Source organism: Psittacula echo, assembly GCF_963264785.1.
Source record: "Psittacula echo genome assembly, chromosome: 10".
NCBI lineage: Eukaryota > Metazoa > Chordata > Aves > Psittaciformes > Psittacidae > Psittacula > Psittacula echo.
In genome coordinates this window covers 4,335,555-4,479,733 of record NC_137741.1, presented here as the reverse complement: position 1 = coordinate 4,479,733, position 144,179 = coordinate 4,335,555, and the positions used below count along the sequence as shown (strand labels likewise).

General features: G+C 40.4%; 6 protein-coding genes across 15 annotated transcripts in view; 2 read left to right on the top strand and 4 right to left on the bottom strand.

Moving 5' to 3' along the window:
- The window catches only part of TBC1D2B (TBC1 domain family member 2B), a gene marked incomplete at its 5' end in the record, with an annotated part of 31,799 nt that extends 21,312 nt beyond the window's left edge, over nt 1-10,487 (bottom strand). For all 3 annotated transcript variants that reach the window (XM_080626681.1, XM_080626683.1, XM_080626682.1), the window contains 2 exons: nt 3,593-3,746; nt 10,125-10,487. In XM_080626681.1, coding sequence (XP_080482807.1) covers nt 3,593-3,746; nt 10,125-10,487 — 517 coding nt within the window. The remainder of the gene's footprint in view (nt 1-3,592; nt 3,747-10,124) is intronic.
- Nucleotides 10,488-23,887: 13,400 nt separating this feature from the next.
- On the bottom strand, nt 23,888-62,496 carry CIB2 (calcium and integrin binding family member 2; the record flags this gene model as incomplete). Of its 2 annotated transcripts, XM_080626403.1 has the most annotated exons (6): nt 23,888-23,909; nt 28,066-28,261; nt 28,358-28,505; nt 37,714-37,825; nt 50,909-50,943; nt 62,446-62,496. In XM_080626403.1, 6 exons carry the CDS (start codon nt 62,494-62,496, stop codon nt 23,888-23,890), a joined length of 564 nt encoding a protein of 187 aa, XP_080482529.1. The 2 variants fall into 2 exon arrangements, with proteins under 2 accessions (XP_080482529.1, XP_080482530.1); XM_080626404.1 differs by lacking the exons at nt 37,714-37,825; nt 50,909-50,943.
- Nucleotides 62,497-69,245: 6,749 nt separating this feature from the next.
- On the top strand, nt 69,246-83,055 carry IDH3A (isocitrate dehydrogenase (NAD(+)) 3 catalytic subunit alpha). 2 transcript variants are annotated; one of them, XM_080626398.1, is made up of 11 exons: nt 69,247-69,326; nt 71,395-71,457; nt 73,207-73,290; nt 74,587-74,701; nt 75,270-75,457; nt 75,596-75,729; nt 76,353-76,455; nt 76,534-76,598; nt 78,557-78,641; nt 79,157-79,309; nt 81,315-83,055. In XM_080626398.1, exons 1-11 carry the CDS (start codon nt 69,300-69,302, stop codon nt 81,396-81,398), a joined length of 1,101 nt encoding a protein of 366 aa, XP_080482524.1. In that variant the 5' UTR covers nt 69,247-69,299; the 3' UTR covers nt 81,399-83,055. The 2 variants fall into 2 exon arrangements, with proteins under 2 accessions (XP_080482525.1, XP_080482524.1); XM_080626399.1 differs by lacking the exon at nt 71,395-71,457 and having other exon boundaries at nt 69,246-69,326.
- ACSBG1 (acyl-CoA synthetase bubblegum family member 1) lies at nt 81,795-122,666 on the bottom strand. 3 transcript variants are annotated; one of them, XM_080626393.1, is made up of 15 exons: nt 122,403-122,666; nt 104,559-104,641; nt 98,346-98,563; nt 97,620-97,708; nt 96,680-96,800; nt 96,166-96,246; nt 93,259-93,408; nt 90,880-91,056; nt 90,198-90,379; nt 89,331-89,564; nt 88,552-88,769; nt 86,153-86,292; nt 84,908-85,154; nt 84,136-84,245; nt 81,795-81,827 (listed from the first exon to the last, which is right to left on the bottom strand). In XM_080626393.1, the coding sequence occupies exons 3-14, from the start codon at nt 98,475-98,477 to the stop codon at nt 84,169-84,171; spliced, it is 1,848 nt and encodes a 615-aa protein (XP_080482519.1). In that variant the 5' UTR covers nt 98,478-98,563; nt 104,559-104,641; nt 122,403-122,666; the 3' UTR covers nt 81,795-81,827; nt 84,136-84,168. The 3 variants fall into 3 exon arrangements, with proteins under 3 accessions (XP_080482519.1, XP_080482518.1, XP_080482520.1); XM_080626392.1 differs by lacking the exon at nt 81,795-81,827 and having other exon boundaries at nt 83,923-84,245; XM_080626394.1 differs by lacking the exon at nt 81,795-81,827 and having other exon boundaries at nt 83,923-84,245; nt 89,331-89,561.
- On the top strand, nt 122,667-128,525 carry DNAJA4 (DnaJ heat shock protein family (Hsp40) member A4). Of its 3 annotated transcripts, XM_080626395.1 has the most exons (8): nt 122,667-122,807; nt 122,895-123,032; nt 124,669-124,849; nt 125,771-125,875; nt 126,631-126,858; nt 126,939-127,169; nt 127,737-127,837; nt 127,923-128,525. In XM_080626395.1, exons 2-8 carry the CDS (start codon nt 122,901-122,903, stop codon nt 128,139-128,141), a joined length of 1,197 nt encoding a protein of 398 aa, XP_080482521.1. In that variant the 5' UTR covers nt 122,667-122,807; nt 122,895-122,900; the 3' UTR covers nt 128,142-128,525. The 3 variants fall into 3 exon arrangements, with proteins under 3 accessions (XP_080482521.1, XP_080482522.1, XP_080482523.1); XM_080626396.1 differs by lacking the exon at nt 122,667-122,807 and having other exon boundaries at nt 122,814-123,032; XM_080626397.1 differs by lacking the exons at nt 122,667-122,807; nt 122,895-123,032 and adding an exon at nt 123,288-123,692.
- An 875-nt stretch (nt 128,526-129,400) lies between these two features.
- On the bottom strand, nt 129,401-138,179 carry SKIC8 (SKI8 subunit of superkiller complex). 2 transcript variants are annotated; one of them, XM_080626402.1, is made up of 10 exons: nt 136,385-138,179; nt 136,260-136,287; nt 135,809-135,914; nt 134,718-134,890; nt 133,661-133,809; nt 133,252-133,345; nt 132,386-132,479; nt 131,644-131,736; nt 130,918-130,996; nt 129,401-129,585 (listed from the first exon to the last, which is right to left on the bottom strand). In XM_080626402.1, exons 1-10 carry the CDS (start codon nt 136,394-136,396, stop codon nt 129,496-129,498), a joined length of 918 nt encoding a protein of 305 aa, XP_080482528.1. In that variant the 5' UTR covers nt 136,397-138,179; the 3' UTR covers nt 129,401-129,495. The 2 variants fall into 2 exon arrangements, with proteins under 2 accessions (XP_080482528.1, XP_080482527.1); XM_080626401.1 differs by having other exon boundaries at nt 129,401-130,996; nt 136,385-136,428; nt 136,626-138,179.
- Between the last annotated feature and the right edge of the window lie 6,000 nt (nt 138,180-144,179).

Genomic DNA, 144,179 nt, shown 5'->3' with positions numbered 1-144,179 from the left:
AGTGCTAGCCAAGTGTCCAACACATACTGTACAATCTATAGTATATATGTTACTTCAGTGCTTCCATTATCCTGGATAGCTTGCTTTCTCCCTCAACCCTCATCCAGCAGGCAGAGGGAATAGGAAAACTATGGGGTGTACTATAAACAGCAAAAGCTTTACAGAGAAGCATCAAGTGGTTTATGGCCTTCCACAAACCCTCTGAACAGCTGAGTTAAAAGCAAGCTCAGATGTAATTTCCAGAGTCTTCTCCATGTCATTCACAAAGTGCTAAAATGGATTAAAACGTTTTGAGAACATTTTCTAATGTAACTGCTGACTCAAGTCTGAAGTAACACACTGACAGGCTTCTGACTTCAGTGATTCTTTGCAGGAAGGGAAAAACCCTGGGAAATCACGGTGTCCTGTTTTATCACTGGTGAGCCTTTCAGTCTTTGTTCTGACAATTACTTAGCACAAGCAGCAAGCCCATCTTTAAGCAAGCTGTACCCTTCAGTTACTCAGCAGATAGTTACTTTTATTCAGGCCATATTGAAGATCAGAAGTAGAAAGAACATTCTGTGATAAAGAATAACAAACATAAAAGATCAATGTCTCAAATCCTTGGAAAATGGTGTCTGAAACAGAAGTATATCATGTCACCTTTCAAATACAGGTACATATTACACCACCTTGACTTATTTTATGAACAGTGCTGATAGAAACTTCTGCAGCGCCTTATTGGCCAAACTAAATTCCAGATTCTTTTGGACCTTGGCTGTTTGAGCTCAACATAATTTCGCCAAGTTAGATAAAAATTCTGATCACAGTCACTGTCTGATAAAGGGAAATTAGGTTTGCACTAAAAACAAACATAAACCAAGCAAAACCCACAACCCACACACCCCCAAAAGAAAACCCACACCAGAAAACTCTGCGCACCCAACATTCTGCTTTATTACTTACAGCTTGTTTCATCTTCTACCTGTATGATTTGACAAGACTACAAAATTTCTTTCTAGTACGGCCCAGGTGAATCAATTACTCAAGAGCTAAATTGCTATAAATGCATTTCCTCTAGCAGACAGGCTAAGCATTCTGGCTGAAATCCTCTGACTTCCTGAGGCTGCTCAGTGCCTACATGGGCCAGCTGACCCATTAGAGGTATGGACTATATAACAGATACAGCACAAGAGGAACGTGGTCACTAATGCAGTCACCACAAAAAAAAAGTAATCTTGTTTTTAAACTCCTTTCAAAACAGAACCATTTCATAAACACATCACATACCACTTCTATTAATGCAAGTTGACATGCAAGGAACAGCATAATTAAGAACTGAGATTATAAAACTGCAACAGCATTCAATCAATGCCAAGGGGAAAAAAAAATCCCATATTCTATAAAGAATAAATTTTTACATATTGTATAAAGAATAAATCCCATCTTCTATAAAGACTAAATTTATGTGACTTTCATGGCAGTGAGGCAGCTCCACGACAAATGCTACAGAATCTTTTTTGTAACAGTGGCTTTTCCAAATCCCACTTTAAGAAATGTTTTAAAGTATTTTTTACTACCTTGAATACTCTAAAACTTGCCAAGCCTGTCCATACAGCAGGGATGGGTGACATGGCAAAACAGGCAAGGCTACAATGAGCAATTTGGTTTCTGTACCGAAGACAGACTACTTCCCTATTTAAAGCACTAGTGATAGCATCTGTACTCAAGCACTAGCAAAACAAACCAATTTCTATGCTCCAGTATAGAGCACATATGAAATGCAATTCACAAGAGACATACCTTAGTCATCAACAAGGATTCAGAGCCCTAAGAGTTCCCCAACTCTACAGGAAACTTCTGGAGTACAGTGAGAGCAGGTTAACATCACATTGTGCCTAAGCTCCAGAAGTAGCACAAACAACAAAAAAAGTAGAGATCTGGGGCCAAGTTACATGTTTTAGATGGTCTCACCCAACACTGCTGCCAAAAGAGGGCAGTTCTGCCTAATCCTTTATTCTGCCTTGCTGTATTTAACCCCTATGTCTTGTTTCCTCCCTTCTATCATCTCTGGAAGTCACCTGATTCCACAGTAAATATATTCCACTCTTTAATTTAGCACAAAACAGAAAAGAAAAATAAAATCTTCCTTTTTGGCTAACTTTGAACCCAACCAACTCAGCACAGGGTCAGACAAACCACCAAACACAAAAAGGGAGACTACATAGCAGAGAATGAGAAGCAACGGTTTGAAAAAGCAAAAGCTTGTTACCCTTCCCAACACTGCAAGCTGTTAGATTTCTGCACACAAATACATATGTTCTTCCAACACATGGTTTGACAAGCTGATAACCAGACTGTCTGCTGCCAGAAAGATGGTCTCAAGCCATCTCACTTGGCATTCCCAACAATTCTCTTGGGCTGTTCCTGGTGCTCATCTGTCCCTACAATAAACCACTTGAGGAAGCAGCACTGGCCAAGAACTAAGCTGGAAAAAAAGATGTTTCCTGCTAGCTGTGCTCCCTGTACTAGCATACGGAAGGGTGAGACTAGCACCAGTGTTAGATCAAGGGAGAGCCAGGCATTTCTGTAAGCAGTGACTAGCTGTTAGATTGGTGTAGCTGAAACATCAAGCTGAGCCCCTATAAAACCACATGCTCTCAAACCAGCTGTGGTTAAGCAAGCATCCAGCAGCAAACTGCTCTCAAATGAAAGCAGTAAACTGGGTTAGAGGACAATCCTGCAGCATAGGATTGAACTAGGGGAGGGGAGATAAGGGTGGGGAAGAAGGCAGCTTAACATTTCTGGTTTTAAAGTATGAACAAATTGAAATCAACAAAATTAGTCTGTTGATGAAATATGTCTGACCTCAAGACTGTTCAAACTCAAGAGAACCTTACTAACATCTAACTTGGCACAGAACAGGACTTTGTGCAGTCTTATTTATGGATATCAGAAATCATCAAGCAACCCATTTCTGTAATGATTCAGGAATGAAACAATTCAGAAGGGCCTGCGCAATGGGGTAAAAACCACAGAATTCCACTTGTATAATACACTGATACATTTTTACAACTCTGATACAAGCCTAAAGTTACACTTTGCTTGTCTAAAGGTATTACAGAGACTGAAAATACAGAGACTTCCCGTTTTAAAGTCAGAAAAATTTTATCACAGTCAGATAGATCCTTTTTTGGGAATGAAGTATGGTCATTCAGAATGCAAAATATAACTGTTCCCATTAAAAACTGGAGTTTACACCCCAGGATACTTAACACACTAAAAGGTGTTAAGATATTGCAACCACTAAAAGATAACTTATCTAAACTGTACTTTGCCACTTAATAAGACTACTCCATTTCACTTCATTTCTAAAATCTGTTTTTAAGAAATCAACAGGTTTCATAAGAGAAAGGAAATCACATAAAATTACATTTACATTAAATAATTTTAGCATCATCAACATATGCAAACTTTACATAGAGTTAGTTGATAACGAGATGCAACAAAGATCTTCTTGAGACTGTTTTCTACGCCAGTGCTGTGCCCTGTACTGATTAACTGACACTGAACACAAACATGCTGCCTGTCTTTATTCACACTTTCAACCTACCAGGGTTGTCTTTGGCAACAAGACCTTTGGAAAGGTCACTTGGTGTAGGGGACGTCCGGCTGTCCCTTTTTGCTGCGTCAAGGTTGTTACAGTATTCCCACCTCTTCTGTTGAAGTTCCTGAAGCCAGTATGTCATATCCTGACGAGTTGCAGCCTACAACACAAAGAACCAGAGCACTGATGAGATCACTGCATATCTTTGGTATACGAACACAGTAATTCCAAGTACAACAAAAATCCCCAACACAGATCATGAGCAGACCATCAACGTGTCATCAACCAAACCCAGTATGATTTAAAAGAAATACACAGCAACGTAGTAAGTGCAAACCTCACATCCCTGGCTGGCATGCCAAATCCATTTGCCATTTAAAGTAGTCACATGCTTTTTTTTTTTCCCTCCAGTTTTACATTCAAACATTAGAAAATGCAGCAGCATCTTATGTTTTTTGCACAAAGTGTTGTTTAAACATAAATACAAATCTGTATTATGGGGGCAAAAAAGGTCCCATACACACCCAGGACAATTCCCATTCTCTTTTCCAAGCTTGGTTTATTACCAGCAGAAACCAACAAATTAATAATACATTGTAATACCTCCTACTTTAACAACTAAATCTACACCCTGCATTACTTGATGAGCCCATGAGCTAACCAGCTTCTATAGGAAGGTCATATTTAAAACAACAAAAACCCCAACATGAATATTTAATCTGCAAGCTTGCAGTCATTCACATGAATAGGTAATGAGTGAGCAAGAATTCAAATGTATCTTTAAGCTTCAGTAAGAATCACAGCTATCAGATTCATTCCAAAGTGTGTCAAATGGCAGTCTATCAACAAGAGACTAAGTGCTGGTAACTGACACTGCAGGTACTTGCTTGGAAACCTCATTTTTATTCCAACCTAGATCCTCAGCCATCAGTCTATAACAAGCACCTGACATTAGCAATGTGGTATGTTCAGGAACAAAAAGTTAACACTTGGGAAGAGACACCCACTCAAGTCCTTTGGCTTGTAAGCACAAGGTGCCTACCTTGTAGCCAGTCTTTCTCCTACCTCCTTCCAAAGTGCCTGGTGGCATTACCAAGCAAAAACCCTCATTACTTAGGCAAATGACTGCATTTACCCTTTAAAGACACTTAATTTCTAATAGCTTCCTGTTCTGTTTATCGCAACTGCAGAGGGTGCGGGGCATAGCTGCAAAAGAAAGAAAAGCAACAAACAACTCCGATTTCCTGACAAAGGAACTCCAGTAAGTGCTGCATGAAGCTCACAAATGGCACAGATCTGTCTCCATTTTTGATGAGAACACTTTGAGCTGGCCAAACTGAAGATCCATTTACCATCATGTGTTGACCTTGAGAGCTGCTAGTTACAAGACAGAGCATAAGCAAAGAGGCAAACAAGAACTGCTGCTTCCCAAGGGTGCTCTCCCTGGCTCAGCAACCTGCCAGCTTCGTGTTTAGCAATCCTAAAGAGAGATTTTTATATTACAATTTGGCTTTTTGTACCTGTTTGAGCTTTAAGATCCACAACATCCTACAGCAAATGCCTTCAAAGCAAGGCATGCTTGTGCAAGGAAGTTCATCAGAAACCAGACAAAGAGATTCCCCTATTTCTAGCACAAAAGTATTTCCTTTGGAGTTTTATCTGGTCGTAAGTCTTCATTTCTGGTACATTCCCCTTAGGCAGACTTGCAACACAGGCCTTGTAAAGCAATGTTTTACTGTGCTCCAGCAGAAAACCACCAACAATTCAAAGAGTTTCCACTAACACAGGATATAGTACCTAAGTGGCTCTTTGCTACCGCAACATAGCTAGTGAGGCAATTCACCTGTGGTCAACCTAAGTTATACCTACAATTAACTCCTGCCCATGACTAGTTCAACTTAAAGAGCCTTTCCCACAATTTGCCCCATTATCTTCTCCCCAAAAGTCTTTAGAAAACCATGAATAGATTTTATTGCAGTTACTCCTTGCTGTTGCTTTTAAATTGCCATTGCACTCGTTCTCTGCTGAGCAGCACATACACGTTCTCAGTTCACAAGCGATGTCACTGTTACTGGGTCAGGCAGAAGTTATGGTCCTTCCATATAAAACAGGAGAGCAAAGCAGTACAAGGTTTTCACCCCCCATCTTAAGTAATTTTCCCAAGAATTACTGGGTACTCTGCTGCTGCAGCTTGCCTGTCACTGTGCCTTCCTTCCCATACACTTCGCTCACAAAGTTTTCCACTCCCTTTGAATAGCTTTTGCTGAGTTTATATAGGCACCTCAATTATTTACTTTACAAGTAAAGGAGTATCCTGAGAACCTCGGTTGAGTTTTGTTTAAACAAATTTAATCTTTGAAGCTGGTTGTTTGAAATGGGCTTTTTTTTCCAACCACACACAGACTATTTTGAGTCTTGCTCTTCCCCTACTCCTACGCAAAAGACAGATTTGCAAACACGTTTTTAATTCACCTTACCTGTCAACGAAAGGAGCACTTCCATGCTCCTTAAATGATGGAAAACCACTATTATTCACTTAAACCCATTCCCCTATGTTCCCCCACTAAGGATGCTGCAGGAACTGCCTTCTTGTGATGCACACATCACAAACAGAAGAATTATTTGGGGAAAACAACTACTCACCGGCATCCTCTACCTGGCCCCACTGGCGGAACACATATGCCAATACTAAACACTTTCAGGAAGAGTCCTAAGAAACACAACAAGCAGACCTGCCATTTTGAGGGAACTCCTGAAAACTCTTGCCACAATCCTTTTCTGAACACAAACTCTCCTTCCAGCTTTTTCTGTGACAGGGATCACCACCAGAAAGCTTGCATTTCTGAACATTTACTAATCCTGCTATGCCCAAACCACACATTTGGAGCCAGAAGGCTTTTCTTGGAGGGCAGCCCAATTTTTAGCTAAAGCATTGCAACCACTAACCAGCAAGTTTAAAACATAGATCAGCTCAGAAAAATCACCTTCACTGCTGAGCTACCTCCTAAACTGAGTTAGGCCCTAATGGTGCCTAAGGCAATGCTGTTTAAAGCTGAACCACCACGTTATTAATCACTGCCACATCCTTAAAGTTTATTGAAAATTCAAGTGAAAGCTCCTAAAAAGTTCCAATTTCAGCAGGTTTGAACTCCAAAATCTCCATGTCTGGAATGCCTACAACTTGGCCAATAACCCAGGAGTTTTTCTCTTTAAGAAGTCTAAACAATCTGTGTTCCCTTCTCCCAGTTCACCCCTGTTCACAAAGAAGTGACCACATACACAGTTTGTCATCATTGGCGAATGTTTCTTCGTTTTAAAAGCAAGTGAACCTTGTCACTACAAGACACTGCTTTAACAATAAATGAGAACTGACCCCTTTGTTCATTTATGTATTTTCATAATGCTAATTCTTTTCTCCCCTAGTGACAGACCTCACTGTGTGCAAACACGGGCAAACATTTGCTTGACTGTATTATCAGCATTCTGTGTTACAGCAAGTATTTGCAGGATCAGGTCCTCTCCATGAAAATATTCTCAATGATAATCTATTCCTAATTCATGAAGTACACAATTTTCTCTGCTACTTTACCAGAAGTGGTGGTACCTGTTACGTATTTTAAACAGAAAAGGTTTTCTAGACTTAGCTTCTTCTAATGTACTTTGATTCTTGGAACTATATAGAAAAGCTACAATCATGCAAGTGCCAGGCTGGTTATCTACGTTTCCGAACTGTGAACAATTCGCTTTATTTGCTGTAAAGGCTACAGTATCTTTTTCTTGAAATTGTTATCAAATTGAGAAACAAACTCCAAGCCTATCATACAGTCCCCAGCTCCCATCAAATGACAAAGACTGAGCAATCCAAATGATGAAATCATTACATTAAGAAAAAAACCAAGGCATTATGAAGAAATCATGCATTCCTCAACAGCACCATCATTTCAATCTGGAATTCCAGTTGCTTATTTCTTATTGCTCTTCTCAGCTGATAATACTGAATGGGAAAGACCAGATCACAAGATCTGGAAATTCTGAACACGAAGCAAATTGAGGAAAACAAGGCATGTGAGTTACACGGTGAAGACGACGTTTGACTTGACTTTATTCCTCGTGCTGTGTGTGTAATGTTTTCTTGATAAATTAAATCATATTTGTTTTCAAAAGGGGTTTTCAAAAGGCTGGCTCTGTCAGCAGGGTTGGGAGTTTGATTTTTGCTATTTGGTTTTTCAGTTTAACATCTTGAATTCATTCTTAATTCTAAGTCTACCTAATTTAGTTGAAAGACAGTTCCTTTAAAAACTATAAAGGCCTTTAAAAACATCATGTTGGGTAGAAGAAAATGAATTCCAGCTGCAAAAGCCTTATCCTTTGGTGAATTATAGAACAGTTACAGTTTAGGTTGGAAGGGACCTTCAAAGGTTCATTCTAATCACATGGCCACAAATGCCAGTTGGCCCAGCAACATTCCACAGGAGTTTCATTAATGTAGAATCACAGAACAGTTAGGGTTGGAAAGGACCTTAAGATCACCTAGTTCCAACCCCCCTGCGATGGGCAGGGAAATTTCTTATTATATGAACTCCCATCGTGTGTCCCCTAGCACTTTTAGGGACAATCACTTGGCTGCTTTAGGGCAAGCATTGTAACAATACCAGAAGATACAAAATTATGTTTTCTGCTAATTACAGGAATGACCTTGACTCCCTTCACTGGCACCTTTTCTCAGTCCCTGTAAGAGAAACATGAAAAGAGCTTCAGCCTATGCAGGTTCCTTCCTAAAGGATACAGGGGGAAAAAAAACGAGTACAAGAAGTATGGGCGGAGCAGTAAATCACAGTCTAAAAGGTACCAAGAAAAACATGAAAAAGAAAACTGTTTCCTCCACTTGTTCATTGCTATTGAGTTTGACTTGTATCTTCATGACTCCAGAAGACACTCAAAGCTGCTGCTAGATCACTGACAGAATGAGTACCTGCTACACAGGTAGCATATACTATTGTCCACTATAATCCTAACCCTAAATTACACCTTTCTCAAAAAAGGCCTTCCTATTCAAAAAGAACCCTTTAAGCAAGACCCACATTATGCAGTTTCCTGGAGACTGACACACAAAAATCATTAGATACTAATTAAAACCAAACAAAACACCCCCTTCAAACTATCAAAAATCAAGGCTTAGACCAAGTCTACAGTTTAACTTCTGTAACAGGCTATACAGGCCAATACATAACTTTAGTTATGGTTACACAAAGAAAAAGGTAGCTTTTACACGAGTTCATGCAAAACTGCTGATTACAGTTTGCTTTTCCTTAACCAAATAAAGTTATCATATTACTGCTCCAGTTAAACAACTTATTGTTCAGTAAAATAATAAGATCACCAAAAAGGTGCTCAGGCATTGGAACAGGCTGCCCAGGGCAGTGCTGGAGTCACCGTCCCTGCAAGTGTTCACACACTGTGTAACCGAGGCCCTCAGTGCCATGGGTTAGGGGTGGCTGTGGCAGCGCTGGGGTAAAGGTTGGACTGGATGAGCTTAAAGGGCTTTTCCAACCTGGCTGAATCTATGATTTAATGATTCCTTATTTTGACATTGTTCTACAACCTCAGCATTTATTATCATCGCTCAAATCCACACTGTGAAGTGAGTGTACACGAAAGATCTTTCCCAGTAATCAACAGGAAGTTCTGCTGTTTCATGGATTATTGGATTGTCCTCTAATATTCAGGATGTTAAACAAAACCAAAAAAACCCAAACCCAAAACGCTCCTTTCACATGTAAATTCACACTCAATGCACAAAACCAGTGCTTGTGGTAAATGTATGCCTTAATAGCAACCAAAAATAAGAGATGCTCAGCAGAAATTATTTCTTCCTCACTGCACAGAAATTGTCTCCTTCTTGTTGTTTGGGTTTTGTTTTCCCTTAGGCATGACGACAAAGGAAATCCTAAGATTTACCCCTTGCCCGACAACAGTCTGAGTCCTTGCAAAGACAACACGATAAGCAGCCTCTGCTACCATCAGGAAACATTTCTGCCTCTTCCTGCTCTTCCTTCCTCCCAAAGCAGACGAGATGAAGACTTTTGCCATACACCACCTTTTCAAAATAAACACCCCGAAAGGAAAACCAGTCACTGCCGCTCAACTTCCAAGCCCACAGACCCCCCGATTTCCTTGGGAATACGTTTTCTACCCAGACGTTTCCAGCAAACCCACTTCACCAGGGCAGCTAGCCCACCGTGCTCCCACAGGACCCTGCTCGCCAAAAGCGTTTTCTTCTTCAGAAGAGCGCTTTGAAAGCAGAACCAGAGAGAAGAACAAAACAAAACTAACGCCGGGGACAGCCTGGTATTGCCTTCGCGAAATGACTTCTTCTCGGACGACACACGAACGCAGGGAGGCCAGTCCCGCTCCGCAGGCGCTGGTCCCGCCCGAGCTTGAGAGGGGACGGCCGAACACCGCCTGCCCCGGCCCGCCCGGCGCTGAAGGGACAGAGAAAGGGGACCGGGGACCGGGACCGGTTCCCGCCCGGGCCTACCTTGAGCACGGCGACGGCGCCGCTGGGGCTGTGCACCTCGAAGGCGGCGGCCTCTTCCCCCGCGGCGGCAGCGCCGGCCTCGGGCTGGTGGTAGCTGAAGCAGGCGGAGGCGATGTCGAGGTGCCCGAGGGGCAGCGCCTCCTGCGGCCCTTTGAAGTAGTAGAGGTAACAGCGGCGGGGGTCGAACACGAACCACCGGCTGCGGAAGCCGCGTAGGGGGCCCTTGCCCGACAGCTTCTGCAGGTACCCGCAGAGCTTCGGGGCACCGGGGCCGGCCTGCTCCCCTGACCGGCCGCCGGGCCCCGCGCCCTCCCCGCCCGCCGCCGCCGTGCCCTCCTCCCCCTCCGAGCCCGCCGCCGGCATCGCCTCGGCACCGCCGCCGCCTCGCCCGCCGCGCCGGAGCGGGCCCGACCGCGCCGCCTCACGGGACTTGTAGTGCGGCCGCTGCGGCCCGGCCCGGCGCGCCCCGCCCGCAGGCAGAGCAGGAGGCCCGTGGCCGTCCCGCCCCGGCTGCCGAGCACGGTCCCGCTGCCGACCGGGACGCAGCCCTCCGCGGGGCCCCGGCCGCCGTGCGGCCCTGTTCCGGGACAGCGGGCCGCTGCTGACGTGGAAGCCACCACCTCAACACACCCAGCTGCCGGCAGCGCTCCCCGGGTGCCGGCCCTCGCCCCTGCTGCCGGGCTGGGATACTTGTGCAACCACATCAGAAACGATTTCCCCGGTTCTAGCCCACAGTCAGATTAAAACCCTTCTCCTACTCATCGGTAGTCTCCGTGTCTGAGCCTCTCTGCCTCAGCACCTTGTTCAACACCGAAGGAATGCATAGGGCACACGACGCCTTCACTATCTGGTGTTTGGTTTTGCTTGCCACCCCCTTGCTGCTCTGCTTGTCAATGGCACTTAAAAATCATTTCCAAACTATTATTTAGGGGGAAAAATATGGAACACGCAGGCAGCAATGGGTAAAAAGCTGTAGCTTATAGAGTTTAGACTTGTGAATGGCTACAGGCCAAACTGTATGTTTCACTGAACACATTTCAGGATCTAGAGTGTTAATAATAGAGAACTGTAATAGCAAACTTCACTGTGAAGAGGTCAAACGGCCACAAAGGGCTACACATAATTTCTCCTTGTGTTTGGAAACTGTTATCTGCCTATTTCCATCAAACATTCCTATCGCTCTGGGTACAAATAGAGAAAAGAGTCTGATGTGGCATAATCTTCCAAAAATGGGGGGACACAGTTCCATATTTAAGGGCATTCAGCTTTTCATTCTCAACCTTAAATAGAGCACAAAAGGTTTGCTGTCAAAAGAGTTGCTGGAGCTGATATTTGCAGTGGCATATTTATTAGGATTATGCTATTTATGAACTAGGTTCATCTGACGGAATTCTGACAGTTTGAAAGTTCAGTTTATCCAGAAATCCTAAACTCCCAGAGCTCCTCACTCACTTTGTCCTCATTTTTAAATGCCTTGATGAATTTCTTAATGAAAAGGAACTGTCTCATCTGCCAGACAGTTTTCATTCTATGCTGAAGGATGTAAAGGATATAAAGCACCTGAGTATTCAGCATGGTTGTCCATGGGTTTCACTGCGGTCACATAAGGGATTGCAGAACACTTCAAGTTCTCCTCTCCGGATGCCACGTACCGATAAGAAATGTGTCGAAAGAAATGTGAGCAAACACCAGCGTCCGGTTAGCAAAGACACTTGGGTAACTTCTTGTAGAAGCCAAGGGGTGGAAGTTCTCTCCCCACTTAACTCACAGGACCGGTTAGATGTTGCAGACTGAGGCTAGACTTTTTGTTTCTCTTTTCATTAATATTTTTCTTAAGACTAAAATGGCTGATTCTGCTCTGTGCAAAGTCAACACTCTGTTAGTAAATGTGGAAAGTAAGAACAGTTGATCCTGTTTAAACAACAGGTCAGTAAGATTTCTTCCATATGTACTGCTCAGTATTTTCTTCCCCAAATACGAAGTACTGTTGGTCTTCTGGTAGCATCTTTGTTGGCAAGTGGCATTTGCCAGAACATGAGTTACACAGGGGAAACACTGATTCTCTTTAGAAGCTGCCAGTTCCTTATCTCAGTCATGTAGACAAGTTTAAGTGTCCCAGCACTTATCTCTGATCTGCTACATTATCTCATCAGTTTAGTGAAGCATGGCTTTGTTCTTTGCCTGCTGAGCACCCATGACCCCTCCTCACTATCAGCAATTGCATCTCGCAGCAAATCATGGAATCAATTCCTAAATCCTCAAAACTTTTGCTGTCAGGACTTCACTTCTTTAATTTTCTGCCCAGCTTCCTTACAACACTCAAAGCAGGAGAATCCCCTCATTTCACAGTTGATGCATGTAAACAGAAAGTTCCCCTTCTTGGAAAATACATTCCTTATTTCATGCATGCCCTTTCTTTCACAAACAGATCCAGATGTGGAAAGGGAAATAACAGCAACTTATTTCTAAGTGAGATCATAGCTCCAAAATTAGAATGGCTGAGAGCTCACACTGCTTCCTTTCACAAAACAGAAAGTAAAAATTGCTTTGCCTCTTGTCTGATATCTTCTGATAGAAGATGAAACCCAGAATCTTTCAGAGCTCATACTGAACATCTCCTGGTTCTTGCTTTCCAGAACAAGGGAACTACAGACAACTGTCCCCCTCAAACCCTTTCCTCAGGCAGTGTCAGTGCAAACCTGCATGCTGAGATATAGGTTAAACGATTACTTTTGTTCCATTTTAACAAATATGCTGCAGGTTCTTGCACAATTTTATCCCTGACTGTCACTGCCAAGATAAATACGGTCATACTGCTATAGCCTATGTATAGCGCTTGTACTGCAATACATTATGAAAAGTGATTGGTTTTGGCCTGTTATTTAAATTCTTTGAAGTTCAGGAACCAAAGGTTTTCCAAAGCTTTTTTTTTTTTTTTATTTACCAAAGGGGACAGAGAGCCAAAAACTCTCCAAGTGACTGTTTCGGATGCAGTCTGCCATGTCATTCTCATTCTATATTCTCCTGCCTCTCAGTCACCACTGTGTCCACAAGGAACATCTTATAATTACGTTGCCAGAAGAAATCCTTTGCTTATATGCAAACAAGTCAGCCAGGGAATTACATGTTTTACATGTTTTAACCGGGGGCAATGTTCCATACAGCTTTCATTCCCCAGTATTACTCTTTAAACACTAGATGGTGCTCCCCTCCTGATTCACATTTGCCATTTGTGTTCTCTCAAAACGGAAAAGATACAAACGATGAATAAACAGGGAAGCTTATTTGTAGTTTCTAATTCAGTATCAGAATGACCTAATTTAACTTTGGTTAACTGTCTCATATAAAAGCATCTGAATATACTACAACTTTAAACGCATTGGTTTTACTTTTTGTTGTGCTGGATCTTATCAAGAACTCTTCACTATGAAAAAGCAACAGCTACACAATTCAGTGAATGGCAGCATTGATTTCTGGTAACACATCTGTGATCTGACTTGTAAAGATATCGAGGCAAGTTGGTAGCCATGTAGAAGAGAGAGAGTCAAATTAGACCCCTTATGAATAGAAAAGCAGGAGCTACTTAACTGTAGCAACAAACTGGGCAATCCGTATGCACATAATCATTGGCTTGTCAGCATTCATGTAGACCCAAGCTGGCTATAGAATGGCTATAGAGCTTGATAGGAATGCTGAAGAGGTTAAGCAGAAGGATTTAGAGTACTGTTGTAGAGATGAAAAGATTAATGGGCAAGAGATATAAACACAGATAAGGACAATATTACTAAACCACAATTATTTCAGCTGCTTACACTGTAACTTATTTCCATATGTACACTTGATTCCTAGTGGAAAACCTAAGAATACGTACATATAGTTGGGATTTACAGAAGCATCCAGTAAACAGGAAAATCAGAGGAGATCATAGGTTAGACTTTAATAAAAATCTTCACATAATCCTTTTTTTTGTGTAATTCTTTACATAGAAGCGTTACCTCTAACAAGAATCAGGAAAGATCCACTGGGATAGAATGGATCACAAAAGTTTAATATCCACTATTTCAAAAAGTGAGAAATAATTTGGTGAAGGCTGTTTAAGATTACGTTTATTCCCTGTGTAGCAGCTTAAGTGATGCTGGGCTAGAGTTTAAAGATGAACCCAGAACATTCACTGGAGGAATGCTCAAAATTACTTTTGACAATCAGTCAAATTTTCTTAGAATAGGAAAGAAAGATGTTGAAGAGTCATCCTGCAAAGTAAGAGCCAAGAGGGAAAGCAAAAGAGGTGAGTACAATTAATTTTGAAGTCCATAATACATAAATGCTCCTGTGGTCAGAAATCCACCACTGCAGTATCAAAATGGAGGAAGGGGATTTTTTTTGGATCAGATGGCCCAAACAGAGAGCTGGGCTGGTAAACAGGAAGACAAGTTATCCTGGAGCTCCTGGCATTCCTTGCCTTGTTCTGTGTAAGGGGTGATACTCTGCCCAGAGTACTACTTTGTAACAATTGCAAAGTGTATAAGGGAAGTTTCCATTCAACCCCTTTCAAGAAATAAAATCCTCTAGTAAAGGGTAAAAGTATTGGTCAAATGGGATCAAAAAAACCCTGAAGACAGTAAACTGAAAGACACAGAATCTGTAACTGAAATAATCTTACCTAAAGCCAGGCAGATTTAGCTAGACTCTTTGGTCAGGAATCTAGGCTACATTCATCACAAAAAAAATGATTTTTCAGGAAATATCTCTTGCTATTTGTTTCTGATCAAGACAAACATGACCAGAGCAGCTTTTCCTGTGGTTTTCTGTTCTGGAACTTCAGGCCTTGGCTTTGAATAAAGACAGGAAGCAGACAAAAAACTAAGGAAATATAGGTTCAAGAATAAGTCACAACATTCAAATCTGGAGCCAAACTAACCCAAGTAATTTCTAACTCAGACAGATAACAAATAATAGTGCTATCTAAGAAAATGTGAGGGGGAAAATGATCCTATCACATCCAGACAGCTGCTCTCCCACACCAGTATATGCTAACAATATCTGCCAAATTTGCAATTACGTTTAACCACTGGCTTACCTGGCAGTAAACACACTTGTCCTGATCCTGTTTTTTTAATGTATTCCCTTTCTTGTATAGATCCACAGGTTGTTTTCTGCAAAAGATCCAAACAGTAATATTTAGGATATGATATGACTGTTCCTATGGGATTTGCTCTTAGGCATTAAAATTTACCATGATTCTTGTCTCTTGTTCCACATATATGTCAACCAGTGAGTTTTATAAAAATGTGGTTTAGCTTTTATTGATCATATCAGTTATAATTCATAACCTCCAAGCCCTCAACAAATGGTATTGCTGAGAAAAGTGTGCCCATCAATGTCTTCTGAGAAGGTGTAATTGGCTTTGAATCAAAGCAGCAGGAATTTTTCCAGCAGCGTTATTTGGTTTTAACAGACTCAGTTTTCCAAAGACCAACTCCCTGTAGCCACTACCAGGCATGACCTGTAGAGAAAAGGTATACATAGGTGTCAGTCAGTATCGCTGAAGACAGGTGAGAACATACAGATAAAGATAGCTGTAAGTATAATGTCACACACTCCTGCCGCTCTTCCAATTGCATGGTATGGAAATCCTAATGCACAATATACAAGCTATTCTCAACTTGCAAAACAGATCCATAGCAATAAGGATTTATCCTCAATATTTTCTGCTTTAGTATTTCTTGTGGTTTGCGTTTTGTCGGTAGGATTTCAATTCAAAACAGCAAGTCATGCATCTCATTCAACTTATCTCATGAATTCAAGAAGAAAAAGATGAAACATGCAGCCAGAAACACTACCACAGCATCACCATTAGCAGAACTATTAAAAAGAAGGATGATATTAAGTGAAAAACAAAAGATTAGATTAGGTGAAAAGCAAATCCCATTCACAAGAGGAATCAGCTCAATCTTGATCATAAATTATCACCACAATTGTCTTTTCCCACTGTCCCTGTAATGGATTTCTAAGCTAAAAAAAATGTTTAGAAACTGGCTGCCTCAGCAGTCACAGAATGATTGAAGGCTCTACCAAGGGGCAGAATAAATCAGTAGATGACCAGGGAAGTGTCCTTTACTCTCTTTCCTTCTGCATACACTTCATTTACCCCTTTTTTAATGGGACATGAATAGGAGATTAATGAGAATCAGAGGCCGCAGAGAATCACTTTTATTTGTAAATTATTAGATTCAATTGCAGGAGATTAGCCATCAATTTAAAAAAAAAAAAATCCACCTGCTTTACACCTTAAGGTAAATGGGACATGGCAATCCCATGTAGGTAGGATTCAAAGCCAGCTTCCCGGGGTTTCATTACAGGATTCACAACTCCCTCAGTTTCTGCTTACTAAGTCCAGATTTATTTTAGGTTTTTCTAACATAATAGGCTTCATTTTCCCTGCACTAGTATTCTCAAGCTTAATACAACAGATGAATGTTGTATTAGTACTAAGTGTTCCACTAGGTCTTTGCTGAAAATAAGCAAAAAATTAAGAAATAATGAGAATGTACCATGAATAGGTCACTAACTGGTTTGCTTTTCTAACAAGGCTATACTTTGAGTACACTGAGTACAATGGACTGTATTTCTACAGCTGTGTGACCAGAATAAGCCCCAAACTTCTTGGCAACCTGAGAGGGCTGGAGCCAAACTTACAGCACTGCATCAGTCCTCTGACTAGCATGTAACACACAAGAGAGACTCTGTGGGTGAACCTTAAAATGATACACTGACATTTTAAGGGATATAACAAATCTCATGTTTCTTCCCAGGAGGAGTTTGGTCAAAGTATGTAGATACCGTTCAAAATATTTACTGTTGCTTTACCAGACTTCATTTCATCAGCTGATTACTCATCATGTCAAGGGCAGTGGTATTTAGTGGTAAGCCTGCAGCCTCTTCGTGTACAAAATGTACTCATTTCAAGCAAGCAGATGGGAGGGAATGTTATCTGAGTTCACTGTACAGTTGTACAGGAAATAACAAAACAGTGCCAACTCAGATGTCTGTCTTCTTTATGATACCTCAAATATTCTTTGTTTAGATCAGGAAGAACATTCAAACAAAACTTGTAAGGCACAGATTAAATTATTAGGGTGGGGTTTTTCCCATTTTTCAGTAGTCTCAGATTAACTATTCATGTTTTAAAAAAGTCACCAAAATCAAAGAAGTATACTAGAGATCGTGGTGCTGTTTAATACAAGTAGTATGGTACTCCATCCCCAGTTCAAAGAGCTAGAAGGTCTGGTGTCTGCCTCAAAACAGCAATTTAACCTGGCATGATTTAGCTAACTGCACACTCGAGGAGGAAGGTGAGGGTATATGAAAGCCTACACCTTAATTGAGAAATGGATCCGCTTCATTCAGACTGTTCACCAAAGATGCCAATGTTTGTTATCCCAAAGTGCTCCTTGTGCCTGCTGTTCACTCACCGCTGACATGCACACTTCTGGCATCAGCTCACTGCATGATGGCAAAGGTTCCTCTCTTTGTTGTCCAGGACTTCTGGCTGTTTGTTGGCAGAGCAAATGAATGCAGGTTGGGGTAAAGAACTGCGGCCTGCAGTCTGAAGGATTTGAAAGAGACAGTAATTCAAAAATTCACTTCACAACCTATTAAAATGACATGCTTCTAGTCATAGTAACACAGTGAATTACAGGAGAATTCATAACAAAAGAGAACTTCTGCTTCAGAAGGGAACACAATTAAGGCTCAGTTGGTTATAAATAAGATACTTGCATTAAGTTTGAAATACCTCATGCATGTGGTTCTGCAGAACACGGCAAGAGCAAAGCTTTGTTTCACAAGCTGCTCAGAAATTCTTCACTTCCCACTTTCTACATCTAAAGGCTTGTGTTGCACAAGATTCGCATCTGGAAACTGCTTTATTTCTGAGAATACACCCATTAATTAACCCAGTCACATAAGCAGAGCAAGTGCAGTCTTTCAGTTTCAAGTTATTCCTAGAGGGAATTCTCTCTGAATCTACATGGGTTTTGCATGCAGAACCTTATATCTGCATAAAAAAAAAAAGTTGCATGACCATTTTCTGAAAACCAAAAAGACCGTTTTGGTTAAAATCCCAATATTCTTTTTCCTCTCAGTGTCTACTAGGCCATAACGACAAAGTTGAACAGATTACTAAATAGAAGATCTGTTCTATATTACTGGGGAAGACGGAGGGGTGAAACCCAGGTGAACATCAATTTATTTCTATGTGCCACTAAAGTAACCCTGAAGATTAGATAACTAAAATGACACGACCAATGATCAGCCTCTGGGGTGACATGAGGAGCAGCTCAGAACCACTAGGGATGAAAGGCCTGTTAAAAAGCTGGATGTGACTTCTAGACAGAAACTGGGCAGATGAATACTTCCTCAGACTGAACTGAGAACCATTTACACCAAGAAAACAGAGACACTTCGTACCTGCTTTCTCACAGAGCTTACATAAAGGACCAGACACCCTTTGAGGATCAGCTACCATTTCCTATAGTGTGTTAAGCTTTAGCTGTGTGGAACTGCCCAAGCTGTGGCTGAGCCCACAGCAGTGAGTTGCCTTGCTCCAGGCAGGCTGCCATATCCACTGATTTCACTTGAGAAAAGCTATAGGAACACCAAGGAGGTGGCTAGGCTGGTGCCCATAACCCTCCTTAGCAGGGTTAAAACATGTTGGCCAACATCGTCAGGCACACACAGCCTCAACCTTCATGTGCACAGAACTGAAGAAGAGTGTACAAATCATGGTTTGTATTGCAGGGCTTGTGAGGATGCACTCAAAAACATGCATGACACATTAATCATGCCTGTGTAAAACAGATATGACATGCATCACAGATTGATGTATAAACACATTTGGATCTGAGCAAATCTTAACTGAGAAAGAACAGGGGGAACAAGGGATTTACATCACAACAGCAGAGCACACAAAGGCTGATGCACCTGGGTGGTTACCGGTCCTGCAAATAAGACAATCAAAGGAACAAGGCAGGAGGGAATTTCATTTGGAGTTCAGATTGCAGAAGGTTTTTTTTCACAGACAAGAAGGCAGAATTTCCAGTTAAAGGTACCTGCGCCTATAATACCAATGCTCTCTTAATTCTACCAAGAACAGTCTCTTTCTTTTCCCCACCAAAGAGAATTTGATAGTCACTTGGTGTCATTAACATCTCTACAAGACAGCCATAACTGCAAAATGATACAGAGAGAAAAGCAGAACATCTGTTCACTATGCCCTTTACTTCTGTCTCGGATACGTATCTTTCTAAAGACATGAACAACTATAATTTTATTATCTTTAATGTCTTCCTCATCTAATTTCATTCCACTGTCTGTCCCAGCTGAGGTGTATTGGGCAATAACATTATAAACTCTTTTTAATCCTCCTGTTACTTCAGCCCACATTGATTTATTGTGGATCCTGAGCTGACAAATGTAATATTTCTCATTCCACAACAAAACTTAGTCTCTAGCTTAATCTATTAGTCTGTTATTTCAGAATATAATCTGAATCTATTAAATTCTCTAGAATGTGGTTTCATAATTTCTGCAACACCATCCCTATTTGTTTTATTTTTAACATACATTTCAGTTTCAGGTATTTTAATAAAGAAAAACCCCACTTTTAATATGCTTTTTTTCCATTAAAACCAACAACACTGGAAGATTCCATTTCTGTAAAAGTCAGATAATATCATATATGGTGACTTACTTCAGAGTTTGACCTTAAATCAAAGAAATACACCTATTCAGCATGTGGCAACACACTGTTCTGAACTTTAGGCCTGTGCCTGAGCTCCACTGAAGATGAAACATGGCTCATCTGAGATGGAGACATTTCACAGCAGTCAGATATAGAAATTGTCAACACAAAACATTATGGCAGGGATACTTCAGCGCATCTAAAATGATGAAAGTTGAATCAATCCATTCTGATGTTTTCTCACACCAAGAAAAAGATATAAATACCACAGACCACCTATAAAGACTTCAACTTAGTGTTTGTCACTGTTCTATAGGTAACAAGCCAGCAAAACCTATAAAGGATAAGAGAAACAATAAAACTTTCTATAAATCAACATTTGCTATTATCTGCTGCAGCTGCAGCCACCAGATTTCTAGAGAACACATGACAGACGATATGAAATAGTGATTTTTACAAACAAAACACCATGAGGCACTACTATTACATAAGGAAAAAACAGTGAAAATATATCCAATGATACTGAAACACAGCAAAATTGAACAGATGGAATTAAAAACATTAACTCATGAAAAGTGAAAAAAACCCCGACCACCATTATTCTGATCAATACCAGATATTACAGAGACCGACATCACACAAAACCAAATAGAATCATAGAATAGTTAGGGTTGGAAAGGACCTTAAGATCATCAAGTTCCAACCCGCCTGCCATGGGCAGAGACAACTCACACGAAACCATGCCACCCAAGGCTCTGTGCAACCTGGCCTTGGACATTGCCAGGGATGGAGTAACTATGGAAAATTACAGTATCAGCATTTGACACAGCTGAAAACACTATAAAGGAGTATTGTCATTATACTGGTCCCAATTCAACTGGGGTGTGCATCAAGGAAAAAAATTCTCGTGTACACAAATTATTCTATAAAATCAGTCAGTTTTCATGTCCTGTTTCCAAAGTTAGTTTTGCCCCTTGTAAGATTTAACTTCATGAATCTGATCAAATATGAAACTTTCTATGTAATTATCTGCAGTTCTAAAATCAGTAATTCACCAAGTTTTCCTGTTTTTGTTTGAAGCATCAGAGATCCTATGCAGTACCCCAGAGCGGCCAAAGCAGTGAAAGGAAGTCATGACCTGATTCGATGTTATGGTGCCACCTTGTGATGCTGGATCAGAAGTGCCTCTAACACGTACACGGAGACAAAAATAAGCCCTAGGGGAAAAAGAAAGTAGACTGTTTCTATATGATTCGGAGAAATTGCAAGAGATTCCGACCCTGAGCCTGCTGGCAAAGAGGACCAGGTGGTTATCGACTAACAAAAGAGCATTCAGCATTTTAAGATAACATTAAAAGGGCATGAGAGAGCACAAAGAACTGCAGCAAAAACCCAACTGCTTTCCTCAATGCAGATCCAATTACAGAAACATTAGTTAATTCCACTGAACTCAGCAGAGTTACTGCAGATTAATACAGAAGTAATGAAGATCAGGTTTTGGACTGCAGGCTGTTATAAGTCTCGGTTTATGGTATTCCTTTAAAACAATGATAAGCTAAACTGCATTAATAAATAACATAATTGTTACTTGCTTTTTGACACTGTTTTATTCACTTCCACCAGCTCATTTTTGTCCCTAAATTGCTTTGAATGTATATAAGCTGAACACATACACACACATACACACACACTCTTAGCTATTTTAATAGAGGCTTTAGGTAATACTTAGTCTATTTTTGAAGGCAGATAAAGAAATATCCATTCATATTCAAAACCTTTTCTGCAGTAAAGAATCTATATCCTCTTTCTTTTAGGCCACATCCAAAATTATTTTAAATCTCTTTTACTGTTTCAGTTTCTTTCTCAACAGCCTGATAGTTCCTTTTGAATAAATAAGCCGGTTGAAGAAACACTTGCTAGTTAGTGAAGCCATCATGCTGCACTTCTAATTCACTCAACACTTGCTATAACAAAGGCTTCAGTTCTAATACATCCAACTACAGACAACTAAGAAACCACAAATACAAAGCTTGTTTAGAAATGTATTCCTTAACTTTGCTATGAAGTGATATAACAACTTACCTACTGCTGGATGGGATTCTTCTGCTCTGGAAGCATTTGGAGTACATCTCTGTCTCAAATTCCAGGAACATATAATGTTGATGGGGTTTTTGTTACAGGAGGTGAACATCAGTCAAAAAATAAAGGGAGTTAAGACAATTGCATAATTTGTATCCGCAGTATTCTGCAAGAATTCTCCCTGAACTATGGACAGGAATATTCCTTCACAGGGTGCTCCTGACTTCTTTCTCTCTTTGTTTCTCAGCTCAGTAGGATGACTCAAGGGTTAAATACCTGACTGCAAGCCCAAGTGTTTCTTCAACTGCTTTGTGACTTTCAGGTCAGGGAGGACACAGGGAAAAAATACACTGAGCAGTTCCAAGGCAACTGAGGTCTTCCTTTAAGTGAAGAGCAGGATCTAATCGTGGAACACCACAGTGTGAGGAAGGAAAGAATTTTAGCTAATAGAAGTTTTAAAACATAGAAAAAGAACCCCGATGTTAAAAGGAAGTGATCTATGTCATCAGCACTGGTTCCTTCTTGTCTGAATCATCTGATCCAGAATCTTGCAACCTGGTATTTCACAATACATAATAATTGTGTCAGAAAAATACATCTCATGAGGCCTTCAGGATTAAATGCCTGTCTTGAAAGGAATAAAAAACTATTAGGTTGGTATTTTGAGGAACAGGAAGTAATTTTTACCATAATCTCTCTTAATGCCAATGTCTTGCAAATTGTTTGAACCAACCAATACATCTAACTTAATCTGCTCCTTAGAAAGATTCAATTTTATAGTAACTGGAATAATGACCAGAAAGGAAATTAGTATGTGCTTAGCCCAAGAATTCCCAAAGCACAATAGAATGCATCAAAAGATTTAATTGTGATGACTTTGATACAGAAGCCATGTAAGTGACAGAGCCCTTCTATTGACTGTTAGAACAGTAATACACATATGATTGTCTTCAGGCCCCAGTACCTAAACAATACTGGAACTAACACAATGAAAGAACAATCTAGCTGATTTCCAGCTGGAGAGGGAAGAGAAATACAAAGCTGCATTCATGCATTTCATGGGAAAGATTGCATAGCTGGTTTAGAAAGAAAACGTCTTTTCATGCCCTTAGTAGTTGTTCTGTGCTTCTTTAACTTCTTCATGAGTTACAGATCATCAGATTCTTCCATTCAACATTATCAGCCCATAGAATGACTAAAATGCAGGACCCCATTTGAGAATAAGGACACAGTTTTAACATTTACCTTGGGAAGAAAGGAATTGTGTATACAGTTACCATATACAAAAGGCAAATATTTCAAGTTTCATAAGGACATGACAATCCATAAAATATCAGTTGAAGGTAAGCACCAAACCCAGCAACTGCCATTTCAGGGACTGAAAGGCAAACCTGGGATGTGGTTGTCTTCAACACTGGGAGCTTCATCCTGACTGCGGTTCTTTCACCTAAGGGAATTTCCATGCAAGATCCCCAGCTGTACAACACAGTGATAGAGGCATCTCATTACTTAAGGCCCTTGCTTTCTTTCAAATACTTTTGGAAAAGTCATCAAAGCTAATCTTTCTGTCTTTATTTTTTGCACTTTTCAGAGCAGTATTAAATATTCATAAATATAAAAACTATGTGCAAACACCTTTAACAATATTCTGAATCTGCCTGTTTAAAAAAAGACAAGGAAAAAAAAAAAAACCAACCATAACCCAAAAACCAACCATCCTTTCCACAGTGCTTGGCCAGCAGTGAAGATAAAAATGTGACTGCTCCAACTATCCTGTGGATCACATGATGCTTCTGTCTCTTCGAGGACCAGAATGATTTCAGTACTTTCTGCTGAGTTCTAAGAAGCCATAATTAGAGGACAAAAAGCCCCCAGAGTGCCTGAGATTCAGAAAGGCTGGACTGGCAAGTCATTTCTGATAACACTGGTCACAGAAACATCTTCAGATTCTTATGTGGAAAGTACTGCAAAGGAAAGAAAAAGATTAAGAGATAGAAACACACCTGTCATTATGCACAACATTTTCTTTCAAGTACAAAAAGGAAGGTGCTGTGTAATATATCTGAATCTCTTCTCTTGTGCTCTTAGGAAGATTTAAGCATTCTGGGAGAAAACTCCACCTTCTGAAAATGTGAGCTCAGGGCAGTAAGCTCAGCACTGGAGTAAATCAAGTGTAAGTTGACCTATTTACTGGATATACAGCAGAGCTAAATGTTTCCCAGTGGTACTTTTGCTACGGCACAGTATTTGGGTTTCTAAGCAAGTCAAACTAGGTAGATAAATTTGTTGTTTCCCTTGCTAGGACCAGGAGATCCTGATTTTATCTTCTCTTTGCACTCTCAAACAGGCAAGCAGCATGCCTTACTCCTGCCATCAGTTTTCAGAAGAACTCCTGAGCATCTTAGCAGGACAGTAAAAGACAATTTAAAGAGGGCACACTGAAAGCTCACTTTCTTTAGTTAGTAATCCCTGTTCAATGTCACAACAGTATAAACCATATGCTTCTTTCTTCACTGAAATAAGAAGGGATTATTAGGTATTTTTATATGTAAGTTCTACCATTTTGATGCCTATACTGAAAGAAAACTATCAAGGTTTAGAGTATTTGGGAGGTTAAAAAGTTCTGGATATACAGGTTTTGGATTTCATTTTACAAAAAAAATGCTCTAACTTAGTCACAGCCATTTGATGCGAGTCAGGAATTCACTGAAGGAAGCCCTTTATGTATTCAGAGGATACAAAGTTTTATATTCACAGTAGTACCTAGGAACTTTGTATGTAGGAATGTCTTCAGTCTGGGTGACACTGAAAGGTAAGATGTACAGCAGTCTGGCACACTACCCTAAGTACTGTGAAAGATACCAGCACTAGTGTTTTAGAAAAACAGAAAGATGAAACTTTTTCACAGCTCAGGCAGTGTCTAGAGCCCCACATTGATCCAACCTGTTGAAAAGTTGGCAAACACAGGCAATATCTAGGAGCTAAAAAATTCACAGCATTAGATGTGAAAACTTTTTAGTCATGACTCCGTAAAAACAAAAATAAAGCCAAAACCACTTCAATGGGAATCTCTATTAGAAATGTCTTGTATCATTTTGGAGATTAAGCTTTTTACTAAGCAGCAGCTAAAATATTCTGTGAAAAACACTAACAAAACCTATTCCTTTCCTCTGCTTTCTCACTAAACATCTCGTGCCCATTTGTCACTAGCTCTAATTTTAGTCCTTGAGAACTAGATAATCCACATGTTGGGACAGGTCTTATGACATGTACATTTCTCATAAGAGAGCTTCTGTTACTTAAGCTTCAGGTAGGACTGGAGTCAGGGCACCTGCTGTCATATGGGTGAAGGCCCAGTAAGGTTTCAGAAAAGCTGCGTTTCCAGTAACGCCTTGTTGTTTCTCTGTCTAGTTCTGGCAGCTCCCAGGTGTTACTAATGCCATATTCTGCTCAGACTCCATTTCCAATTGTTATAGTATGTTTCACCTTCAGGCATTCAAATAAGCTTAAACTTCCAGGATGATTTATAAAACAATTTCCTGTGGAAAACGTAACCAGTCTTGCAGAACAGAACACTCAGCTAGTGCCAGTTCAGACGGCTAATACTGCCATTAAACTACAAGTGGCTTCTTAATGATAGCAAATTTGAGTGAAATAAGCCTACTGGGATCAAATTTTCTGAACTAACAACTGACATTATCATTTACAGCTTACTCAAGCTTCTGGGATAACAGCCAAAAATGCATATATCTTCTTCCCTGGCCAACCATTAGCAGTGTTTTCTTCTAGGCTTAAAAAAATTCCCCAACCACAGCAGTGCAAATCAAGCAGCAGCCTTGTACTGCAGCTTCATCTGCTTGACAGCAGTACAGAGCTTGCAAAGGCTGTCTGCAGGAGATTAAACTTACACAGGGTCATTAAGTAAAGGCTTGAGAAATAAATTATAAGGAAAATCAGTCAATGTACAGCGGATGAACTTTAGCTTGCACCAGGTCAAAGCCTGCATCATGGTGCCAAAATTAATGCCTGCTGTATCTATTAAGTATGCATGAGAGGATGACAGCTTAAACAGACCCAAACATACTGAGCTGTATGAAAAAGGGCTTCAAAAACACAGTGCATATTGTTATGGGAATCTGGCCTTCAAAGGCTTTCCACAAACAGGGTAAACAAGGTATTCCTCCTCAGTAACTTCTTATCTCATATTAATGATGATGATATTTTACAGTTAGATAGTTCATATGATGAAAGTTCTCAATGTTTGTCAGAAGTCAGGGAAGCACTGGACCCATGTAACAGAGCAGAAATCACCTGCTCAAGCAATGGCAAAGCATACTTGTAACTTATCCCTCTTTTTACTCATCTTCTTGCACTGCTGAGTACCCACCACTCAGGTTTTTCCACTCATCTCCTCAGCCTCCCAAAACATCACAAACTTGGAAAACAAAAATAATTATGACGGTCATTCCAGTGACTACAGTGGCAAATGCCCCTCTGCTTTCTCAGGAAATTACAGGACTGCACAGCATCCTCAGCTTGGTATTCTCAGTCAGCAGTTTGCCAAGCCTTTACAACACAGCAGTGAAGTCAGTCATGGCACAGGAAATTTCTGAAGCTGCAGCTTCTGCTGAGTCTTCAAATCTGCCTTCAATTCTTCACATTTGATCTCTGTTCTATACCAGATCTGCAGGTACACTACAGCCGTTTGATTGATTGAAGGAATCTACCTGACCCCAGCAGTTTCTAATACGGATAACAGTATAAAGAAAATATTTTCTTAGGTGGAAATATATGTAAATAAAATATTAGAATACCTACTTAGCTGAGCCTTACCATAGTGACAATACGTATCTTATTCTAAAAGAGTTTCTGTTGTTACACTTGATTAGTCAAGGAATACCTGACATGTTTCTAAGGTATAAAATGCGTCCACATTAACTTTGAGGCATATCCTCTTGAGGCACTGAAGTTTCTGAGGGTTCACAGGAATCATGTCCTCATGCTCTATTGTAGAATCATTTTAATCATTTGGTTATAATGTCTGTCCTCAGAAATTTCATTAATGAAAGAAATAAACTGTTCTGTGTTCTGCAGGACACTTAAAACTTGCAGACAGTTGTTGGATTATTCATCTTCCCAGATATTAGAGTTTAGGTGTTATCATCATCACCAGACATACAGCAACACTATCAACTTCACAACAGTGTCTATGAGCAAAGATTATGGAAAAAACTGGTTCAGGTTATCAAGCATTTACTATTAGACACAGTTAACCCAGACCACTTAATTTTGGGGAGGAATTTAGACCTAGATTTTAACTTCAGCCTACTCTGCCAGTGGATTAAAGATTCAAATATGAACTCCTTCCAGTCTGGGAGTATGTTATTTTACTGGCTGGTTCACTGTAATTTCTTAAAGAAGGTCTATCCCTGTATTTCTATAGGCTTAACTGTAAGTTTATGTAGGATGCTTTATTAAGGTGTAAAAATATCAAGTTATTGTCCTTTTCAAAAAGCCTCTTTAAATATGAAGCATGCAAGAAAAACCTTCTTAAGATAGCAGGGGCTTACCCGCAGATTATTGGGAAGAAACTCAGCAACAACAATAAAAAAAATCAGTTAGAAACAATCAAAAAAACCCAAAACTGGTTAACAGTGGAGATGGAATTACTGCAGTAATGCATCAGTTTAATTGATTTTCTGCTACCAGCATCAACCGTACCACTGTAATGTCCTCTAGCTCTCATCTTGTCAGCACAAAAGATCAATGTGTTACCATGTATATTTGGAACGTGCATACAGTATTTACACACATACCTATTCAGATAGCATGGATCCTTGCTAAAGGCTTGAGAACAATATGAATTTGAGCTTTGTTCAAAATCACACAAACAAAAATAAAACAAAACCCAAAGATGATAAGCTGTTAGTTTTCAAGTTAGGAGAGATCTGGAATGTGCTCTCGAAAAGTAAACTGAGTTAGAGTAAGCAGTCATCCTCTAGTCAGCTCTTGAGTGAAGTACTTATGTCTGGCGTTTCTTATATTTCTTGTATTACACAGTGTTATCTTAAAAAAGTACCTGATAACATGCAAGAGACTGCCCTTTCCTTAAAACAATACCTGAGGAAGTCTGGCGCTTTGGAAATCATGTTTTCAAAATCTGCAAATCCCAGTTTCCCATCACCATCCATGTCAGCTTCTTCTATCACTTTCTCGCAAACCAGAGTGATTTCTTCTGCTGTTAGCTCTTCTCGGGTCAGCTTATTGAGGGTTTTTTCCAAGTCTGATTTACAAATGAAGTTGTCTGTGTTAAAATCTAAACAATAAAAGAATCAAAGAAAAGATCACCAGCAACTCTCATACTAATTTACTTCAAATGAAAAAGACATACAAAAGCATCCCAAAACAGTACCATAGATCTTGAAGGCATAGATTGCTTTAAGCTCTCTGGGAGCCATTTCACTGAGCACAGAGAACATATCCACAAAGTCATTGAAGCTGAGGCTGCCCTCTCCATCTTCTGAGAAAGATTCCACAATCCTTTCCTTGAAGGGATTCTCCTGTGAGAGACAGATATATTTTGGGTTTAGTATTTGGAAGGTCAAAATCTCACAGGTCCCCTGTTAATAAGTATTTCACTCCATGGTTGGTTCTTTGAAGACAACTTTATTTTCCTTCCAAAATCCATCTAAAAACTTCCATCGTTATGCTTTAGCAGAAAGTGTCAGCAGAAGATGCTGCTGCATAGTACCAGTGCTCACCCAGGCTTTCTCAGCTCCATTGCTATTCATTCTCTCTAAACTGATGCTCACTTCATTTTTCCTGTGTGGAACACGTGCTGTGTAACTGTAAGGGTAAAGGTACTTAGAGTGTGAAGATCATTTGCACATAGCAGGTTCCTGATAGGGATTAAGACTGTCATGGTCAGGAGAGTTAGAGCTCCTACATAAAGAAGATAGCACATACATGAACTGGGCATGAGAGGAGGGGAAGGAAATGGGGAGACAAGGTGGAAAGCCAGTGAAACAGAATGGGGTCTTTATGCCACGTGACCTAAGGCTGTAGGAACAAATATTATTTATGAAACCACTTTAGAAACCAAATATCTGCATTCCACACCTGACTGATGTGGCACCATCAACCAACCAGCAGCCAAACCAAACCTGTTAGTTAAGGATGTAGGGTCACATCCCAGTAGAATATTGAAATCTTCCATTTTCACTGTGATACACATCAGTACTTTACCTCTGGTTGAACTGACCACAGACTCTGGAGTTTTAAATGAAATTTCATTTCTGCAGATGATACTAGGATCTCTTTCTAGAACTCTATAAGCCAAGTTTGTGTCAAACCTATCCTGAATAAGACAATATTCTAAAACCATAAACACACAAGCAAGCAAAAGTTGCTTCATTACGCTGAAGTCCAAACCCAATGTTTTTACAGTAATAAGACATCTTTCTCACAATTATGTGAAAACCCAAAATGAATTTATAGCTACATCTATAAAACTGGGAAAATCTATTCAATTCTTTACTGTGAGGGTGGTGAGGCACTGGCACAGGTTGCCCAAAGAAGTGGTAAATGCTCCATCCCTGGCAGTGTTCAAGGCCAGGTTGGACAGGGCCTTGGGCAACATGGTTTAGTGTGAGGTGTCTCTGCCCATGGCAGGGGGTTGGAACTGGATGATCTTAAGGCCCTTTCCAACCCAAACCATTCTAGGATTCTATGAATTTAGCTGAAAATGAACAAACTACACAAACATCATTTGAGCTGTGAGCAGCACCTCATCAAAACCGTTCTACAGATCGTACCTGAAGCCAAGACACTAATTAACATACTGATGTCCTATAAATGTAAGCAGCCTTGGTGGTGGCGTATCATGTTCACTGTTTTTAATATGCATGCAGCATTTTATTGGGCTTTAGAAGAAGCAGTACTGTGAAAGCTCAGAGCTCGGTTGTATATCCATTTAATTTCTGTTTTTCCTATAAGTTTAGCTAACAGGCATTCAGAACTCATCCAATTACTTTCAATGAAATTTCATTAAACAGCTATATGTGAGGTAAAGGACCAGAAAATATTATTTTTCACTTTATTTCAAGTCTTCCTTGATAATTCACACACAGAATAGACACTTCTATAGAACACATTTTCTGCATGCCCATGGAGACTAAAAAAAAAAAATACAAGCAGCATGTCCAAAGCAAAGGTACTTGAACAGACTGATGTTTTATATTTATCTAGTATCCTTCACCTTAAAGGAACACAAAGTACCTTACAAGAATTGGGCTACTTAGCACTAATATGCAGCTGCCTCTGAAGTGAAATTCAACAACTGTTAAATGGTGTGCAGCAGCTTACAACAAGAGCTGAAGATAAAGGTGTTCAACTGAATCAAGGGGGAACGTGGAAGCATAATGAAATCTGTCACCCACACAGAGATAACATTTAGGATATATTTTGTTTTAGCATCAAATAATGAAAAGATTTTAAGGACTCTTGTTAAAAGACGAGCATAACATACAAAAGCTTAATTTCTCTGAGAGAAATGGAAGGTGTGCCAAAAGACTCCAATTGGAGTCTGCCAAAAAGGCAAATACCCATCTAATGACAAGCCATTTAAGTGTATGTGTGTGTCAGTCTTCTGAGGATGGGTGAGATCTGAGAAACAGACATTGGAAACATTATTCCCTAAGACAGTCAGGATTTGAGTACTGGCTTCAGTTCTGTACCCCTTAGCACAAGAAAGACATTCAGGTGCTGGCGCAGGTCCAGAGAAGGTCAATGGAGCTGGTAAAGTGAACTGGGCTGAAGGAACTGAGTTTGTTCAGCCTAGAGAAAAGAAGGCTCAGGAAGGATGTTATTGCTCTCTACAACTACCTGAAAGGAAGAATAGGTCAAGGTGAGTGTCAAGTCTCTTCTCCCAAGTAATAAGTGATAGGACAAGAGGAAATGGCCTCAAGCTGTACCAGGAGAGGTTTTGATTGGATGTTCGGAGAAATTGCTTCACTGAAAGAGTTGTTAAGCACTGGAACAGGCTGCTCAGGGCAGTGGCCAAGTCACCATTCCTGGAGGTATTTAAAAGACACATAGATGTGGCACCTACAGACAAGTTTTAGTGGTGGACTTGGCAGTGCTGTGTTAATGATTAGATTCTACTATCTTAAAAGGTCTTTTCCAACCTAAACGATTCTAAGATTAAAAATTCACTACTAAAAGCCAAGATCTCTCCGGCCTTTCTGGCAGAGACAATGGCCAGGAATAAGGCTGCTCTAACAGATAGGTGAAGTAGGGGCCACAAAGCCGTAAGATCAAATGGCAGCCCATTAAAGCAGTCAATACTAAATTCAAATTCTCCTTCAGGGTTCCATGACCGAAGAAATTCCACAACAGGGAGCATGCTTATGGATTTCAAAGGGTACAACAGTAGTAAGCTCACTGTGCTCCGAGCTGAATACATAAGGCTGAGCTCACAGTTCAGATAGATAGAACCAGGACAAATAAAAAAAACTAAGACATTAAATAGAATAGAAAAGAGGGATTCCTGAAAATGAAAAGACAACAGCCTCAAAAAAGGCAGCAGGGTCATGTCTCTCTATAGTCTTAGAATGAAAAACAACACTCCAGAATTAGCCAGATGGCTGAAAGTTGCTGTAAAAGGATACGTAATGATCACTCACATCATGTGAGCGATGTGTAGAGGAGGCAAAGCAGATGCACATCTGTGAGCATTGCTAAGGGTAAAGTATACAACTTGAGTGCTTAGAAATATGCCTGTTTTGGTATGAATATGCATACAGATGCACAGTGCAAAACAATGGATTCTATTGTTTCAAATTGTCCTCTTATTAATAACCCAAAGTAAGATTAATTTGGGCTGAAATACATGAAAAAGGCACATTTTCTTCCTAAAAGTACAGAAAGAAAATGGTGTATCTGTTCAATATTTAATATTAGAGAATACTAAACATCAGAGGAAATGAGAAAATATATCAGAAAAGTCATCTTTATTTCTAAAATATATATTGCTTTCTTTGGAACAAACCTCATCAAACTAAGTGTCATGGTAACAGTTGTAAAGTGACACCTTAGAGGCAGTATTGGGTAACAAACAAGGAGTACACAGATGCAAATGGCCCTATCAGCAGTGCACATATCAAACCCAGGACTTTCTGCATTAGAAATGCTAGGCATGAGCTCCCTGACTGAATAAGCATATTGCAGTTGCATAAGATGAATCATCTATCTGGCACGTGAGAGATCTTGAAATTACAGATGAACTAACAAGGAATTCAATAGAGATCTATTGGGCAAAGAGTTATTTAAGAAGCATGCTTAGGTCTAAAACCTAAATGAAAAATAAAATCTTTCCTCATATTGATTCCTTTAACTTTCTCATATTATGTGACTTCAGGCAGTATATCTGCAGCTTACACAATGGAAAGTATTAGCTTACCTTCACAGATACTTTTCACATCCTTTCTGTAATTTCATTACCTCTGCTCCAAAGAGCACAGATTAGGGTTCCATCATATTTAAAGGAAAAGCTATGGGGGAAGGGAGTAAAGAAGAAAATGATACTGTTCCTTCATAGATTGCTTTCCCTCAAGCACTAATTGTTTAAAAAAGAATCCTTTTAAAACTAAAAACTTACCCTTGTCTTTTTAAAAAGCTACTTCTGTCCTCTCACAATAAAAATGAGAGAGGAGACAGAAACAATAAATAACTTTGTTACAGCTGAAACTCTGCTGTTTTGCAGATGGATGCTGCTGTAGTGGCTTTAGATAATTCTCCTAAACGTTCCATCCATCTTGTTAACAATCACTTCGTCTACTCAGATAACTGTGTGAGAACACGATATACATTTTTGAATGTCACATATTCCAACACACATATTTAGAACACATACAACAACACATAGTCATTAATTTTCTAAGAAATTATTATAGGGTTTACTCCAAAAATTACAGCTAAAAATTACCAAGTCACTTGTTACTTTCCCCTCTTTCCTAGTTTCCCTCACAGGCTCTAGGAAAGAACTGAGCTGTCCTTTTGCCCTATCCATTTTGCAGCTTGACAAATTAAAGTACTGTATCACGAGCTGACTGTGCTTTGAAAATAAAAGGTTGCAAGTAAAGTTGTAAGATAGGTCAAGACAACTGAGGTAGAGATGCTGAACAGTCATTACAAAACACTTCTCAGGTTTATGTCTACAGAAACACGATGATTATTTTTGTTTTGTATTTAAACATAAGTCCCCACTGACATTGGGAAGACAGTTAATGCACAAAGCAGTCTTAGATATAAGACTTCCTGATATCTAACCTAATCTCCCCTGTGTAAGTTTGAACCCATCATCCCTTGTCCTATTGCTCCAGTTCCTGATGAAGAGTCCCTCTCCAGAATCCCTGTAGGCCCCTTCAGACACTGGAAGCAGCTCTGAGGTCTTCATGCAGCTTCTCTTCTCCAGGCTGAAGAGCCCCAATTTTCTCAGCCTGTCTTTTTATGGGAGGTGCTCCAGCCCCCTGATCATCCTCATGGCCCTTTTTGGACTTGTTCCAGCAATTCCAGGTCTTTCTTATGTTGGGGACACGAGAACTATACTAGAAATAACTAGCTGGATGCAGAGACAATAAAGTTGGGATAAGCTGCAGGCAAAGACTAGCCAGAGCAGGGGCGGGGGCTTGAGAAGAATCAACCTGCTCCTTCAAGTGTCATTGCCTTTACATGGAAAGCTTGGAAACTGTGGACCCATTGAAATCACTTCTAAAATTCCATCCTATTTAAAGTGTAGGAAGTGTTTTCACCTTATTTTGAAGCCACTCACATACATTCACATTTAGACTTACCAGAAATAGGGTGCTAACACTGCTTCTGAAATGTGTGACCAATTCACTGTTCCCTGTGTGTCCTTTCTCTCTCCTGACCGATTTCTGTGGTCAGTCTGTTTCCGTAGTGTGTGGATTTATGAACTACCTTACTCACTGCTGCAGCTAATGACAAAGCCTGTGAGGATCAATGAAGATACTTCATGAGCCAAAAAAGAGAAAGCAACGGACTGTAAAGTGAATGAAACAAAAATGTTTCCCCTCTAGGAAGTCCTCTTATGCCCAATTCCTGACAGAAGAATTGCTCTACACTACAATAACCAGAGACGGACCACACACCAATTTGAACGTTCAGACAATTAGGGATGTATGTGTCACTAAGAAGATGGCCACCCACTTGTACAACTCATACGTGATCTCTGTCATCAGGTTACATTGCTGAATCTCGCTCTGTAGGAATGATGGGATAATGCGAGTGAAATCTGTTTTGTTTTGAAATAAAGACACTTTTGCTTTCTACATGCTCTCATCCTGAACAGCCCACATCATTGTTACAATTCTGCAGCATTAATTGCTGCAATCTCACAGGAGCCCATATGCCCTTAAGTTATTTTATTAGACTGCTGCCTGTGGAACCAAGATTGTCAAAATTAGGGAACAGAGACTGCACTGAAGCAGATGGAGTAAACCAGCTCTGGTAACTTCAGTGTAACGGTAGATCTAATCAACTTAAAGCATCTGCCCCTTCTTTATTTATTTATTTCTTGTCCTGACTTTCAACTTTTAAGAATCATGAGCTGGTGAATAATTCATCACCAATTGAAGTAAGTGAGCGTCAGCTGGGGTTTTTATTATTCTTTTTAAATCCAAAAATCCTGGCTCAAAACATTAATGCCTGAGGTAAAGATCTTTCTTTATAGTAGCAGAATCTAATTTAGAAAAGTGCATTATTGATTCTATCCATTTGTCAGAATGTGCAGTGGTATTGTGCTCAGCATTGCCAGTAACAAGAAATGTAATGTGTATGTGAAAAAAGCCAGGTGCATTGAAATTATCACTAATTTTATTAGAATTCAATAGACATTTAGTTCATTTAGTCCTATTTTAAGATTTGAATGTTGGCTTTGTCTTCACCTTGATGAAAATTTACTTGAAGAAAAAAATCACCTTAACGATTTATTTAGTTCTCTGGTCAAGTTGCAAAGGTTAAAGATGTATTTTTTACTTCATATATATGAGCTAAAGTTACTACCTAGATAGCTTGGAAAATGAGCTCTAGGTGAAAGACTCTTCCTGCCCTCTCCCATCTGGGCAGGTATCAAATGCTCCATGACCAGATTGACTGTGGTTTATAACAGAGACTCTAGGTGGCATTTTAATATCTTTTAGTGTCAATGTTTTGAAAGAGTTACAGAGGAAGCTTTGCTCTCCTCTAACTGATGTTTTACTGGAAACAAGCTGTTGAAAGCACTTTCTCTATGAACTGCTAGAATTCCTGAAATACAATGAGCAGTTTGACAGCAATATTTCCAAGGTTCTTCCACAGCCTTAGGAGACTTGGGAGAGACTTAGTATAAAATCTGACATTGAGTATTGTCCTGTTATTTTCACAAAATAAAGTTCGATTACACTGAAGACATCTGCTAAAGCAGGGTCAGAAAGTCTCGAAGACTTGATGTCATGCAAGAAAATAGATTATGATCCACTCACATATGGAAGTCTACAAGGAAGCCTACTATCATTATCACCTAAGATTGCTAAGGTAGCAAGATAAGCTCCTGTTTCTAAAAATCTAATCATAGTCCAGTATAAAATTTCTGGTTTCTCTCATCTTAAGTACCAGGCTTCCTTGTAAATATAGTAATCTCCCGTGCCTAAAGTCTTCACAGAATAAGCTGTTCCTTAAGTGTTCAATCCTGTATCACTGAAGCCAAAAAGAATGTGTGTGATTATCATCTCTCACCTTCCTTACTGAACTCAGCCTTTACTTTTCACAAGGCAACTCTCAGTAACTGGCAACTCAACTCTGAAGTCATGTAACAGAGGCAGAGAATTTCATACTGCACTACCAATATGCTAGAGATAACAACATAAAACTTAAAGAACTTTGATTGTCCATTCCAGAAGTGCCAGTACAACCACGTAAGATGCTACAGTGATGAATGAGTTGCAGACATGTTAGAGAGATAAAACCATTTGCAGAAATGGATGAATGAATCAAAACCACTTGGGGATGATACATTTTACCCCAAAGAGAGGAATTCAATATTTATGCATAAGCAAAAATGACAGACGGCTGAAAACAATCAGAATACTTCAAGATGCTCCCACGTATTTAGACAATGCTATTTCATTCTCCCAGCTACTAAAAAAGCTGCATAGTTTATATTCACATTGTTAAGACCGTTAATAATTTTTCCTGTACTGTATTCCATACAACACTGATTTGCATTTTTAATACAGCTGCCCATCCAATGTAAGAGCACTTCAGTAAGTCAGGCAAATATTCCTATTTCGAGATGAACCATCTTTCTCCTTTTGTACTAGCTGGTAAGCTTCAAATGACTGGTTCCAAGTAACTGCTAAAAGCAGTCCTTTGATTAAATCATCTCGGGTAAATCTCACTGGCCATTAAGAATAAATCCAGCAGGCCTAGGGATTGCTTCTAGGGGAAATGTACACAGTGATCCTCCTGATAGCAATCTGTGGCATTCTGCTCCAAAAAGCACTTAAGTAATTTTTGCAGACTAATGCTGTCTTTGCCAAAATGTCTTGCAGCAATGAATTCCTCGACATAGCCACACTACGGCAGCTGGCTGTACGTAATTTCATGGAATACTTCATTGTCCTTGTGAAAAGTTGTGCACGACTGTTCTCTATTCACCTGCTGATATCTCAATGTGATCCCATGATCTCATACAAAGATGACTTAGATCAGGCATTCCAACTTCTAACTTTTAGCTCCATTGAGTCATTTAATACTCGACTTCAGAATACAGTCTGAGGGCCTCATTAGGTCTGCTTGTGCTAGCAACTTCTTGCAGGCTACTGGTTTTGATCCCTAATTATGTCTCAAATCTAATTTTAGATAATCAAGTTTTAAATCTTTGTTGCTATCTCCAAATGGAACTCAATTTGAGGTAACTAAAACACAGGGCATTTTTCACAAGTGTTAGTCATTTTGCCTGTTGCCTAATTTCCTTATTTATATAATAAGAAAAACAATACAAACATTTGTGTTGTACAAAACTTACGTGAAACATTTATAAGACATCTGAATGGTTATGGCTGTACTTTTTTTTTTCCCCCTCACATATTCGATATCTTACAACATTAATGAAGAATTTCTAAATCATTAAAATGAAGTGGAAGGCCATCAGTTACAAGGTTTTTATGTCATGGCTCTTAAAAAGCTTAATAACACTTCATGCAAGTGTAACAGTGAAAAAATAATTGTATCTACATGATAAAACTTTAAAGCTGTCAAATAATTGGCATCCATGAAAGAAAAGCAGAATTCAATGAACTGTTAGAAAAATAAAATCATTAAAACCACATTAAATTGTGGAACTGACTAAATAATAACAAATAATCTGGTAAATTTCCTGTCAACACAACGGGATAAGAATTTCTGCTTGCTAACCAGCTTTTCACTCAGAAATCCCACTGGCTTCTAAGGATCAATATATGCAAAGTGGAAAGACCACTAGATTTATATTTCCTACTCATTTACCATCTACCCTGACTACCTCTGCAAGACAGACATCCACCTAAATATTTTCCAGTTTCTGTGCCTGGGTTTGCTATTAAACAGTAACAGGAAAGGGCAGACCTCAGCATGCCACATTCCTTCAGGATATCAAACTCACACGGCAAAACCTCTGGCAGATAAGCTGCATAACTTAAGATACAGTTTGTAAGCAGTCAGAAGTGATACCTTTAGCTCAGGCATGTTTATTATAAGCTGCATAGGTAGTTTAACATCTGGATCCTTTGTATAGTCCATGGGCACAACGTTTGGTGCCATTTCATGGTATCGGCCATGCAACCTGGAAACAAGCAGAAAGAAAACAGCCAATAACCAATTTTAAGTAACCAATTCCATTCATACAGTAATCAGACACAAATCTGTCTTGCAGCTCTCATTATTTTTACTGACAAGTCTGAGCCCACCAAATTCCCATCTTTTTGACAAAAAGAGGGCTTTGATGCAGTATCTAGCGTAACTGCTACTAACACTCATGCGTAACTTGAGGTACATAACTAAGTGGTGTTACACACTCCCTGTATATAGTATTTAAGCATGGTATGTATTGGCACATGCACAGAAGTAGACCTGGGCCAATGTACCAACACTGAGTATAATCCAGGGATCACATCTGAGTGGGACACAATTAGCATGAAGGTATGACTTGCCAGTCCTCTATGAAATACCGTATGTGTAAGGAGAATAGGAAGGAAGATTAGGCAGTTGCTGCTCACAGAAAACTTAGAAAACATCATAAATGTAACATACTATAAACTGTAACTTTTATCATATGTGACAATTTTGTCTTACATGTAATTCTTAAGCTGCTTAGGGCAGAAAGCAATCATTTTGCTGTCTTATGTACTAACACAGAGTATTCTGGTCTCTTATTAGGTCACATGTGCTATTTATATATATTTAAAAGCTATATTTATTTTTTTTTCTTATAATGAAAATAAGTCACAAGACAAGGTATACTATCAACTGCAAATCAAGATTAACATGTTTGAAACAGCAGAACATAAGCAAACTGGTAATACAGGAGGTAATATCTCACCAACCCCTGCACCTTTCCAGCTCCACCTTCAGCAACCCCTCACTCAGTCCCACATGAAACTGAGCTATTTCAGATTAATGAAGGCAATAAATTTCTAAAACTAGGAGGAAATAATCCACAAGCATCTCTTTTCTCAGCATCTCTTTGGGCATGATTATGATGTGCCACACATCACGTGAAATGGAACACAGAAACATGTTTTGTCTGGATCTTAGGAAACTCATGTCTTTACACTGTGCAGCAACATATTGTGCCACACAGGAAATTAAATATCCACTGATCTGAGCATATTTCAGCTGCTGACCACAGCTCACCCTGACATTTCATAAATACTGCGTAATTCAAGATGCAATAGCCATTTCTCATTCCAGCAACTGATTTCTCTGTTGTAAACAGCAGCTACAAAGATGCACCTAAATACAACAGGAAAAAACCAGCTTAAAAGCACTTAAAGGAAAGCAAACCTTTCAAATCAAATATCCACCTATAGATTTTCCTTTTAAAGCCAGAATACTGAAATGGTGTTCTGGTCTTCATGAAAATAACACATTCATCATTGGAACAGCTTGACCACTGTGGGCACCATTTCAAAACACACCAGCCAGCAACGTCTGCTTATTTTAACTGCCAGGATTGTCTTCGCTGCTTTTTCTGATATTAGACTTCCCTGCGTTTGGTCTGTCTCATCCAACAGGACTATGAATACAGACACTGAATTGGGCATCTTAAAGGAGTAGGGGGGCTATAGGGATGCTGGGGACTACTATTCATTAGGGACTGTAGTGATACGACAGGGGGTAACAGGTTAAAACTTAAACAGGGGAAGTTTAGATTGGATATAAGGAAGAAATTCTTTACTGTGAGGGTGGTGAGGCACTGGAATGGGTTGCCCAGGGAAGTTGTGAATGCTCCATCCCTGGCAGTGTTCAAGGTCAAGCTGGACAGAGCCTTGGGTGGCATGGTTTAGTGTGAGATGCCCCTGCCCATGGCAGGGGGATTAGAACTTGATGATCTTAAGGTCCTTTCCAAGCCAAACTATTATATGATTCTATGATTCATAATGTGTTTCAGAAGACACAGATGGGATTGGAATACAGTGATCTGTGTTTCATAGTTTACTAAGCTTGTTATATTAATCTAAAATGCAAGGTACGGAATTTCTCTTAGTTTTCAATAAAGAACTCTCAAGAAAACTCTTGTCTGCAACAAAATATATTGCTGGGTCAATTTCTATTGCAAATGAACATGTGACAGAAGGCTGGGAATGTAGTGGGAAAGTATCTGTTACTGAAACACAAGCATATCACAAGAACCTATTAACAGTGACAAAAAACCCCACCCACAACAGTGGGAATGTAAAGTTCCTTTGGCACTGGGAATAACAGTGCTGCAATAGAAACTGAATCCTAAGATGACAAATAAAAAGTACTTATTACGGATGCATAAAGCAGCACTTGACTGTCACCACTGTGACCCACAGAGACCTAGTACTCAGTACTATTTTGACAGAAATATTAAAGCTTCTTATGATGCTCACCAAAATAAGTAGGAAGTTTTGAAACAAATATCTACAGAGCAAGTAACATTATTCTAACACAAGGAATACCCTCATAAGGCACGTGACAGGTGGCAATGCTGTGTCCCAGGCACTATCTGCTGTGAAGCAACAATCTTGTTTCAAGGATGAAGGCTTAGAGGGAGAGAGATCAAAGACAGCACACAGCCACAGCTCTACCAGCTACTTACTGACATTCCTTTTCTCAGGACAAAGGTTCAGTCCCTTTACAACATGCAATATCAGTGCAAAGTAAACCCATCATTTATTTCTTGCTCCCAGAATTGACCATCTTGCCCACAGAAATTAAAACCACCTATTCATGCTGAAACGATTCCAAACTCTACAGCAGCTGAAAGAAGAATCTGATTTTCCAGCTGGAAGGATTCATGATGTTAATTGCAGGGCACTTAGAAGAGCAGCTAGGTTTTGCATTTCTGATTATTCTATACCACAACATAAAGATCAGCAGACATGAGGGTTATTTACACCTACAATCCTCCTGCCTTTGTGCAATACATCACTACATCAATTTGTCATGTCACTGCCATGCTTGGACCAAGTACCATGACCCATGCTGTGAGTCAGATTCAGTAACCATCTCCCCAGTGCTACATTGTTTGGCACTGTACATATTACTATCTGCTCTGACACACCTCTCAATAACATTAATTATTAACTATAAATAGAAAATAAACCAACCTCTGTGGTAAAGGCTTTAATATTTCTCCTGTTCTTAGAGAAGCAGAAGGCACTTCAGGTGAGTTGAATACATCAGAGCAGTTGTGACCTACAGAGGAATGGCTTTTTGTCCTTTTACTCAACAAGACGCATCTCTGAAAATAACCTAAAGCTGCTTTAGCTGTCAGAGCTTGCCACAGAAACAGTTGTGTCTTGTCAGGGGTTTTGCAGTGCCATCTGAACACATAGATTTGGGAAGATGGCCATTACCACATACAGACCACTACATATGCTCAGAAGGCCAGGCCCTGCAATCAGCCTCACTGCCTTTGCAGTAGTGATTACAGATCATGGAGTGATAATCACTTCAAAATAATTCTTCTGGATGCATGCAGAAGCATCTTCACCTTCCTGGATGGACTCTCTTTGTTTCCAGGATGCCTTATGCATCTGCATGGAAGAAGGAGAGGAAAAGCTGGCAGTGTTGACTAGTGTCTTCCCTCCACAGATGAGAACATTTAAGCTTGATGTACTATATTCAAGGATTAAGGCTGTGATTCTCTATCACTGTAACCTAGCCTGAACTCAAACTGCCTTTGCAGAAGTTCCAAGCCCATCCACCCGCCTCCCTTGAATAAGCACTAGCACTTCAGAAACTGCAGTGAGCTTCAGGAAAATGACGTGTTTGAAAACACAAAAGTTTTCAGCCATCTCCTTAAAGTAACCGCACAGTTGCAACCGCAGCATTGCCTGTGCAAGTAAATAGGGATTTACTGTTAATATTCAATTAACCTAATCAGTAAGGGCAGAACAAGACTTACCCCTGTAGGCAGCAGAAAGTTTAAAATCTCTTCAGCTGCCCATCAACCAATGAAAACCAGAAAAGCTGTGTTCAGAACAAACCCCCACCAAGGCACAGTACTGCCTCCAGACAGCTTACTGCTTGTTTATGCTAGCATGCATTCTCCCACTTTGAGTCTTTTAGATGGTAAAAGGTGGGTCAATCTGTCCCCACTTCTCAAGGGTGAAGCATCCTGAAGTCAGCAAGGGTGACACTGCGAGGGTATTTGCTGGACACGCTTGACTGGGATGTCTCCAACCTCATAACAGAACCTCCAGCTGTACCCGTGCAGACCTGAAAAAAGAGATTTCCAAGCTTACACCCTGCAGGGATTGTTTTAATTTGCTATTTCGCTTTGAGAGAAATCAAATTGCACCCAAGGTCACCAGTGGGTGGGTTAAAACACAGAGCAGGCTTCCTTGTCTTGACATACATAAATCACCACCATTAAATGGAGTGACAACACTTTCTAGCTAGCCCGGCAGCCTTTGTAATAAGAACTCTGCACTAAAGGAGTGCTGAAAACAAAAAATAAAAGCTTGTAATGGCTCGCTGATTAGAAATAAGGAGAGGCTTTAAAGTGGCCTTTAGAACCTAAGAAACATCTCACCAACTCTCCTGCCTTCATAGTACCAGTCATTTGATTTATGTTGTAAAGAGAAAACATTTTTACTCAGAAATATATACCAAATTTACTTCTAAATAACAGGAATCCACTCAGACTTTAGCATTACAATCAAGACCATCTCTAGGAGTAAATTCTAGATTGCTCTGCATATCCACAGAAAATAAACAGCAAAATGGCTTACTTGGAACAATGAAAGAAACCCACGAGTGCTGATGAACAGTCCCACATAGGGCTTGTGCATGACCTGACCACAGATTGCCTGTACAGAATGGAATAATCTAGGGAAGCAGCAGGTCCAGTTCAGTTGCACTTTCAGTTATGCACCACTATCAAAGCTAATAGGTTCTTGTCCTGACACCAGAGTTGAGCAGAGCAGCTGGAGAAGGACTTCTTGTAATATGCAGAGAAGAATTCATCACTCCAGAGATCAGCAAAAAAAAGCACCGACAAGCCTATCCATAGCCCTGGAAAAGGACAGATGTCAAGACGGGATCGCACAGACCACAGAACAGAATACATCATGCTGATGCAAAGCTACTGATGGGAACTGATTTACAACTGATGCTGCAAAGATTGTTGAGGTGCACATGCTTTCTTGTCCTATAGTGCTACTATTGCAGATGGACAAATGTGTGATTGGAGAGCTGGGGAACAGGTCCAGAGAGGCTTATATCCCTAAATCTGACATACAGGGAGAAGAAGTTGCCATAGCTCCGAGAGAAGGAGGTTCTTTAATCTGGGACTGAGAAACTGAGGAAGGAGAGGCCTTAGGGGCTGCCTGCAACTCATAAAGAACGTACTTGCAGAGTCTCACATTTATGCTATACATTCACAAACTGCTTTGGCAACAACAGTTAAATGTCGCATATGGTAACTAAGGCATAAATCTCTACTGCAGCATTCTCTCAGTGAATTCCTGCCTCCAAGGACTGCAAGAGTTTAAAACAGTCTATTAGGGAAAGGGGTCTATCATATGAAGCTAAACCAAAAATGACAGGAAACTTGGTGCCACACCTGAAGGCACCAGTCTGATGGAAACTGGAATCACAACTCATTAAACTGCCATCCTTCGATGCAAGGATGAAGAACAAAGAATAGTGGGAAACTCAAGCAGGAGGAGTTAAAAGGTGAAGGCACTGTTTACATTTCTGTTACTGGGATGCCTTGCCCCTTCTGTGCTTTCACTTGAAGTTATTAACTGGACACAGAAATCAGGTTGTTAAAAGGCAGCATAAAAGGAAGAGAAAAGGTGGACAGATGAGCCTTCTGCCAGCTCTTAGTTAACATGTCAAGCGTTCTGGCATCTCTGCAACGCAGCAGTAGAAATTCATTCCAGACAATACCAGGTAAAAATCCTCCTGAACCATCTGCAGTAAAACTAAAAAGAAATTGTGCATGAGAAATGTTTGGGGCAGATCCTTAATAATAATAAATTTATTTTAAAAGATCTAGTCGCACTTAGGAAGGCTTTGCTTTTCTGTGCATGTAACTGCTGTTCACTACATGATGCAGAGTAAGTCAGTCTAGAGAAAGCCAGGTTGGAATAGTTTTTCTTCCTTGAAGCACCATGAAAATCCTGCTCCCAGGTCTCTCTGCTGTTGGTGATTAAGTATTAAAAATAAAAAACACATCGTGAATGAGGCTGCAGGGGACTTGTGGAGCCATCTGCTCCAACCCTGTGCCAAGCAGGGGCACCTAGAGCGGGTTGCCCAGGACCACATCCAGATGGCTTTTGAATGTCACCCTCAAATGAGGTAAAAAAGATTACTATTATTACCATAGAATCATAGAGTGGTTTGGGTTGGAAAGGACCTTAAATTGATCTAGCTCCAATCCCCTGCCATGGGCAGGGACACCTCACACTAGACCATGTTGCCCATGTCTCTGTCCAACCTGGCCTTGAACACCTCCAGGGATGGAGCATTCACAACTTCTCTGGGCAACCCATTCCAGTGCCTCACCACCCTGACAGTAAAGAGCTTCTTCCTTATATCTAACCTAAACTTCCCCTGTTTAACTTTTAACCTGTTACCCCTTGCCCTACCACTACAGTCCCTAATGCTCTCCAGCATCCTTGTAGGCCCCCTTCAGATACTGGAGGGCTGCTATGATGTCTCCCTGCCATGTTGTCTCCCTGCCATGTTCTTTTCTCCATGCTGAACAGCTCCAACTTTCGCAGCCTGTCTTCACATGAGAGGTGCTTGAGCTCCCTTACCATCCTCATGGCCTCCTCTGAACTTGCCAGTACTCCAGATTCCATACACATCAGCACTAAGCATTATTTTGTCCTCACTTGAGCCTAGCAAAACAGGTACAAACTGACTAAAATACAGTAAAATGAAAGCTTGATGGTACAGGAGATGCAGGAGTTGTCTAGAAGCTTTCTTTTTTTCTTTTTGTCATTTATAGAGGATACAGAAACATTATCATAACAATATTAGAAGCATAATTAACAAGAAGATGAAGAGCAGCTTCAGAATATATGTTCTTTCTCTATGTAGTGTTGCACTAAACTCAGCAAGATTCCCAACGGTATAGAGTTCCTCCAAACTTAATTCTCTTGGTACTCACTTATTTCCCAAGCTGACAATGTGGGAATTTCCCCTTTCTGCTTAAGAACCCCAAACTGTTTGGATGTTACAGGAGCTGGGTTCTAACCCTCTCTCGGTCTGCAGATCAGCTTGTTCCACAGGGACAAGCACCTCCAGCAGTTCGCTGCATTTGCTCCCTTATAAGGAAGGCTTTCCAGACACTTGGAAGGAACCACTGCTTATCTCCCCAGCTTCACTCTCAGGCAGGTCTCTGATTTAAAACCCAGATTGTAGCTCAGTTGGCTAGAAGGGTTCCTCTGCACCTCACCTTTCACCCCTCAAAAACATGCCAAGAAACAGGCAGAGAAGAGAAGGCACTGGTTTTCTTCTACAGAAATGTTCAAAGCTGGTGCTCCACTAGGTAATTCAGTGCCATGCTCCCCCAGCAGTTGTCTTGCTGCATTAAGTTAGTCTCAAGCTATACAACTTGAATTTACATTCCATGCTTTTTGGCTAGGACACACATCCAAGAACACCTGTGTCTGAGCGCTTGGGTACTTGCCAAATCACACTAGTCTGCAGGGAGAAAGAGAAACAGATGGGCTGGCAGACAGAGGAGCCTTGTGTCTGGAGAAAAAGCTGGTCTGCTAGAAAATCAGATTTACAATACTGAGTAATACTGCCTTGTAAGAGACAACTCAACCATTTTTTCCCATTTACAACAATAAGAGAAGCACATTATATAAACACACGCATTGCCACAAACGAAGTGTTTTTCCAACTTTTATTCATATGTAATTGTCCCCTGATATTCCTGTTTCTCTCCTGTTCTCCAGTACAACAAAACTTTTTTGAATGGTGATGCCCAAAACTGGACTGTTTCTTGCTACTGAGGTCCCAACAATGCTGACTGGAATGGAACTCTCCTGGTTTATGGACAGTGCTAAGGTTAATGCATCTTAATACACATTTCCCTTTTCTGCAAGGGCATCAGGAGGTTTTGTGTCTGTTACAATGGTGCTTGCTTTCCTCAGACCAGCTAACTCCCGCCCTTGGGTTTTTGGTTACAGTGCATTCTGTGCTTGAAAATTTTTCTTAGTTCCCTGTACTTGACTGCGTAAATGTCCTGTAGCTCATTTTGGATCTAATAATTCCTCTAATACATTGAGCACTGCAGAAAAAGCTCATCTTGATCTTTACAGCATCTGCACCCCTCTTCACCTCAATGTTTCTCACCATTCCACCATTCTTACAGACTTTTTAAGTAGGTTCAATAGCACCTTAGCCAAGAGATCAGCACATTTACACAGGTAGAAAAGGACTAACACAGACAGGAATATACCAAAGGCCTTAGGAAAATAAAGATATGTTGCATCTGTTTCTTTTCTCTTATCCATAAGAGCAGCCACTCAAAGGAAGAGATTTGCTTTTCATAAATGCACAGCGGCTGCCTCTGGGCAAGTTCTAGGCATTATGTTCTAGGCACTTAGGAAGTCTCCCAGTGTGTTCTGGCTTCTTTCCACGCACCAAAGATTGTGTCCTGAAGTTCTACACACTGATCCAATTTCCACATTCTCTCTCAGAGTAGAGGCATGTTTTCAAAGCCCTAACACACACATACCATCAAAATCACTGCAGTCTAACTTATTTTTCCCTACATCCATTTTCATTACTCTGTGTTTAGTTCTTCTTCACCTTAAATTCACAAATTCTACTATTTCCTAATAATTTGCAAATTATCTACACTTGGATCATGTGTCCTCAGCCCCTGCGGCCACAGCCTGTGTTTGTGCTTACTGAACTTGATGCTGATACCAAAGTCTTACACACTCAAGTTAGACTAATCCAATCTAATACCTTACTGGTACTGAAACTGGCACTCTCCTCATTTTCAGTTGCATCTGCTCACTCTGGTTCTTGTCCAGCTTTAGCACTCATCTGATTCCTTGGAGAGCTGATTCAGCTCATTAAACCAGCAGAAAATAGATTTGTTGTTGTTTGGGCTTTTTGATGGGCTACTTTTCCTGCAGGGACAGATAAAAACACTTAGCCCATTTCACCTAATTGCAGTCTCATGCTGGCTTACATCAGTTTGAATCGATCTGAATTACAGCTGCCATCTTCATCTCTTCCCTCTCACCTCCACAACTGTGCCCCCTCCCTGGTACCATCACTCCCACTCCTGCTAATGGATGGCGAGCCAGCTAAGGGGGTCATAACCCACCATATTGCCACTCACTAGAGCTTCACCTCAGACATGCAGAGATACCTCTCACGTCTAGCCTGCTCCCCAGACAGCAATTTGTATTCAGCAGTTTGTATATAGTAAATACTTTTGATTGTGTTACTATCTGCCATATCATAAACTGATTATGTATAAAGGTTCCCAATAAGCAGAAACATCACGTTCTGAGGCGAAGGCAGAAGAGGAAGTACAGTGATTCTGAGTGACAATTCTTTCTCATGTGATTTTAGGCCTTTACAGAACTACTCTCATGATTCTATTCTTCTAAGTTTTTCACAATCAAACATTAATATTGAGCTTTATTCATTTTTCACAGTCCATTAATTTAATCTCGTACCCTTTTACACAAGCATATTCTAAGGTTGCACTGTTTCTCACAGGTATTTTGGGGTTTGTTCTTTTTGATACAGACAGGGTGCAAAGTCATGCAGGCAATGGCTCCCTTATTTCCTCTACACAGCCCAGAAGCAGAAAAGTTTTCTTTAGCCTAACATCAGTAATGTAATTGAGTCTAAGTGCATGCTTTGCTCTCTTCGTAGCAAACAGACCGTTTCCTTACAGCTTCATTTGCAACATACAAAATGCATTATTAGGCTTTCTCTGCACTCAAGCTGAGGGCCATCCCATATTTCTCATTAGAAGCTACACTTCAATTTCACAACAAATTATAACAGTTTAGGGTGTTATCATTGGCATTACTCATGCCCTTTTATGTCACTGAAGAGAGAAAAGCAAACCAAGACAGAATTCTTCATTTATGTTTCTATGCCTTTTAGACAAAGAGCACATAACTAAAAATCTGTCAGGGTTGGTTTAACTTGCACACTGTTTGCCACATTCAACACTTCACTGTTCTATTTCAATGACCAGATGTACCAGGTGACAATAACAACTCCCAGAGATACCATAAGCCCCAAAATAATATTCAGAACAGCTTTTTAAGTGCCATAAAATGTAAAAGCCACAGCTAAGACCACTTTCAGCACACAGTGTATGAAAATACTTCTCATGATCCTTTATCAGGTAGAGCTTGCAATCTAAACAGACACAAGAAATATTATCCTCATACTCACAAGGCATGGAAATATTAAGCGTAGTTAACTCAGACAAATTACATTGGTAATTTTTCAAAGATGCTCAGAGTAATAAAGCAAACAGGAGATTCCAATTCCAAGTCCGTATCCCACCCATAGTCCTCATGTCAAGCTTTCTTAGGTAGAAAAGCATCCACTTCTTCTTGAATAGTACGAGAACCTTTTCCATAATGCAGTGCTGCTTGCGTTATCATTAAGCCCTATGAAATACAGTGACCTCCTCTTCTCTATCACACTTGCCATGCAAGGGAAAAAGAAGAATAGAAATCATCTGTCTGCAAATGCAGTTTCAAATTACAGTTTTGAAAGAGATAAAAACAGTGTTGTGTCCACCATGGTGGCATTTGTGGTACTGTGCAAATCCTAAATCAAAGAGGAAAGAAAGATCCACTTCTACTCACATAGTCCTTTATGCTGCCAACAGTCCTGCAGGACAATGGAATATTCTCACTTATTGAAGTAAACTGGCCTGTTTTACAGTTGCCAAAGGTCCAGTATGCAGTCCAGCAGCAGGTTTTGGATACTGCATACACCAACAAGCAACCGCAGACTACTGGTAGGTAAAACACATTTGCAAATCCAGATCATTTATTGCTATTATTAGACTGTTCTGACACACTGCCTTCAGTGCCCTGATAACAAACTTCAGCACAGGTTCTATCTGTCTCACGTCTTCATTTCAGTCAGTTTTTACCTACTTTGTCCAAGCCACACATCACAAACTCATTCTCTACAAGTAGCTTTTTATCCACTGCAACCCACAGAAAGAATAGAACTTGCCAACTCTTCAGTTCACAGCCAGATTTTGCAATACTGTGAATTCTCTTTGCCGACCATACAATGGCATTTTCTAATTCCACTACTTTAGAATATCTTGCCTTGAAATTTACAGCGTATTTTTCAAGGTTCTCTTTTTGCGTCTTCTCTGTTGCACATGATGGTTCAGATTTACAGTCTGGAAATGTTTTCCAGATGAAAAGAATGTCTGCCTATTCAGATACAGCAGTTACCCAATTACAACTTTTGTGGAGACCTTTCATACCTTATTTTACAGTTCTGAGGCCATTCTCCCCTGGCTGATGTTACAGTCTTGCTAGAAAATTGGTTGGATTCTATGTCATATTCTTTAAACTGGGGGTATAGTACATATACAAATTTAGGCTAGATATAAGGAAGACATTCTTTGCTCTGAGAGTATTGGGACAGTGGCACAGGGTGCACAAAGAAGCTGTGGCTGCCCCATCCCTAGCAGTGTTCAAGGCCAGGTTGGACAGGGCTTGAAGCAGCCTGGTCTAGTGTGAGGCGTCCCTGCCCATGGCAGAGGGTTGGAATTGGATGCTCTTAATGTCCTTTCCAACCCAAACCGTTCTGTTATTTTATGATTTTTATTTAGGCTGCATGACTTTTTGTAGGGTACCACAAACCCAGAATGATAGCTCTTCACAGGCAGCAATTATGCATCATTCCTAGAGGTTGGCAGCTGACATCTGCTTTGCCAACCAAGTTCCATCCATGCTATGGTAATTCACTTTTGTGGACAAAAGTATCTCCGCTGGAGCCAGCCTGCATTAAGCTGGGCTTATCTTTGGGCCAGCTACCCCCAACTCACTGCACACATTCTGATTCATTCAGTCACACCATTATATATCATGAAAATGTACTCCAACAGCGTGACTAAATTTTAAACCATAACAATCCTATAAGAAGGACCTGGACCAAATTAAATCCTGGCTTAGGTGGTGGTTTGCAGTGCTCTTACTGCACAGTGGTTTCAGAGATGTTGTGCACGCTGAGGAGCGCACCATCCCTCTGTGAGTAATGAGAACAAGGTATGCAAGAAATGAGCTTGAATACCACCTCTTTTTTTCTAGCAAAAGATAAAGCACTCCAGTCAAAGCCAGACCGTAAGTTTTTGCATTTAACAGTCACTGAAGATCAGTCTTCCTGAGGGTTACAGCAACAGAGCAGAGGCAAAGAATGTTTCTCTCGGAGACAAGGTCTATTTTTGATCTCAAAGCAGTTCCTAATGTTTATGGAAATTCATGATTTTTCTTATGGTTGAGAAGATATTCAAATTTGAGAATCCTGAAGCATTATGAGGTCCAAGGTCTAGATACATACCACAGGTCTATTCTCACTCCCTAAAGGGGCAGACATCCTCCGAAAAATAGCAGCGGTACTGACAGGACAACATCTATGTCATACTTTTACAGATCCTTAATCTGAATGGTTAGAAGGCGAAGATCCAGGGCAAGAAGTCAGAATATACAGAAGCAGAAATTGCTTCAGTTTGGCCCAGTCTCTCACCACTGAGAAAAACGCAAGTTCCTTCTATTGCAAACAGCGATCCCAATATTTATGATTTTCTGTAGGGAAAGTCTGTGCAGCCATAAACATTCTCAGTGCTCTGTAATTTAAGTTCCACCAGTTGTTCCCACACTTCAGCCCATACCAAACCCTGAACTGACTGAAGGATGTGCACTTATTGGTGTAACTGAGCAGAAAGGCAGCAAATGCCTTTCATAGAAAGCTGCTGGCTCTCAGCCCTAGAAAAGTTGATGATATTGACGTTAAGCTGCTCACCATCGGTTTCCTTAGACACATTCAGATATTGTAAGTTTATCTTGAGCCAATCCTACACTCATTCATGCACATAGACTACCTGGTTTTCTGTGGTTTCCTCACAAGTCAGAAAAGATTTAGTCCCTTCCATACTCATCATGAAGAAAAAAATGTAATGCAATCTACTTACCGAAGGATTTCCTTCCGAGTGAAGAATGTGCAATCCTGTTAAAAACCAAAAAGTATTATTGTACTAGAGAAATAGTGAAAAACAACCCTGCAAATAATCACTTTTCAACCTTTTGGAAGCAAACTCGGATCTGGTAGAAAAACATTAAGGACTGTATTTGTATACCATCTGCTTTGGTCTCAGAAACAATATACACTGTAAAATAACTGATATATCCTAAGGATAGGGCTATCAGTAAAAATATATTGTTAATGTGAAACTTTAGGAGAAAAATAAAACATAAAACCAACAGGCTGCTGAAGTACTTTTCCACTGTGGAATGACCAGACCAGAAAAAAAATAAACCAAAAAGTAACATATAGGCCAAAAACATTCAATGAATGGATCTAGAAAGCTACAAGTAACAAATAGGTAAAGGAAACTATCTTCTACCTTGGAGTATTCCTCTATTAAAGACCTTTGATTTAATAATAAAAAAAATGTACTGATTTATTAGTTTTTAACTCTTTTTGCTAACAGTGACTTTGCACTGTGGTCACTCTGGTGAAGGCTGCAAACTCCCCAAGTCAGGAACATGGATAAAAGGAAAGGCCCTGCTCCAAACAGCAGGCAAACTGTCCAGCCTCCCCTGTGTATCAACAGAAATTGAAATAACTTCCTAGAATGCAAAGTAGAGCTGGCTGAACCTGAAAGAGGAGCTTACAGGCATTAACTTGCATTCTAAATGGCTCTGTGGTGGGACTGCATTTACACTGGTTTAATATTCTCTTTATGAACATCTGTGTTTTGCTCAAACAATTCACATACTTCACAGAAGAACCATAATATGAACAGCGAAATAGTTTGCATTCATGTATTTCTGCATCAGTCACACAAGCAGTTATATATTCAGGTGCTTTGAGGGTAATAATCAGTTCCGTCTACGTTAAGAGACATACTCCCTAATCCCCACTATTTTACCCAATATATATTTAGGGCATGTTGTGCCCTGCATTTGAAGCTAGGAACACTTGCAGCAAGGAAATATTGGATGGCCAGTTTAGAACATTGTTAAGATCATAAATTCAGAGGATATGCGTCTTCTTGTCTTAGAACTAGTAGCTGATGTGGGTGTGTATATATGTATATATATGTGTGTGTATATATATATGTATAAGGAGCAACAACTAAACCACAAAGTTCTTCTGGATTATCCACTTCTCTCACAGGCCCATCTGATGTGACAAAGCATTTGCCTAAGAATTCAGCTCTTAGTACTTTTCCTCCCTCAATGTAAACACATTTAAAATATCACTAGATGACTTAAAAATACCATATAAGACAACAACATCAGACTTGGGAAGTTGTACATACAAGTAGTATGACTCCCCTAGTTCTGCTCCTCAGTCAACTAGTGAAAAAGCATTTCTATCCTAAGCTGATAATCATTCTGGCTAAATGACTGTTTCTTCCAAGAAGGGGAAAAGGAAGTGATCACAGCTAGCTGAAGCAGTCAAGCAGCTTGTCTCAAGAACCCAGCTATGCTATCAGTCCTTCATGGTATCAATTATTGAATCTGCTTGCTCTCCTTCATATAAAGTGGCAGGAGAAGGAGCTCCTCCTTCAACGTATTGTGTAGCAGAATAGCATTACAAGGCATAATAGGAAGCACCTTGAGAGCTGCTGACACCGATGTCACATTGTCTGGAACTGCACAAAGTGAAATAGGAGCCAGCTGGTTAAGTTTTCACTAATTCCAGCACACTCAACACTTACAGGCAAACTGTCACTTAAGGATGCTTTACTTACTAACTAAAAGCAGGTGCAATCTCACAAATAATTGTCATGCCCTCAGCAGCAATTATGCTGTAATTATATAGGCTTGAGAAAACACTGTTACTTAACTAGAAAGCTGACAGGGAATTGATATGCAAATGGAGAAAAAGATGAAAAAGACAAGTTACTTTTTGCCTTCCAGAAATCGTGACAAAATGCCATTGGAAGACACAGGAAGGGGGCAAACCATAAACCTGTTATGCTCAAGATCCACAGAATTTGGTTTTAATCTGAATCATTCTTTGATGAACACTATTGTCTTAGGGGTTTTTTTTTAATCAAACAATTTTTTTACTAATATAACCCAAAACCTACAGATACCAGAAACCTTTATAACAGAAGTAGTTGCAAGTATCTGTCTAACCACTGTTACTGACTGCAGTGCTCCAATTACAGAATCATAAAATAGTTAGGGTTGGAAAGGAACTGAAGATCATGTAGTTCCAACCCCCCTGCCATGGGCAGGGACACCTCACACTAAACCATGCCACCCAAGGCCTCATCCAGCCTGGCCTTGAACACCACCAAGGATGGAGCATTCACAAACTCCCTGGGCAACCCATTCCAGTGCCTCACCACCCTCACAGTAAAGAACTTCCTACTTATATCCAATCTAAACTTCCCCTGTTTAAGTTTGAACCCATCACCCCTTGTCCTGTCACTACAGTCCCTGATGAAGAGTCCTTCCCCAGCATCCTTGTAGGCCCCCTTCAGATACTGGAAGGCTACTATGAGGTCTCCACGCAGCCTTCTCTTCTCCAGGCTGAACAGCCCCAATTTTCTCAGCCTGTCCTCACATGGGAGGTGCTCCAGTCCCCTGATCATCCTCGTGGCCCTCCTCTGGACTTGTTCCAACAGTTCCCTGTCCTTTTTATGTTGAGGACACCAGAACTGCACACAATACTCCAAGTGAGGTCTCACGAGAGCAGAGTAGAGGGGCAGGATCACCTCCTGCAACCTGCTGGTCACGCTCCTTTTGATGCAGCCCAGGATACGGTTGCTTTCTGGGCTGCGAGCGCACACTGAAGCCGGCTCATGTTCATTTTCTCATTGACCAACACCCCCAAGTCCTTCTCTGCAGGGCTGCTCCAAATCTCATCTCTGCCCAACCTGTAGCTGTGCCTGGGATTGCTCCGACCCAGGTGCAGGACCTTGCACTTGGCATGGTTAAACTTCATCAGGTTGGCATCAGCCCGCCTCACAAGCGTGTCGAGGTCCCTCTGGATGGCATCCCTTCCCTCTGGCGTATCAACCGAACCACACAGCTTGGTGTCATCGGCAAACTTGCTGAGGGCGTGCTCAATCCCACTGCCCATGTCATCGACAAAGATGTTGAACAAGACCAGTCCCAACACTGATCCCTGAGGGACACCACTCGTTACCTGTCTCCAGCCGGACATTGAGCCATTGACCACAACTCTTTGCATGCGTCCATCCAGCCAGTTCTTTATCCACCGAGTGGTCCACCCATCAAATTGACGTCTCTCCAATTTAGAGACAAGGATGTCATGTGGGACAGTCGAACGCTTTGCACAAGTCCAGGTAGATGATGTCAGCTGCTCTGCCCCTGTCCATCAGTTTCATAGCCACATCATAGAAGGCCACCAAATTGGTCAGGCAGGATTTCCGCTTAGTGAAGCCATGCTGGCTGTCACCAACCACCTCCTTGTTTTTCATGTGCCTTAGCATGCCTTCCAGGAGGATCTGCTCCAAGAGTTTGCCAGGCACAGAGGTGAGACTGGCTGGTCTATAATTCCCCAGGTCATCCATTTTCCCCTTCTTAAAAATGGGGGTTGTATTTCCCTTTTTCCAGTCCTTGGGAACTTCACCTGACTGCCATGATTTTTCAAATATGATGGCCAGTGGCTTAGCAACTTCACTTGCCAGCTCCTTCAGGACCCAAGGATGGATTTTGTCAGGTCCCATGGACTTGTGTAAGTTTAGGTTTTTAAGATGGTCTCGAACCAGACACTCTCCTATAGTGCGCCTAGGGTCTTCATTCTCACAGTCCCTGCATCCACCTTCCAAGATTTGGGTGGTGCGGTCGGAGCCTTTGCCAGTGAAGACCGAGGCAAAGAAGTCGTTAAGAACCTTTATTAAGAAATTTATGTTTGCCCATTACATGGACCTGCGTGTCAGGGATGAGGGGATGGCAAAAAAATAGTACAGTGGTTTCACAGACCACTTGCAGAGATCTTAGATACTCAGGGTCAAAGCACCACAAATAAATTGTGACTTGGCCTATACTTTCGATCCACAGCAAAGTTATAGACACCACTCAAGGAACACTTTTCCATTAAGAATCCTGTCTGGTCTCCAATGGCTAATGTGAAAGCCACGGTTCTAAGTGATCTCTGAAAGGGAAGTCCAGCCATCCATCTTGCTTATCCCAGCTTATTATTTCTGCCTCTTCATGTATTCAGACTTCACACTAACAAGTAGTATAACTGCATCAGAGAATGCCAAAGGAAAGAACTAATGTGTTTGGAAACTAACCTAGCAAAATGGACTCATTTCCAGCTTGGATCATTTCTTTTTACTGGCTTAGAATCTAGTATCGGTAGTACTGGTAACAAGAGATGAAGCTAAGACAAGTATCTACTGATGGCAGGAAAGAGAGAGGTGCAGGACTGCCCTAAGTCAGATTAAAGTCGTGATGTAAGAAGGGTCTAAATAACATAATTACAGTTTATAGTTGCTGGAACTCCAGCAGTTTAATTCCAATTTAATTAAAGACTTTTGGGGAAAGAAACACGGAGGTGAATCATCCAATTTTCTTCTGGCTCCTCCATTCATACAGAAAATACACAGTGATGGACAAAAAATAGAAAACTAACATGTAAAATTAACTACCTCATGAGCAAAGGTGAAGTGGATCCTGGAAAGTATTTGCCATTTATACATGCAACGACATTCATGTTCTTTCAAGCCAGAGATATCATGGACAAAAAAAGCAGACATTTGCTATTATATGGACTGTGTTTGAATTTTTTATGACCTTAAAAATCAACTTATCTATTCTGTCTGAACACTAAAGCCACTGGGAGTCCTGCTAGAAAAGCACAAACTAAATACTGAAAAACATACATGTTACCAGAGTTTCCATAATCCTTATCAATTCAAGGTTCCTGGCAAAATTTTAGCTGGACAATCACTGCCTTTTAGTTCTAATGCTATACAGTGGCCTGAAAAACTTACACTACCAGAAGGCTCCTTGTGGGTTTTAGGTTATAGAGAATAGAGCTTCATCTTGAAATATCACTTCCTTGAAAGAGATAACCTCCTGCAGCCCCTGAGAAAATACATGCTCTTTTCTAAGATCAACCATCCCCACTCAATCTGTCCTTGCACCCTTAATAATCAAGTTAATTACAAGTCTGACAAAGGATCACTGCTGGTTTTTCGGAGGTAAGATACCACTTAAACCCATCTACAGTTACCCACTTAACTTCCTTATGTTTAGCAAAGTGAATAAAACAAAGCAAACAGAAGAATTCCCATTGATTTCAGTGAGCTCATTAGCTTATATGATGGGACTAGGTTCTCAAATTTGGCATTTAGGTGCTTAACTGCCTCTTCAAGTACTTTGCAGAAAAGGAGACAGACAGCTGGTGTATTCAGGTTCCATGGGTGGCTTTGCTGTTGGCTCGTAATGTGACTTTCTGCAAGTCACTCAACGTTACTTGTAAAGTAGGGTTTAGGGTTAATGGTCTCTGCTCTTCGAATTTACTTTATAAAAGAGCAGAATGTACATGCTGTTAGAGTTTTATTCTTTGATTTCCAATGTCAGATGAACGCAAGTTTTGGACAAAATAGGAACAGAGTGAAATGGTGGTCCACTACCTTTTCCACTAGTCTGCAAGATTTGACTGCAGACTCCTAGCTCAGTTCTGCTTCATGTTTAGTTCTACAGCGATTTAAACAACAACAACAACAACAACAACAACAACAACAACAACAACAACAACAACAAAGAATTAGAGATAGCTGCGCTGAGAATGTTGATACTTAACTTCATGTACGGTGTGCATATACAGCATAATAGAAGGTATGGCTCCAGAATCAGAACACATTCATTTGTGCTGTTGGAGAGACTGCCAATTCCAGATCACAGCATAAGCATGCAGTCTGTGAACGGCAGCGGAATCAAAGATTATCACTTACCACTTCTGGAAGCAAGTATCAGTGTGCATAAAGCACAGTTTTCTATAAAACTAATTTCACATAGATAAGCACAACACTTCTCTGCAGAAAACAAGAAGAACAGGAGAAAGTAACAGTAGAAGGAAAGACTAGCAATGCTCAAGTATGCAAAGCTCCTGTGAAATAATATTTCTTAAACCCATTAGACGCATATTTCTCCTCTAAGACAATACTTCTCTATTCTCCCTTTTATACATAATGTTTCATAAGGGCAGCTTTACTTTGATCCTGCAACAGCTCCATTGGAAAGCTATATAAATAACGAAATAATATGAAATAGTCTTAGCAACATAAAAATAACTCTAAATTAGAAAAACAGTCTCAGACAAAAGCCAGCAACCCAATGACTAACAGGAATATCCTCAAGGCAAGACAGATTACATCCATATAGCTACCTGACTGAGCAGCTTTTAAGGAGTAAGAAGTACTGAAGACTGAAGCATTTTAAATGTTAATATCTTAAATACATAGAATCATGGAATAGTTTGGGTTGGAAGAGTCTTCTAGTCTAACCCCTCCTTGCAATGAGCAGGGATGTCTTCAACTAGATCAGGTTGCCCAGAGCTACATCCAGGCTGGCCCTGAAGTTCTCCAGGGATGGTGCATCCACTGCCGGTCTGGGCAACATGTGCCAATACTTATTGCTCTCTAATATTTATTAATGTCCAGCCTGAATCTCCCCTCTTTTTAGTTAAAAAGCATCACCCCATATCCTACTGCAACAGGCCCTGCTAAAAAGTCTTTGCTTCTTTGATCACTGTGAAGATATAAATATATATAAAGAGTCACTGGGTATCAGTGAGACTAACATCAGCCATTAAATTTCATAGCTGTGTAAGTTCTTGAGTGAATCCAGATTTGAACACTAAAAAAACCCGTAATAGTTAGTAATCAGTAATAGTATTGGTATATGGACCTCTATCTTAAAAAATAATGCTGGTTGCACCAGAATGTCAGTGGAAATGATAACATCCAGCCCATCTTAGTTGTAATCATATACATTTTACAACTACAGCCAGAACAACTAACACACCCACTGAGTCTTAGAAGACAAAATCTACAGCTATAAGGAACCAGTTTGTGTATTTATACTGCCACATGGGAGGAAAGAGTTGGACGTTAGCAAGGTCTGAGGAAGGAGCAAACTGTCAACAAATGTAATTTTGCTCTATAACCTATATATACATCACATGGTAACATGAAACCAAAATCTGACTAAAGAACAACTGCACAAAAACCTTGTTCTGTTATTATGCCAATTAAATTTGCACATTAACAGTAATACTCTATCAAACGGAAAAGTATGTTGTACAGGAGATCCTGGGGAACCTGTGATGAATACACTTTCTGTATTCTTGTGAAGGGTTCATTTTCACCAAAGATCCTGTTTGAGTCAAGCACAGCTTTTTAAAATCAAAAGATAACTTGATGACCTAGTTTCACTTTATAAGGGGCATTTCTTGACAGATCATAACCTAATTGTTTTATCTGGTATTGCATAATTCTCATGAAATGCAGCTGAATCCCACTTTGACTAGAATTTCAATACAAGGAAAACAGTTAGCTCTGCCATAGACAAATCCTTGTGTAAAAAAAGCAAGCTGTTATTTCATATAATATCCTTTATTGCAATACTGTCTAGAAGACAGCCAGGGTAAACATCAGCTTGTTTTGAGGGTGCATTAAATACCATAGAGGACTTAATCCCACAAATGAACAAATACAAAAAGAAATAGCTTGCAATAAACCCAGTAATATCTGATATAAAATATTTATGCTCTAAATTCTCTAGTTTCTGCCTATTAGAAAAAAAATTACAACCAAATTTATGTAAAATGCAGACCGCTTACTTGAATAACCCCCGAAAAGGCAATGAGTTTGATCAGACATTGGAGGGGTTTGTCCATAGCCCAAGCACAGCTTCTGTGCATTTCCTACTCAATGGAATTGCTTCTCAGTAAGAAATGCAGTGCGCTGAGGCCAGCATACAGCTCTGCTGCCACTGTATTGCTTCAAGTATCTTTAAGGAGCATCGCTCAAAACACCCTAAAATGCCTGTTTGTTTTCTTTACTCATTATGAGACTTGACCTCCAAAACCCTGAACACTGTCTAAAGATAATTTCTTTTAAAAGCTTAATTTTAAGAGTTCTTTGATTGCAATGAAACACATGTTTCTTGCTGATTAATAAGTAACTTCTTCCCCAGCCAGACCTTGGTTAGATTTTGCATTTTGTGTAAAAAAACCCCAACCAACCAAACAAATAAAACTGACCCACAAAGCCAAACCAAACCACACCAACAAATAGTCACATACTCTAAAGGCATCAAAGTCATAGTCCCCAGTAGAATTCATTTCCTTTCAAGGCTAACTTTTAAAATGAGGTGAAGCTCAATAAAGAACCAAAGCTTACGAAAGCCTGATTTCCAAACACTTTACTAAGCTTATGAAAGTGTAAGGAGCTGCCAACTAGAATACTGTCTTAGTAACAGATAATATGATCTTAATAACAGGTCACATGCCAAGGTGTTAGGAGATCTGCAGCTTTCAGTCATTAATTTGCCTCTAACTATTTCAAATAAAAGAAGCTGAGAGGTTTAATATTACCAATTCCTACTACACATCTCTTTTACAGTTTCAACTGGCCACCCATCACCAGTCATAATGAAGAGTATTAAAAACACTTGTTTACTAAAGAAATTGAGGTAATCTTGTGGGTGACCAGCTTTACAATTAGTTAATTTAAATGTAAAGGTTCTGCTAAGGAGTGCCTCTTCTATATGATAGCTTATATGCAAAAAGTTTATGCATAGGCATCTCAGAAAGTTTAAGACAAATCAAATCAGGTTTTTCTATTTACTTAAGATCATATTAATGTTTTGAGATTTATGCAAGCTAGCTCTTAAAGTAGGTGGTTTGTCTGCAGCTTAATCTTTACTCCTGAAAACCAATACCTTCATATGGTTTTACCATACTTTAAGCACACAAACTTCTCAATTCTCTTTCTCAGCATCTCCTATGGATCAAGAGCTTAAAACATCGTGCATTAAAAAAAAAAAATAAAATAATAAAAACGTCGTTACTAAAGTAGTATGTAGGTGCTATAAGCTCAGAGCAATTTGTGTTGAAGACAAAAACGGTAGAAGTTACAACCAGATAATACAATGGCCGGAAATACATTTCGAAAAGAAATGTTAAGTCTAACCACAAGCTGAGTGAAGTTTTGAACAGGCTTCTAACAGAAACTGTGGGGAAGTCAAGAAAACCCAAACAACTATATTACAAAAACAGATGGAATCAACTGTTTTGTTTCTGCCGTCCTGATACTATGGATTCTGTAGCCCTGAGTATTATTGTGAAGAGAACAGCACTAACTTATAGACATACAAATGCCTGGTTCTGAGATGCTGGTACATAGTGTTTGGTTCAGAGGACCTGGCAACTCAACTGGGTCAAGAAGTTAAAAACCTGCATTTTAAACATTATGGAACCATTATCTCATTCTCCCTTTTTCTATTCTGAAGTAATTCCACAAATGAGAAAAAGCTAGCTATAACAGCAAACTCCAAGTGAAACAGCTCCATTTGTATTACAGCAACCGCACAGTGCCCCAGAAGACAGGAGAGGCGAGAGCTCTGTGTGTCAATGGCTACAGCAGTGAGCCCAGGATCCCTGCATTAAGAGATTGTATGAGGAGATATGCAGGAACTAATGGATCAGAAGCTAATCACCCTCCAACTGAGGTCTTCATCTGACTGTTCACAGCATGAGGCTAATATTCCTTCCTAACAAATTCTAGAGGTTTTTGTCCTCAAACTCCTTACCTTTTTGTACTTATCATACATAACAAGTGATATTACTATTCAAAAATTACCTAGCACTACAGTAATGAACTACAAGTCTGCCTGTAACAGAGAAATCCCACAGAGAAATCCCACAGGCTAACTCAATCCACCGGACCTAACTGCTGCCAGGCTTTGAGATCAATTACCCAGCATTATGAAAGGCAGGGGCTGCAAAAGCCATTAGGGAAAGGCAATTTCTACATGAGGAGTAGTGAATTAGGGATGACATTTCGGCTTTTGCATTTGCCAGTTTATGTCAAGAAGATAACATTAATTACATTTGGATTTTGTTTTGTCTCACTGCAGTTGTGCTCTGCTCTGTGTTCAGTTTCATTGTTAGTAGGAAGACAGACACTGGTATTTTACAGATCTTTGATTTCTTTCTTACCTATCTAGCAAGGATGTAAAAAAACAAAAAGCCTTTTTGGATCTTAGACTACCAAGTCTTAGACTGTTAACATAAGCTAATATATTACTGTGTCAGACTGCTGGTGAGGGTGACATGTGCGACCAAGTGGAACTTAAAGAAGCTCCATTTTTGCATTTCCTACAACAAGAAGGATGGGCATTTAATGAAAGCATTTAATTTATGCCTTATTTTCAGCATGGGGTAACATTCTAAAGCATTTTAGTAAATAACCCTAGCCTGTCTGTGATTAAATATCTACACCTGTGAGAAGTCCATGTTAGCGGTAACTCCAAAGAAAACTGGTATTTAAAAATCAGTTTTTATTTCAAGGGCTTGAGCCACAGATCCTGAAGGTAAAAAGAAAGTTATTTACTTCTGTGTGCACTGGATCTGTCCCTTCATTATCAGAAGTTAAACTAAACCTTGATTTCATGAACTGTTAGTTCTGTCTATGTTTATTGCTTCACGTAAGAGAGCAGTGCAGCCAGCCCTGTCAAGCTGCCTCCTTCTTCAGCACCCTTCATTCCATAGATTGCCTCACCATATTTTCAGAAACTTGTTCAACATGCCCACTGTGCAGCAAGCTTCCTGCAACCCATCTCAGTCAGATCTGTGGTGTGCCAAAACATGACTGAAAACTGGAAATTATGACTTTTTTTACCCTATGAAAAATCCAGTTGATGTGATTTGAAGTAAATAAAGTACCACCAAAATGATACGCCTGGACATAAAACAAATACCTTTTTTATAAGGTAAGTAACTGTCATCCAGGAATGGATGCAAGCATAAGGATACCTATTGTGGAATTACATTAAGCATGTTTCTAGGACTTATACTTCGGAGAAGTTAATTTAGACAACACCTTGCCCCCCTCCGCCCTATTGTCAGCAAAAGCATCAAGGAGAGAAAAAGGGGTTATTGCTACACTTTCTTCTCTGCAAAACACTCAGTAGAAAGATTCTACTAAAAACTCCCATTCCCCAACTGCTCAGTCTTTTTATCCTGCTTCCTAGTCCAGACACTGAGGATTTGACTCCTTTCTCTGTATACAGAGAAGGTAATTAAACTGAGTATATTCAACAACCTGCCTTAGAATACTATTCCAGTTGCTGGAAGGAACAGTAGAATACATGCATGCAGGCTACAAATGAAGTTTTCATTTGTTTTTGGAAAAAACACCCCCCAAAACAAACAAGCAAGACCCAAAGCCACAAACATATGAAGATTACTCCTTCCCTGCCCCTAACGCAAACTAAGATATCTTACCTGGTAGGCATCTAGCTGTTCATCAGTAAATATTGTTTGCTTATTACCCATCTTAAATGAGTTCTTCTTCTATGCAAATACATCCCATTAGAAGTAGTTGGATTCCTCTGTATTGTAGGCATTTAGGGCACGTATACTCCTTGAGAGTGCTGAAAAAAATCCCAAAGCCTGCATTGAACTGGTTTTGGCTGTACCTGTCCAATGAGGAGGGATGCAGGATCAGGAAATCTTTGCAAAGGCTTGACTTGAGTGTGCCAGGAATGAAAGTGTTAAAATCACATGCAGGTGTCACCCAAAAGCAGCAATACCATTCTCCATTCTTCCCCCTTTTTCAGATGCTTTTCTAAGAGGCATGCAGAGCTTTTAAACCATAAACCCCGAGGAGACAGTACTAGAAGAATCAGCTCTCTATTGCCTCAGTTCACACTCCCTTGTTCACTTCAGGGCTCTCCTGCTCGGCACCTTCACGTTTCAGAGCAGCTTTGCGTCACCCAATGCCGTCGGCAGCGCAGTCGTATTACATGCACACAGAGCAAACCTCATAGCTAGCCAAATGGATTAGCAAAGACAAGGTTTCTGCAGCTGCTCTCCCCACAGATAAAAGCACGTCCTTGTCAGTGCTTGGATCTAACCTGCACGCAGCTGCTGATGTTAAACATAGCTGGAAGGCGGCTCAAAGCGTTCAGAGCATCCCCGCAACACGCCGCGGGGGCTCCACACTAAATGCTTATCCACACTGCGGTTATAAAGAGCCCTGACTATCAGTGACGTGAGCTCACTACCAGAGGTGCCAAACTCCCAGGTATACCAGTGACTGCAAGCATTTCTTCTCACGTTAAATAAATATATTGAAAAAAATAAATCCGGAGGATTAAAGCAGTTTAAACAGACACTAATCTGACCCCTTAGGCTCAAGCAAGCAGAGCTGGAAAGAGAAAAAACTGTGGCCACAGGGTAAAGCAAAGGTAAAAGGTACCGCTAGAGGGCACAGTGTATTTCAACTATTACAACCCTGATTCCAGATTTCCGGGGAAATCTTAAAAATAAAAGAAATAAAAGAACGTGTAAGAGATGCAGAGAGACACAATGAATAGTTATCGAACATCTGCAGAAGGATAAGCTCTTATAAGAACAGGAGAAAGAAGGCTGAGCGGGAAAGAAGGGAAACAGAGAGGAAAGATGTGCTAGAGTCAGTTTCTTTGGACTGCTTGCTTCCCCTTTGTGCACGCTGGAAGAGGAAAGAGTGAAACTCTTCCGACGTATGTATTCCTATGTACACCTCTGCCAATGCCCATGATCCCTTCAGCAAGTTAGTGTCTCTAATAAAAACACCTTGTCCTTTTTCCTACAGCTTCTAATGATCCTGACCAACAGCATTGGGTAAACAGCAATTCATTTTGCCTTCACATATAAGAACACAGAACAAACATTTAACAATAATACTGAAAGTAAATCTATTGTATACAAACTAAAAACTGTCCTATGAGGTGTTGGATATGTACTAAAAACCTCCTGTGAAGTGCTGAACCACAGACTGCTGCAAGAGCCAACTTCCTTAGATTGTAATATTTAGAAATGCAGATTTGATTCAATGCAAACCCACAGTGCCCTGAGCAACAAAACCACAAGGTATATACCATAGACACAGAATAAAGGGCTTGGGATGAGAATGTTTTCACCAAGGCAAATTAGCAATAAGCAGACATCAGCATATTAACAGCGAAAAAAATGGATTCTACCAGTAGAATATATTGCAGGACAATTTCAGAATAATTTGAGATTAAAAGCTTTTGCAGTCCTGAAAGTTCATACATCCACAGCTCTGAATGAGCTTTATCACTGGCTGTGGTGGTTACTGATCTAATGAAGCTTGTTTCCTATCTGCTATCTGGTGGTACTGAAAGGCAAGAGCTAGCAGCTGTTCTCAGTGAGACCAGACCAACACTTAGCCAAGCGATCTGATGAAATAGCACTCCCTTCACAGCCACCTAATTCAAGCTGCCTGACTATGAAATCAGATTAAATATAAATGGCCAAATTATCTTTAATGCCATTATACAGAAGTGAATTGACACCAGGGGTGCATTGGGCTCCATATCTTTTAATCAGGAAAACTGGTATGGCTAAAAGAGCTAATTGCTTTAAAAGAGTTAGAAGTCCTTGCTTTAAAAGACTCAGGTTACCAAAGGAACTGCACCCACTGGGTAGATGGTCAGAAAATAAAGTGTTTCTTAAATTCCTCTTTCCACACTCTGGAGACTGTCTTATTAGCAAATAAAATTTAAGTGTCTAGATTTTTAATAAGAGGATTAAAATACTGATTGTTGAGGGTTTCACTATACTAGCTAGCTCTTCTCAAACATGCTATAATGGTAACTATTTCACTGTAAAATTATATTACTATAATAACTGGGTAAAATTTAAAGACAGTATAATGTATAAACTCTTTTTCACTCCTTTCTGTATGTATCAAAGATCAGATAATCTTACAGTTTTTTTCTTTTTTACTTCTTCTATCTGCTTGTGTTTATCAAAGATTAGCTTTATTTGCCAGTTGGGTGTTAAGCAATGTTTACTCCCAGTGTAAGCTACTGCAACAAATGAATACTTTTCTATGTGCACAGCAAGACCTGACCTTAATGCTGTCAGCACCAGCCTTCCATCACACTTGACTGTATTTCAGTTTCTCTAAACTGTTTGCCAAAGCAAGTGATTTTAAGCTATTAGCAACACATAGCACAGGGCATCTTGTAGTCAGTGGCTAAGTCTACTGAGGACAGTATATACACAATACTCTTGCCGTTATACTGTCCATCATACCAGAGAACATGGTGAAATAGTCACTGTTCATCTGCTTTAACAGTTTAATTCATGGAGCAAAAATCTGCTGCCAACCACATACACCAGATTTAGTATTTTATAGCAAGATGTCCATCAGTTGCAATGGCTCAACACCCGCCTAAGTCTGCACTCTGAACTTGTTTCCACAGCCACAGCTCAGGGAGTGGGACAAATCATGCCAGCACTTCTGAGCACCCTCAATGCAGTGCCCTGTTCTGAACTGTTGCTAGCCATGGCACCAGGTGACTTGATTTATTAGCAGAGGTGTAAGTGCAATAACCTCCAACAGACAGATTGGAGGTTATTAAATTAACTTGCCTCTGTGAATTATACAGTGGAATTTGACTGTGCTTTAAGTATGGAAGCTCTGATTCCTCATCAAAGGAGGACCAAGCTACTATGAAGAGAGGTCACTTTACCTGGTAGTGATTGGATCCACACAGAGTTTTAACAATAAAGTTGCTTATCTACTGCCTTCACTGCTCAAATTGGTTTGCTGCAACTTTTAACTGGGGAAAAAAGAACCTGCAAGATTTCATACCCATTACACACACACAAAAAAAAAAAAAAAAAAAATCCAATTTTTCTCCCCCACAAGTGTTTCCTGGCAGGTTAGCTCTATATAAAGATTCACTCTATTAGCAAAAAGAACAGTTTTGACCTAGAAGGGCTGCCTGCACATTTATTCTGTTGCTATTTCCTGGGAATCATTAAGGCCCCCTTCTACTGCAAGCATAAGTAACAGTAATCACTACTTGCACTGATTACAAAGCAGAAGCTCTGCCCTCCACTGACGCTGTGGAAATTCCTCCTGAGTCTTTGGGGCTTGTTTTATTTACTTGAAAGCTATTCACAATTCTGTTTGCTCACAGGTAAATGAGGAATAATAATGTTCACCTACATTAGGTGCTGATGGAGCTAAAGTAATTAAAATGCTTGTGAGCTCCTTAAAAAAAGATGCTACAGAGCTTGATAACATTACCATTGTAATATGCTACACCAACTGTCACAATTTGCCTCTTATTTAATAGTTATTGCAAACTATAAATACAAGATTAACTGTAAATACAGAAAGTACAAATCCTAAAATAAGTGAAAAAGACAGTTTGATGCTACTGCAGTGCATAAGAAAGCTGCTTTTCCAGCACACATGCAACAGGAGAATGCTTAGACCCCACTAGACTTGTCTAAAGTGCTGGGCTGTAACAGAATGCTTCATGGGACCAAACCCTGCCTTACAAATGACTACACAGAGCTGGAAGAAGATGCAAAACTCATAGCCCTCAAGCACATGAAAGATGCAGACTATCTGCCTTAACTGCATTTGTTATTAGGATCCAAACCTTTCTGTAGAGAGTTTTCAATGCTAAAGCAAACAAACAGAAATTGGGTTAAATTTGTTGTGTTTATAATGTTATTCCTCTAGCTTAATAAAATATGTAAGTAAAATATAGTAAGTATCTTAGAAGATGGAGGTTTCTGACTGCATTTCATTAAGCCTAATTTCAAGTAAGAAAATAACTTTTTTAAGATGCTTTAGAAAAGCTAATGCTTTGCATCAGGGACAAAATAATTTAAAAAAATGATGGGTTTCCTATGCAGACTGAATTGAACATAATTTATTTCCTCATATGGAGTCTCAATACAGCGATCACCAGGGGAAAGAAACTACTGTTACTTCTATATAGGCATCTATTTCCAGGCAAAATAACTACTGTGTTGTTCAGCCCTTCTCTGAACAGATCCAAACTAGCTACTGCTAATGGCATAGCATTGTAGCATTATTATGGTAGCATCTGTAAGATATAGATCAGAAACCTGCTGCAGCAGCTGTTAATATATGTAAAACAATTTCTTCTCTCCCCTCAATTTACAATCAAAGAGTAAATCCAGATACAGAGTAAATGCAGATACAGCCAGGAAATAGCAGGAATGCACTGGTCAGCTTAGTATAGCACATAATCAACTTAACATCCATGGAATCCCCTGATAAGCATCATGGCTAAAGAAACAACAACTATTAAGAAAGGAGTAGAGCAGATGTATACATATAGTGAGAAGCAGTACAGTAAAAACATTAAACATTCAGCTGCTGTGTCCTAGAAACATTGTAGGTCAATCCAAGATAGCAGCAAGCCTCAATTTACAAAAGGGGAGGGAAAAAAAGCAGAGAACAGTAGATGTGTACTGTGGAAATCAAAACATACATGTAGGAGGCTGTACCAACAGAGGAAAAACTGAGTCCCTCTGGTGCTCTGTCACTAAACAAGAATAAAAAGCAAGTGACCCCCCAGAAAACAGGGGCTACTAATGCTGTATATTGTCAAATATCAGTTCTGTGAGCTTCTCCTCACACTTTAAAGACAGTAGCAATCTGAACACACAGTCTTAGTCCTTAGTTTTCAAGCACATACAGGACAGAGGTAAGTGGAGGCAAGACATATACAGGCAAGCAAATGGAAAAGCTGCAAGTAATCTGATGACTATCACCAAAACCTGACATTAAATTATACTGAGACAGAACCTGAAGTTTTATGTTGCCAAAGCATAAGAAACCGAAGTTAGTTTTGGTTTTCTTTTAAACTGTCTTTTAAGCTTAAACTTCCAGGAGATATTAGACTCATACTTTATATAACCCTTTACAGCCAGTGAGTTTAGAAGTCCAGCCTTGATTTTGTAATCAAAGCTGAGAGCCTAATTTATTCCTGTAACTGTTTGAATTGATAATGAAACAGTTGACATAAATTGACTGAACAAGATTGGAAGCAATGGCAACACTGTTACACAGACGCAGAGCCTACCACACCACTCTCTGAGCAGATCATACGGAAGGTGGAACTATTATCACAATTTCACAGGTATGAAAGTCTTTTAAAAGTCAAATGAAGTGGTTATTCCAACAGGTCTGAGCTCAGACTGCCTCGGTTCTAGCTTGGTGCTTTACTCTCAAGTACATAGAATCAGATTGGTCTGTGTTGGAAGGGAATCATCCAACCCAATCATTCACTGCCAACCCCTGCCATGGGCAGGGACCCCTTCCACTAGAGCAGCTTGCTCCAAGCCCCTGTGTCCAACCTGGCCTTGAACACTGCCAGGGATGGGGCAGCCACAGCTTCTCTGGGCACCCTGTGCCAGCGCCTCAGCACCCTCACAGGGAAGAGCTCCTGCCTAAGAGCTCATCTCAGTCTCCCCTCTGGCAGGTTAAAGCCATTCCCCTTGGCCTGTCCCTGCAGGCCCTTGTCCAAAGCCCCTCTCCAAGGGATATAACACATTCCAAACTCCCTTACCACCCTCAAGCACACAGAACAAGGATTCCATGACTGCTTGATGCAGGATTTCAAGGCCGCCGTCTACCGCTGTGCCCTGGGGCTCGGAAGAGGCGCTGCACGGCGCAGGGTCTCCCGCCGCCGCAACCTCAGCGGAGCCTACAGCGGACACACAGTATCAGCAGCGTGCTAACAAATAACGAGACAAACACTAAGTTTTACGCTGCCCCTACACCAACAGCTTTGGGTTTGACACTTTAAAGTGCACAGGTTGCTTCATTTTCTTTCTCTGCTGCAACAAATGCCTGAGACTGTTGCTTTTTAATGACAACTGCTCCTTCCCGTAAACGACCCAGGTCTAGAAGCTAAGATTTTATAGCAGCACCAAACGCTTCAGAACAGCTTTGGAACGCTGCTATTCAGATGCCATAACGGTACCTCCTCAGACACGCACCGGGGCTCTCCGCAGCACCTCAGGCACCACCGAGAGCGGCGGCTTTCCGGCAACATCCCCTCCGGCCAGGCCGAGCCGCTGTACCTCAGCGGAGCGCGGGCTCCCCTCAATCAAAAGGGGAACAGGAGAAACATGCCGGCCCGCACGGCGCCAGGGAGAGAGCTGAGGTACCGCCGGGGGCGGGGCCTCACGGCTGCGGGGGCGGAGCCTGCCGCTCTCCGCGCGCCGGTTCCGGTCTCGCGGCGGGCGCGGGTGTTTTCGGGCCTCAGCGACCCGCGGTGCCCAGGAGCATCATGGCCGCGGCCGCGTGGATGCCGGCGGTAAGCAGGGACAAGCACCTTACCCGTGTGCCTGGGGGGCGGGTGCCCGACCGGGCCGCCTGTGACCTTGGTCGCGGCTCGGTGACGCCCGAGGCGGTGCTGCCGCGAGGGAGATCGCCTGCAAGGTCGCGGTGGCGCCGGGCCCGGCCAGCGCCGCCGAGGGCGGCAGGGTTGGTGGGCCCGCTTTTCCCTCATCCCCAGGACGGAGCCCCGCCACGGGTGGGTGTCGGGCGGGCCGTTACTTCAACGGCCGCTGCTGCCCAGGGGAAGGGCCGCGGAGGGGCCCGGGAGGTCGTGCCGTAGAGGTCACGGCACTGCAGGCCGCGAGGGGCCCGGGCCCGGCGGCAACGGGCGGGCGCGGTGTGTCTGCAGCCGGGCTTGTCGTGCCCTGCGTTCCCACAGCGAAGGCCGCAGGACGGGTCCCTGTCCCTGAAGGAGATGCCGTGCTGTCACTACGGAGGCTGCTGGGGCAGTGCTGGGTGCTGCCTTCGGCAGGCTTCTGGCCTGTCCTCGGGGATCTGCTGAGTCCAGCTGTTCGGAGATGCAGCCCTATTGCGGCGCTGCTTTTTGCCTTTAGTAAATAGCTTTTCTTTAGCGCCTTTAAATAATATAAAATAATAGCCCGCGAAGGCCAAGTTATTGCAGAAGCCCCACTTCATGTATCTGCTGAAATGCAGAAGAACTGGGAAGAGGGTTTAATGGCAGAACACATCAAGTCTTTCTGGCCTGATCTCTGCTAGCATTCCAGATGTTGAACTTTAGTGTGATGTACCAGGCCCAGGATTTCTGGCAGGCTCAACTGTTCCTTTCCAGGGCTGCTCTGGAATGTGAATCCCGACTGTACATGCAGGAACTGTACCATGAGGGCACTTACACTTGTGTATTCAATGCTTTCATTTAATCACTTCAGCTGCTGCCTCAGATTCATGGCTTGCTGTGATGAACCTTGCTTGCCTGTTGCAATGACCTTGTACATGTCATGTCAGGTCACAAGCAAAAATAAATTCTAGCTTAAATTACTTCTCCCACAGCATTCATTACAACATCCCTAAGAACTGCATTGTTTCTGATTGTTTCTGTGAGTGACAACGTGGTTTGTCCCCTTTGCCGTACAGCTATGTTTAAGCATACATGTCAGTAAAGAGATTGTAGAGGAGTACAAATTGTCCAACGCATTCCAGTCTAGCCTGATAGCCGCAGACAGGAATGTGGCAAAGTCCTCCAAGTGTTGGCACTGGAAGTTGACTCCTAAGTCCCAGAAGCATGAAAACCCTAGAGAGGAGGGTAAGGTTGGGAGGCTGCGTTTTCTCTGCAGTTCGGTATTGGTACTGGTACAACTAGGGATTTTGTGTGGGGTGCTCAGCCAGGCAAGAGCTCAAGTCGAGATACCATCCCAGTTGTGAAGCTTAACGCCCGTTTGGAATATTCAGATGTCAGAAGGAGCAATTGTTTGATTAGGCCATGTTGACTTGTTGCTATGATGGATTTTGTCTTTAATGTGCATGTTAATTCTGCTTTTTAAATACTGCTGGGCAAACAGAAGGCAACAGCACAAAACCTGCTGATGTGAAAGGTGGAAGAACAAAACCCACCACAGTCTGAATGGAAGAAGTGGCACTAATGCAAAGCAGTTTTGAAAACATTACATAAAATATATAAAGATACTGTCCACCCTATTGCTAGTGAAAGTGTTTGATTTTTCACTTGGCTTTCCATGAATCTTAATCCTTAGCATATCCTCTGTTTAGTCAGTTACTGCAACCTTACTTCAAATGTGTAGTATGCAAGCACTCACTGTTGTGCCATAACCTTGCCTCACCCCAGGCATGGTGCATCCTGGGTTTACCTTGTGCTAAGAATAATCCCAGGATGTGCCAGTGGACAGAAGGTTAGAGAGTAACATGGCAAAGTGTTCCTTACTCGTGTTTCATCTGGATCTTTATACTAACTTGAGATAGGGGGTTTGAAGCAATATGAATTTAAAATGCAGATTTGCTGCAATACTGTTAACTTTGAAAAATCCCATTTGTGTAATAAAATAGCATCTTCTTGTTTTATATCCTTGCAGGTTTCTCGATTGCTAGGTGCTTTCAAAAACCAAAAACAGGTGACCAGAAGTTTTAGTAGTGCTGTGAGTATAATAGTACCATTTTTCCTTTTTTTTTAAGAAGTTTCTCAAGAAAGTGGTTCAGAAATTTACTTTTATAATATCAATGTTGTTATTTTTACATTCTCAAGAAATAAGGCCTAAATAAGTGAGCATACATGCTCTTAATGCCATGCTGGATTCATATTGGCTTACTGTCTTTGGCAATCGCATATTAAAGCCTAAGTGATAATACAAAAGGCTCCAGCAAAAGACAGAAGTGGTATGAAAACTTTTCACACAATGTGGACGTGAGCCATCTTCTGAAACTCATCTGGCATTGGGCAAAGGAGACAGATTATTGAGAAGCTTCTCATTTTCTTTACTTTGCAGCCTTCCCTTCAGGCACTACATTTACTTTACTGTTGCTTTTAGAATACCTCACACCTAAAGTTGTGCCTTCTCAAGGCTCTCTTTGAAGTATTTTAGATGCTAGTGGCATATTTCCTTGTAGATGTTTTACCTTCTTCACGTGTATGTGTTTGAAGTGCCCATGGGCCTTTTCTTTCCAGTGAAAGCTGCCCTCAAAATGGCTTAGGCAGGGACAGGGCTCAGCACCACAGCATGCACCCTTAAGCAGCACTTAATTTTAAAGAGGAACTGTGGCTTTTAATTATAAGCTTTGTAGAACAGCATGTAGAAGACCTGGAAATGAGACTGAAGGGTTGCTCATATCTTATCCATTTTAAAAAGACTGTAGAAGGTGGGGCACCTCTGGTTCTGTTTTTACCACAGTCCTGCGTCAGGTGAAACGTTCTCTGGCTCAGGTGGAGTCCTAAGACAGCACAAAACTAGTCTTGGGGCATTTCGTCAGCTATGTGCTTGCTCAACAGCAGGGTTCTTGAATCTGAAGCTCTGCTGCTTTTGTTACGTACAGTGAATTTCCTTGGCTCACATTCGTTAAAATATCGGTCAGTATATATTGAGATTCTGAGTATTTTGTGTGGAGCAGGATGGAAGCATATCTTGTGAATTGGTTTTAGTTCTGATGCTGCATCTGAGCTGCCTTTTCTGGTAGGTAATAACAAGCCCTGACAAAACTGCTGGAGATCTTTAAATAAAGCAAGAAGAGTTGGTGGCATGGAGGATTAGAGTAGTGATCATCATCTTTTTATGTTTTTTGGTCAGAGCAGAGTACTTTCTTCCCCTGTTTTTCAGTGAGCCTGAGCTGTGCAATTTAGTTCATCTGTTTGATGATGATAAAAGAAACAAGACAGAACATTATAGGAGGAAAATAACTGAGTATTGTTAAAAATGGATCTGAGATTTTTAGGAAGTCTGGATATGCATGAGATTTTTTTTTTTAAGCTTTTCATAAATTTCACCATTTCTAGCATGTGTCACTATTATGCAGCGTGTTGCTAATACTGGAGACATACGGGTAACAGAGCCATAACTAGGTAATAGTATCTCCTCCAGATTTAAAGAAGGCAGCATGCTGAGATGATTTCTTTCAAGGAATACTCAGCAGGAACCTGCCCTTCAGGTTAAACCTCTGTGTTTTGAAATAGCAGTAGATAGTAGGCAGATTTTTAAAGAGTTTCTCAACATATCTGCATGCTGCCTTTGAAAGCAAGCCAGTCATCCTTCCTTCTGTCCAGTGCTGCTATTCTTCATAGTGCTCATTTGGTAACTGAAACTTCCTTTTCTAGTTCCTTGTTTCTTACAACACATGAAAATGTTTTCTTCGTGGAAAACAAGCATTCATTTGTTGTGCTACTGATATTTCTATAGGTACAAACAGTAACTTTAATCCCAGGAGATGGCATAGGACCTGAGATTTCTACTGCTGTCATGAAGATCTTTGATGCTGCCAAAGTAAGTCATATTAGTCTTGCTGTAAGCATTACAAATTTAACAACAAGTATTAACTAGTCGTATTAAAAATGTTTTGTCTTTAACTTTCAAACAGTCAAGTCATGTTTAAGCTATTAAAACTTCTTGACAACAGAAAGTCTGAAGCTTCAGCTAGTAAAAGATAGGATGGGGATATCAAGGCAGGGCTTGAAACTGTTAGCTGGCAGAGGAGTAGACAGCAAATGCTGTATTCCATTTTGGAAATATGAACTCAATATTCATGGAAAATCATCTTGTTGATGAAGTGATCCTGAGCAACTGAGAGAGGTTGTTCTCTTGTTCATTGTGACTCCCAGTGCAGATGAAAGCATGTGTGAAAGGACCGACATGTTCTTAGAAATCAAACTGCTGCAATGCTGAACATATTCACTTCAGTGATACGAAAGTAGAGTATGTCCAAGAACTCTGTTACTGCCTGTCTGAGGAACCTCACCAGAATTTGTCCAGTTTCCTGTAAAGGAAATAGAGCCCTTTCAGGAAAGATGCCTGTTAAATGGTTCCACATTAGTAACAGCACCAAGACATACTCCTTTCTGTAACAACTATCCAGCTTAGACTGGGAAAAACTGAAGTTCTCTTTAATTATCTAGGAACACCTTGTAATAGTTTTGGTTGTTTCTGGGGAGTCACGCAGGAGGGGTGGAGAAGTGAAAGCTAAGTTTGTGCTGAATCCATGCTTACAATACTTAATCATATTTGCTTGTTTTAAAGGGGATTCTCTAGTGTGCTACACTTACATTGGTTCAGTTTGCAAAGCCCTTGTATCTTTCCTTTTATGGTCCTTCCTGATGAGCCTGTCTCCACTTACAAGTGGGTGAATGGAACATTTGCAGGTTTTCAGTTAGAAAACAGATATATATCTGTTATGTAGTGTCTTCCAGGCAGTCTGGATGACAAGTTCTCAATGAATTCGGTTTTCAGATGTATGCAAGGAACTCAACAGCTCTAAGAACTGGAAAGGTGTAGCATGTATATTGCAATTCTGAGGATTGCCGAGTATATGGCACCTAGGGAAGCATCATGGTATTCAAGTTTATGATGATGTGTTGCTCATACTATTTCATTTTCACTTAATTACATTTTAAACCAAAACATTTCTTTTTTTACTTCGGAAATCTCATGGTTACTCTCATTTACCAGAGAAAAAATGTTTAGGAAGGCCTGGACAAATTCCTTATGCACCTTTTTGTGAAAGGGAAGTTAAAGCTTGAAGCAAAAGTGATGATATTTAAGTTAACATAGAGTAAATGTGTTTAGACTCCTATTCAGTGGGAAGAAAGGAATGTTACAGCTATCCAAGGACCAGGAGGGAAGTGGATGATTCCTCCAGATGCCAAAGAATCCATGGATAAAAACAAAATGGGATTAAAAGGTACATTAAAAGGGGTTAATACAAATATATTAAATACTGTTGTTTTTATTGTGACTCTGATTTAAAGCTGAAGACCTTCATCTGCATAATAAAATGGCTTATTATAGGGGACAGCCTGTCAAGTAATTACAGTCTTCTGTAATTTTAAAACCATCCTTCTTTCTGAAGCCATAACTTTCATAGATCTTCTAGGAAATACAGTAAAGGCAAGTATTGCTACAAGCCAGCCTTTGGACTCTGTGCAGAATGCATTTCTACTGATAAGTATTCAATAACTATATTCCTAATGGTGTTTTGGTTTTGTTGTTTTCAGCCAAAAGCTTTTGTAAAAACTCCTGTTCCATGCAAGGGTGGCAATTTGGCCTTTAAACAGCTGATTAATATCACTGTAATAGTACTCAATAGCACAGAGAACTGCTGTGGCATTTCAGCAGAAGGATTCAATAGGAACTTGGAGATCCTCTGCTAAGAGTACCACTCTAGGTTACTAGAGTTTCAACTCTGAAATTCATGGAGGGATTTACCTTCTCATTCATTCTTGGGTTTGTTTTTTACTTTTTCCCTTTAGGGCCTTTAAAGACCCCAATTGCTGCAGGACACCCATCCATGAACCTGCTCCTGCGTAGAACCTTCGACCTTTATGCAAACGTCCGCCCCTGCGTCTCAATTGAAGGGTACAAAACCCCATACACAGATGTGAACATTGTCACAATTCGAGAGAACACAGAAGGCGAATACAGTGGAATTGAGCACGTGGTACGTTCCTGGAAGTGCTGTGTTTTCTGTGTTTCATGAAGGATAACTTTGCCCATCTCAGTGGCCTAATACTAGGAGGTTCAGTGGTGTTCACGTTTGCTACCCATCAAAACTATCAGTGTGATTACTGTCTTTCAGATTGTTGATGGTGTTGTGCAAAGTATCAAGCTGATCACAGAAGAAGCCAGCAAGCGTATTGCAGACTTTGCTTTTGAATATGCCAGAAACAACCAGAGAAGCCATGTTACTGCTGTGCACAAGGCAAACATTATGTACGTTCACACTTCTTCTTGAGAACAATAACAAATAGTAATATGCATTTAATTACAAGTAACTTAAGTGTCCCTCAAATGTATAACTTGTGTTGGTGTTACTGGGAGTACGTAATAAGGCAATCCTAACCCAATATTGATAAGACTCTAATATACTAATGTTATTATTAGAAAGCTTGTAGTAATCCTGTGACTTTCCTTGCAAAGGTCTTATTTTAAAAAGAGTCTTAAAGTAGGAAAATGAATTTAAAAACTGAGGATGGAAAAGGCACTTGGTACTGAACTGAGTTCTAAGAGGTAATATTACGTGACACCACCTTTACGAACTCAGGAAGCCTTTAGTAAATGAACAGGATTCATCATGAGAATCAATGTATGCCTGTTAAACAACTGATACAAAAATATTTTAGGAGGCAATTTGAAAGGCGTAACTGCTCTGACTGCAATATATTTAAAAGATTATTTAACATAAGGGATAATTAGTAACAAAGTTTCTGCTAATTCTGTTAATATTTTAATCTAAATTTATATATATATTTAATCCTCTGTTGCATGCAGTTTTCTTTACCTTCAGTATTGCTTTTTAGAACAACTGCAATATTCTCTTGCTTATTTAATTGCAGGAGAATGTCTGATGGGCTTTTCTTGAGAAAATGCAGGGAAGCAGCAGAAAACTGTAAAGATATTAAATTTAATGAAATGTACCTGGATACTGTGTGTCTGAATGTGAGTATTGATGTGTCTTAATTGTGATTAGTTTTAGTTGTAAATTCTTAACTTTAATGAAAATATACTTCTTTCTAGATGGTTCAAGATCCATCACAGTTTGATGTGCTTGTTATGCCAAACTTGTACGGTGACATCCTCAGGTATGGAGATTGTAATTTCAAGTAGCTCAGTGTGTAGAATGCTGTTGCTTTCCAGACAGTTACTTGGGTTATGTGCTAGCCAGATGGGTGATGATTTTATGTATCCAGAGTTTAAAACTTTATATCTCAAACTTTACATGGGCAGAAAGGATGCTATTATTACACTTCAATTATTATTATATTGTTGGGAGGAGCTGCATGATGAGAATGTGCTTCTTAGTTCAAATAAAGTTTCTGCTTATGAAGGCTATTAATATATTCACATGGGCCAGAAGAGAAATTTGTCCAAATATGTGAAGAATTTAATGGCTTAAACTGTAATAAAGAATGCTTAGTTAGACTGTGGGGGGAAACTTCCTAATCTTAAGCACTAAAATAGATTGTGTGAGGTGACTGTGGGACCATGATGTTTACAGCAAGCTAGCCTTACAGCTAAATGATCGTGCATAGTCACTGAAGAATGAACCATGGTGCCTCTTAATACCTTGCCAGCTCGTGTTTTATGTATTGTATTTTTACTTATTTTCAAATTAAATTGCATATTTGAGTAACATTAACACTAGAGATACTTGATGTCTTGAAGGCAAAATACATCAGAACACTGTTTCCATTCTGTTAAATGCTTAGGTGGAGCGTAAATTCAATTAAATGCTGCATGTAAAATTAAGTATCTTAATCTGAACTTTTAACATAACATTACTTCCCCTTGCACCTCCAAGGAGAGATTTAGGAAACAGCATGAATTAGAATTTACATCTTAGAACCCATCTCCTGCATTTGTACAGATAACAAAAGTAAAGGTAGCTTATGTATAAGAAGAAATGCCTGCTGAGCTTCTCTTGAAATGGCACTCTATAAGGCTGTTTGTAACCTCTAAGAAAAATCAGACTCCCAGCTAATGCTTCTTGCATTAAAAACTGTTAGAGGAGTGGACAGGGCTGTTACAGCAGCTGTTAACCAAAGGAGATCAAATGAGTCCCATCAGTACTATTTCAATTCACTTTATCTAATTCAGCGTCACTGATTTTAAAGTTTAAAATTTTAAAGTTCTCATAGAAATTCTGGAAACAATTTCATAGTTCTAAGCATTTTCAATAAATTTGTGTTCTTGAAGAGGGCACTTGAGTCACTGAGGGTGGTCTCACCTGCACTGCTTTTTTGAAGTCTGAACATCATAACAAACAGGTTTCTCAGACTCAATAGGTACAGCAGGGAATCTCTTACCTTGAACCATTAAATCCCTACTGTGACAAATTTAGACTGTACCCATTTTTTTTTCCTCCAGACTATACAATGAAGCTAATTTGGTTATTTTAGCTTAAACTTAGAATATTATTCTGCAAGGTCATCCAAACTTTTCTGTTTGTGAGTCCTTGCTTAGCTAAGTTGTAGGCAATAAAACAGTATGCTAAAATACCAGAGTTTTAAGAGCCTTGTTTATCTGTGTGCTCAGCTTTGAGGGTACAAGATGATGACTGTAGGCACAGTTGGTTTGTTCTTCCCCATGTTAATTTTGGAGGAAACCAAATGCAGACTGCTTGTGTAAATTGCTTGTGTCTGATGACCTCATTATGTCAGACTTGTGGGCTGTTTAAGAAAGAGAGAGGGAAAGCTAGTCTGGTGTCACTGGAACACATTCCATAAGCCAAATGCAATAAGCTTTAAAACTACTAGTAATTCATCTACCTAATATCAGCTATGTTCTAGTATTTGGAGTTACATCTTAATTTTCCTTTACTAAACTGTCTCCTGCTATTAGTTCTACAAATTTACAAATTAGCCATTTGTACTCCATTGGAAAACAGCATCTCTTCTTCCCAATGCTATTCTCAGACTGTGTGGGTATATCAAATAAGTTCTTGTTGCAATAAACTGAGAAACAAAAACATCTGAATACCTTGCGAAGAAGCAACTGTATATGGAAAACCTTGTGGGTTTGTTGTTTTTTATATCTCTAGTGACTTGTGTGCTGGACTGATTGGGGGTCTTGGAGTAACACCAAGTGGCAATATTGGTGCCAATGGAGTTGCCATTTTTGAATCGGTAAGTCGTCTTCTGCAAGGTACAGTATTAACAACTGGTTTGTCTCAACTGGAGAATCTAAAACTCTTCCATGACATACAGTGTGGCTATCACTGAACTAAGTTCTGTGTAAAACTGTTCTTTACTGTAAAGATGCTGAACCTTTACTCAGAGACAGAAGATGTAGTATGTATTACACATACAGTATGCATTACACATAGGTTTTTGCATGTCCTTTTACAGACACTTCATTTTTCCTTTGTTTTGTAAGATAAATACCCTCTGTGAAATAGAGCTTCATGGGCACAAATGGGAGATACTAGGTGACTTAGTTACTCCTTTCTGATGCCTTTGAATTGAATTGTTCTGGTCTTTCCTATCTCCTTTCCACTAACTGTATCACTGTGAAGTAAGTCCTATTTTAACTCGCTTGTATGAGGATTGTGTTTCAGGTTGCTTGCATACACTTGAATTGCCCAGACCATTTTAATCAGCATTACTGACATCATAACAGACAGGTTCACTTTTATTTCTAGGTTCATGGAACAGCACCAGACATTGCAGGAAAAGACATGGCAAATCCAACTGCCCTTCTGCTGAGTGCTGTGATGATGTTGCGTCACATGGGACTACACAAGTATGCTGCAAAAATTGAGACAGCTTGCTTTGAAACAATTAAAGATGGAAAGGTAATCTAAGGGTGTGCAAATAAACGCACTGAACTGAAATCGTATTCTATCATAGCAAAAATTAACTTCGAACATTACCACTTGAACAGTGTGGTAATGGAACACCACCTGCTGTGCTGGCCTGATGCATGAGCAGTGCCACTGTCCTTCTTTGATAGTAATTTTATTACCTTTGGTGGTATTAAAGCTGCCCAGCTCAGTAATAAGGATAGGCTGTAGCATTCCTTGTGTCTCAGTAATGCTCATCTTACACTTCCACAGCTTTGTTAACTCTCAGAGCTAGAACTGGATGTCTGTTTTTTTCATGAAGGGGATTAGAGGTTCAAGTAACTAATGACATTTCAATAGTGAAGTTTATAATGTATACAAAAGACATATATTTAAGTCTGGGTCCTGAAGTGAAGGATGCTCATTTGCCTTTCACAGGCTTAGTCCTCCACTTCTTTTATACCATTTCAGTCCTGACTGTAATATTTCTGCTCCTCTTTTCCATTCCATTGTTTTCTTTTTTACCTTCTATCTGCTTTCACTCCTTTTTGGGCTACAAACAGGTTTTACCCAGTATTTACTTTTTCCCCTTAAGATTGAATGCAATTTCCTTTTGGCAGCAAGTGTCTCCAGATTAGAGACTCAAATGGCATATTCAGGGACACACATGCTCGGAAACCTGACTTGAATTTCTCCTCTTAAAATTGTTGGTTCACTCATCCACTTTTACATCCACCTTTTCAAACATAGCTGGAAAGATTCTGAAGATTGTAGTTAAAGAGGATTAGCAGTTAGGCTGGTTCAATTATCTTAGGCAGGAGCTTAAGAAGCTGCTTTGTAATGAAAAGTGACAAGGATGCTTAAACAAAAAGCTGTCATCATTTCATAAGTGGTCTGTTTGCAGCTATCTTACTGTGTGTAGGAGGCAGTTAAAAAATATCTAAACTTACAAGTGAATAAAGAGGTGCTCTTGTAAAGTTCCCATTTACTTCTCTGGAAATGAAATATCCTCCATCTGCAGGTCAGTAACTCTATGGAAGATAACATAGTGCAAGTTTTGTGACATGACTACTTGTTTACTAGTTACTTACACCATTATGGTTATATGCTCACAATGAAGAGAATCTTTTTGAATTGGCAAAAAAGCATAATGCAGTTAAAATGACAAGATCCTAAAATAATAACCTTCATTTCCTCCCCTGCTTTCTGTTTCTCCCTTTCCCTTCCCCCCAGCCATTTAATTAAGATCTCTGTGTGTGTCATGTAAGGGGAAAACTCATGATTTTAAATTACCTTCTGGAGTGCTTTAATCTAGTGAGGTTGGACTAGCAATGTTGCCCACTTCTTTCTTTTACTATCTTTATGCTGCCAGGTAGGAGCTGCACTTGATGAAAAGCTTTCTTTAACTCTGCATTTTCCATCTCTTAACTGAACTAAGCAAACTGAAAGAAGTGTTAACATTCAGCATTAAGAGCTATGTGTGCTTTTTCTGGGTAGGTTTCCTTAAAAGCAAACAACAAACACACATTAAATTAAACAACAACAAAACAACCCAAAACCCATACAAATCCCCCAAAACCAGTTAGTTACCTTTGTGCTGAGCTTTCATATATAATTTTTACTTTCAAAAGACAAAGTTCCTATTGAAAACTTAATAAAATCAATCATTAATAATGATTAATAAAATACTTCATGATTAATAATACTGTTATTTGGACAAGGGCCTTTGGAGAGCTTTGGCCAAACATATTTTCTTCCTGGAGTTAAGATAAAATCATGTGGAAAACTGATAACACGTAATGTTGGTACTCAAGTTTTCTTTACCTCCTTCAGTCCGTACCGTCCTCATTGATGAAGTCCATATTGATATGGGATGCAGAAAACATCAAACTGCATGTATTCCTCCTCACTCCTATTTAGTATTCACACACAACATAGAAGAACATCATCTAGAACTGTTCAGACAAGACCAGCCCCATAAAACAGTTTAGTAACGTTTTTTCTTTCTTTCTTTCAGGTCTTGACAAAAGACTTGGGAGGTAATGCCAAGTGTTCGGAATTCACAGAGGAGATCTGCCGCAGAGTAAAGGACAAAGACTAAATTTTTCTCATACTACCTGTAATAACTCCAAAAGGACACAGCACACAAAGTACATTATATATGATATCCATAAGCGTATAGTTTGCTTGTCTCTTGAGAGCAAACTTTTTAGTTAGGGCCTCTCCATTAATAAAGTCAGTCCAAATGGCTATGAATGATGCTTGTGCCTGCTTTCAGTGGACTTGAAGTGCTTTGTCATACTTATTTTTTTCTATCTGGTGAACATTTTTATGTCAGTGAATTCTTTCATTGCCACTGAAGCTCTTCTACCATTTCCCGTTTCACGTGGAAGTTTTTACTTTCCACAAAGCAAAGAAAATGCAAATAACCCAGTAATAGAATTAGTGAAATATAAAAGCACCTTAATGGTTAAAACCTACTTTATTGATCTTGCTGGAATTTATGTGCCTAACAGGAGCACATGATGACCTGCATAGACAGAAATGGGTATGAAGTAACTTAAAATGGCAATTTCATGTTAAAAGCAATGAAGAAACGACTTTAGATACTCTGGTAATTCATGAAGTATAGCCTTGCCCTCCAAGGGCACGAATAAAGGAGTACAAAATCCTAGAGATTTAATCTATTGGTGTATTTTTAAAAGCCCACAACCATTTACCAGCCAAGGGTGAGAATTAATGTTGAACTAAAATTATTGTTCAAATCCATATACCAAAATAATTCTTACAAGTTTTCCTCTCTAAAATACGCTTTTCAACAGAGCTCCAATGAGAGTAAATTAGTTAAAATTAGTTCTGCCATTTATTGTGAGGGGAAAGTATTAACTTTGCAAATTCATACTACGTATTTCATGACTTCATGCTGGAACGCTTTTTGTGTTGTACTTTCATGCATTCTGTTCAGTGTGTCTTACTGTATTGACTAGTAACTTCATTCTAGAAACCCTGAATGTAAAAGACTAGTCCTAATGGGTTAAGACAGAGTGAAGGTTTGGCTCTGGTGCCTATGTTCCAGAAATATATTTCATCCTATTCATGAGGATCTTGGACTATTTCTTTCAGGCTTACTGAGCTTAACGCACATAAAAGCAACTCTCTTTCCCTCCCTTCTTCATGTACAGATCATCATATGAGTCATTTGGATCTGTATGTCTCAAGGTATGCTTCCATTGGTACACCCTACAGGAAAATGTGTGTTTCAAAACTCATGACTACAGCACAAGATTATCCCTACTGCCAGTACCAGGCTTCTTAAAGCTTAATTCTATTAACAGATATCACTCCACTTAGTTACTTTCTTTTAAGACTGTTTAGGCTGGTTGTTTCAGAAGTCAAATCAAGTTTAAGTAACAGCTTCTAGCATTGCTGTATAAAAGTAAGCATCCCAGCTCTTTTTGTACAGTCTAACACCACCTCGGAGGCAGGACAATGAGCTTTATTCCTTGTGCACTCTGCTTCTGGTGAATAGGGCAATATTTCTTTTTGTGGTTTACAAGCTGCTGCTTCCTTGTTTCCTTCAGATTAATATTGTTAAAGAACTTCCGAATTACCATTGCACAGAAATGGGGAAAAATAAACTTTTCAAAGTCCTAGTGCTTGTTTTGTTTTTCTAATCCCAGGCTGCTGTCTTGTGTTACGTGTTGATGTGCAAGACTGGTAATGGAACTTTCCTGGAAACAAGATCCAAATCTGCATGATTTTTCTGATCAAGAACAGTGGCTGCGGCCTGGCTGCTTGTATTACCTATTACAACTCTCTGCCAAAAATCACTTACTAACAGCAAACCCTTTAGACAACCTTCTGGCACATGTGTCCCTCACATAATATGATTAAGTTTTTATATGGGGAAGAAGAAATGCAGCTCCCAGTCGGCAGCAATAGTACTATGTGCATATTGAAGCATGCAGATGCACGCTGACAAACATTGCTCCAAACCCCTTTTGCTTTAAAGAAAAAGGTGCTGTAAGTGATTTGAATGAAGTTTCTGTTCTCAATAGCACTTAATGTGAGACCTCCCATGTTTGCTGCTTTGCCTTACAGTCTTAGGGAGCTGTTCCCCCAGCTTTGTTTTTGCTTTGATTATTTGTTTCTGGGAGAAATAGTAATACAACATGGATTTAAGAAATTACTAGCTGGTGTTTTCACAGAAGTCTGAATTCTAACTGCTGTTAAAGTGGAAGAGGATTGCCTTCACATTCTGAAATGTGTTACTGAGCAAAGAAAAGCTTCTTTGGGAGGCAAAAAACACAGCCCTTTTGATTTTAATTTCTTTTAAATAACTACCTTATTGCTAGAGTGGTGGAACTCCAGCACTCTGCAGGAGTGCTAACTACTGCTCTACCCAAATATGAGCAATGGGCAACTTTCGTGTTTCAGTATAGAGGAATTACAGAATCATATAACAGTTTGGGTTAGAAGGGAACCTTCAAAGCTCATCTAGTCTAACCACCCTGCAATGAGCATCTCCAACTAGATTAGACTGCCCAGAACCACATCCAGCCTGGCCTTGAATGTCTTCAGGGATGGTACAGCCACCACATCTCTGGATTATAGCCACTTTATACAATACAAGAGGTTGTTTTTAATCTTAGTCATTTAGATCAAAGTCAGAACAGTATTAGGAAATGGACACACTGTGTAGATGCTTCTGTAAAGAGGGCAAATGATCAGGTGAGTATCAGGAACAACTAAACTGACACAGCAGTTTTCTAGACAACAAAACCAAACCGAGTGTAAATCTTTGTTAATGCTTTTGATTAGGAAATTCTTTAGCTCACAGATCTTTCTTAATGCTTGGATGAAAAGACTGCTCATTCTTCATAGAAGGAGTCCACTTCAGTTCTGTATTTCTCTAGCACGGCGAGCCGTTTCAGCTTCATCGTCGGACCTTAAGAGAGGGAGGGAGTCACAACAGCAGAAATAGGAACAAAAATTCCTACTCAGTCTGAGCTTTGGATCCTATGATTTTCTATTGAAAAGCCCATTTAGAAGAACATCTGCCACTCTATGTGCAGACAGCTGCTGAAAGTGAGAAACGTATGTAGAGCATGAGGACTTCAAAGGCAGCTGCAGGTAAGATGATGACTGACTCCTGCTACTTTTTTCATTAAAAATCATTAATTATTTTTTGAAAGCTTTTAAACAATTCCCAGTTTATTTGAAGAGCCTGGTAATGTGCTTGCAGCTCTGCTGTCAGGCTTTCACTGCCTTTCACTTTAAAACAATACATTTTCAGTATTATTAGGGAAAGTTATTAATACTGTAATTAATACTATAGTGCACATGGGATTAACCAGAATCGATTACTCAATTGTCCACGGCAATCTGAAATTTAACTATCGAGCTGTATGTGTAAATAAGCACAGAAGGATACATATGTGCACAGCAAAACCTCCAGTTTTGTATTCTTTAACACATACTGCTACGGGCTTTTTCCTTTCCCTCTAGTGGCCGACCCCAGAATTTGGCACACGAAACTATATTTGAATACTCTCAGATCAGCAGCCTCTTTACTGTGTGTAGACATCAACGGAAATCAGTAAATCTTACCTAGTTCTCCCCCAGAAATGGAAAAATCTCTTGGCAGGACTATCCATTTTTGGATACAATGAACCCGATTAGTGGCGTTCATGTTGACTTTGTCAATTCCCTCCTGAATGGCTTGGTAGATTGCCTGGTCTCTTGTGGCTACAATCTCTGACACTTTAGTGGCTTTACTACCAGTCTTCTGACAGAAGTCTCTAGCCTGCTCAGTGAGAATGTCAGTGGGCTCAGATGTGTCTGGGTCCAGCACGGTCTAAAATATCAAATGAAGTGAATCATCACATGCTCACTCTTACAAGGCATTAAAAGTTTCTCTGATCAGGTCCTTCCTGACTAATAAGAATCAAGCAGCTCAGCACCAACAGCCGAACATCCTGCAAAAGCATTAAAACCCAGAAACACCTGCAGATGATAATGCTTTTTTTCCCACTACCAAATGCAATTATTTTTGGCTTATATGCAGATGAAATGAACAGACTGAAAAGGTGTCAATGAATGAGGCAGTAAAGTCCATCTCTCGATCTTGAATTTCTACCACATTTTCTAAATTACTCCAGTGTTACAGGGGAATATTTAACTCATCATTAACTTGAATTACTGTGGTGTAATGTAAGCAGCTTGAGATAGAAGCTTTCCTTGAAATTAAGATTCTTAAATTAGTATTTCTATTGTACCTGTAAATAGGGAGTATCAGTCATAGAGGTAAACAACCAGAGAAAAACTAAAGGATCATTCGCTATGTATGCATACAGAACATAAAGTGCAAGTGATTTTGCAGTGGAAGTATGTACTACAGCAAAGGTACGAATTATTTTATTCTACATTCATTCCTGTGTTATTTGAAAAGAACAAATCATAGGAAGTGTTTCGGATGCAAAGTTTGTTTCTGTTGGAGAGTTTCTGTCAGAAACTGGGTTTGCCCCTAACAGAAACATTTGTTGGCTTTGCTCGTCTGTAAAAATCACAGCTATTGTTGTGCTCTGCTGCAGATTTCTCACTCTTCCAACATGGAAAATTTCAATGTAGTTAAAAACTATGTCTTACTATACATATAGGAGAAAACAGCAGAAACACATAGATGTTTCACAGATCATATAACCATATGAAGTTTACATCCACAAGGATTTCGTCTGTAGTTATTCTGCATATTTCCCCCACAAACTTCCTTGTACCCAATTTTGAGTCTTTTCACAAACAGATCAGAATTATTTTCTTAGGTGCTCCCTGAAAGCAATATTAAAACTGGTTTACCTTTAGAGTCAGCAACATTGACAAAAACTTCTTTTTATCTCCAATCACCATAGCATTGCTAACAATTGGGAGTTCTTTCTTAACAGCATCTTCAATTGGAATTGGAGGCACATTTTCACCTCCAGCTGTAATTATCAAATCTAGACAAAAAAGAAAGGCTGTTAGTTGAATTCAAATAAATTCTGATGATCAGGTTCATGTCCCTCTGACATAAAGAATAAGAGATTTTTTTAACACTGTTTTCAGAGAACAAAGTCTAGAAGTTCATTATCTTAAAAAGAAAAATGCTAATATTTTTCCTATATGTGCTCAAGTTCTCCCTTAAGTATGTTTGCTCCAGATCACTTTTACATCATCTAGTACCAGGTTAGTTATTCTCAAGGAGCTGTTACATAATCTGCAATTTTGGTGTGAACAATCATCTCTTCACAATTAGTGCAGGATTCACGCTCTATTTTACTGTTGCCACCTCACCAGAAAGTAAGTCCATCGTTAACGTCATGATCAAAACTAATTCTTAAAGCCACCAAGAGGGGTCAGACAAAAGTAAGTTATGACTACAGGAAGGCTCCATAAAAGCAACAGAGAACAGAGAGAGGAGTGTAAGAAACCAGGAAAGGAAGTCTGCAGTGTAAGCAGTGATCCCTGCCCCAAAGGAACAGAATGACACACTGGAATCTTAATGGTTTTAAGGTTTGCATACAATGGTAGTCATACCTTATTCTACTAAGAAAGAAATGTGCATTTTTATTTGAATGCATTCTGTCTGAAGTACAGTACATATATTCATTGGCATTACCACAAATTTTAGTATTATCTAGGTAAATTCCAGCTCTTGGCTTTAATTACACTGGTGACTTCTCACTATTCTCATATAACAGTTTGTAGCATTTCAGAGTATGCTCCAACAAATAATGCAGAAAAATGGTACATCAGTCCTGTGTGTAATTAAGGATTGGGTTGGTACCTGTTTCCCTATCAGTGATAAACTGAAAGAATTCAAATGCAATCAAGGGAATGTAGCACCCTTTCAGCATTGACAGATTTGGGTCCTACCATCTCTACTGCTCCATGAGAACTATGACAAGACATAACTTCCAGTCTATACTCAACCTTCTGGTATGAAATAGGTATTGATCTCCTAATTATAAAAGTTATTTTTCTCCCTATCCAACACACTGCACACACTTGAGGAAGCACAAATAGTGTCTATAGAACGAAAGACTTTGTCAAGCCATAGATACCTGCCAAAGCTAGCTGTGCATCCAAACTTGTCTAGGTCTATTTTTCCCTTTCATTCCACCCTCCTTTTGCCTAAATCCTGTCCTTACTTTAGATTCTAACCCAATCACTCTGGCACTTGGGTTTTCATTGTCTGACATGTCAGCTTTATCGCAGGGGATCCAGACAACTGTAACAGTGGCAGCAACTTTTTCCACCCCTCTACAAATACTCCCCCTGTATGGACTTCTCTAGCTACATCTTTGTGCTTTAGAGTAATTGTTATTAACTCAGCAACCAAGAAAGATGTAAGTGCAATACAAATGTTACGAAGGAACAAGACTAAGAATTGGTAACTGCTATGCTAAAGGAAAATGAATCAGACAAGAAAGCAAGCTAAAATCAAGATAGCTGCATTTGGTGCAGGCTATTAATAGGACCTACTTAAGTTCTGATTCTTAAGAGGACACTCTGCCATCCTATTGACAAATTCACTCATCCATGTTACCTCCCTAGTGATTCACCATATATTCTAAGATGATAATTACTCAGTTTTTAAATCTTCTTCAGTTACATCTTGACTGCGACCAATCCCGCCTTCTGAATATAAATCGTGAAAACAATCTTCCAAGTAAGCAAGTGACCAGGCTTACTCTTGTGAGACTTAAAGCTGTGTACTGTAATAATACCTAGGTTTCTTGCTTTAGCTTTTCCAATACTAGTCTCTGCAAACACATTGTCTAAGGCATCAGAGGAACCTAACTCTGATCTACAGCTGTGTAACACAGGGCTCTCTCATTGCTGTCTAAACATTCTAATGTGCATTTAAGGCAATTTAGCAAGATTCAAAGGGAGAATGGACAGCTTAATGGATTATTAGAATCACAGATGACACATTAAACCTGCATTAGTATTTCAGATTACTAATTTTAACTAATATTGAATAAAGGTCTGGAAGAGAAAAAGGATCATTGTAGGAGCTGAATCATTTCCACATCTTAAAGACTAAAAGGAAACCTTTCTTGAACAGGGCACACTGTGGTTTCCTCATAAGAGAGTTTATTTTGTTTTCCTATCAGGTCAATGTCACTGGCCTTGGAAGAAAGACACTTAATTAGATGGGCCAAATCTGACGGAAGAGTTACCATTAACATGGAGCAAGGTTTTTGCTTATTTACCTTTAATTCTTCCAGTGACATAGAGAAAGCCATCCTTGTCCAGTTTTCCTAAATCTCCAGAATGCAGCCACCCATCCTCATCAAAGGCTTCTTTTGTTTTGTCTTCCATATTTAAATAACCCATGAAAACAGTCCTTCCCCAGAAACAGATTTCTCCATTGCCTTCAGCATCTTTGTCCACCAATTTCACTTTGCAGCCAGGTGCTGGTTTCCCACAGCTATCAGAGAAAAGCATAGAGATATTAAACATAATACTGATAAGATTTCTAACACACCACATCTCCAAACCCATCAAAGTAACTGCAGGTAACACCCTGCTGTAACTGCTAGAAAACTATGGAGTATTAATTCACTAGAGTATATATGTTAAGAGTATCTAAGCACTTTCTGGCTATCTTGTTCTGTGCTCCCTGGTTTGGTTTTTTTCATCCCTCTGTATCTTCAGGTATAAAAACACTTCAGTATTTGAGGTCTTGCATTTGAAAGTTAACCTACCCTGGGCCAGGGCTAGGTTATACGTCAGATTTATTAACTGTGTTGTGCGTATAATGCTGTAGATCCCTTTCAGTGCTCTTGGCGTGGCATGCTATGGAGGCAACGTGTTCAGCTTCTGACCTAGAAGTTATTTTGCATCCCAAAGTCACAATAGAATAGCAATGCATTAAGACAAAATGAAATAAGCAATGAGATCTGCACTTAACTTAGTAAAAACTCTTCTGAAAGATATGAAACAGACCAGAGTTTAAAATTAAAAAGCAAAAAGAAAAAATAGAAGTTACCTGTGCTGCCTGTAATTTGTGGGCCCAGATAGGCAATGTGGCCCTGTGGTCTCACTCATCCCATAGGCCTCATACAGGGTGATGTTCAAACCCAAGAAGAAATAGAGTGTTTCTGTATTGAGAGGAGCAGCACCAGAAAAGTGCTTCTGGCAGGAAGAAAACCCCAGTGCATTGCGTACTTTTGAAAGCACAAAGTAGTCTGCTAACCTCATCCAGAACTGCTTTAAATCACTGCTGAGGTAAAAACACACAAGAGGAGACAGTAAGTCAGAGCAACCTTGGAGACTGCCAAAATGAAAGTGGACACAAATTCTGTTTAGAGATTTATTTGCTGCTTGGTTTTGGGTGTTGACAGAAGTTATATCAGTAAAACCAGGTTACATCTTGGTCTTTTTCTCATTTACTGTCTTTCCTTGCTAGTGAACTCCAGCTCTTGAGATGTCTGAATACTGCAAATACATCAAGAATGTATAAAGCCACATTGTACAAAACAAACTCTTGTACTTCTGATTCTTTATCAGTTAAATGCATCTCTGAGAACCTCTACCACTACAATGTGAGTTGTGCAGGACCTATCTGAGAAGCTGAATGATCAGACAAGCAAAGCAGCACCATTGCACAAGCTTTTGGGATGCATTTTCTGTAAGCAATTTCTCACTTCATTGTGTCGTTCAAGTTGGGGGATGTGTTAGTAGGAGTACACTTGAAAGAGTCACCGGTGTTTAAGATCAGCCTATTGGGATTGAGAACTTGCATTGTATTTGCTGTTTTGCAAGGCCAAATATTACACATTTACACTTCACGGTTTATTACAAGCAGATAGCTACTTTCAAGTTAATGGGAAATCTCACTCACTATAATACATACCTGCTTGAGCAGCTTATGTTTCTCTCTAAGCTAAGTGACATAGCCCATGACAGCATTTTCTTCTTCATAAATCCTGACTGAGCAGAAGCATCCTTTAATTTCTCCATGATTTTCTCCCATACTCTGGGAACTCCCATGTGAGATGTTGGTTGCACTTCTTTTAGTGTGTTGACCAAGCTGCCCTATTAAAATCATTAAATCATTTCAAAGCATTGCAAAAGGTCCACAGCAGCGATAAAGAGGTTTGGTGATACAGTCTATTATCTTGCAACACTAACACGTAGACACCACTAAACATGTAGGATACAAAGAAAGACTGCTGAACCTGCTTCAGTCAGACATATGCACTAACATTTGCCAGCTGACACATCAGGGAGGTATATATACAAGAAAGAAAACACACAGGTGGCTTAGATCCTTCTGCCTCCATTTCCTCCAGAAACTGCTTATACTTCTTTTGCTTTAGATGCAAATTCTTCTGCCTTAAAAGATTCTGATGGATCTGGGTTATCTATTTTAACTGGTGTCTACAGCACTGGATCACAGGTCTAATGGATTTTATTTTTTCATAATTCTTACAATAATGGGTTCTCAATCTTCATCCTCTTCCGAGAACATATTATCTCCTTGGGATATTTTCTAAGAAGAAGCAGCTGAATTAGGTACAATGCAAGAAAGATACCTTCAGAGCATCTGGCTCAGCAAAGTAAACTTGCTCTCCCCATTTGATTCCAGTCCACAGGTCATATATCTGTGCAGCTATGTGGCTGAGGGGGAGATAACTGACGATAGACTCCTGTTGGACCTCTGCAGGTTGCATTTCTCCTGCTCTGCTGCAGTGTGCTGATGTCCAAGTTATCTGTTTAAATCAATTATAAAATACATTAGGTATTGTGGGGTTTGGTTTTTTTTTCCCCTTTAACACAAACTAAGGAACCTCATGCTATGCTAATGTAACTGTGCAAAATCTGTGCTCACAGAAATTGGTGAAGACCCTGCAATCTTTGACAGCACAACAGACTGTCAGTTCCCTGGGGGATACTCAGTCAAAAGCAAGATGAATTAGCAGCAACGAAGTCTTGTAGATAACGTAAGTAAATGCAGTCTTTCTGCTCCCTGACTGGGCTATAAATGCTACAACTCCCTATGCCCTAACGACATGCTGAGCAGAGCAGCCATGGGATGGATGGGCAAATTGATCTGCCTCTTCTTTTGCAACTCTCCCACTATGCATACTTTCTATCAAGCTGGCACTTTTCACCAGTGCTGTATATCTATATGTTTACCTAAAAAAGAACAAATAACACAGAATGATCAGGGAGCTCAAAGGGCAGTTTAGTATCAGCAACAAGCTCATTACCTTGTATTGATCAATACCTGGCTAAGCACTAATGAGGAAGATAGATAGACACTATATTCCGCTCCTCTGGAAGCTTCTAGGATGTTCACCACAGTGGTCCACAGGTAATACACACACATCCCTATCCTGATCAGTGGCATTGCATATGTGAATGTTTTTGAAGATGTGCTGTGTGACTTCATAGTGAAACTGAATGATGTTCCCCTCCTTCTCCATAATTCTCACTTTATCTCAGAAGATGCAGTTCAAGGATGCTAGATATGCAGATCTTCATTATCAGAATATGGAAGACCCATAAATACATGCACTGATATAAGCGGATTGGGAAAAGATACATATGCAAAGAAGAAAAACCAAAAAGCCCCAAACCAAACCAAGAAACAGCTCTTTCTCAGAGGAGTCTGTAATCTAAAATGGGTAAGGCAGGACACAGAAGTGAGATTATTCAAGACAGGAAGAGATAACAGGTACTGCATGTATTTGTATCACAGGATGTTCCTGCCAGCTCCTTTTCCTTGCAATAAATTAGATGGTACAAAATGTACATTTGGTCTAAGGAAATACAGCTTCTCAAGAGAGGTTTTTAAGGAGCAGCATATTGTCAGGCCAGGCCACTCCAAGTTTATACGGCACCACTGCTTATGTGGCTATGGGAGACTTACGCACTAGATAGAACTGGGGTGTCTTTGAGATGCAGCTATATTGATTTGCTTATCCTCCGAGCTTGTGGCACACAGGCACACTTACAGCAGATCTATGTGGGTACACATATGACTGATTCAGCATTGGTTTTGCATATGGACACTGGTGAGCATCTTTTGACTAAAGAAGGCAGCAGCACAGCTACAGGCAAGGCATGTTTTCCACTGTTCATCAACATAAAAATAGCCTGTGTGTGATCAGCAGCCAGGAATAGCTTGGCAGCTAACATGGAAATGACACCAGACTCCTTTGAGATGGAAGAGCATAGGATCTGCAGTGTAAGATCAGTCTTTTTGTCTACCAAGTCCAGTATGTTCAGCTTTGAAGTACGACTTTACTAATTCCCTACATTTTGGTGAATTGCTCCTCACAGTGGACACCTCTGCAATAGTTTCTGCTTTATTTTAAGAGGACAGGTCACAGCTGAGACCAGCCTGTGCACAGATTGTCTGTGTTCAGAAAGGCTCCCTACCATTTTCCACTCCTGCTCTGCCACCTTAAAAAAACTATACATGTATATAACCCCAAAACAACTACACTTCAGATCTTTGCTAGTGGTCCTCCATGGAGAGTCCTTTGCAAAAGGAAAGCTGTTTTGATAGTGGCTGGCTGATGTGTATGATTTGTTTCTTTCAAGATGACCTGTGACATCACCTGAGAGACTTTATGGCAATCTGTGAATTATATTTACGAATACATGCATTGGATCTTACAAGAAAACCAGTGAATAAAAACCCTATTCATAACAAACTGTTCAATTTTGTAAAGTGCTAGTTTTGAAAGGAGTTTCATCTTTCACCTTGCTTATATTTCACCAGAAAGTATAAGCATTCACAACTTCACAACTGCATTTTGAATACTGTTTTGTAGTACACTACCCATGTTGCAAAAGCAAAAGGATTTCAAGGCTCTAATATGTACCTGTTATTTCATAACACAAGAATAAATATCCTCATACTCTACTATTTTTAAGCTGAAGGAAGAGCCTAAAGCACATACATTGTCATGACTCAGCATGGCTCCTTTTGGTTTCCCAGTTGTTCCGGATGTGTATATTAGCACACAGCACTGATTTGGCTCTTGAGAGTTAATGATATCATCCAAAGTAGCATCAGACACATCATCTCCCAATGCCAGAAACTCTTCCATCTAGAACATGTAACAGAAAATACAAGATATCAAATGGCTTCTTACAAGTGAGAAAGATTCAGTACCTTACCAGTCTCAAAAATGGCAGACAACTTCAGTGCCTTGCTCTGCACATTTCCAAGGCAAGTTTCCACAGGTTTTGCCTATGTAAGAAAGATGGTAAGACTAGCTTAGAACTTGATGTGTGAATTGCAAACCGACTATCTAAAACTGCGCTGCCATGAGTCTTTTCAGTGTCTAAGGGAATGGTAATACTACTTCTCCTCCAAGATGGGTACTATCGACAAGTCACAGAGACTAACATTCTATTACTATCTCACACTGTCAGAACAATTCTGAGCTTTATTCAAAGGAATCTGGATGTACTGGTTTTAAGTAAGAGTACACCTGTGACGCTCTATCTGCAATTCCTTGTCCTTTATATCAATACTAATATAAACAATGGGATGAAAGCTTCTCTGCAAAAGTCTCATTGTCTGTATCTGAGAATGTTTGTCCAAATTATCTGCTGCTTTATAGCAAGCAGAGCATATGGTGCTGGACACAACTTCTATTCAAATTCAGCTCAATCTAGAATGAACTAAAGCTTTTATGATGCTGGACTTTTGTGCCACACAGATTGGCCCGGAAGGGTGCTGAACCCAATCCTCTTTATTATATTGGCTGTTCCCACACACTTCTATTGCATGCACTTGATATGCTGCTAAGGGTGCCATTGATTTCAATGCTAATTGAAAACTAGGGTATAACAAAATCTTTTAAGATAGTAAATAAGTCTTTTAAGATAGTCAACAACGCAACTGTCAGTTTCCCATTGGAATCCTATGATTTATACTGTGCTACACAATTATGTTATTCAAATGCAGCACCTCCATTCTTTAATGATTTCTTGGAGGTATATCTAGGACCACATAGCAGCAAAGGGAATGATGTGAAGGACAGCAGAAGTGAAAAAGGAAAGTCTGTGCTTGAAGGGGTGCCCATTGTTTCTTTCAGACCTCTGCCATTAGGGTTACAACAGTTAGCCTCTGTGCACTGAGACTTCCTTTTCTTGGGTGGCAAGGCTGTCCTAAGTACACTTCATCATCTTGATACTTTTTGCCAATAAACCACATCTCCGAAAGGAGAGGCAGTACACAGCTCTGTAGCAGGTAGAGAATTTGTCACATTCTATCCCCTCCCACAGAATGATGCTGCTGCATAGTTTCACTAGCTCCTGGAAAGTCTGAGCCTCAAGGATGTAATTGTTTCTATGTGATTTAACAGTCATCCCAAGCAGACAGACCTTCCTGACCTGTCTTCTCATTCTAGAATGTGTTAATCACTGTAAATCTGTTGCCTAGGCTTTGTTTACTGAACAGTACCTGCAACAGGCAGTGTTCCCATTCCACAGACCATGAAAGGTACAGTCACACACACCACTGACATTGCATTTGCCTGCTGGAAACATGTGCTCATCAGTGATCTAGGGCTCTACCCTCACTGCACAATAGCTCATTACATGGTAGTTGTCATCATGCAATACAAATTCCTTTCATCAAATGCCATGTGGTTTGTGTGGTTTGATGTAAATCATCAATTTAATAACCAATAACTAATAACCAATCATTTCCAAGGACAGTGAGTTATCTCTGATTCTTCCTTTAGACAACAAGCTATGGAATGGTCAGACACCCACAGCTCCCCTTCTCCATTGAGCAAGAGCGTCCAAGATGACACCTGAACAGATCAAATCTCAGGCATTTAGGTTTCAGTAACTGAATATTGTTCCAGAATAAACTGCAAGCTTATTCTTTTTACTAAGAAATATAAATAGTAAAATCATCATCTTTTTTCATTGTACCAAGAAGCAGGGAATACTCTATACCAGTACATACAGCACTGTAACAGAAACCATTTGTTATTAAGTTATATGCTATTCAACATAGCAAAAGATTATTAAAACAAGCACAGAAGACTTGTTTCTTGTGTACCTGGTAACCCCTCAGATCATCAAAATTGCAAGTATTTGTAAATATTTCTTTGCTGTCCAGTCTTCATTAGTACCTCCCCTCCCCCAGTTGAAGTTTTACAGTCTAAAAACTGAATCTGTAGTCCACTTAAAATGCTGACTTTTGTATTCTTATTACTTAACTATTTTCAGAACATATTGGAATAACATGCTTACAAAAACCTGGTTTGCTTGAAATGCTCCTGTTTCTTAAATTAAAGGCTGGACTTCTACCACTCAGAAATTCCTGATTCTACCTTTGTCTTGTTTTTCCTGCTTGTTTTTTACAAGGTGATATGAAGATTCTACATATACTAAGAAAATGTGCTCCTCTTTGTGTAGTCCATATTTATTTCTCTTCACTTGTTGCCTGTCACCTGGAATGCTTTCTGCACAAGCACTTTCACCTTGGATCCCGTGTAACTAATCACAGATCACGTTTCAATAGCACCAGTGGACAACTTTGATTTTTAACCATTTGAGGGCAGACGTTCCCACTTGCAGTCGATAGGTGTTTTGCTAATCCAGTCAAGTAAAAAGCCAGGAAGGCATAAGAGACAGTTATGCAAGGTACCTCTAATTTTAAATGTCAACTACCAAATGTGAAGTTACAGGTAAATTAGACAGAAAAAGCTGATGAAGCCTTTCAATGTGCTGGAACACATCAATGCATTCGAAATGGCAGACATTCCACAAATTAAATGTAGCAGAATTAATCAAATATCTAATGCCCCAAGAATTATAACTCTGTTCTAGCATTCACATACCGTATACAATTTTTGGTATCTCTTTGGAATGGTGTCCTTATACAGCACAACAGCTTTCAAGTGTGGCAGGCGATTCCAGATCTGTTGGATTGTTAAAAAAAATTTATTATTTATTACTCATATCTTATGTGGGGGTTTTTCTCACTAAAATACTGTCAAAACTGTAATGGCTTGACAGTCACAAAAAACTTCTTGTTTTCCTTCACCTGCAAATATTCTCCCCTAAATTCACAACCAGTGGGGAAGGGAGAGAAAGAATAAAAGGAAACACCACACAGTCTGTTCTAGAAAATCTGTTTTAATCTGCTTCCAGTCAAAAAAGGAAAAAACCAAAAGCCAAACCAAGCCAAACCCCCAGATCAGCCACGGCTCCTCAGCATCCTCAGATACCAGATTTCCAAATAAGAACACACCCATGAAAGGTTTCACGATAGAGATACTACATGTGGAACCAGTACAGCATTGAGAAACGGGGAAATGAGGGCATTTCAATAACCACTCAGCCACCCTATACCTGCATTATCTTGTCCAGTTGCTTCCGATTCTCCACAACCACAATATTGGTTTTGCTGTCGTGAGCAATGTAGTGACAGGCCTCTGGAGAATTGGTTGTGTATATCCCTGTGACAATTCCTCTGCATCAAAAATGTGTATATATATATATAAGAACATATATTTATACACACACATAACTGCACTTGGTATCAAAAAAAGACAGTAATAATCAAAGATCAGATGAAAGCTGAAAGAGTATGAAGATGTGGAAGTAAAGAGCAGTAGAGCTGTCATGTTTGTTTCAAGTATTCTGATACACATGGCTATCTGATATATGCACATGGCAAAAACTAATCTCTGAACTCTGTTTAGTAGAAGATGCCATAGGCTAGAATTCAGCATTTTAACTCACTTGAGGCTACAAGAGAGTTAGCTTGGAAAGTGGTAAAAAAACCCCGACAGTCATGCCTTTTTTCTGCTCAAGCTGCACACAGATACCAATTTCAATTTCACTGGCACAGAAACACATTAAGAGGTAAATTCAAATTGTATAGACAGGTATCAGAACACAAGGAATCAGGCTAATCTGTATTTATCTGTCATTTCATCTACTTGAATGTATCTTGCTGTAGACAAGCATCATTACTATAAATGATGAGCTCTCACCTGTTTCCCACATCTTCCAGTGATAGGATACTGTACAACAGCTTCTAAATGACTGTCATAGTTAAGCCCATAGCAAAAAGGATCAGTTTACAAGTGTGAACTTGTAAACTGTTAAACCTGTAAACTTGTAAACTGTTTGGATATACTGAAAGCCGTGCGACTCCAGTAGGTTGCTGAACATGCCAACCACCTGCAGCACAGCTTCCAAGACACCAAATACTGATTTGCTACATTTCCAGACCTAGCAAAACAGAAATCCTCAAGTGTGTCACAAAAACAAACAAAAATCTTACCCAGCAAATACAGCTCCAACAGCTGAGATGAACCATTCTGGAGAATTAAATCCAAGGATCGCTACACTGTGGAATCGTTCAAGACCAAGCTTAAAAGTAATAAGCATAAGTTCATATAATATAGGCACACTGGAGAGAAACATATAGCATGAAGCATGCACACGAACATAAACCATGGAAAACTTTATTATTTTGGTATTGACGAGCCATGTCCAGGCACACCTCTGTTGTTATCCATAGCAAAACATGTAGTTATCAGCAGTTAACATGATCTAAACTTTCTACACCTTCTCCTGTCGTTTGAGCCCTGCTGTCCCGAAAGGCCTGAAAAACAGAACTTTAGATGAAATAAGAGCAAGAGCATAACAAGTACTAATCTTACCCTACGTTTAAAATGTTTCAAATCTGTCTTTATCCCACCAAATTCATGACAGAGCTGCTTTTACCTATTTTTCTGGTTTTAATCTTTAGGCCTTCTGCTGAGCTTTGTACCCAGACCCCAGTGACACAGTGTAATACAGCAACTCTTCACTTGAAGTCAGGTTTCCTTGACACCAGTGTAATCTCTCTGATCAAAAGTGTTTGTCACCATTATTATTTCCATAAAGAATGCGACTGATGATCTTCAATTAATAGGAAAAGCCTCTTATACAGTGGAATGGGGGTTTTGTTTGCTTTAAGAAGACAAAGGCAGAAAAAGGAATTGGTTTTGTTTCCTGTACCTACCTTCAAAAAGCCTTTGGCTGCTTTCCTGGAGAGGCAATAATACTCTGAAAAAGTTATCTTCTCCCACTTCTCATTCTTTTTGCTGGCCAGAGCATTGAGTGATCCGTATTTTTCCAGGCTCTCCTTGAACATCTGATGAACTGTTATGGGAGTCTGAGGACATGAGTTATCTATCCTCAGCCTGACTTTGCCATCAGCTAGGGAAGTCCACAGAGACTCTGGAAAGTAAAGCATTATCACCAAGTGAAAAATACCATATGGCTGTGTACCAAAAGACAAGAGGACTGAATAAAAACTGCAGGACTAAGCAGAATTCTGGCACTTGTCACTTTTTGAGAGAAGGGCTTTCCAATTTTATAACTATCAAATAAACCATGTAGAAAGAAAAAAAAAATCTTTGTCTCTCACACTTCGTTCTGCATCTTGAATAGAAGTGCCACCATACAGAATTACACTGATCTTTTGTGTGTTACAGGCACAGCTCCAGTTCCAAAAGAATCTGCTTGCCCATGCTCAGCCCTGCACAGCCACTGTCCCTTGAGCTAACGGAGTAGCTGGTGAATCAGAAGGCTACAGAGATCCAAAAGACTGAAACCTTTGTCCTTGTTCAGCATTCAAGCTCCTTTTCCTTGTCGCAGCTCTTTCCTCCCTCCTTCCCCCCAGCTATCCACCTTCATTCTGCCCCTGCTCCTCACTACTTCCCACAGTTTTTTTCCTTGGTTATCTTGTGTTCCAGTGTGCATATCCACTCCGCTCATTCCTGTCTTGCCCTATTTCCACATCATCTTTCACCTTCTTCTGCTTCCTCACCCTGTATTTTTGCCATCCACATCCTGTATTTTTCCTTCCCTTCCTTGACAGGACTCAGAGACAGAGCACCAACTAATGTCACTTGGCTCTCAGCACTGGTGCCAAGGACTGGGGCAGTCCCTGGCATTCACAAGAAATGACTGCCTCAAAGATTCTACTTGGCTCTTGCAAACCCAGCAAGAAGCAGGCTGAGTATAAATACACTCCTTGGAGAATCTAGGCGTTAGTAAATTGGCAAAATGGAGGTGAATTCTCACAAGGAAGACAAAACCCACTCACAACTCCCCTATCAAACACTTAGTTCCCGTATTTCTGAACAAAATAGTACAAGAACATTTTAAGAACATTTTTCCCTTACATTTACTTTCCTAAATGAAGAAATATTTTAAGCATAATCATTTTAAAAAATCAAAAGATTCCACAGAGAGCTGGTGGAACATTTCAGACTGAAGATCTTCGCCTTGTCAGACTTCAGAGTAACAGAAAACATTACTTCTGACGTTTCCTCCAGTAACTCCTGCTACCTGCATTACACTTTGTACCCCAAATGCTTTTTCATTCACTAATATATGACCTTGGCTTACGTCCTTCACATGAACTCACTGAGCATCAGAGACGGAGAGGAAAGACTTATTCCTAAAAAAAGAGGATTTTGTCAGGAAAAACAAAAAGTGGCATAGATTTTATTTGGACAGGTAGCCTGACTGTCACTCTGAGTCTCTTGAAGTGTTTTTTTCCTCATGTCATTCTCCTCCAAGGCCAAGTTCCAAGATCAGACTAAATTTTCCTGTTCACTGTCTGCTGCTGAAGGAAAAGATGGCTCAGAGGAGTCTTATACATACAGCGTATGCAAAAACTGTTCTGCAGGTTGTCTTAGGAATTGCTCCAAGGACAGCTCATCTAATTGTTTGGGATTTTAGGTGTGCCGTTTTCCCACTGAAGTAGAAACGTTTAACAAGGAACTTTACAGGAAGAAACAAGTAGTTAAAAACTTCATACTTGCTAAGTTTTCAGCTGACCTTTCTCAATATGACCCTAAACACCAGACATTATTTTAAACAGGCAAATAAATAGCAAGTCTTTTTTCTTTTTTTCAGAACTACTCCCATCTGGCTGATACTGCTGGACCTCTGGGATATATGAAGGAGACTGTGTACTAGTTACTAAACAAACCCAATACAATAATCCCACAGTTTAAAGCTAATATGTGAATGAAACCTTCTCCCTATTCACTACCTGACCTGCTGGTTACTGCCAGGATGGATTTGGGAATGCAAATGAATTCTAATTTTTATGGAAGAACAACTCTGAGAGCTGTGTAAAATGCAAAAGAACCAAGGTCACCTTTAGACAGGTGAACAGACAGGCTGACTGTGGTATAGCCCCGGTGCATAACCTGAGGAACTCCAAGGGATATTCCATAGATATACTCTGAGAAGAGTATAAGAATATAAGAAACTAAATATATATTTATAAGAATATACATATATAAATATATATTTATAAGAAACTAAACCAGTGACTTAACTGCTGCTTGAAACTGATTCAGATGTAACTCACAAAACAGTATCTTGATTATATGCCAGTTCCTGCAAAACATCTCTCTGCTCTAACAATGAGAGAAGGTATTCATCTCTTTGCTGGAGGCTTTTCTGACACAGTCATCATCCCAGATTCCACAGCTAGGATGCCATCACATTCTGCTGACAACACAAATACATCATTCCTCCTCTCATCCATTATTTTTCAGTTTTCTTTAAGATGCCTTTGGCCCTGAAAGCTTAACTTCTGTTTAGCAAAAGCTGGAGCTGAGTACACACAGCTTGGTGTCTGAGAGCTTGGCATCTATGTCAAACTTAGCCCTGTGCCAATGAACAGACTAAACAGAAGTGAACATGAATGTATCAGCAAATACATAGTGATGCTTTTAAAAAACTCAGAAACCAGCTTCCTGTGGCTTGCCTTGCCACAGTTGGGAAAGGAGGGGGGCTTTCTGCCATATCATCCTTTTCCCACAATAAACATTAACTTTAAACTCAGTCAGAGAAACATAAATAAAGAGTGGAAGTATTTTTACATTAGTCAAAACATACAAATATTTCAGCATGTGGAAACCTGCACCTTTTCCATTGGAGGAAAAAGGGACATTTAAGAACTGCGATAAATATATTGATCTTCACATCAGTAAACTACTACCAATGTTGATCAGAGAAATAAGATCTCCTCCAAAGAGTGCCTCTACAAACTGACGTGCAGGGAGTGATGCATCAGGACAAAATAAGCCTCATAACAACCCTGATGGTACCAAAACTTATTACTTCCAAAATGGAAGCGTGTGGAGGGAGTAATCAGGAAGAAACATCGCTACAGAAACATTGCGCAGGCATGCAGGAAAGGAAAGTCAAAGTTCACTTGGAATTGAAATTGGCACGTGATGTTAAAGGCCGCTTCTACTGGTACAGTAGCAGCTAAACAGAGAATCAAGGCTATCACAGGCAACCTACTGACATAGGAGGACTGACACACTCAGCGCCTTCTTCTCCTTGGTCTTCACTAGCAAGATCGAGCTTCCTGGGTCTTGGGAAGATAATTAGTCTTTCAGAACAGTGGTTAACATTTCTGAGTCTACCAATCAGCCAATTGCAAGTGACATTCTTCAGGGGTTAGTCCCAAGAATGATACTGTTTAATGACTGCATTATAGTCTTGGGCAACAGAATGCACCCTCATCAGCTTCAAAGATGACACCAAACTTGGGGAATGGGCCAACACGCCAAAAGGCAGGGCTGCCATTCAGATGGACCTTGGCAAACTGGAAGATTAGGCTGACATAAACCTCAAAGGTCAACAAGGGTGAATGTAAAGCTTGTGCTTGGATAACCCCATGCAGCAGCACAGACTGGATACCAGCTGGCTCTGTGGAAAAACTCCTGGCTCCTGGTGGACAAGTTGAATTCTAGTCAGTAGTATGTTCCAGTGGAGATAAAGAGCTACATCCCAGACTGCATTAGGAAAATTATAGTCAGCAGATCAAAGAAAGTGATTATTTCCCCCTACTCACTACTCACGAGGGTGCAACTGAAGCAGTGTGCGGCTTTGGAAGCCCCAGTGCAAGTGAGAGATCCTGTCAAACTGAAGCAAGCCCAGAAGAGGGATTCCCAAATGGTCAGGGGCCTACAGCATACCATATAAGAGAAGCCCCTAAAGGAGCCAGGTTTCTTCCATCTAGAGAAGATAAAGAATGAATCTAACTGCATTCTGCCACAGACTGAAGGGGGTGCTATAAAGAAGACAGATTCTTTTCAGAGGCATGCAGCAGAACAGGAGACAATGGACATGAGCTGCAGCAAAGAAAATTCTTGCTGGATAAAGAAAAGTAATTTCACAATGCAGGTGTCAGCCTAAAAAGAGGGATGAAGAGGCTGTGGAATCTCCATTACTGGAGGTTTTCAAAACTCAGCTGAATAGAGCCGTAAACCCTCCTATGAGTAGAAAACTGGACTAGTGGCCCTCCAGTGTAAATTATTCCAACATAAATTATTTTGTGATTCCATCAGTATAAAACCAGCATGAATGATTTATCCTTTAACTTGACACAGGTAAATGTAATGCCAATGCAATGCTTGCTGCCAACAGTAAGGTTACATATGCATTAGAAAAAACCAAAATCTGGCCTGTTTCCACACAAATGAGCTTCTACATATTGGTGGAAAAGAATGGGGTAAAAGTTCCAGAACAATCTGGCCCTCATCAGACAAATCTACTCCTGGGGTTGCACAGCACATCAATTATCAAGTGAGAAAGACAGTTCTGTATAACTAGAATATACCAGAATCTCCTTCTTTTCTCCTGATATACAAAGCAGACCCACCACAACCCGGCACTGAGCTTCCTTCTCCCAAAAGACTTTCTGGAAGAACTTTTTGACATTCAGTCCGCAGTTCACCACTCAGCATCTGCATAGCTGTGTGAAGTGTCCAAGTCAAACACTGCTTCTCATTGAAATGGATAACAAGTAGTGCCACAGATTCACAAAGTCAAATAAAAGACAAAGTCTAAGTTAAATTGTAAGCTCTTGATTCATCAACTTACAAAAATATCTAAATACAAGTAAAGGAACTGCTTAATTAAAATGGATGGGGTGTGACTTGAGTTTGCAGGAAACTGATGACGGAACAGCTGAAACAGCTTCTGCTCTCAGTTGTTCACCTCACCTTTCTTCCAGAGGCTCTGGTCACCTCTGCAGGAGTGGCTGAATGGCATGTGCATTCCTTTCTGAACACTGTGGTTTACAGCCCAGAATATTACTCTCGACTGCAGCCAGCAGCAGCCTCTGGGAGAGAAGCAGGGTAGATAACTGACAGCAGGAACCAGCGTCCCAGATAAATTCTTAGTAAAATAGGTCAGAGCCTTCACAAGCACACAAGCAAGTGTGCCGCAGAATCACAGCCTCAGTAAAAATCTATATATACAGTGTGTGTCTCAAGTAGCTCAGTAAAATACCCCGAACATTTGAAAATGGAGGTTTGAAAGTTATCACCTTCAGCCATTCCGATTTATTTCTGGCTTATGGAAAAACAAAAAGCAGACAGTGAGCAGCTCAATTCTCAGAAAGAAACATACTGTGTATCAAAGAATTGCCTTTTTAAAAGTCAATATATATGCATACAGATATATATTTAGACATAAGTCAAATATAAAGTCTGCATGCGAGTTTCCTACATACATCTGTTAGTTCTTCAAAAAACACTTGCAGCCATTGCTCCAATTGTCCCATAGAACAAATATTCCCTGTTTAAATGAGCAAATTTAGACATCAGTAGCGGACTCACCAAGGCAACAGGGAGCGCTCTCAGGGCTGCAAACCTTCCAAAGACTCTCTGCAAGTTCTGCTAGCAAACCTTTGAGCCACATGGTAGCAAACAAGGTTAAATTTACTACTGTAATTGGTTTAAAATTACAGTAGTATGCATATGCTACAATGCTACACAGAACTCATCAAAGTATAGATATTCCCTTACAGCCTCCAGTTCTTACACAGTATGCCAAATCCTCAATAGCTGACAGCTGCTAAGTAAGCTGTGGTGCCAAAGGTAACACAAGATTTGGTATGATGTTCCATGGGAACAGACTATTATTCATTTCTATCTAGCAATCATCTCAAATACAGAAAAAACTTGGAAAAACTATTGAACTCATACAAGCTTACAGAAAGCTCCTGACAATTTTGCAGTAGCCCTGATTCACTTCAGTTTCATTTTACTTTTTTGGCTGTCTCTCTTTATCCCAGCCCTGAAAAATTGTCAGTCATAACTTGCTAGAATAGACACAAACATTGTATCACAGGAAAAAAAATCACCTTATAAGAGCTCGAATTTCCAAGGATCATCTTTTACACACTTACCTGCTGGCTCTATGCCTTCATCTTGGGTCTCCTCCAAATGAAGCAGCGAATCTCTGCAGACAGTCTGTGCATCTGTAAAGGTTCTAAAAGAAAATATACCTATTAAAAGATTATTCAGGAGTGCTAGTAGGATCCACTGCACTCAAAATGCAACAAATCCAAAGGGAAATAAAAATACAGCTTGCAAGCATTTAGAAACACAAGAGGAGAAAACAGAAAGCTCAAAAGAACAAGTAAGATTTTGCCTCTTTGTTGCAAACACTACAATCAGGTTAAAAACAGAAATACCTTCACTCTAAGGATGACATTCTTATTTCATACCAGTGGACTTCTGGCTTCAACATCATGGCATATGAAAGATGGATACAGTAATTTTGAATCATAATAGAGAGGTCATGAACCATGCAAGTATACAGAAGGAATTATCAATTTTAACCTTGATCATGCTGCCTCTCTACTAATATAATACCTTGTAAATTGTCAAGGTTGATACCTGTTGAGGCTTCGAGGTTAGGGGCTTTTCTGTTGGCTGGCTGGCGTTTTTTAGAGGCTAGGAAAAGGAGCAGATTTACTTCCTAATAATAACAATAAAATCTCTCAAAAATGTCACCAAAGCAACAAATTATCATTATCACATGGACAAAATGAACATTTCTTGGCTTAAATTAACCAAAGATTATAGCACAGATAATATAGCACAGGAAGTCTGTAAGGTAACAGAATGCAGAGGATTATATGAGCAAACCATATAACCAATAACTAAGCATTTGACTGCATACAGCAATACACTGCAGATTATTCACGAATAGCAGCATGCAAAGTTTTTAATTTAGCTGACTTCATTTAATAGATCATGAGGTGGGAATCGGCAGCCTTCAAAGGCCAAGAACAAATTATGGTTACCTTTATTCCAACAGCTACAACAGATGAGTCCTGAGTGAAGCTCAGGAATTCCCTCCCCCTCCACAGTGTAATAAACACAAAATGTAGAAAGTCCAAACAAGGCCCTTCCCAGCTCTCCATTAAATAACAAGCAACTTCAAAAACAGTTTTGTTACACAGCAGTGTCAGGTGCCCAACACTACGTCAGACATTATTTCCTACCTTACATTAACTACATTTTGTAGAATACCTATTACACATATGTGGACACTCCTAGAAATTATTATTGTTATTCACAATGAAATCATTCTTTAAGTAAGCTGTAACCAAGCTGGATCCCTGCTACAAGAGTTTAGCAGATTGCACAATTCTTCACCCATCAGAAGTGACAATCACAGTTCATTTCATCTCCTGCTACTACCATGCTGCAGACCTCCGTGCCTCAGAGCAGAGATGCAGGTCACAAAAGCAGCTGAAGAAAAATGAGGAGTCATCACTAATCTTGCCTGTGAGGGTATTTCCTCTCTTGTTAATGGCATAATGGGACAAAACATGAAAAGGCTTGTCTGATGAGCAGAGAGGTAGGCTCTGAAAATAGTCACTGGCTTGGTGAAGGTGGATGTTGATGAGAAATTGAGCAATGTAAATATAGAGAGGGATTATACTGCATTTTGAAAGGTAAGCCTGTGTTTGATAGATGGAAAAATGGTGACTTAATTAAGTGGGATTACATGACAGAGTGACAGACCAGGAAGGCATAATAGGAAATAAAAACAAAACATCTGAAATTTGCCATCTCAAAACATTTCCTAGTTCTTGAGTACTTTCCTTTTTTTGGAGAGAAACTACATTTGATGTTTAGAAATCTAATGCAATCTTTTCCTTTAAATAACTTTTGAATACTAAATATTTAACAACTTTTATTATTTTATGAAACAAATAAAACATTGCCAAAAAATGAGCAGTAAAAAAAGTCCTCAGAAGAACACAAATCTGATCAGTAATATAACAGAAGAGCTTCCTTTGAAGCTACTCAAAACTTATGATAATCATCATTCATGATTTTCCCAGATGAAAATCTCTTTGGTTTGCTTTGTTCTCATCTGACTGTTACAGACACCAGTTCAGTTTACATTATGTTCCCTTAATAAAGGATCAACCAACAAGTCTGAACTTCTGGACTGGCACTGGTAATGCTGCAACATGCAGAAGCTGTTTGAGGAGCTCTTTGCATCCACCATCTTCAGGAGGGCTAAAGTTAGTAATGCTGTGTGCAAAGTAGTTGCCACCTGCCTTGATGGAGGTAGCAGTCCATTTGAGAGTTGGTTATTTTGGGGGTTTTTAACCCTGGAAGTACTGTTATGCAATTTTCTCTTCCATTGACAATATATGTGTATATTCAGAAGCACCCCTTCTGAGTGAAAGAGTATGTTTTTAATGTTGTTACTTCTAGCTTTTGTTAGGAATTATTTCTTTCAAAGTTAAGTAAAGATCCAAGAATGTTTATGGTATCTGGAATTGTTCACGTAAGGCTGAATTGAGCAGAATTCAGTGGGACTGCTCAATCAAGAGCTTACTAAGCATCCTGCAGCAAGGAAAAACGCAGCGCAGGGTGATGCTTCAGTGGCAAGATGCCCCAGCAAAGCCATAATGCTTTGGAAATCTGGACTTAGACTGCTAAATTTGTTATTAAGGCTAAGGGTCTCCATGCATTTTTTAAGTTTATTAGGGCAGGAACAGCATGTTCCACAATCCAAGAACCAGCTTAAAAGTGGATTCTATACATCCGATTTGTGCGCCACAAGTTTATGGCTCTAAAAGTAACATGCAAAAACCTCTACAAAGCACACATGGAGGATTTCACAGTAGAGGCCACTTTAGTAAGCCAATCAGAACACAATGAGTTCTGTGTTACACAACCTTGACCACCTAGAACTAAACAAAGCATACTTCTGCACACCTCCATTAGCAGGAACAGTTTTTGAATGACTACTTCCTGATGCAATTTGAGACTTAATTTCAAGGTACCTTTCTATCACACATGACCTCATCTGCTGCCTCAATTCAATGGTTGCACACACCCCCTTCACCCGAGAGGGTGGCACAGCATGCTTGGGCTGACTGGCTTATCCAGGCCTGCAGCTACAACCGCTACTCTATGGCAGTTCAATATAGTGTCAGACTGCAGCTGCCCTCATACAGCCTAAAAAGCGAGAGTTTGAACATTCTCTCTAGTGGATTAACAAAGGGAAAGTTCCCTTTCCTTCTTTGTTTCCGAGACTGTAACAGCTCTAGCGAGATCTGTAATACAAACTAGTGGAAGTAATGCATGTGTGACTGATACTATAATGGTAAAAGAGCAACTGACGAACTGACAATCCTTACCACCAGAAGCAAAGCAACCCATCTGAATTTGCTGGCATAGCAATTACTTGTTTTAACCAAGTGTATTTGATGGAAAAAAATGAATGCAGTACCAATTCTTATATAACTGCAGGAACTAAATTTAACAGCTAAATCTCTCCACTTTTAGCACTACGAAATGGCAGAGTGCTCTCTTTCAACGAAGTTACGCATTAGGAAAAACTCATTTTTCTGTTACCAAAAGGACACTGAGTATCTGATTAACAGCACTACTTACAGTGATACTAATTTCCACGTGGTTTTTAGTTTCAAGGGACTTTGGAATTAGCCCTCTCCTTCCACAGGCTCTATGTTTCCTTCTCTGGTAACTGGAATTTCTGCTTACATCCCATATTCTAGGTCAAATATATCCAGATATATGCTGTCCTTTAAATCCTCTCCTCCTAGGAAAATCTTGTGAAAATACTAAGAATAAAACTGAAAAGAATCTATAAAGTCAATTTTTAAGATGATAATAAAGCAATGATCTCCATGGAGAAAATGTTATACAGAAATTCTCACTTCAATAAGCCTCACAGAATACACCAATTGTCCTGTATAATTAGGTTGGAATCCTTTCTGTCTCAAATTTAAAACCTATGAACTTCATGTTGTAGCATACAATATGTTTTGGCCTTAATTCTGCAGAGCTATTTCTAAGATCACAAATTGCATCTGCAATTTATTACTGCAGCAGTAATATTATCATGGGCTTTAAGGGGTAGTTACTTGTTAAACAGATTTTGTACAGTAGCAAATAAAAAGACATCTCTCATTCTTTATGTATTCCTATTCCTTATCATTCTGCTCCTGTAGTTTTGGCAATTTTAAATATTTTGGCTCTCTACAGGGGGTAGAATTATTGTAAATAAACCAGTTTTCAACAAACTTGCAAAAATAAAACAAGCAGTTCATAGAATCATAGAATAGTTAGGGTTGGAAAGGACCTGAAGATCATCAAGTTCCAACCCCCCTGCCACGGGCAGGGACACCTCACACTAAACCATGTCACCCAAGGCCTCATCCAACCTGGCCTTGAACACCACCAAGGATGGAGCATTCACAACCTCCCTGGGCAACCCATTCCAGTGCCTCACCACCCTCACAGTAAAGAATTTCTTCCTTATATTCAATCTAAACTTCCCCTGTTTAAGTTTGAACCCATTACCCCTTGTCCTGTCACTACAGTCTCCGATGAATAGGCCCTCCCCAGCATCCTTGTAGGCCCCCTTCAGATACTGGAAGGCTGCTATGAGGTCTCCACGCAGCCTTCTCTTCTCCAGGCTGAACAGCCCCAACTTTCTCAGCCTGTCTCCATACGGGAGGTGCTCCAGCCCCTGATCATCCTCGTGGCCCTCCTCTGGACTTGTTCCAACAGTTCCATGTCCTTTTTATGTTGAGGACACCAAAACTGCACACAATACTCCAAATGAGGTCTCACAAGAGCAGAATACATATGTATCTTGTTAATACACGATTCAGTACAAGGTATTCCTTTAGACTTCGGGATATTTAGTCATAACCCTTTATATACGTGAACCCAGTTAAGTACCTGAAGTCTGAAAATCACATTCACAACTCCTCTAAACAAAGAGACTTAAACCCCCTCTTTTTTCCCCTTTATTTTTACAACTAAACCAGGTGGCAGTTGAGACTGTGCACTCACCCAGAGTCTGTTACCTCAGCTTCCAGACCCATGCTGTCTGGATTCACAATGAAGCTCCCATTTCCTCCTCCCTTTCCTGGTTTTTCCAGCAGAGGAGCTTCTCGCATTACACAGCTTCTCCACTCTCACCTTGTTCTTGGATAACATTGCACCATATGTGTGGGCTCCCCAGATAGTGAAAATATTTTTATTAATTAATTTTATTCTGGTTTAATGTATGGTAAACGCCCAATATTGAAGATCCTGCACTCATGAATATTGTCGTGGTTTAAGTCAGTTGGCAAGTCAGCCACGCAGTTTCTACTCCCCCCCCAGCCCCCAGAGGGATGGGGAGGAGAATCGAAAGACTGTAACTCCCACGGGTTGAGATAAACAGTCCAGTAACTAAGGTATAACACAAATCACTACTGCTACCACCAATAATAATAATGATAAGAGAAATAACAAGGGAAGAGAATATGATACCACCTGCCAAAAACAAGCCCGACAGAGCAGAGAACGTGCCCTTCCAGGTCACTCCCAGTTACATCCCCGGGCATGATGTGCTGTGGTATGGAATACCTCTTCGGCTAGGTTGGGTCAGGTGTCCTGTGCCTGCTTCCTCCCGGCTTCCCCTCCTCCCTGGCAGAGCATGAGACTCACAAAGTCCTTGGTCAGGGTAAACATTCTGACCAGCAACTGAAAACATCCGCTTTATCAGTATTACCCCCAGGCCGAAAGTCAAAAACACAGCGCTGCAAAAACATAGCTACTAAGAAGGAGAAAAAGTGACTGCTGTTGCTGAACCCAGAACAAATATACATTATCAGGTGAGATTAAAGTGATGCCTAATTTTGTAAGAGCAGTATGTTCAAGGTGCAAGGTTATGTCTATGGCCAACCATTTTACTGCAGTTCCTGTCAGCTTAACTTCCAAAGCTTTACTGTTAACTATTGCAGCATTTTCATTCTTTTGGTTCTTCAAGATAAATTATCCTGCAGATTGTCTGCAGCAAAGAACATGGGCAATAACAAGGGAATGCTCAGTTACAGTGTCTGCTGAGTGCACACAATTTTCTGTCACTTACAACCTTTTTACAAAAAGCAATCCATGGAGCTTCTCCTGGGAATGCTCTCGTAGCAGCACTTCCAGACTCCATGACTCTCAGGAAGGCTCGCTTGTAATTGTACACACCACAATGATCCAAACCAGTGCAGCTCTTTCATCTGCTTCACTGTTCCTCTGAGGATATCATTTACAAGCTCACCCACCAGGCTACTTGCAAGTGGAAGGAAGCACATTACTACATATTTCTTACAACACTGTATGCACCTTATAATTAAACTCTTTTCTCTGCTTGCCTTGCCCAAAGAAATATTTTGCAGTGTGGGGGTGTTCCCCTTAGAAAGTGTGCAAATCCCCATCAACACAAGTACTTTTTTCTCCCACACTCTGGCTGAATTGGCTTTCCAAACTACGACATTTGAATCTTGTTTAATACACAAAAAATAGGCTCCACTGGAAAAACACATGTTTTTTCCAAGGCAGAACTTCCTAATAGATTTTGTTTTCATCTTTCACTGCTTGCTTTTCCTGAGGATGACTTCGCCAATTCCATCTCCGAACTCCTACACCTTGGTTGTTTGTTTAAGTAATCCATAATAAAACAGATGAAAAAAATCTTACTTCCAATCGGTGTGTATCTTTTGCTGCTTCACTCTGCATGACAAGTGTCCTAAATATTTATCTCTGCTCTGGGAATTACTTTTTTTCCCTAAGCTTTTGTTGCATGTCCTCCAGGACAACGCAGCTGTACACATTCCACCAGCCTTAATCCACACTAGAGCTGCTTTTGGTAATACGTTTTGGGCCTACATCTGCACGTTCCAAAGTACTTTTCATTGGGTGTCAGGCATTTTCAACAGCTCACTGGGACATCTGAATTCAAGATGGAATCATTAAGTAATCATTTGACAATTCTTCTGGCAGCAAAAAGTGATGGGTTAAATTACCTATGGATAGCTCTTAGGGTTCAATGATCCTGGCACTTTGCCTAGAAACTTCAGAAACTAAATATCTTCATCTGGATCCCATTCACGAGTAATCCTTTCCCAATTCCCCATGCATCCTGCAAGTGCTGAATCCAGTATTTTAAAAGAGAGCTCTGGGGAGAGGTTGTAGGAAGGAGCACAAGACAATAAATTTAGAATCATGAATCTGCCCTTAGAGTTCTAGACAAAGACAACAGAGTCACCCTGACTGCAATCAACATATCAATGTAGTATCAAAGCTTGGACAGCTCAGCAGCTAAACAGAGATCTGTGACCAGCACATAAACAACCAAGTAGCAAACACTGCATCTCCAGGCTCTGAAGAGCTGTGAGTTGTTACCCAAGACATTTTGAAGATGTTTCCTCATTTTCTACAGCATAAGGTAAAACCCCCACAGTAACAACACACAGCATTAGCTCTTTAAAGCCTCATTTTGTATTACATGTAACATTCCCTCTAAATTAAGGAGCAAAGTAAGGAGTCACAAGAGGCCTTTGTGGTCCTTTACAGGGACGTTGCTGTCTATCATGACTGGCTGTCTTATTTATAAATTACTCCTCTCTTCAAATTAGGGCAATATTATAATACAGTCCTTATTCATTCTATTAAAAGTTTCCCTTTGTCCTCGAAGAACAGGTTAGATTTAGGTTTTAATTGATTTTCATGTCCTCCTGAGTCTTAAAAAAGGGGCCACAAATGAGCATAAATACGCTCCTACTCTTGCAAAAGGGTCAGCTGACATGACAATCAGTTTGCTTTTCATAGTACACAAGAAACCAGTCTCAAATTACTCATATAACTTCTTCCCACACAAAAGCATATTTAATAGCCACAGACAGGCTTAATAAAGAACAAGGTATTAAAGTGAAAGTTAACAGCTGAGTCCTGTTTTGCCATGTAACAGTTGGCACACACATAATAAAACATACAACTGAAGTATTTTTTCTGTTGTTAGGACTAAATAGCCTCAAAAGCCAGGCCATTTCTTTTGGTGAGCAGATCAATTCTACAGATAGCTGAGAACCCTGTGGGTGCTTGGGAAGGAATGAACAATGTACCCAGCCTTTATTTATCCCTCTCTCTGCAAAAGGCTCTATTCAACATTTGGGAGCATTCTACAAGCCTTCACTGACCTTGGTACAGATTTTCTGGCTCTGTTCTCCCCTGCACAGCACAAACCCAGACCTGAAGCTGAAATTGTTCAGTAAGCTGCCTCTTTATGGCTATTTGCAGAGAGCGCAGCAAAGTTAGGTCACACAGAACTCATTATTTCCTCTCTTTCTCATTTTTTTAGGTCACACTGGTTTGATTCCAGCCTTAGAAAAGGTCTTTTTTCCTAGAATTTTATTTTCTTTATCTAGTCCTTTCTGCCTGAATCCTACTTCCAGCATACAAAACAAGGTATAGAAAGTTTGCTACCTGACTTCTAACCACACCAGGTAAACGCTGCTATTTAACACGACAACATACACTGACTACATCAAAAAACTAACAAAGAAGTACTTATGCCACGGAGTTGGAATGCATCAAAACTAGTCACAGTTCTAGTCTCTGTGATATTCTTTCACTAGAAATTCAGAAACAACCCAAATGCTCATCACCTTTCTAAACTGGGAAGCTTAAAGTTCCTGTTTGCAGTGGGTGCAAACCACTATAATTTTAAATTCTCTTTTAGCTTTATTTTTCTTTTAATAAGGAAAACAAGGAAACTGGTTTTTTTTTGCTTAAGCATGTCACCAATAGAAGCATGCACGGACTAAAATACAGGCATTATTACAAATCAGCAAAATCCTAACTTTCATGTGTACCTATACCCATACTGATCACAAGCCTAATACTGCTTTATGATCTTTGGCCAGATTAACCAAATTACAGTTCTCGCATTAACTGCATTAGGAATCCAGCGGCAGCAACAACAACACAACTTTCAAAAGCTTACAGAGATGTCTGGACCTTTTTTCCCTTGCAAAAACGTTAAGTCTACAGTTTGTTCCTAATGATTCTTATCCCGGATTACAAAGCCCAGAACAGAAGAAACCATTATGATAAAAATTATCCCAACCAACTGTTTACCTGAAAGGGTCAAGCACATCATCCAAGCAACATAACATGCAAGTTATTAGCTCAACAAATGTGAAATTAGATTTAACTTAACAGAAAAATATCTGCCTGATACAATATTTCAGTCTCTGGGAGTGGATAATTAGTACTCAGCAATATTGACAAAGTTCTAGTAAGCAGAGTTTAAGCATTCCTGTGAGATGTGTTGTTCTGTTCTTAAAGCAGATATTTCTAAAACCTCTAAGGATGAGGAGCTTTCTGTAACAGAAGACACCATTCCAATGATGGAGTAACAAGAAAAATAATATTCCCTTTTGTGCTGCCTAGAACAGAAAGAAGACAGCAGCCAGTAGGGTTATCTTACGCATAAAAAGGTGGCATAAATCCTAAAACAAACTCTTCTAAAACGCAGATCCCCTCTTCTGTCTCCAAGACATGAGTTACCTGGTCAAGTTTTCTTGCCTTTGATGGGAAGAAGATGCTCAGCTACTAAGGCTAATTATGATATAAGGATTATTTCTGCAAATTCCAAAGGGAAGAGAGACCTATCTGCATAGCTGCAGCTAAGGTATTTTTGATAGCCCATTCAAAGTAGATTATATGCATTGTAAAAAGTGCAGAGCAACCACTACAGAACTCCTAAAGCCATTGGGGCCGCTCTGACCCTCAGAGACACAGGAAGGGACGGCACAGGAGCATCGACTGCTTTTTTACTTGACTATCTGAACTTTGTTACATTCTGGTGCTTGCAAATGCCCGTTACCTCACCACACTGCTGAAAAGCTTATACTGAAGCATAAGAGCCTGTTAATTTACCGGTATTTTCAACCAGCCTTCCATATTTTTGCTAAGCTGTGAGCAGCTGAGCCACAGGAGCTAAACACATCTCTTGCTGGAATTGCTATACATGAACTCCTGCTGAGCCCACCTCTGGGTCTAAGAGCCTCTGTGCTATAAAATGAACGCTGTACAGCTAGATATATGCAAACACGATACAAGCAACACAGTCCATACTGAATGACGCTATTAAGTTTAATGCCACACTAGAAGTAAGCATAGGAGAGGAAATCCATTTAGAAACTTCATTACAATTTTTCTCATTCTAGCCTCAAAAGACAGACCTTATTCTGCATTTGATAGCAGAGACACCACCAGGCAGACAAGGTCCTTGTGGACCTGCACAGCAGCAGGAGACAAACTCAAGCTTGTGAAAAACTGGCAAATCAGTCTGTTAAAATAAATACTCAGGCTACTTTACCCATTTTCAAAGCTTTCTGAAATATTCTGTGCATTTTCATCTTGTAATGTTTTCGGAAGAGGTTCTCCACTGTTAGGCATGCTGGCAAGCCCTCTAAAGCTGGTCACAAAAATGCTCAGGAACTGTGCGGGTCAGGCATAAATAAGCTACTTGGACAACTGAAGAAACCAACAGTAACTGGTTATTTGTTAAGAAAAGCCAACACACAATAGAAGAGGAGGAGACTACAGCTACAAAAGCTGTTTCTTTCTGATTTTAACATGCTTGAAATGTCGCAGTGCTTGTGAGCTGCTTAAACTTTCCTTTTAATTCAGTTTTCTTCAATTATCCATGAGAAGAATTTTAATGAGTCTACAACACTTTAAGATGCAAATCTTTTCTTTTGCCAACATTTCCAACAAATTCATTCACAGAAGTTGAAGCAATTCTAACTTTATTAACTCTAGCTTTAAAATAGAACATTCAGTATTTTCTTAAAGAAAACACAGATTAATTACATCAGGAAATGCCTTCAAGTCAATTATACCTATGAAACCCAGTAGTGTAACAGCCAAGTGCCCCCTCCAGCATCACAACTACACCAGCACTTTGACTTCACCAAACCAGGCCTATTACATACTGTGGAAGTTTCCACACGTGACTAAACAAATTACATCGCAGGATGTAAGGCCTACTTCTACACTAGTAAACAAAAAAGATCCAGGGAATAGCTCAAGCCACCCCACTGTGAGCGCTTTCCCTGGGATGGTTTTGGTCTGTGAAAACTGGCATTTCCCTAAGTCAGGGGATAACCCAGGCAAGGGTCTGTCACTGGCAGATGACATTAATGACTATCCTTTCTGTAAGAGGAAGAGAGGGATGTAAGCTGTGCCGTGCCATTTCCCTTCAGAGCCAGGAAACATGATCTAGAATGTTTCATTCAGTGGTACAAAGTGATTTGGAATATGTAAGACTAGTAAACATCCACCTTTCTATAAAGATAGGAACTCTATTCCAGAGTATCTTGCACCATATCCAAATGCCTAACTGTAGAGAATACAATCTGAAATTAAAGGAAAAGAAAGAAAACTTCACATTGGGATTCTAACAGGTCTATTCTCACACCAGAAACTTGCTTTGAAAATACCTGAACGTGGAACAAGGGACATTTCAGTGGTAAAAATGTGTCCAATTCAGATGTGTGTGAAAAATAATTTTTGTCAGGATTCATTTAGTTCCTTCATTTTGGGATAAGTTTTCAAATTTCTTCTTTGTCCCGATTATTCTTTGCAGAAAACCACTAGGTATCTTCTATGGGCTCGCAACTAGATTTCTTGAAACATCGTAAAGAAAAAACAGGATTCAACTTTGTTGCAAGAAATCTCATTGGGTTTTTAGGTCTTCTGGTCATTTAAAATGTTTTACATGCTATTTTATATGAAGGAATCCAACTAGATGAGCTCTAATTACCTTGCTTGGCTTGTACCTTGTGTGTTGAGTGGCTAGCTAACAGGCTGGCCTCATGGAAAGAAAATGGCTGCTAGCTCTCTAAAACTTGTACTTTCAGTGAATAAACAGAAAACCTCAAATATACATCTCTTCTGTACATACTGTGTTTAGAAAGGATTTTGTTTTGGTTTTCACATCACCTTCCTTTAAATAATTGATGGTTAGAAAATTCTTTTGTTGCAATCAAGGATGCCCTGATGCTAAATCACTCCCCAGGTAACAGAAGTGGCTGCAGGACAGACAGGCTGTGAAGCAAGGGGAATTCATCTGCAGGAAATAGTAGAGAAGATTTCGTTTTGACTGGGTATTGTTTGACTGTAATAGAAAACTCACAAGACTAAGCTTCCTGCAATTGTCAGCTACAAACAATCCTGCCATTTTAACAATAGGCTTATGAACATCCTGCTGCAAGAAACAGTTCTACACAGAATCTGCCTTTGTAGTTCTGCTACGACATTTCCAGGTACTCTTCAAGTTTCAAGTGGTAAATCCTACCAAATGGGTCTAGCAACTGATGTAGAGTTCCGTAAGGAATGATCTTCATCTTTGACTGATTTTTACATGCTGCAGTTTACATGATGCTATCTTTTATGCCTATACCTACCTGCATGTGACTTGCCCAAGGCTACACCAGACTCAGACTGGATTTTTGCAGTGGGATGGGCTGCTTTTTCCAGCTACAGGTTAAGATTTCTTGGCGTTGATAGCCTCACAAAGCTAAAAAGGAAATTAAGTAGCAAATAAAGCTCATACATTGTTCACATCCTTTGCTTTACAATTGATTGGTATCTTCAGGAATTAACCACTGATACTTAAAAAGACAGTCACTACGAACTTGCACTGTCACAAGTCCCCAACAGAAATGTTACAGAGGCTGAAACAAAGCCATGTTTTTAGTAAGGTCAGTAACCAACAGAGCTGCAAAGCACAGATCAGCCTCAGCGCGGGTGGAGTGCATGGCACCGCTCTGTGTTTGGGACGGTGTTTCAGGTTTAACTCACAACGCCACTATGGCAACATCAAACTGCTCTTAGCTCTGTACTATTCCATTTCTTTACTTGTAGGAAAGGAATGTTTATGCTTTGCCATAAAACTTGTGTTTAAAATGAATGGAGTATACTAACTCTGGATGCTCCCTGCTGTTCATCTCAATTAGTTTAAGCAGGTTGTCAATTCATGTAACAAATCAACTTGGTGTGACTGGCCCTGGTTTTTCCCCCCTTTTTTTTTTAATCATGTAACAACATCTAAGTGTAAAACAATGCTTTTTGATACATGCAAGATGTTAAACCCATAGTCCTATTGTTACTCCAGACTTCCAGCACTGAGCCAAAACACCCAAAACAACCCTCACTCCACAACAAGCACCAGCAAAATATCCAATAACTTTCAGTTTCTATTTCAAAGACTTCGTTACATTAAAAAAAAAAAAAAAAGCACCGCTTCTCTTTTTTTTCCTTTTAATTATTATTATTTCAAACCATCCCTCTCAAAGCCTGGCAGTTTTTCAACTTGCTACTAATTGCAGCCTGCTGTGTTCATGGATGGCTGTTAACCGCATTTACTATGATTATACACTTTGATACTTTTTCCCCTCCCCAGTGTTTTCTCATAAAATCAAAGATTTAATTTTGGCCTCTAAATCATTTTAACTAAAATAAAAACATCAGCAGCTGCGGAGTTACTCTGAAAGGAGAGTAGGTTTCAGGGTTTAAGCAAAATTCTAAATTCAAACATGTCTTTCAACATGACTGTGCCTAAGCCTCCAGCAAGTCTTAATAAACAAATGAGTCTCAACACATACCTTAACGATCAACACATTTATGGTAGTTTGGGCTAAGAAGATGCTGAGGGCAGATTGCATAATAAAAAGCCTCAGGCAAGCACCATCTTTTTAAACACACATACACTTTTTATATTAATTAATTTCTAATGAAGGAATTCATGTCAGAAGGAGGGCTTTCACCCTCAACTGTGCCTCCTCACTCTTGCAGAACAAGAGAATTCATCTATACACAAATCAGCACCTCTAGGCAAAACCAAAGAGACTACATCACACACATTCTTCAGGTGAAGCAGTTTATCCCACAAAACACTTCGCTATTCACCAGCACAACCACCTGCATGCATTAATATTTCACAGAATTTCCAGTAGCAATCTCTCTGTAAAAGTGTTTTCTCTCATTGACCATGCCACAGCAAAAGGAATTTCGTTTTCCTTTTCTGAACAATGCATTCTGCTTCCCAGGGAATTGTTCCACAACAATACAGAGAAAAAGGCAGATTAGTTTGTGCAAAACTTCTGGACTGCCAATAACAAAAGCATCTTAGATTTGCCTGTAACAACCAGTTTGTACTAAGGAAAGAATCATAAAGAAAACAAAAGTAGCTGTGAATACATATCAGGAGAAAGAGGCAGATGTTTGTGAGCAACTGGAGAGAGGAAGAACATCCCATCAGGTCAATGGAACAGTTGGTCTGAAGACAGGAACATCCAGAAGCGCTTTTGCTGCTTCTTTCTGAGGGAAAGACTGTTTTAGATTCAGAGTAAGTAGCTGCTCCTTTTATATTTACCTTATAGCTGTTCATTTATCCCTTCATATTTGCAGTCAAATTTTCTACAGGCCCAAACCACTTCGGAATGCCCAGGCTTTAACTAATCACTGCTGTACTATGAAAACTGGTCTTACTCCTTCTGCATGACTAGCAATTAAAATTAATTTTTACAGATTGTTACGATTTTAATTAAAACTTGCCTCAGAAAAACCTTCTAAAGATCCTAGTCCCTCACTACACACTACCCTAAACTAGCTCAAAACAAACGCCATTATTATTATGAGGGGAAAAGTTTCAGTACCATTAAAGGTCCATTATATGAAATTGTTATACTTCAAATAGGCTTTTAAAAGTGTATTTTAAATAAGGCTAAAAATCATAGTTAAATATATTATTTAAAGGGTGTTTTCCTAACAACTTTGTAAAACTTATGACACCTGTTCAGGATGCTGAAGAATCCAGCTCAACACCAAGGAAAGTCTGCTGTGATTCTCATTTCACCTTCTGGAGGGACAAGTGAAATTCTTTATGCAAATTTAGTGTGACTGAAAACAACCACAAGTTGCAAGCCCTGGGATTCCTGATTTAGTCTTTTTCAGGTGTTTGTCATGAAATGTATTCCTGGAACTTCTTTACACAAATCAAGGGTGCTGTAAGGAACTGCGGCTGCAATTCAGCAGACTGTATCCTCACCTGTGTATCCAGGATGCTGCTTCCAACAACAGCTTCACAGTTTAGAAGACATGATTGATGAGAAAGGGTAATATGGCCTGATAAACAACAGAAATGCGAACAAAAAGGCAGGGCTTTAACTTGTTTTGTCCTAACAGTGGGAATACTGAAGAACTGAAGGCAACATCTTCTGGTGGTTAAATGAAGAGGGCAGTAGTGTCTAATTATTGGGCACTCCCAGCCCTCAGTCCTGTTCTCTGTTTACCTGCAGAGAACAAGAATTCTCTGCTTCTTTCTCTGTTTCCATCTACACAAAAATTTGATACTGTGCAAGTAAAAAGTGACAAGATGAGGTAAAGAACAGTAAAAGAGATCAGCTGCTCATCTGAAATACGGGTAATCAATAAACTGCTGGTTAGGAACACCCACCAACTTAAGGAGGCAACGTATGTAGTGAAAGAAACAGAACTGGGCATACACACACTTGATCACCAGCTTATTTGAGTAAAGGAACCACTGCTGTAACTGCTCAGAAATATGTCTGCATGTGTAAAGGTAGTATTACATTTATTACTAATTATGACAAATTAGATGACTAAAACCAGCTGCTGGGGATTCCAACCCTGTTCCATAAATACAGTACTGATAAATAGGAAATGTTCTGCTTCAGACAACTACAGAAGCAGAGTATTCCTCTCAGGTGTCACGATGTCTGCAGCTCTCAGACTAGAGTGATGCAGGAGATCACTGAAAGAACACTGAGGAGCTGCTATCTATTTTTCCAATCCAAAAAACAACCCTTACCACTTTTCCCATTAATTCGTTGAATACATAAGAATTTTGTTGTACCAACTGGAACCAAAGATGGAGAAAACAAATACTGAAAATTAAATATAACCCCATAGCTCCCTCTGAAAAATGATGGAGTAAGGAAAGGAAACAAAGCAGGAGGCTCACTCCTTTTATGCAAAGATCCATACCAGTGAAGGTTCTGGCTGTTACTACTAGTATCAACAGTTACTAGTAAGAAACCCCTCACAAGTCTGAGTTCGTATTACATTTACCAACATATACATACACCTAGATTAGGGTTTCTATTAACCGAAACTATATGCTGTCTCCTTACAACACATTATAAATTGATCTTTGAAATTAAATGCTCAGTGAATTTCATTACATGGTTTGAAAGCCTATCAAGTGCTGAAGCATTTATCTACCGGTAGCAGATTGATCATTTCTTCTTAAACAGGAATATTATCTTCAAGACTGTAAGATTATAGATAAGTGATTTGTAGGGTGAAAGCCATTATTAGAATAAACTGGGGGTTTTTTCCCTTAAAGGGATATATAGTTCTCAGCCAGAAAGTTTACAGAGTACCTCACTGTAGTTATTTTAGAAAAAAATGTGTTTGTCAATATAGTTTCAAAACTGCAGAAGGTATTCACATGTTCAGTTGCCACCAATTATGCTTAGGGAAAGTAATAGATACCAACACTGATTTCTTCCTTTGATATATTGTTTTCCTGTATATTAGCTCCCTCTCCTTCAGTAAGTCAACAAGCAGGACTATTGAGTTAATTCAATCTGGTAATAATATTTACCTGAAATTCAGTAGCAAAGTCATTATAATAGCACTAGAGATTCAAACCATTAAAATGTTTCATTCTAAACCTACATTATTGGGCTTTTTTTCCCTTTTCTTTTTCGCCACTTGTCGGGGTTTAAGCCCAGCCAATAACTCGGAACCACACAGCCACTCACTCACTCCCCCACTTCCTTGTCTCCCAACTCCTAGAGGAATAGGGAAGAGAATCAAAAGAATGTAACTCCCATGGGTTGAGATAAGAACAGTCCAGTAACTAAGGTATAACACAAACCACTGCTGCTGCCACCAATAATAATGGTAAGGGAGATAACAAGGGAAGAGAATACAAGCGCTCATCACCTGCCAACCAATACCCAGCCCAACCGAGCAGCAATCTAGCCCTTCCGGGTAACTGCCCTCAGTTTATATAGTAGGCATGACGCGCTGTGGTATGGAATACCTCTTTGGCTAGTCTGGGTCAGGTGTTCTGTCTCTGCTTCCTCCTGGCTTCCCCTCCTCCCTGGCAGAGCATGAGACTCAGAAAGTCCTTGGTCAAAGTAAACATTACTGAGCAACAACTAAAAACATCGGTGTTATCTGCGCTGTTTCCAGGCTGAAAGTCAAAACCACAGCACTGCACCAGCTACTGAGAAGGAGAAATAACGACTGCTACTGCTGAACCCAGGACACCACTGTTAGACAATACAGTAACGTTCTGCTCCCATCAACTTTTTACCTCCTCTGTGGTTGACAGAGCTCCACAGCCTTTGGGTTACCATAATCACAGGAGACTTCTTGGTTTATAAAAACATTCCAGGAATAAAGAGCAGTTCCCTTAAACAAGAAACAGCTTCTCAGTGTTTCTACGTGAGCTAGAACAAACCCTGTTCTTATTTCATGCAGCTTTGCTGTATTTCTCATTTGATTTTCATCTTTCACCTCTCTTCTTCTATGGGAGTGATTTTACTCAGCTCACCTCCAGCACCAGATCCCTCCTTTCACCTGAGCCATAAATAATTTGTTGGAGACCTTGGGTTGCCTGGAGAAAGATGAAAACCAGTCCAGGTTTCCAGCCCACATTCAGCATACCAGCACGAGAAAAAGGTGAGTAAAAAAAACCAAACACAACACAGGGGCACACTGTTAGCTCCGTGTATTTTAAATAATCCACAATACTAAAGAACAAGGCTCCAGAACCTATTAACAAACTGAACAGCTTCTAAGGTACAACTGGCACTCACTTCCCAGGACCGAGAAGTTTAAAGGAGGATGCTCATCGGCGTTTCCCCAGGCCAGAGAAGAACCAAAGCACCTCCGACAACAAGAGGAAAGAGAAACATCCCCGTACCGAGTCCGCTCCCCAAGGCACACCAAACGCCGCGATACCTGCCGGGAACAAACCGCCTCCTCCCTCAGGAGGAGGGCGGGAAGCGCGCCCCGCCCCATTCCGCCTCAGCGCAGCGCAGCCAGGCCCCGCCCCGTGCGCGCACCGGCGGTGACGTCACGCGCGGGAATTCTAGACCGTTCCAGGCCCATGACGTAGGGCGGCGTCATTCCAGAAGATTCGGCCGCTGCCCATATAAAACCCGAGGAAGAGGCGGGGCGAGCCCTAGTGGACACCAGAGGCGACAGGGGCGGCTGCGGCGGTGAGCGCGGCCCGCGGGGCTCGGTGCAGTGGAGGGGAGGCCGTGCGGTCGCGGTAATGCGGTGTAACGCGGTGTGTCCTCCCACAGGGCACCATGGTGAAGGAGACGGAGTACTACGATATCCTGCAGGTGAAGCCTAATGCCTCTTCCGAGGAGATCAAGCGCGCCTACCGCAAGCTAGCACTGAAGTACCACCCCGACAAGAACCCCAGCGAGGGCGAACGGGTACGCGGGAGCTGGGGCTGTGGGGCGGCAGCTCTGCCGGCAGCATCTGCGGCACGTCCCCCTCGGGCAGGCCACTGCGGCTGTGTGGGGCCGGGGCTGGGGCCGAGCTCAGGTTTAGGCCCCGCATGCGCCGGCCGGGCCTTACGATGGGGGATTCCGCAGAGTCTGGCGCAGGATGTGTGTGGGGCACCGCGGCTTTGCTGCAGGCCGGCATTTCTTACTGGAGAGCGGCGGAATGTGCGCCCTTGACCTGATTGTAGAGCTCTGCTTTGCTTAAAGTACCGACATAATGCTCTTCCTGCAGCGTGTTGCCATTAAATGAAGGCTTCCGTTCGGTAGAGTTTGTAGAAGGTATCTGTAGGCGGCAGCAGGCCTCATGGCCTGGCTGTGGCAGGAGCGGACTCTTTAGTTCCTCTTTCCAGATGCAGTTCCTGTCATTCTTACTAGTTGCTAACGGGAGCTCGTTCTTACAGAGATGCTGCTTAAAACAGGCAAAACTGAAAAGGTTTCTAGTGTGTTGACGGCCGTTGTGCTGTCAGGTGCTGCAAAGGTGGATCCAGGTGCCAGCACTCCTGTGTGTGCTGGGGTTGTGCTGGATGGATCTGTGTTCCTGAACAGGATGAGTTTTCTTCAGAGAAAGTGCTAATGGAGATGTACAAGGTAACTATTCAAGGAAATCATGGGGCTGCACGTGGGTGGACTACTTACAACAAAGCCAATTCATGCATTGTTAGCAGAGATCCACTCAACTCCACGTTTCCTGGGAGGATAAATGAGAACCACAATTGGAGAATGATGGAAAACTTGAAAAATAGGAATATTCATCTGAAAGCTGGCCTGATAATATTTTAGTATGAGAATAGAAGCTCCGTGTATGTATATCTAGTACAGTAATCAACAAAACTCCAGGTTGTTAAATAGCAACATTGTCAAAGATGACCTTTTCTGCCTTTGGCCTGTTTTTTTATTTGTATGTCTTTACCTGATCATGAGTAAATTGTGTTCAAAATGGAAATACCCATTTCAGTAATGGCAAATTGTGCTTAAAAATCCTTTTAGTTATCTTAGTAATAGGCAATTGTTGATAGCTATTTAAGAAAATCTCTTAATTTTTATTTAAAACCATATATTTTGATCTGTGATGAGTAAGCATCTCTGTCTGGTCTCTTAAGTTTGTGTTTAGTTGTAGCTGGATGTAGCAGTTCAGCAGGCATGAAGGACCCCTGTGTACCTCTAGAATGACTAGCACTGCTGTGGCTGTGAGCATCGGGGGACCCCTGAGACTTTGGGGATAGTATCATGGCCTTTTCTAAGTGGGATTTGTTAGAAGTGTGTAATGATTGCAACTACCACAATAATCAAATTCTAGCTTGCATATGCTTGTAAGTTGGAGGTGACTCTGAATTTAACCCCATGTATAACGGGAGGAGGGGGGAGAGGGAGAAAAGGGGTGGCTTTGCTGGACAAAAGTGTACTATTGTGCTCTGTTACACATTTGTGTAGGGAGTTTCCCTTTTGAAAAAGGCAAATGCTGAAAGAGTGCTACAGTGGCTCAGTCTGAAGATGGAGTTGCATATGAGAGGGTAACTTTTTTCCTCTTGGTCATAGTTGTTCAGAGCTTCTTTTTTCTTTTTAGTTTAAACTCATATCCCAGGCATATGAAGTTCTGTCGGACCCAAAGAAAAGGGACCTCTATGACCAGGGTGGGGAGCAGGCTATTAAAGAAGGAGGCCTGAGTGGCGGCAGCTTCTCTTCACCCATGGACATCTTTGACATGTTCTTTGGTGGTGGAGGCCGAATGAATAGAGAGAGAAGAGGTACACAGTTCTAAACAAGTTCTAGAAACTAACCATGCACTTAAGTATAAAACACCTGTGCTATGGTACTGCTGTTCTACTAAGTGCACATAGTGTGGTTATTACTCATTGCAACAATAGATTAAGTAAACCATGATTTCTATAGTTACTCTAGCATTAAGATTCTAATAAAGCAGATAACATGATGTAGCCATAGCAATTTTTGATGCCTTCTGTTTATTTTTTGTTAAAGTGGGTGTGGGTAATATCTAGGGGAGGGGGAAGCATCATTAGGCTTAGAGCAGATTAATTAGACCTGGTTTAAGTTACTTCTTTTCCAGATCTCTGTGGCTCACTTGCTCATATGCTTTGGGCAACTTGCTTCAAAGGACACCATCAACTTAAGTAATACTGTAAATTCCACAAAATTATTTGGGAGAAATTATGTGAAACTCAGTACAATGCTGCTAAAAGCACAGTATGATTTTTGTCTATTTCCATGTCCAGTGTCTGTTGAAGGAGCAAGTAGTAATTTGCTGTGAAGCCTTTTAAATCATGCTATGAAGTGGCATGGAAATTTATAGGTAGGCAAAACAGCAACTTCTGAATTGACCAGATGTGAAGCTGGTAGTGTCCTTGCACTTTGCTGTTTCAGTTAAGCCTACAAAATTAGGGGTAGGAGCAGGGATAGGGTGGCTTTAATGATGCTTTGCTTAATTACAGCTGAACTTTTATGCTCTTTTATGTTATTAAGTGGGTGCAGCACAGTGGAAGCTGATGAAACTGCACGTGCTTTTAAGGGGGCTGAGCCCTGTTCGAAGTTTGGAAAGAACTTTTTTTCAGTGAGACTGTGCATGTGTGGACAAGTGTAGAAGCCTTTAAATAAACATTGGTCCTTACAACAGCTGAACCAGGATTAATTTCTCTCTTTTTCTTCTAAAGGCAAGAATGTTGTACACCAGTTAGGTGTATCTCTTGAAGATTTGTACAATGGTATTACAAGGAAACTGGCACTGCAGAAGAACGTTATTTGCGCCAAGTGTGAAGGTAAAAACAAGCAGTGGCTTCACATCCGTTGTACTGTAGTCTTTTTAGTTCTTTATTATTGAGTGGGACTAAGAATGAAGTGTGGGTGTTCTGCTTTTCCCTCTCCTTCATCCCCCTCTGAAAGTCTCCATTTATGTTCTCATTTATGCTTATCCAAAAATGACTTAGTGATACAAACTTACAGTTCTAATGGCAGACTTAGACTCACTGTGAATTACAGTTAAGGGTACCTAAATTATAAGTATCTTAATCTGGAACTTTATTAAATGGCTGTTTTGTTAATATTTTTTAATTGCTGTGGGTAGCAGTCTAGCTTGTATTACACAACCATTTTTACCACTACTAAATATCCATAATGATGGGCCTTGTCTGAGGTAAACTTTAATGAGGTCTTGTATCTTAGCACTCTATTAAATGTTTAGCAAGCAGATTCTTTTGGAAGTATTAATGGAATGTAGGTGTTGAAATTGGGATGATAATTCCTTGAAATCCATGGTGTATTTGGAGGTGGGGCAGAGGCTCATCGAAGAAGCTGTGCATAGGAAACTTGACTTTCTTTTTGCTGGTAGAAACTTTTAACTTGTGGGGCATGTTTTGTGATGGAAACTAAATTCCAGTTTCATTGGAAACACATTACTGAATGACTCTCGAGTTGCCTAAAAGGTGCTCTTGAAGTCAATGAGTTCCAGCCTGACTGAAGTAGAGTAACTTCTCATTTTTGGAGGCTGAGATCGGATTTAACCTTTTCATCACAGGTTATGGCGGAAAGAGAGGGGCAGTGGAGAAGTGCCCTGTGTGTAAAGGAAGAGGAATGCAAGTTATAGTTCAGCAGATAGGACCTGGCATGGTACAACAAATCCAAACTGTGTGTCCAGAATGCAAAGGTCAAGGTGAAAGAATAAATCCAAAGGACAGGTGTGACAACTGCAATGGCTGTAAGGTTGTAAGAGAGAAAAAGATCATAGAAGTTCATGTTGATAAAGGTAAGGACTGGCTGTTAGTTCTGCATCCTCAATTGTGGTGTATAGTGCTGCAGAGAATAAATGGCTTTGTTTTTCTCCAGGTATGAAAGATGGTCAGAAGATAGTATTCCATGGAGAAGGTGACCAGGAGCCTGATCTGGAGCCTGGTGATGTTATAATTGTGCTTGATCAAAAGGATCATAGTGTCTTTCAGAGGCGAGGGCATGACTTGATCACAAAAATGAGAATTCAACTCTCAGAGGCTTTGTGTGGTTTCAGAAAGACCATTGAAACTCTGGATAACAGAGTTCTTGTTATATCATCTAGGCCAGGTGGGTCTTAAAAAGAGTTCTGCTGCTATATGAACTGCTTGCCTGCTTGATTGTGCTTGGAATTTTTGTGCCTGGGATTGTTGACTGGGGTTTTTTTGGGGTGTTTGTGGTAGGCTTTGTGGGGTTTTCGGGGGTGTTTTAACCAGTTGATGCAATGGATTCAAACTACGCTTGCAGTCCCTGTATTTAGCTGGTGGTTTGTTATTCTTGTCACTCATCCTAAAACATTATATGCAGAGTTACAGCTGAAGCTGTCAAAGGCTTCTTAATAAACTTTGGCCTCAGTTGGAGGAGAGCCAGGAAAATACTCAAGAGGCTGGAAACTTAAAATCTACTGGATTATCTGTTAATTCAGCATGAAGGCTGTGCTAAAAGAAGCTGTCTCTTACAGTACAGGAAATGGCCTGTATAGTCTGGCTGTAGGACTCCTCAGCCTTTTCTGTGGATTAGTTGTTAGTAGTCTCCCTTGATGCTGTGGGAACACTGTTTGTGCTTAACCCTGCTTTTCATGGTTATGAAGGAAGGGTCCATCACATAAGCTTACTTAAAGCTGTTATCTCTGTGCAGGTGAAGTGATAAAACATGGTGACCTAAAGTGTATCTACAATGAAGGGATGCCTGTCTACAAATCTCCAATGGACAAAGGCAGCTTAATTATACAATTTCTGGTAAGTTGACTGCTTTTCTTTAGCAAAGGTGGCTGTGTTGGCACAGGGAATAACTACGTATTAAAAAAACCATCTGAAATTGTAGGTCCAGTTCCCAGAGCACTACTGGCTTCCAAGGGAGAAACTGAGTCTGCTGGAGACCCTGCTTCCTCCACGAGAAGATGTTATGATTACGGATGAGATGGATCAGGTAGACCTTGAAGATTTTGATCCAAGTGAGCAAACCTACCGTAACAGTGGGGGAGAGGCATATGAAGAAGATGAGGAGGGTCCGAGAACAGGAGTACAATGTCAGACATCTTAAAGCAAGGTGAAATGGATGTCATCTAAAATGTAAATTTTCACAATGAAAACTGCATGGCTGTAATAGCCACTGCTTGTGGTTTTTGTGTTCAGCAAATTGAGTTGCTGCGCTGTCAGTATCACCTTTTTGTAACTAATTTATATTGTGTTCTTGTAGTCTTTATATAATGCAAATGTCACACAGTTGAGAACCAACTGAGTTGGTACACATTTTCCTTTGCTGTGAAGTTTCTCACTTTATTTCACCTATGCTATTTATATAAGACTTGGGCAATACTGATAGAGGCTAAGTGGAGTGTCTTATGTAAATACTTTCATACTGGAAAATTAATTTCATAGGATAAAACATACCAGAAGTAACTTCTAATAAATAGAACTCTTCACATTTTATTGTGCTTGTCTGGTACTTTCTGAGTCACTTGAGAATCTTTACTAAGTTTCTTGTAAGCTCAGACTCTCATCACCTAGTCCAGATTGTTCTCCATACTCAACTCTAGTAGCTGTCTTATTTTGTTTTTTGGAAGTGTTCTTCTGTTGTGTCAGAGTAGCATTCCTGCAGCTGCTTAGCTGTGTGTAACTTGGGGTCATAAGATAACAGCCTGTGTATAGAGTGTACTCCCTCTAATTCACATACAGGCAAAAATACTTGCAAATAAAAGTTTGATTTTTTTCAGAAGCTAAGCTTTGTATTTCAGCCTTTCCTAGAAAAGTGTTTTACTTCCTGCTAGCAATTATGTACTTGAGCCTTCACTAGGATGAATAAACTGAAACCACATTGATTTCAGCCTGACCAGTAGAGTACACAGCTGCTCTTTGATAATGTAATAAGACACCATTGGAGAAATGAGCACATGAAAGCTTTCTTCTCTTTTATCTGGTTTCTAGTCAAGTTGGGAACAACAGTCCCTCTTAGTGAAATTGAACCATGATGCATGAGCTATGTCTCCCCATCTAATTGCTGGAACAGGTGCTGAGCTTAAGTGACCCTATTGAGTGCAGGCTGTCATCCTCCACGCATACATCCTCTGCTAAAGTAAGCTGCTGTGAGCCTCAGTCACCACTTTCCAGCTCTAGTCTATTTACGTCTCGAGGCAGGAGTGATTAACTGAGCAGTAACTTCACCCATGACTCCATAGTTCCAAAAATACATTTTTCCAAGTTACTTGCAGCTGTAGCTTTTACTTTTTCAAAAAGTAAAGCTTTCTCTCATGCCAAAACTAAAATTATGTATGAAACAAAGCTGAGCTTCTGCACATCAGCAATATGAAAATGCTTTTATTGTACTAAAAAATGACATGGGACAGTAGTATCCCAAACTGCCCCAAGAGTTAACCAGAAGGAATGAGTGAAGACATTTAAACAGGACAGTCATAAATATGAATTTCTTGGTCATCTCCAACAGACACAATTTTGGACCCACTTCCATTGTATTTCACTCCCCAAACCTGTAAATAGGACATAGACAAGGTTATTGATAGGAGATTAAGGGAAATTGTCTTCATAGCAGCCAGATTTACTGACCACACCAACCAGAACAGGGACCATTATTTAAGACCACCTTGTTAGAGCTGGTGCAAGTATGTCTTCTGCTTTCACAGCAGATGGGGATGATGAACCAGAGAACTGCCAGCTAACATCCTGACAAGTTCTGACATTCCACTCCTACTGACAGCATATTACACAATCTAAAGGTACTTGAACAAGGCTAAAAAGTTTGCAGAAATCACATCTAACGTCCTCACTCTTGCCCATCCTCTCTTCCTTTCTGAAAAGAACATTTGCAGGACTTGGACAAAAGCAAGAGAGGAAGCATTTTTCATGCAGTCTGACACACTGTGACAGGCTTAGAGTGACCCAGTTTTTCCTTGGGCTACTTAAACAGTCATTTACTTACCACTGCAAAATTAGACTAATTCAGATCATACTTCTGACTTGATTTAAACCAGTTACACAAACTCCTGTTAACATGGCACTGGAGTGGGGATGTTGAGAACACCATGGTTTGGGTACCTCATACACCATTTTGCATTAGTACTTAAAACCAGCCTTCCCAAGAGCTGGTAACATCTCTGCCTTCCACAAACTTGCCAGGTTATAGACAACAACTAAAGCAAGACTGCAGACCCAGTTCTGCTTGGTCCTTCAATGCTAAAACCCCCATAGCTGTAGATAACTGAAAAGAAGGTACTATGGAAGAAAAGACCCCAAATAAAATCTGAAAGAATTTCCTTGGTTAAGTCTTTTCTCCATGATCCATTAAAAACAGATGTTCTAACACCTAACATTTGGGAAGACAGTAACTCGGTAGTTACTAAACCTCCTCATCCCTCATGCGTAGCTATGACTGAGCAAAAAACCAGGGTATTACAGTCACTGGAGGGGGAAAAAAGTTCCAACGGTGCTTCCAAGCATCTTTTGTAATAATATCATCCTTTAAGTATTCTTCCCCCTTCCACATGCACACACCGTGTAAATGATTGATAGAAATAAGCAAGACCATAGACAAAGATAAAAAATAGTCTGGTAAGAAGCTTTTTGGCCACACAGGATTGCCTTTTTTTGGACCTGGAAAATGTAATTAATTAGTTGGAAGAGCTAACCTATAGGCTTGGAGTAATAGTTCAATATTGAGTGCCAAATAATCATTAACAACCTTTAAGATTTCATTACAGCAAGCTGATGTCCAACCCTGAAGCTATAGCACCAAGCTGCAACACAAATGCGCATGACACAACTGAAGTTCTGTGAACAGTGGCCTCAATGAAGAGCAGACATACCTGATCTTGGTGGTCAAAGAATGTATGAACACAGGTTCTTGTTCCAGCATCCCAAACTTTAACGCTTTTATCAGATGAACTGAAGGAAAAGTAGTGATGAATGTTTAAATTAGTAGCTTAACTTAGTTCAATGCAAAGCTTAAAAGTTCTTACATGAGAGACATAAGAAACCCTCTTTCACCCATCAAATACAGGGACAAAGTAGCATCTCCCACCAGGCTCCAGTGACCTTTAAAATACATTCACTGTTTCTGTATCTGTAGCATGAAAATGAGGACCCCCATTTTACCCAGAAAATTCTCTGAAGCAAGTTCTTTCGATAAAGAAGGTCCTGCTGCACACATCTGGTCCCCCAACTGCCTGAGCTGTTTTAAGAAGCAACACTAAAGTTCAACTAGATGAATGTACCACTACATTAGCTTCTACTTTTTAATTCAACTAAAATTTTTCAGCTATTTAGAATCAACCTGCCCTTCTCTTAGGTTTAGATATTCTTCACTTGTAGGGAACTACACTGCAGTAGGATGACTTACACTATAAAATACACTGACAACTGGTATCACATCACAGATTGGCTCTTGAGTCTGTCATTGTAATGTCTGTTACTCCATTGTAAGTTCCACTGCAATCTGTACACATTTACTTTTTGGGATCCATCCCCCTTTATAAATACAAAATTACTTGGTTTTTTTCAGTAAACATAATCAAGTTAAAAATCCTCAGTACCTGGAAACAAAATGGGTGTCATCAGGACAAAATGCCACGTTTAATACCCAGGATCCATGACCACTCAAAGTGCCAGCCAGGTTTGCATGTTGCCTGTGGAAAGAACAAGTTTTAATACTTGGTTTGTGAATTTCAGGGAAAAAAGCAACAGGGGTATGCTGTATATAGTGAGGTCAGGAATGGTTCAACACAAGGTTATAGAAGGTGGCTTCTGGATATCTGTTCATCTAGGCTGAACTCGTGTTACAACAGATTCCATTAACATAAAAAGTCATCAAGAAGATAGGCTGGGGGACAAAACAGTTTCACCATGAAGAAGGCAAAGTAATGCAGGTTTAGGGAAGTTAAGATCACTGAAGCAGTGCCTTTTCCTCTCCAGAAAAGGAATAGGTCATAAAACATAATTTCTTGGGTACAGAACATGTTTTAAGGCGAGTAAACACAAACACACAGGACAGATACACAAACCCCTGTTGCTTTCAGGGCAAATATGAGGAAAGTAATTTGTCTTCAAGTTAGGACTGTCATTCACCTTTACACTTCTGAAAACTAACTAAGGGTGCAGTCTTTTATTATTTAAGATTATTGCTTATATAGAGAAGTCACCAAAAGCTGAAATGAATTATAGAGCAGAGGGCTTGATGTATTTTTTTGTTATGGTATCGGCCTCTCTGACCATTCTCCTGTTAGTTTTGCAAACTAACCAAGTTTCCTGTTCATGTTTTGCTAAAGCACAACTTACACATCGTAGATTTTGATATAGCCATCATCTGAAGCAGTTACAAGTAACTGAGAATCTGGAGAAAACGTCAGTGAACGAATAGGCATCGCATGACCTGCAATTCAAAGTTAGACATGGCTTAGAATGTAGCTATTCCTCTTGGTAATGACAGTGCTTAAGAAGCTACACCAGTCCAGCATTTCCTCGTAAAAGCAAGCAACCTCTGAAGAGTCTTTCTCTCCATGCCTTTACAGGCTTCTCAGCACAACATAAAATGGAAACAGGGTAATTCTGAACTCTGAAAGTTAAGGCATGTCCAGTGCAAGCGTATCTGGTTTTCTCCAGCTGCGGATCTTTATTAGAAATTATGTTGTATAATTTCATCTTTCTTGAGTGGTTAGGGTCTTCAATTAACTGTACAGCTGGACAGAAACTGGATGAACATTAAAAGGCCATTTATCTGATGGAAAAATGCACATCTTCTACAATATAAAATGTTTGGTTATTTTTTAAAACGGGGATAAAGTGCTATAAAATTTATACTGTAGCACAAAGAAAACTGTCACGGATGGCAGCACACATTTGGACTAACTTCATCGCCTTGTACTGCACTGCAATACAAGAAGGAACTGCAGTTTAAGAATTTAGTTAAGCATTCCTATGTTGTTTGAGATAGGCACATAAGAGGCAAGCCTGAGTTTACAGTTTGCCCCTCAAAATTTAGGTGGTTTAAGTTACAGCACAGTAAATAACTACATACTTTCTAATGGACAGAAACACCAACTCACGCCATGGCTGGTTTATCTTATTCTAAGTTGGGTTGTATCCTCTAATTTTGTTAAGGAATGAGGCCAGAAGTGGGCTATTGCAAACACACAAACCCTTACCTTCCAGCGTATGCAGAAGTTTTCCAGTTGCAATATCAAAAATATTGATAATGCCATCTATTGCTCCACTGGCTAAGTATTTTCCATCTGGACTCTGTAATAAAACACAAACAGTATGCATTTAACAACTATGCATTTATGCTATGTACCTCCCTGACATCCTCTTAGCATCTTCTCAGAAAGACAACTTCAGCTGACTTATTCACAATGTGTGTAAGCCAGATCTAAGTATATTTTCCATGTATATAGGGAGAAAACACCACACAGTTTATATTTGGAACTATCAAAGCATGGCTGTCATTTAGTATTATGTAGAGCTTAACTGACAGAGAGAAACAAAAATACCTGATTTACAACATACTACAGCAATAGCAATTTCACATAAGAAGTTATCAATTGTGCTTCTTACATATGCAATGCTAAGGATGAACTTCCCTCTGGTGTCCAGAGAATATTCTTTCTTTCCGGTTTCAACACCAAAAATATTTACTTTTCCCACATGACTTCCTGTTGCAAGGTACTGGGAATCAGGTGAAAAAGCCAGGGACCAAGCATCAACTGCATTAAAAAGAAATAATTAGTTAGCTGAATCCTGTTTGTAGTTCACCAATGCCATAATAGTTCACCAATGCATCTCTTTAGACATTTAACCCCCTAACTACTCTTAGTACTCTGAACTCTACTACATACTCCCTAAAGAGATATGTATCTCTAAATATAGTACTCTAAAGAGTATGTATCTGTAAAGCTCATTGTCCTGGGTTCAGCAAAGCCCAGAAGATGCAGGAGAAACACAGCTATGCAAATGTAACATAAACCAACCATAACCTTTTACAGCAGTACAATGTATTTATCTGGCACAATGTAATTCACAGGGGTTTTTTCTATGAACTTAATTACTTAAAATACTGCAAGATAATCCTTAAATTAGGGACTGGGAAAAAATGAAACATTTACAGTAAGGTATTAGGCCCTGAATTCCAACTTGGAGGACATAACAGTGATCCAGACTTCAGCTTTACTGAAGCTTTTCGACTTCCCTACTCAGGATTGGATGTACTGCATAAAAACGCATCACACACACGGCTCAAATTCAGTGCAGTGCTTACGAAGGCAGCTCAGGCTGTCTTTGTACATCAGCCTGAATAAGCATTTGAATTATATTTTAAATATCCCTTTATCAGCACGTCTGTAAGAACACATTGGTTGCCATTCTGCTTTATGCATTTAGCAAAAAGCATACCTAAATGTATCTGAGAAAGCCTAAGTAGTGTGAAAAATTAATGTAAAATTGGCTGATACCACTTTATGTTGAGTTCATAAAATGACTGAGATTTCTGCAAACAAAGATTAAAGAACCCCCCAAACCTAGTAATTTCCTGTACCCTAATTACACACTGTACGGAATTTACTACCTAGAGTAAGTACATCTCCTCTGCAGAGACACCTTAACACTGGTCTCTTACCGGGACCAGCATCGATCGACTTGATTTGTTTTCCAGTTTCTAAATCCCAAAGGCGAATGTGGGCATCAAGGGAGCTGGATGCTGCAATGGAGCCTGTGTGGCTGATATCCACAGATACCACACCCAGCTGGTGACCCTCCAAAGTCCACTGGAGATCCAATTTTTCATCATTCCTTTTGATCAAGGGAAAGAAAAGCTTAGTTACGAATAGCTGGGGGTACTTAACCCATCTCCAACCTCAGGCAAAACAAACAAGACAACCCACATTTCTCCATTTAGATCAACAAAAGGGGAATCCAACTTCACCTGTGAAATGGGGAGACAGCTACACACAAACTGCTCTCTGTACTTAAGGAAAAGAGCCAACAAATTAATCATTTACCATATTCCTGCAAAGCATGTACTTCATCCTGTGAGTAGTCCCACTGAAACGTCCAATACCCATCAATACATGGGTACTTACTGCAGAAAGTTAATGTGTCAGCAAAGCATGAACCACCACGACCAACAGTTTTAGAATTGTTACAGCAAAGCTCCTCATGTCATTAATGTGAAGCACACCCTTAATACTGCTTTGGCTAAGAGATACAACAGTTTCTTTGCAAAAGCACACTTCAATGTCACTTGTATAAGAATTAAGAGGATTTTTTTTTTTAAAGGAAGATGTAATTTCCTTTTTTCCTCTAATCCCATTATTTCACAGTACCTGTGCTCCCAATGCATTGTCTCATAAAAGAATTAGATTGTCTAAATCAAATTTCATTTGTCTAAATCAAAGAATTGGAAATACAAGCTGATGCCCTTCACCAGACTATATATTCTCTGGCAGATGACACGTAAAATTTGATGTGCATTTTCAAAAGGGTTTGAGTTCCCTGAAAACTGAAGCACAAGGGATTGATCCTGCTCCAAGAGAGAGCATGCACCAATGAAGAGACGCTTGCTCAAGAGGGCAGCTCTGCATGCCATGCTGCCCCTTCCCTGATGTGACTTCTAACATCTGTGCTGGTTATGGGAAATCAAGGCTGCTGTATCTCCATGCTGGCTACTCCCAAGGCTTAGAACTGGTTAATCTGAAGCACTTCACTTACCACTTCCAGACTTTCACAAGATCATCCAAAGAACCAGAGATCACTGTTTCAGAACCATCTTTCTTATTTTTTCCCCAGGCAACTGACCAAATGGCATCATCGTGAGCTAAAAGACAGTATAAGCATAGACATTTTTGAACAATAACTGTTTTCTTTTGATGGAAAACAACTATTAGTTTTGGAAATGCTAAAATTGCTGACTGCAATGTTGGCAATGGGCTCCTTGCTCCTCAGGTCTACCAGTTTTCCAAGAGCCCTGTCACCGCATGGTTCCAAAACACATGATGTATTTTGGCTACTGCTGGAAAAACAGCATAGCTAATCTTGAGTTATTCAGGTTTATATTTAATACAAGCACAACCCAGGTAATTATAACATAAGCACAAGTATTATCAATTTTCTACCATACAAGAAGACCAATATTATTTAATACATGTTAGTGGTTTCTCACCTTGCTCTTGCTTGAAGAGAATACCGTACTAGAAAGAAAAAATAGCTAGTGTTACGTATGAGCAGCCTAAACAAACACAACACCAAGCTAGCAATTAGTCTGATTAACGCTGCACATTCATTTACCTGTGTGGTCATGTCTTTATGGAAGCAATCCTAACAGGGGCGCCCTGCAAGGAGAAAAGCCATTATGCTCAGCAGCAAGGCTCTGAGGGAGCAGCACGGCCTGAAGGGAACCCGCCTTTCTGTCTCCCACGGCGACAGCTCAGCACCCCCCGCCGTGGCGTCCCCCGGCGGCCTTCACCCTCCCTCCGTCGCCATGCGATGCGATACGATACGATATGATACGATACGATATGACACGTACCGAGCCGTGCCGGACACTGAGCTCGCAACCCGTCACCACCACAGCGGCCGCCGTCGCACTGTGATGACGTCTCCTACCACCGAGACGGCGGCAAACAGCACCCTCTCCCCAAAGCGCTTCTCTCTGCCACAACCATAGAGAGAATTCCTGCCCTGCGCTCTCTACTGCCCCCGTGCGGACAAGAAAGCCCCGTTCGCCTCACACTCCGCTCAGCCTTAAGGCGGGAACGGGACCGCGCCGCCCGCCGCTGTGCTCGGTGCCGCCGGTGCGCCGCTGGGATGGGGCCACGGGTTCGCTCCCCTCTCCCTGTCCCACCCAGGCTAGGGACGCCCGCTCGGCAGCGCCAGGGCCGGAGCTCGCAGCCGCCCGCCTCAGGGTCCGCCGGTGAGACCCGATCCCGCCGCCGGTCCCGGCGGTACCACCGCGCCGCCCTCTGCCTCGTCCTCACGGCAAACCCCGCGGGCGAGAGGCCGGCCACGGTGGCTGCAGCACTCCAGAAGCGATCTGCGTCCTTTGTGTGAGAGATGAGTGATGACAGTAACAATGTGAACTGTGGGAAGCAGGAAGGGCTGAGGAGTGCCTTCAAGTCTGAGCAGTGCCAGCAGTTCCTGACTGAAAACTGCAGCCGGCTGCCTTCTGTCAGAGGTGTGAGGCAGGAATGCCAGCCGGAGAGGGGCTGAGCACGGGATCTGTTGGAATGGAATCACAGAACCAACCAGGTTGGAAAAGCCCTTTAAGCTCATCCAGTCCAGCCGTTCCCCAGCACTTCCAAGGCCACCCCTAACCCATGGCACTGAGGCCTCATCTCCACGGGGTGTGAACACTTGGAGGGACGGTGACTGCAGCCCTGCCCTGGGCAGCCTGTTCCAATGCCTGAGCACCCTCTGGGGCAGGAATTGTTCCTCAGCTCCATCTAAACCTGCCCTGGTGCAGCTTGAGGCCGGTTCCTCTTGTCCCATCCCTTGTTCCTTGGGAGCAGAGCCCAGCCCCCTCCCGGCTCCACCAGGAGGAACTGGCAAAGTGATTACAAAAGAGAAACAGTCCCTCAGCCTTTGGAGTGGCTCTTGGCAGCTGTGAAGGAAAGGTTTCCCTACAAGGATGATGTTATGTGTCGCTCAGGCAAGTGGACCACGATAGAGATAAGCATCCAGTCCTTGAGGGAATCAGCCATGCTAGAGATGAGCTATCATAGGCCGGATGCCGGGAATGGATCCGTAGATCCAGATGAAGTCAAACGTGCATGACCCATGTGGTAGAAACTTACATGGAGTGTGTCATCATCACACACCCACTCATTGGCATCACTCTATAGAGAGCGATAAGGTCCCTCCTGAGCCTTCTCTTCTCCAGACTAAACCCCCCCAGGTCCCTCAGCCGCTCCTCATCACACTTGCGCACCAGGTCCTGCACCAGCAATGTGTGACTTCAAGAACCTTCACGAACCTTCCAGGACCCTGGAGATGCAGTGGAAGCTGAGCAGTGCTGCCCATGTCTCTCACCACAGCGCAGAAGTAGGAGGACGTTCTCCACCTAATCGTCTGTTTCAGGGGATAAAACCAGGTATGAGCTTTTTGGAAGCTGAGTTTTTTCAAGTTGCTGCATCAGCTTGAGTTAGAAGTGGAAAAATTGTCAGAGTTAAAGTTCAGGAGAATAAATCAGATTCCCTGAAGCTCAAAATGAAAGACAAAGGATCAGTGGCCTTTCACCACGTTTAATCAGTCTTTATGTGTACACAAAGCTCTTTGAGATCAACAGAGCTTGTCTGAGTATGCAAAGTAACAACCAAAACAGGAATTCTGAATGTGTCTTAACACAGTTCTGCAGCCAAGAATGAAAATCTGAGTAAAAGCCTTACACGTCATTACAGAATCCTTGGTTTTCTCACTGTTTAGATTGAGCTTTGAGAGGACTTTAAGGCACAGTGCTTTAATATAAAGAGTTTCAGTAATGCTCATTCTCCTGTTAGTAATGATGCAATGGTAAGCATTTTACAGAAGTAAGAGAAGTTATTCTGTTTCTTACCAGGATTCTCCTAAGAATTCTCTAATTTTAAATCTGTACTTACAACGTAATACACTCGGTTTTGCAATTCTATGTAGAGTAATGCAATACTGTAATATAGTCTTTGACAGACAAAGTGATTCTAGTTCATCCAGAATTTTCACATCATGTGAAGTGCTGGTATCACTTTGTACACAGAACACCTCAGACCTTCATAGGGAAAGATTGTTATGATTCTCCTGCTAGTGCAGAGTGAGATTGTGGGTTATTTCCTGCATCACTGGTGACACACAGCTGTGTTTGTTAGTGTGATTGCTGATTAAATACTGCTTTGGTGCATCAAGAGGGTAATTGGAAACAAAGTGTGCCACGTGTTTGTTTATAGATAAACTGCCTCTGTGGAGTGGTAACTGAGAGTACTTTTCTCTAGGTTTGTCCTTGTTCTGGAGCACTAGCATATTCCATATAGCATATTCCATATAGCATATTCCATATGGATATTTCAACCCTAACCAGAGTTACGTGTTATGAGTATATATGTATTTAGATGCCAGTTTTTAAACGGTGTTACAAGGGAAAATACAGATTTATTTAAAAACATTATGATCACCCTGATATTGTGCTAAAACATAGAAATGAATTACATCAAGGCTTTGAGATGCCATATAAACATCACAAAAGGCACTTCCCAGCCCAAAGATCAGGTGCAGAGAACAAACTGATAGCAAAACACTCTGTTTCAAAAAAAACAGGCTGTGTGCCATTGTGGCCGGGTGTTGCAGTCACAGTTCAGATCAGCATTCACAGTCCAACACCTTCCCAGCCTTATACAGAAGACAAATATCAAGTAAGCCTTGCTTTAGTAAAGTCTTGAAGACACATGAAGCTCCATGAAGGTGTTGAAGACACATGAAGCTCCATAAATCAGTAAGGCTGGATAATTAGCTGATAGCTTCAGCTCTGCAGGTACATGAACACTCTGGTGTCCAAGCGCTGTCAGACAGGTCACGTCCTCTTCCTCCTCCATGCTAAAAGCTAGTGGGTTTGAGGAGAATGCTGATAGTATTTAAAGTTACCTGTGGTGTGTGCCAAAGTGGGTAATACACAAATGTATTTTCTTGTGGTTATCAAGATGAAATGATCTTGTCAGTTTGGGAAAGGGAGTGTGTAACAGAACTGCACCTGCAGAGGTCTGGATTCAATTATAGGTCTGTTTCAGGGCTGATCCATCAATTGGGGGTTTTACATATTGGGGTTCAGTGTAGGATCAGCCATAGAAAGCCGCAGGCGTTGCAGAAACAAAGGGTGACTGCTCACAGAGCTTGGAGCCTGTGTGCAGATTTATACCATCTGCCCGGTGTGGGGCAGCAGCATCAAGATAATCTCCACCTCTTTCCAGTAGCCAAGGGGCTGGCGTTCAGAATGTTCCATTCATCATTACGCCTCCTTCTGTGTCTGGGGACTCTGAACAGTTGTGGCAGGAGCAAAGAATATTCTGCTTATGTTGCCTGACGTGCCTTTAGGAAACCATTAAGGGACTCTGTTCCTGGGAGTGAATTGGAATGGCATTTGCGCTGTTTGCTCCTTCATTTCAGATATCTGCTCAATACCTTCCACCGAGCTCCAGGAAGAGCCACATACAGTACACTTTTCCTTGAAAGACAGTGCATAAGCACATATAATGCGTTCATCAGCATTGTAGTGCATTAGCATCAGGGTAGCTGAGGCAAAAGAGCCGCAGAAAATCAGATCCAAATGCAGTCTACAGTTCCACTTTTTAAATTAGTCCAGTTGCTTGCATGCAGATTTGATGTTTTCAGCTTTAGTTTGTTTTCCTCTGCTCACTTATTTCTTTGTTACATCTTTTTTCCAGCTGCAGTCCCCTTTCTCCCCTTTTCTTGCCACTTCATATGCTTTTTCACTGATAAATTTGCCTTTGATGGTCCCAAGCAGCTGAACTGGGATGTGGAGTCAAGTCTGAATTTTTCTGAAATTCACAGAGGTTCAAATCAAGGCTTTGCTTTAAAATACCTCCTGTCTAATTTTTCACAACACCCATGGTAAAGGCACTGCATGCTCCAGGTGATGGCACCACATGCAGCCATCAGACTTCCTGGATATAGGATTGAACTACACTCACATCTTTAGTCCAATTGCTGGCTAAACCAGGGAAATTATATGAAGGAAAAGCTCTTTTTAAAGAATCTGAAACCAAGTGCAAATATTAATGACATTCCAGCTCTGTGAGTTGGGGAAGGATTCTTATCCCATTTCACAGATGGGTGAAATCTGAAGCAAGGTGATGAATTTAGTGGAGGAGGAATGGAGGAATGGAACCCTTTTCTCAACCTCCTGGTATGTGGTCTAATTCATTGTGTACCTACACACTGTCATTGCTTTAAGCTTACACTTAAACATTAAAATGCTTCTCTAGCAAGAAAACAAGCCTTTCCAATTTATTCAATCAACAAGCAGTGTTCTTGGGACAGACAAAAATGGAAGAGAAAATCAAAACTGACAGAGGGTGCATAACAGCAGTGAAAACAGCACTCAGCACTGGCAGGGGCAAATCTTTAACTCTTGCAGCTTGGCCTGGACAGCACTTTCCTTCTGAGTGGATGAGGTGGGCAGTGAGATTGGAGTGAAGGAACAGCTGCTTCTAAGAAGGAAAGAAGGAAATAAAAGAGTTAATTAAACAAATGCTAAAAGCCAGACTTCCTCCTCCATGGAAGCAACCTTATCCCCACTGTCACCTGCAGAGAAGCCACAATGGTTACATGTAATTACAGGCCTTTTAATCGCCTGCTTATGGCAAGTATAGGCCAAAGGGACCCTTTCAGAGCAAAATTGTTTAGAAAGGAATAATAAAATAAGCAAATAAAAAACCCACAAAAAGCATTTATTTTCATGAGAGGTTTTCTAGCAATAGGTCTGTGCTTGATGATAACTGAACCCAGAGGTTATTCTCACCCTAGCTTCTCTTTCTCCTTGTGAGAGGACTTCAGTTCTTCTTTTATTTGCTATATTTAATCAGAATTATTATACTTTATTCTTGATTTTGTTCTCTCTTGCAACTTCTCTTTTCTTATGGAGTGTGAGGTGGGTCAGAGAGAGTTTCTGAGACCTTACCATTAGCTTGAAACGTTGAATGACTGTATAAAATGCAAGTACAATAAAATAAACATCTGGTGCTCATTTGCCAGGATTGAAATAAGGCCTTTTAAGACATCATGCATGTGGTTGAGACTTGCTTTTAGCAAGCACAAAGTTTCAACCCATACATCAAATCTTCAGTATAACTTTTCTCTCCAGTATGATGAATTTCCCATATTTTACCAAAATTAATATACGTTCCTTGCTGTTGTGGCTTCAGGTGTAGATGACAGCTAGTGAGGACCTGATCAATGACTTTATGTGCCAAAATTGAAGTACTTGAGCTCTAGGTTGCTGAACTGGGAGACAGAGAGGAGGAAAGGAGTTTCGTTTGCTTGCTATGGGACATTCTCTGCCTGAGTCGGCTGCTCACAATTCACTAATGATGAAGTGAAGGCGTCATGGTTCCAGTCTCTGGATATGTTATTTGTTCCACTGTGAAATGTTATTAACTTCCTCTTTACAAATGGACAGTTCCACTTAGCTGCTAAAATGGGCTTTTAGCCAATTTTTTGCTGGAGTGGGGAGCCAGAAACTCATCTGTCAATGTGTAACTTCAGGGGTCTTTTTGACATGAAAATGTTACAGGATCAAGTGTAGAGGGCACAACTGTGGCTTTAGAGAATAATTAGTAAGGAAATTCAGGAAGAAAACCCCTCATTCACTGCTAGTAGATGCAAAGAAGGTTTGTAATAATTAGCTTAGATACCTTCAGAAACCTCTAGTTGTATTTCGTGTTTGTTCCTATGTATTTTCATGTCACCATCTATAATATATTAACATAAATAGCACTTAGATCCTCAATGCCTAGTATCCGTTTGCATGGGCTGCTGGCAGGCAGACTACATGGATACACTTGGCTCAACCAGCCAATTACTTTGCTACTTATCTTCATGTCACTGCCCTGCTTTGTTATTGCAGCCTTCAATGCCACTTCTGTCTTCATCAACACTGTCTCATTCATGCTGTTTGCTTTGATGACTTTGCTGGGCAACCTCTTTCGTGTTCTTGTCTCCCTGTGAGGGAGGCTTATTCTTCTGCAGTTTGCCTGCCTGGCTCACAAAGCCTTGTGAATCGAATTGACGGTATTAACCTTACACAGAAGAGCAATGCTGGAGGATAAATGCCAATGCTTTGCTTGCTGTGGCTCCCATGGAAGTCAGCGGGAGGAAGACTAAGCATGGCACATCATGAAATATTACATTCAGCTACCTCTGGATGAGATGCTTGAATCAAACCATGTAAGTTTGTTAAATCAATGTGTCAGTTGCTGGCTGTAAAAGCCCATTTTACAGTGGAGATTCAACATAGTATTTCTGCACAGCAAGAGCGTGTCTCCTAAATTTTACTAGATCCTGAGCACATGCCCAAGTGTCTGTGGAATCAGTTACGTAAATACCTCATTATAACAGGCTGTACACTCTTCCCTGCTATTGTGAGTTCCCATCAGAAGTACTTCATTCATATCTGACAGTGTTCCAGCAATGGGTGTTCCATATAATGAAAAAAATGCCTGACTGATATTGAGATGACTATTGGACTGGTTTCATCTACCTGTGTTTAGTGATGTGTTACTGATGTAAGCAGAAGCATGGCATGAGGAGATAATAAATTTGGTATGGGTAATCATCATCTAGGTCTCAAGTTTTCCAAATCAGACATAGAACAAAAGTACATAGAAGTGTATTTAGGTTCTAATGCAGCAGAGTATTAAAGCATACACTAAGTGTTTTAGCATTGAAGTATTTTGAAACATGATGTTTAAGTATTCTGCTGATTATGAGCCTTAATAACGAGAGATGAGGGTAATAAAAGTCCTCTCCTGTCTCCTCAGAGAAGATTGTTGCCCAGATCCTGACGAATCAATTTTAAGGAGATATTTTAGGCTGATGTTTTGCCCAGATTCTTCAGTTCCTGAATTGGGGATGCTCCCGGTACAGTTTCCATGCATTTTGATAAAATGTGTGTGCGTTTGGGGGCCCTCTTCAAGAAGAGCAACTTTTCGATATAAAAGGTGCTCTATCAAACATCAGAAGAGAGAATGGGAAATTCAGCTTCGTGGCTGGGTGGTCTAAACATTGGCACATGATCTTCTGCAGCAGTTTCAGATTTTGAAAAGCAGCTTTTCCAGCATGTGTTTAGAATTGGAATAATTTACAATGTGAAAAAAAACAAATCACAGATCTCCAGTGTAAGTGTGAAGGACCAGTCATCTCCTGTTTCCATATACTGCTTCTTGTGCCAGGTTTCTGCTTCAGAGCAGTGCCCAGGAGAAGGCCTTTGCTGGGATAGTAATGCTCAAAAGCTAAAGGAGACTTAGTAATGTGAGCCGGAATCTGATAGACTTTGGAGCCTGAAGTCCTGGATAGCTAGGATCTAGTAATCTTCCTCCTGTAAGTG

Excerpts from the sequence above, each read along its gene's own strand:
- IDH3A (XM_080626398.1), top strand. The coding sequence starts at position 69,300 with ATGGCCGCGGCCGCGTGGATGCCGGCG. Across the intron at positions 73,291-74,586 it reads AGATCTTTGATGCTGCCAAA|ACTCCTATTCAGTGGGAAGA; the intron begins GTAAGTCATATT and ends AAATGTGTTTAG. Across the intron at positions 74,702-75,269 it reads AAACAAAATGGGATTAAAAG|GGCCTTTAAAGACCCCAATT; the intron begins GTACATTAAAAG and ends TTTTCCCTTTAG.
- ACSBG1 (XM_080626393.1), bottom strand. The coding sequence starts at position 98,477 with ATGTTCAAGGAGAGCCTGGAAAAATACGGATCACTCAATGCTCTGGCC. Across the intron at positions 93,409-96,165 it reads GATACCAAAAATTGTATACG|ATGGAAGAGTTTCTGGCATT; the intron begins GTATGTGAATGC and ends TACATGTTCTAG. Across the intron at positions 86,293-88,551 it reads TGTCACTGGAAGAATTAAAG|ATTTGATAATTACAGCTGGA; the intron begins GTAAATAAGCAA and ends TTTTTTGTCTAG.
- DNAJA4 (XM_080626395.1), top strand. The coding sequence starts at position 122,901 with ATGGTGAAGGAGACGGAGTACTACGATATCCTGCAGGTGAAGCCTAAT. Across the intron at positions 123,033-124,668 it reads ACCCCAGCGAGGGCGAACGG|TTTAAACTCATATCCCAGGC; the intron begins GTACGCGGGAGC and ends TTTTCTTTTTAG. Across the intron at positions 126,859-126,938 it reads AGAAGTTCATGTTGATAAAG|GTATGAAAGATGGTCAGAAG; the intron begins GTAAGGACTGGC and ends GTTTTTCTCCAG.
- SKIC8 (XM_080626401.1), bottom strand. Across the intron at positions 134,891-135,808 it reads CTTGTGAAAGTCTGGAAGTG|GAATGATGAAAAATTGGATC; the intron begins GTAAGTGAAGTG and ends CTTGATCAAAAG. Across the intron at positions 130,997-131,643 it reads GACACCCATTTTGTTTCCAG|TTCATCTGATAAAAGCGTTA; the intron begins GTACTGAGGATT and ends CTTTTCCTTCAG.